This window comes from Tasmannia lanceolata, unplaced genomic scaffold (assembly GCF_043159265.1).
Source record: "Tasmannia lanceolata isolate RefF3 unplaced genomic scaffold, GAP_Taslan_0.1 ptg000006l, whole genome shotgun sequence".
Taxonomy (NCBI): domain Eukaryota; kingdom Viridiplantae; phylum Streptophyta; class Magnoliopsida; order Canellales; family Winteraceae; genus Tasmannia; species Tasmannia lanceolata.
In genome coordinates, this window is record NW_027518683.1 from 43,664,883 (window position 1) to 43,809,061 (window position 144,179).

Here is a 144,179-nt window from a genome sequence, read left to right on the forward strand (position 1 = left end):
CAATCATTTCAATATTGAAAAAGAAAGAAATGTGTGGGATGTTTGGAACCTTGCGAGGCTACAACCTTTTCTCTCCACTCTACAACCTTTTCTCTCCACTCTCTTCTCGACAACTTTCTCACCACAACCTTTTCTCTCCACTCTCTTGCCTACAACTTTTTCTCTCCACTCTCTTCTCTCATTGGATGAAGGTTAGTTGTTGTGGGATTTAGAAAGGGGTGGTGTTGATGAAGGTTAGTAGTTGTGGGCTTTAGAAAGGGGTGGTGTTGATGAAGATTAGTTGTTGTGGGCTTTAGAAAGGGGTGGTGTTGATGAAGGTTAGTTGTTGTGGGCTTTAGAAAGAAGAAATATAGGTGTTGGATGTAGTTGTTGTGGGCTTTAGAAAGAAGAAATATAGGTGTTGGATGTAGTTGTTGTGGGCTTTAGAAAGAGGGAATATAGGTGGTGTTTGAGGCCATTGAGATGCTTGTAACTCTCCTACATTGGGATGCTTGTAACTCTCCTACAAGACCAAGTTCTACACCACTTTAGAACCATTGCAAAACAGTCCTAGAAGCCATTGCAAAACAGTCCTAGAAGCCATTGCAAAACAGTCCTAGAAACCTCTGCAAATTGCTATTGCTGCCGGTAAATAAACTACTTTCCACCATCTTGTTGCCATAACCTTGTGTCCAAGAATCAAGGCCTACAAGACCTCATATTCCATCACATATGTCTTGAGATCAACTACGGTTGGGTGGATCTTCATCACGAATAATTGCCAAAATTCTGTAAGTTCATATTCTTGTCTTGAGATCAACTACGGTTGGGTGGATCTTCATCACGAATAATTGCCAAAATTCTGTAAGTTCATATTCTTGTCTTGAGATCAACTACGGTTGGGTGGATCTTCATCACGAATAATTGCCAAAATTCTGTAAGTTCATATTCTTACTCAGTCACCTTCTAGTTTCAGCTTTGCAAATTCCCTTCCTTGACAAGAACAAAAAGGAGGAAAAGAGTAGTCTTAATTAAATAAATTTGGTTGAGCAAATGGGATTGGAGTTTAGGTGCGAATAAATTTGGTTGAGCAAATGGGATTGGAGTTTAGGTGCGATGTGTTAGAAATGAGTTTTTAGAGCCGTCCTAATTTCTTTTCTTTTTAGAGGCACAATCAAATATGAAATCTTATTTAATAGGGACTGTTACACATTAGGATAGTTAAATGACCTTGGTTTACTTACTAATGTGAAGGGGAAAAAGAGGAGTTTTTGTCAACGTCAACGTCGTCCTAGAGAAAACAAAACAAAGTCAGAAATTCGTGCAAGAGGTAGGTGATCCTACCCTATGTCAGTGTATTATCAAATAATTACATTAGCTAAGTTGAAAGCTTTCTATTTCAATTTTTGCATATCTACTTTGACTTGGAACTTCTTTTGGAGAAGATTTTTACTGAACGTTTTTTTTAGTATGTCATTCTACATAGTTGAATATCATTATGCATGGTATCCTTTAGTCTTGACATGTTTTCATCCCTATACATAAAAAGCTTTATGAAGAACATGATTTAGAAAACTAGAATTCATGAAGCAACAATTTGAAAAGCACTTTGTTTACGATATGTTTTCGTAGATTTGAAATGAGGAAAGTTCCCTATGGCTTGAAGCGTTACAAATTTATGGCATGGTATTGCAAACATTAAAATTGCTTCTCTCTATAATTGCATACAGTCTTGGTATGGAATGGATTCCGCCAGTAAGGTTGATCTCTGGTGGGGATCTAGTGCCCAACCTACCAGTGGGTGAGTACACTGGACGTGATCACGTAGACCGGTCAAATTTTATCTACCCGTAAGGTTGATCTCGGGCGGCCAGTAGGGAGTCCTCTGGCTATTGATATTGTGACATTGCGCACTTTTGGACCTGTGAGTCCTGCGAACGAGTGTTCGCCTTGGGTTACGCTACTTGCCAATAAGGTTGGAAATTGGCCACAGAGAAGACTGTTATGTTTGAAAATATATATTCTTGTCATTAATTTCCAATTGAAAAACTGCATAACCGAGTGGTTGGAACTGTTTAGTAAAAACATGTATATTTTTTTATATATAGCTTATGTAGAAATGATCTTTTTAATTCTTATCAATTTCTGCATTGACTAAATTTTATGGCATGTTACGTCTTTTCCGCACAAATTTGTTTTTGTTTTCCTATTAGCTGGCTTGGATTTGGAAAACCGGCTGGGCTGTTAGCTCATTATGTGGTTTAACAAATTTCAGATACAGAGGAGCGGCAGTAGATTTGCTGAGATCGGGCACTTGAATTGGAGCCTAGGAAATTTGTTCTTTATTTCATTGTTCCAATTTAGAAACTTTTGATATTTTATTAAGGTGATTGTCTTGAAATAATTATTGTTGGATTTAGACTTATGGACCTAATCTATATTTGTAATTCATTTGAACTATTGAGACTAAAATTTCCGCATTTATTAGTTACTCTGATTGTTGAGAATAGTTGATCGAAAAAGGAGCCTTGCATGCTTGTGGGGGCGACCCTATGGGCGTGCGGCGGCTGTCACGTGTGCCGGACCCTAGATTCTGGGTTCGGGGCGTGACACTTTCTCCACTAGGAAACAAGAAAATCCCAAGAACGAACCAGATGTTTGTCTACAGTGAGAGAGAAGAAGAAGAACCAAGTTTAATCAAAGGGAAAATGACCAAATGAAAGGGCTTTCTACTGACTATGACATGTGAAGAGGGGAGACTTGGAAATAACCAATCTAGAGTGATGGTGACCTGTTTGCAAGGGTTTAGGACAAAAATACCCTCATTTTTAAAATACCGTCACCTCTCTCTCTCTCTCTCTCTCTCTCTCTCTCTCTCTCTCTCTCTCTCATGGGATGATCCCAACCATCAATTAGAGGGCCACAATTCCTCTCTCTTTCTCTCTCATGGGATGATCCCAACAGTGCAATAGAGGGCCACAATGCCCTCTCTCTCTCTCTCTCTCTCTCTCTCTCTCTCTCTCTCTCTCTCTCTCTCTCGTGGGATGATCCCAACCGTCCATTAGAGGGCCCCAATGCCCCCCTCTCTCTCTCTCATGGGATCATCCCAACCGTCCATTAAAGGGCCACAATGCCCTCCTCTCTCTCATGGGATGATCCCAACCGTCTATTAGAGGGTCACAATGCCCCTCTCTCTCATGGGATGATCCCAGCCGTCTATTAGAGGGCCACAATGCCCTCTTTCTCTCATGGGATGATCCCAACCGTCCATTAGATGGTCACAATGCCCCGTAGGTTCGTGCATCTCTCTCCGGTATCCTCTTATTCTAAGTGAACCTCCTCTCACAGGTTGGTAGTCTCTCCCTCTCAGTTGTTTAAACCCCTAATTTTTTTAGAAATCTATGGTTTAAAGCCCTAAAGTTTGGTTTAAACCCCTAATTTTCCCCTAATTTTCATAGATTATTGGTTTAAACCTCCAAGTTTGGTTTAGAAATTCAGTTTAGAAAACCCTACATTTTCCCAAATTAGTTGAGAAAACCGTATATTTTGGAAAATCAGTTTAGAAAACTCTATAATTTTCCCAAATCAGTTTAGACTCAAACCAATAAGTTAGCTCTCTCTTTCAGTTTGGAAAATCAGCAACTAAAACCCTAATTTTTTTTAGAAATCTATGGTTTAAAGCCCTAAAGTTTGGTTATGTTTTTTAGAAATATATGGTTTAAAGTCGTAATGTTTTGTTTGAACCCCTAATTTCTTAGAATTGTATGGTTTAGAGCCCTAAAGTTTGGTTTAAACCCCTAATTGCTTCCAATTCTTTCACAATTTTTTTCCGACCCATAGTTACGGGCAACTTCTTCCCGCCGACGTATTCAAATGATACTGCATCCTTTACAAAGCCGTCGACGTGTAAGATAAAAGAAGCTCTTCGTTCTACCATTCTTCTGTTTACACAAAATTAAACCATTGTCAAAATAACCAATTGAAAAAAACCATTCCAATTAACAAGTAAAGCAGCCATTTTAGAATTATGGACAACTTCAACCACTACTAAGTCTCCATAAAACAACATAAACCACTACTAAGACAATTCGGGCTACTTTTAAATACTCTAGACCACTACTAAGTCATGACAAGGAAATATGAACCACTGCTTACCCTATATAAACCACTTATAAATATTATAAACCACTGTTAAGCCAATATAAACCATTTATAAACAATCTAAACCATTGGTAATCCTAAATAAACAACTTATAAACACTCTAAAACCACTGCTAAGTCTATATAAACCACTTATAAACACTCTAAACCACTGATAGGGTTATATAAACCACTTATAAACACTTTAAGCCACTGATTACCCTATATTAAACATTTGTAAACACACTAAACCACTCCTAGGCTTATATAAAATACTTATAAACACTCTAAGCCACTGTTTACCCTATATAAACCACTTGTAAATACTCCAAACCACTGCTTACCCTATATAAACCACTTATAAACACTCTAAACTGCTGTTAGGCTTACATGAACCACTTATAAACACTCTAAACCACTGCTTACACTGTATAAACAACTTATAAACACTCTAAACCACTGTTAAGCCTATATAAACCACTTATAAACACTATAAACCATTGTTAGGCTTATATAAACAACTTATAAACACTCTAAACCGCTGCTAAGCTTACATGAACCACTTGTAAACACTCTAACCTAGTGCTTACACTGTATAAACAACTTATAAACACTCTAAACAACGGTTTACCCTATATAAATCACTTGTAAATACTCTAAACTACTGCTTACCCCTATATAAACCACTACTTATACTGTATAAACAACTTATAAACACTCTAAACCACTGTTAAGCCTATATAAACGAGTTATAAACAATCTAAACTACTGTTAGACTTATATAAACAACTTATAAACACTCTAAACCATTGTTTACCATATATTATACACTTATAAATCCTCTAAACCACTGCTAGGCTTATATTAAATACTTATGAACACTCTAAACCACTGTTTACCCTGTATAAACCATGTATAAACACTCTAAACCACTGATAAGCCTATATAAACCACTTATAAACACTCTAAACCACTGATAAACTTAGATAAACCATTATTTACCCTATATAAACCAGTTGTAAACCACTGTTAGACTTATATAAACAACTTATAAACACTCTAAACCATTGTTTACCATATATTATACACTTATAAATCCTCTAAACCACTGCTTGGCTTATATAAAATACTTATGAACACTCTAAACCACTGTTTACCCTGTATAAATCATGTATAAACATTCTAAACCACTGATAAGCCTATATAAACCACTGATAGACTTAGATAAACCACTGTTTACCCTATATAAACCAGTTGTAAACACTCTAAACCACTGATTTTTTTTGAACCATGTATAAACACTCTAAACCACTGATAAGCCTATATAAACCACTTATAAATACTCTAAATCACTGATAGGCTTAGATAAACCATTGTTTACCCTATATAAACCAGTTGTAAACACTCTAAACTACTGATAAGCCTATATAAACCACTTATAAACACTATAAACTACTGCTCACCCTGTATAAATCACTTATAAACACTTTAAACCATTGTCAATCCTTATAAACCAATTATAAACACTATAAACCACTGGTAAGCCTTAATAAACTACTACTTAGGATTATAAACCACTACTGAGGATTCTTAACCAAAGAAGCTATATAAACCACTTATAAACACCCACTTCAGTAGTGGTTTATCGTAGTGAAATAGTGGTTTAACTTAAGAAATTAGTGGTTTACAGTAAAATAACAATGATTATAAAGTGTTTAAAGTAATTTAAATATGATTAAATAGTGATTGAAGGCTTTGTGCAATGGAAGACAATAGTTTAACATGGAAAACTTTCATTCAAGTTTATAAACATGCCTTATAATGGAAAGAGAAGGGAGAGGGCTAGAAATATACACCTTTCCATTCAATGGAGGCTTTGTGCAATGGAATGGTGGTTTCTAGTGAAGATTTTTGCGATTTCAGAATTCAAATAACGTTTTTTTGCAATAGTTGTTGTAAATGGAGGCGTTGTGTAATGCAATGAAGGGTTAGGAAGGCTTTCACATCTAAAAATGAGGTTTTCAGCAATAGAATGGAGCTTTTGGCATCTAACAATGGAGGTTTTTGGGTTTCAAAAATGGAGGTTTTTGGGTTTTTCATACGTAAGTTTTCTTTGGTAGGTGGGAGGAAGAAGAAGAAGAGGGAAAAAGGTGGGTTTTGAGATTTGTATTCTAAATGTAATCATTTCAAAAAAGGTGATTTGATAGGGAGAGAGAGAGAGAGAGAGAGAATCAAGGGCATTTTAGTCATATGCACTCTTGATTGGTGATTTAGAAAACACCCCTCTTCACATGCCATAGTCAGTAGAAACCCCTTCTATTTGGTCATTTTCCCTTAATCAAAAGTAATGAGCCCACGCGGGTTAGTCAAATTTGTCGGTGGAAAGTTGAGTCTGGACGACGACAATCAGAATAATCTCAACCCTTCATCTATATGCCTCATTTATGTTCGGCCTAGAAAAGTCTTTACATTAAAAGCATGCCGTGTGGGGTAAATATCCGTTTGAAGGACCCAAAAATTAAGTGTTTGACCTTGACAGTGATTGGCCACCACTTTGTTTGACAGAAAAACTAATGATAAATTCACCACATTTTAGGATGGAATCACCCCGTATTTTTCAAAAATGGACTGTACAGTCCACACTATAGGCTGATCCAAACCTCCCATTTGATGGGCCACATTGTAAATAGGTTGTGCCCCAAAAATCATTCCCATAGGATGGTTCTAACCCTCCCATCTAATGAGGGACTCACATTTTGAAAAATACTAGGTGCATTCATCATAGAAGGGGTGAATTTATCACGACCCCAAAACTTACGTAATAGATGATTTTAACATGCATTTTCTTGGAAATACATGCGGAAAAAAGTAACATAAGGTCCACCACCTATTTGTATATCTAATACATTCAACTGTGTGGATTAGACACTATCCCAAAAATCTTCTTCACAAGATGATCTTAACCCTCCAATATATTTGGTGTAAAATGGATGGTTTAGGTAATTCAAAGAATCACACGGAAAAGAAGGATAGGTTTCTCCCATCTCTATTTGGGATAGGGATTTCATTCTCACAATATGGGGGCTAGTTAAATTTATCAGGCCGACTCACCCACTCAAAGTAAAGATAGGTTTTCCCTAATTCATGCCGATTAGTCAAATTTTAGAAATTCCATTCACTTTAGGTTTAGGCTCTATTTGGATACAGGTATTACCTTGTAGATTAGTGATATGAGTAGTCAATAAGGAGAAGACAAACACTTGCCTAGGATTTAACTTGTAGAATAGTGGGGGAATTAGATGGTTTTCCGAACAGTCCGTTTGTAGTAAGAGATTTTAAATTATGTACATTTTGTGGAAAAAAAAAACATGTGCTAAAAAAATGTATAGTATGGCCCACCTACTAGTTAATCTAAGAAATTCTTTTATTAATCTTGCAATAGATAGACCATGTCCCAACATAAATCGAACAACTAGAGTGAAAATGTAATATGCAAGGGCTAACAAATGAATGGTTTAGATAATCCACATAGGTCAGATCCATTATACTTGTGTATTTTCACAAAAACATACATACATTTGGATCTCTAAAATGTAATATGCCTAGTTTGTATAATATATTGAAAAATATTAATTATTAAGTGGGGAGCATGTGTATTCCCTCTACTAACATATACTGACTGCAATACAATGCATCAAGAAAAAGGGATACAAATATTTATATTTGTGCTATTTCTGCCATACCACAAGAAGAAAATCCCAAGAAGGAACCAATGGAGAAAATAATGACGCCAGAGCACTAAGAGACAAGAACCATGGACGCGTCAACTTTATCAGTAGACCCACGCATGGAAAGTAAGGTCTGGACAACGACCTAGGTGTGGCCAAATCAATTGAATAATCTCAGCCCTTGATCTATGATGTCTCATTTATTGTCCGCCTTGAAAAGTCTTTACTTTAAGCGCGGGTTGTTTCAAGACTTTCAACGATGGTGTGGATCGCGTCATCCTTTTGAAAGATCCAAAAATTAACAGAGAAAAACTTTTGTAATAGAAGAAGAAGATTGGTGAGGTACAGCCAATGGAAGCGCCCTTTCAGGCTTTCATCTTATTTTTGCAAGGGTACGAAGAAAATATAGTAGGGCCCACCTATTTGAATGACCTAAGATATTCATTTGTTTGATCCTTGAAGTAGATTAGACAATTTCCCAAAAATCTTTTCAATAGGATGATATCAACCTCCAAATATAATTGGTGTAAAATGGGGGATCAGATAGTTCAAAAAAACTACCATGTGGTAAATAAGGATAGGTTGTCCTGTCCCTATCTGAGGACCAAGATTCCATTCACACTGTACGTGGACCAGTCAAATTTGTCAACCGACTCACCGTGTGGAAAGAAAGGATATGTTTTTCCTAATTAAAATTAGTCCAATTTTATGAGCTGACTCCCCATATTGATTTAATTTCTTGTATTGCCGATTCCGTCAAATTGCCATTCACTGCATCAAGAAGACGGGATACAAATATTTGTGCTATTTCCCATATTTTCTCCTCTAGGAAACAAGAAAATCCCCAGAACGAAACATATGTTTGTCTACAGTGGAGAGCAGTGAGAGAGAGAAGAATAAGAATCAAGTTTAATCAAAAGTAATGAAGCCCACGGGGGTTAGTCAAATTTGTAGGTGGAAAGTTGAGTCTGGACAACAACAATCGGATAATCTCAGCCTTTCATCTATATGCCTCATTTATTGTTCCACCTACAAAAGTCTGGACAACAACAATCGGATATTTTAAGTAAATATCCGTTTGAAGGACCCAAAAAATTAAGTGTTTGACCTTGACAGTGATTGCCCATCACTTGTTTCATACAAAAACTAGTGATAAATTCACCCAATTTCAGGATGAATTCACCCTGTATTTTTAAAAAATGTACTGCACAACCCTTACCATAGGATGATCCAAACCAAGGAAGCAAGATTCTTCCCTGGGAGCCTTTGATTCCCTATCGATTCCCGCTCTGGCAACCTTGAGTAGGATTCTTTCCTGGGAGCCTTCGATTCCCGCTCTGACAACCTTGATCCAAACAGTGGCGGAGTCAGGATTTATTGATCAGGGGGCAGGTAACACATAGGGGGGCAGGTTATACATAAGGCTGGGCCCAATTGAGTTTTGCCTATAAAGGAGTTTGGGCCAACTCAAGAGGGCTCCCTTGAGAGAGATTAAGAAGTATCAACTTTAATCAAACGTTATGAAGCCCATGCGGGTTAGTCAGATTTGTCGTTGGAAAGTTGAGTCTCGACAACGACAATCGGATAATCTCAGCCTTTCATCTATATGCCTCACTTATTGTTCCACCTACAAAAGTCTTTACATTATTTAAAAGCATGCCATGTGGGGGCAACGATCATGTCGATCACATCATAATGGTATAAAAGATCAACGGTCTCGATTTTAAGTAAATATCCGTTTCAAGGACCCAAAAATTAGTCGACCTTGACAGTGATTGGTCATCACTTGTTTCACAGAAAAACTAATGCTAAATTCACCACATTTTAGGATGGATTCACCCCGTATTTTTCAAAAATGGTGTAAGCCCAATGGTTCCCACCTTGGCATTTCCATCTTATTTTGATGATTCCAATACACAAGTGATTTTATATCACTAATGTGTTTTATTGTCTAAGTTGTAGATCTTAATTGTACTAAGAGAAGATTGCTTGGATTGAGGCCAAGAAGCTCTCATTGGACTACATTCGGAAGGCCAAAGTCATCGGAGATCCAAGATAATGAAGACTTGAAGCGTCACATTGAAGATCAAAGTCATTTTTGTATAAGATCCAATCCTAGTTTAGGTGTTTAGAGGCATAAATTAGTTAATCTCACACACCCTAAATGTTTAAGAGATTGTCCTTGTGATGTTCCAACACTTTGGAACCCTCATAACAATCCCAACTTGGTGTAAAGTTAGAAGCCCAAGAAACAGAATTGAAAATCTGCTGCTGATAGGCTTCTCGGAACTCCGAGAGATTCCTCGGAGCTCCGAGAGATTCCTCGGAGCTCCGAGAGATTCCTCGGAGCTCCGAGAATTGGTCCAGTATAAATTTTCCAACTTCTGTTTGTATTCCCGGAACTCCGAGACCACTATAACGGGAAGAAAAATAGTCGTTTGGAAGTTCGCCAGATTTACCACTATGCCCCTCAAACGGTCATATTTGGTTTTTCTATATATATGGGCATTCCAAACTTCCCAATTATCAATCCTAACACTCTAAAAACCCATTAGTATATCTCAAGAGTGAATCAAGCTTATTTATGCCTCTCATCATCCAAGATTAGGATTTGGATCATAGGCTCAATTTGTACATCTTCTTCAAAGTGTGTAAACCCTTGTGAGGGATTTTTTGGTTCTTTCTTTCTTATTCAAGAACATTGTATTGGGAGAGTGTTCGGAGAAGCGGAGCCCACTTTCCGTGATGAAGATTGCCACCAAGGTTAAAGGCATTCGGAATTGTAATCGGCACCGATCTTCGCCGGAGTTAAGAAGATCAAATACTAGAGATAAATTCATCCCATTTCAGGATGGATTCACCCTGTATTTTTCAAGAATGGCTGCACAACCCATACCATAGGATGATCCAAACAGTGGTGGAGCCAGGATTTATTGATAAGGGGGACAGGTTACATAAGGCTGGGCCCAATTGAGTTGGGCCTATTAAAGAGTTTGGGCCAACTCAAGAGGCCCCCGTTGAGAGAGAATAAGAAGTATCAACTTTAATCAAACGTCATGAAGCCCACGCGGGTTAGTCAGATTTGTCGGTGGAAAGTTAAGTCTCGACAACAACAATCGGATAATCTCAGCCTTTCATCTATATGCCTCATTTATTGTTCCACCTACAAAAGTCTTTACATTATTTAAAAGCATGCCATGTGGGGACAACGATCATGTCGATCACATCATAATGGTATAAAAGATCAACGTTCTCGATTTTAAGTAAATATACGTTCCAAGGACCCAAAAATTAGTCGTCCTTGACAGTGAATGGTCACACTTGTTTCACAGAAAAACTAGTGATAAATTCACCACATTTTAGGATGGATTCACTCCGTATTTTTCAAAAATGGACTGTACAGTCCACACTATAGGTTGATCCAAACCGCCCATTTGGTGGGCCACAATGTATTTGTGCCCCAAAAATCATTCACATAGGATGGTTCTAACCCTCCTGTTAAGCCCAAAATCGGTTAACGGATATGGCAGTGACGTAAGAGCCGAGCTGGAGGGATGTAGAGTCCAGATGAGCTGTGTGCTGCACAGAAGCAAACGAGGTCAGAATGACCGACCCAGAGTGTACTCCGGACAGGCCCTTCGACACTCAAGTCAGTATGAGCCGGAGTGAAGAGGGTGTTTTTAAGAGTGGTGGGTGAGAATTTTAATACCCTGATTTATGAGCTTTGAAGGCCCTTTTATAGGGAGAAATTGGGGTAGTTGGGGAGTTAATGCTCCCAGACAGGTGTCGACCAGCTACAGGCTCAAGCTCGCCTACTCTGTGTAATTACCAAACTACCCCTGCTGGTGAGGGTCCTGCGGTGGGCCCTCCTCTAGCCACGTGTTGGAAGCTAACAGGCTGCTGCGCTGTCGCACCCCATCAGTTGCCCCCCAGTTCTCCAAGTTATTATGGTGACTTGGGGAAATATGGTGGGGTACGCTTCCGATCGAGAGTGGTCGAGGCTTGTCCTGAATCTGGAGGCAGTCCGGAATCTGAAGCAGTCCGGAAATCGGAGGCAGTCCGGATTTTGGAGACAGTCCGGAAAATGGAGGCAGTCCGGAATCTGGAGGCAGTCCGGAAAATGGAGCAGTCCGGAAATCGGAGGCAGTCCGGATTTTGGAGGCAGTCCGGAATCTGGAGGCAGTCCGGAATCTGAAGCAGTCCGGAAATCGGAGGCAGTCCGGATTTTGGAGACAGTCCGGAATCTGAAGCAGTCCGGAAATCGGAGGCAGTCCGGATTTTGGAGACAGTCCGGAAAATGGAGGCAGTCCGGAAAATGGAGGCAGTCCGGAGTTTGGGGCAGTCCGGAAATCGAAGGCAGTCCGGAATCTGGAGGCAGTCCGGAATCTGAAGCAGTCCGGAAATCGGAGGCAGTCCGGATTTTGGAGACAGTCCGGAATCTGGAGGCAGTCCGGAATCTGAAGCAGTCCGGGCTAATCTTTGTCGTTTAGCGACCCAGTCCGGCTTGGGCCGGACTGATTTTTGTCGTTTTGCGAAACGCGTCATATCCAGTCCGGCTTGGGCCGGACTGCCTTTTGTCGTTTAGCGACCCAGTCCGGCTTGGGCCGGACTGATTTTTGTCGTTTTGCGAAACGCGTCATATCCAGTCCGGCTTGGGCCGGACTGCCTTTTGTCGTTTAGCGAAACGCGTCATATCCAGTCCGGCTTGGGCCGGACTGCCTTTTGTCGTTTAGCGACCCAGTCCGGCTTGGGCCGGACTGATTTTTGTCGTTTTGCGAAACGCGTCATATCCAGTCCGGCTTGGGCCGGACTGCCTTTTGTCGTTTAGCGAAACGCGTCATATCCAGTCCGGCTTGGGCCGGACTGCCTTTTGTCGTTTAGCGACCCAGTCCGACTTGGGCCGGACTGATTTTTGTCGTTTTGCGAAACGCGTCATATCTAGTCCGGCTTGGGCCGGACTGCCTTTTGTCGTTTAGCGAAACGCGTCATATCCAGTCCGGCTTGGGCCGGACTGCCTTTTGTCGTTTAGCGAAACGCGTCATATCCAGTCCGGCTTGGGCCGGACTGCCTTTTGTCGTTTAGCGACCCAGTCCGGCTTGGGCCGGACTGATTTTTGTCGTTTTGCGAAACGCGTCATATCCAGTCCGGCTTGGGCCGGACTGCCTTTTGTCGTTTAGCGAAACGCGTCATATCCAGTCCGGCTTGGGCCGGACTGCCTGGAACTTATCTCGAAAGTTGTTGTGGGACCCGATCCCGCGAGAGGGGTGGTGGCGCGAGAGCCGCCACGCACTATCTCTTGGTCTCTCGTACCCACGCGATTGGCGTGTGCCTTTTATTATTAATTTTAATTCATCTTTTATGTGAACTTGGGATCACTAAGGCAATCCGAATTCCACACAAAAGAGACTGACAGAGTCGCCACCTAGATGTGGGATCTAGGACCCATAATTAACCAGAAATCTAGACTCGCTACCTGGTTACAAGAATGGAAGGTATGGGGATTTATCCACCACATGCACCATTCCTGCCCGATAATCGGTCTTCAATTCCAAAAGTTAACTCTTTTAAATTCATTTTTAATGGCTCATTCAACTCTCTGTTAATGTGCTATCTATGTGACATGCATCCTATGATCTAATTTCAATGTGAATCATAAATGTGTATCTTGATTTCTTAATTGGTTTGGATTCAATCTAAGTGAAAGTTCTCCTAAAATTCTAATTTCATGGAAAATCCTAAGTGATTTGATTGTTTCAACAGTTTTAAAAGTGATTAGCCCGAGTCCTCAGATGATCTGGTATTCATCCAAAGAAGCCTACGTATCCCCGCCTCCACGAGAATCAAGGCAACGTAGTTCTTCGCGCCTATTCTAAGCTAGGATGCCTAAGACACCTAGACTTCTATCCTAGACTCGATCTAAAAGACCGAACCGGTTATTAAAGTTTCTTGTACGATTATTTAAATTTCAGTGAATTGTGGATTTTATGACACCCTATATGCCCTAACTAAATGCAGATTAGCCCTAAGCTAATGCAGGTGGTTCTTACAACCTATGTGTGACTAGGCTGTATTTCTTAAGGAAAACCAAGGGTGGACTAGCGTATCATACTCTAGTCATCACTCGGCGATGTGGATCGCCGACTGACCGGACGGAGGCGCTCCTATAACTCTAGGACAGACCCCTAACTCTAAAACAAGCACACAACAAACAAACAATCAAATAACCTATCAAAAGAAAAACCCTAACTCTAAAACTCTCTATCTAGGAGAAACTCCTAACTCTAGAAGAAGATCTTTTGAAAACAAGATTTTAAAGGTTTTTTAAGAAGGTTTAAAATAGTTATTTACAAAAAAGTTTGGCTGGACTTGGGATGTAAATCCCAAGCTGCACTACGTACCTCGGAAGAGGATCAAGCCAACGTAGTTCGAAAACGAACTCTCAAACTACGCTTCTAAAAGAAACACTCACACTTCAGATTTTTTAAGGTTTTTTTTATATTTTCAAATGTTTTTGATATTTTTAAAGTTTTCAAATGTTTTTGAGTTTTAAATTTCTAATGTTTTTGGATTTTAAAGCTTTTCCAATGCTCAGGACCTTTAGATATTTTTAATCTTAAAGGGAACACGCAAGTAATACCACAAACTAGGGCAAAGCCCTAAAGCAAAAGGGGAAACCCCGAATAAGCAATTAGCGTCTCAAAGAGACAAACCACAACAAGAAAGATAGCGTCCCAAGAAGAGAGAAAACGATCCAAGATCCCAAGCAAGCAAAGCTCTAATAAGACTGAGTTAGCCTCTAATCAAAAGCGAAGTAATCAACAACTCTAAAGGAGAAACTCCGAACTAACAACACTAAAGAGGGGAACAAATGAGTCAGAGACTCTCTAATACTACAACTTAGAGGAGGAATGAGTCAAAGACTCCCAAAAAACGCCAACAGAAGAACCAATGAGTCAAAGACTCCCTAGTAATACCACAAAAGAACGAATGAGTCAAAGACTCTCTAATAATACCTACTAAGAAAACGAAGTGAATCAAAGACTCTCTAAAAGAAAAGGAAACACGAGTCAGAGACTCCACTAACACCCACTAAAGGATAGATGAGTCAAAGACTCTATAAAAGAAATGGAAACATGAGTCAAAGACTCCACTAACACCAACTAAAGATAAATGAGTCAAAGACTCTCTAAGAGAAAAGGAAACACGAATTTGAACATTTGGCAGAGGTAAAACACCCAGCCGGGCCGGACAGCTACCTAGCCCTAGGGTGCAACAAATGTGCAACCCAATACCCATAAGGGTAGGGGTATGAAGCCAAGCCGAGTATGGTGTTCTCCCAAAACCAAACGGCGCACAAAGAGGACTAACGAGAGAATGAGACCGGGCGGGTCTCCCAAACAAACACAAAGATGGGCTCCAAGTAACCTTATCATTGCCCTTGCAAGGGGGAAGCAAGGCTAAGACAACTAATTGACCAAATTGGTCTCTAATTAACAGAGGCACAAATTGAGGTGCAACCTCAGAGAGGATTCTACAAATGAGGCAAAGCAGACCTTCTTAAGGAATTAAGATGTGACAGAATTTAAGGTCCTTTAGAGATTTTAAGATGATTTTCAATTAATTTCGGATTTTCAATGAATTTTATCAATTTTAATCATATGAGTGATTTTACAAGTGAAGTTGTTGCAAACGAACTCAAAATGAGTTGAAACTTCTCCAGCAACAAGATATGATGAGATGTAACTTACTGGAATATTTTTATAGATTATTACATTAAACTCATATTTAATTTGGATTTAAAAATTAATTGACCAGATTGCAAAAATAACACAGAAACTACTAGAAATAGAAATCTAAATTCCATGAAATTTCTACAGTAGTAAGATATAAGTGAAAATAGCATGCTGTGAGATTTTCATGAATTTAGAAAACTATTTACTATCAGTTTCGGATTTTTCAAATGTCAAACCAGATTATGAATTAAGACTACAGCTCATATGAAACAAGATCAAAATCACTTGAAACTTTTACAGAAGCAAGAAGTATAGAATTTAAGACTACTGTAAAACTTTGGAGAATTGTATCTGTGATTTGACATCAGTAACAATTCTCCCAAAATCTGATAATTTTCAAAGAATGCGTAAAATAATATACCAAACAAAATCCAAAAATGCTCACAAATTCATGGTAGAATGTATCATTATCATATTATTTTCCCACGAAATTTCATTATTTTTGGAATCTGTTTAGTATATCTTTTAGTTTTCTTCGTTAAAAATCATATAAAAATCCGAAAATATACCAAATAATTCTAAACAATTCCGAAAACAGTGTACCTACCTGTGATGAGTTCCTCGCCGAATCCGAGAGCCGAAAAACTCGAAAATTCCGCCTCCGTGCGATCGCTTCCGCTTTCTTTCTCTTTTTGCTTCTTTTTTTTGTTTCTTTTTCTTCTTTTCTTGTTTCTTTTCTTTCTTTTTTTCTTTTCAACCCCTCATAGCAACTTTGTTAGAACACATGATAGAAGAGAAATGAGTTCTCCCTCCCTCTTACTCACCCTCATTGAACCATTTATAGCAAAGGAATGGGAGGGTGGTGGCCACCATTGTGGACTTATTCCATGGTAGGTGGCCACCATTGTGGACATATTCCATGGTAGGTGGCCACCATTGTGGACATTGAATTTTGACATGTGTGTGGCCCCATGCATGTTTTTTTAAAGTTCTTTTGAGTAGGTAAAAGATAACCCAAATGGGTCCCATATGTGACCAAATTCCCAATTGTGCATAAAATCATATGCCCCACTCCAAAGTATGATCGGAACCGTTCATTTGATGGGCGACAATGTGATTTAATTTGTGCTCCGCTAATCAATCCTATGGGCTGATCCAAGCCATCCAATAGATCAAAATGTGAATATGTTACCCCATTTTTAAATCACTCCTATTTGATGATCCGAACCGTCCATTTGATGGGCGACAATTGATGATCTTGACCGTTCAAATGGTGGGTCGCAATGTAAATTGGTTGTGCCCCCTTAAATCATTCCTCTATGACGATCCAGACCATCCAATTGATGGGTCCCCTACCTAAGTAGGTTGTGTCCTCCTAAATCATTTCAATGGGCTGATCCGAGTAACTCAACCTGATGATCGAAACAAAATTGGTTGTTAAAACGACTTCTCTGAGATCTTGACCGTTCTCTTGATGATCATCTTTAGGTGTTGGATCGAAGTAGGTTCAAAACTCATTTTTCACTAAAACAATGTGCGGGCCACCCTGTTTGATCCAAATCTAAACAAATGCTCAAGACGGGCCCATCAATCGGATCCAAATTCTCTCTTGTTCGGATTCTTGGGAATAATCTCTCTCAACACTTAACGGAAAAGTGCGAAACATGGCGGAAATGATTGAACGGGATTTCGCCCAAGCATAGCGAACTTGGGTCCGGTCAAAATGGGGTGTCTACAGATGCCCCTCTTTGGCAAAGCGTGTGTAACACACGAATGGCAAAGCTGAACAGACGACACATTTTGGCCGGCCCGAAAACAAAGTAAAACAAGTTTTTTTTTTTTTTTTTGTTTTTAAAATGATGTTCATCAGGGTAAAACAACAAAATAGCACTACGAGACTGAAAGACTAGAAGCAAAAGGGAGATGACCTCTCACCGACCCTTAACTCGGCAATCACGACATCTCAATGAGATGGCCTCTCTCTAATACTCACAACTCAACTATTTAAATCAATACGCAAAGACTCTATTAAAGCAAACACAAACATACTCTGTTAAAATAAAGCTTTTAAGAAAACGAACCCAATGAAATTACCTCAAAGAAAGCAGACCACTATCGATGCAGACGTAAATCAACCCTTCAAAGAATATCAAATCAAATTACTCAAAGAGTATGTAACACTCATAGAGTCTCAAATCAAACACTCAGAGAGCTTCATAGAAATCTTTATACTCAAAGAGCCTCAACTACCCGAAGAGTCTGTAACACTCAAAGGGGCTTAACTACTCAAAGAGTCTCAAATTAACGCAAAACATTTATACTCAAAAAGTCTCAACTACCCGAAGAGTCTGTAACACTCAAAGGGCCTTAACTACTCAAAGAGTCTCAAATTAACGCAAAACATTTATACTAAAAAAAGGTCTCAACTACCCGAAGAGTCTGTAATACTCAAAGGATCTCAACTACTCAAAGAGTCTTAAATCAACAAAGATCATTTATACTCAAAAAGTCTCAACTACCCGAAGAGTCTATAACACTCAAAGGATCTCAACTACTCAAAGAGTCTCAAATACATCACAAAAACATTTATACTCAAAGAGTCTCAACTAACACTCAAAGGATCTCAACTACTCAAAGAGTCTCAAATCAACAAAGATCATTTATACTCAAAAAGTCTCAACTACCCGAAGAGTCTGTAACACTCGAAGGGTCTCAACTACTCAAAGAGTCTCAAATCATGGCGAAACATTTATACTCAAAGAGTCTCAACTACCCGAAGAGTCTGTAACACTCAAAGGGTCTCAACTACTCAAAGAGTCTCAAATCAACACAAAAAATATTTATACTCAAAGAGCCTCAACTACCCGAAGAGTCTGTAACATTCAAAGGGTCTCAACTACTCAAAGAGTCTCAAACACATGCAAAAATCTTTATACTCGAAAGAGTCTCAACCACCCGAAGACTCTGTAACACTCAAAGGATCTCAACTACTCAAAGAGTCTCAAACGCACACAAAAACATTTATACTCAAAGAGTCTCAATTACCCGAAGAGTCTGTAACACTCGAAGGGTCTCAACTACTCAAAGAGTCTCAAATACACAAAAACCATTTATACTCGAAAGAGTCTCAACTACATAGAGAAACATTTATACTCAAAGAGCCTCAACTACCCGAAGAGTCTGTAACACCCAAAGGGTCTCAACTACTCAAAGAGTTTCAAATACACCAAAATCTATTTATACTCAAAGAGTCTCAACCACCCGAAGAGTCTGTAACACTCAAAGGGTCTCAACTACTCAAAGAGTCTCAAACACATCAAAGAAACTTTTATACTCAAAGAGCCTCAACTACCCGAAGAGTCTGTAACACTCAAAGGGTCTCAACTACTCAAAGAGTCTCAAATACATCAAAAACTATTTATACTCAAAGAGTCTCAACTACCCGAAGAGTCTGTAACACTCAAAGGGTCTCAACTACTCAAAGAGTCTCAAATCAACACAAAACTATTTATACTCAAAGAGTCTCAACTACCCGAAGAGTCTGTAACACTCAAAGGGTCCCAACTACTCAAAGAGTCTCAAACCAACACAAAACATTTATACTCAAGGAGTCTCAACTACCCGAAGAGTCTGTAACACTCAAAGGGTCTCAACTACTCAAAGAGTCTCAAATCAACACAAAAACATTTATACTCAAAGAGTCTCAACTACCCGAAGAGTCTGTAACACTCAAAGGGTCTCAACTACTCAAAGAGTCTCAAATACATCAAAAACTATTTATACTCAAAGAGTCTCAACTACCCGAAGAGTCTGTAACACTCAAAGGGTCTCAACTACTCAAAGAGTCTCAAATCAACACAAAACATTTATACTCAAAGAGTCTCAACTACCCGAAGAGTCTGTAACACTCGAAGGGTCTCAACTACTCAAAGAGTCTCAAATCAACACAAAACATTTATACTCAAAGAGTCTCAACTACCCGAAGAGTCTGTAACACTCAAAGGGTCTCAACTACTCAAAGAGTCTCAAATCAACACAAAACATTTATACTCAAAGAGTCTCAACTACCCGAAGAGTCTGTAACACTCAAAGGGTCTCAACTACTCAAAGAGTCTCAAAACAAATCAAAACATGTATACTCAGAGAGTCTCAACTACCCGAAGAGTCTGTAACACTCAAAGGGCCTTAACTACTCAAAGAGTCTCAAATTAACACAAAAACGTTTATACTCAAAGAGTCTCAACTACCCGAAGAGTCTGTAATACTCAAAGGGTCTCAACTACTCAAAGAGTCTCAAAACAAATCAAAACATTTATACTCAGAGAGTCTCAATTACCCGAAGAGTCTGTAACACTCAAAGGGCCTTAACTACTCAAAGAGTCTCAAATCAACACAAAATTTTTTTATCGATCTTATATCGAGTTCATTGATAGCATAGCTATCTCCTGCCGAGAATAAATGGGAGTGCATGATCTTTGCTGAAAGCAAAACTCAAGTAGATTGATGAGATTTTTAGGTGCTGACTCTCTTTAACAGATGAAAAGCATTCTAATGAGGTTTGAAGGATGCAGGAGTAGATTATATACCCCGCTGGGAATTGAAGTTTATAAAACTTTGACTCCAAAAGAAACAACTTGATCAAGGAATTCAACTCAAAGAGTATGTTCAAGCTTCTCTGGTTTCTATTTGCTAAGAATAGATATCCCAGTTATCATTGTGTAATATCTTTTATGACGCAAGTCATAAAAGATGCCCCTAGTATGATGTGCTTCCATGACAAGGTTTTAAGAAAGCAGAATTCTTTGGTATAATGGTAAGACCACCTTCACAAAGGCTGAACGTAAGAGTTCTTCATTTTGCTCAGTGCTTGAGGCTTTGATGTTTCAGGCAGGTCTGAATAACAAATCTCTTGCCCTTCTTTGATTCTTAAACCAGGATCTACTCTAGATTTTTCTATACATTTCGGAAGGTGTACACCCATTCTCTCCAGTGCCAAACACTTTTGATTCTAAAAGAAAACAATGAGAAACAAGGAACAGACTCCTGAGGACTCTTTCAAAGAAGACTTACAATATTCATGGGACTTGACTAAATTTTGATTCACTCTTAAATCAAATGTATAATTTTTTAAATGGTAAGGTCAGCCACTCTTAGAGTAGTCTCAAAAACCATGCCAAAAGGCTCTAGTTTCCTCCATCAGGACATCCGTCATGGTTATACCCCTTCGGATTGCTCGGTTTTAATGCCCCTAGTTTAAAAAGGTGTCAAAGTAAGCCTTGCTGACACTATTCGGATTCCAGGATCCTGCCCTATAGAGGTTGCTTCTCAGTCTCCTTGATTTGTCTTTTCGGAAGAAGTCAAAATTAATGTCTTCCAAGTTTTCAGTCTAAAAGACCACTTATCTCAACTTTTGCTTTCCAAGCTTTCAGTCTAAAAGACTACTTATCTCAATTTTTGCTTGTACTCAAACTTGGGAATTCTACGTAACTGAGGAACTCCTTCTGCTTCTATTCAACTCAACTTTTCATGGGAAGTATTTGCCTCTGACTAGATTGTCTCTTCAAGTTTTCAATCCAGCATACCACTACCCTTACCTTCTGATAAGTCAATCATTTTGCTTGTTGACTTAGCAAGAAAAACGACTTTCACCTTTCTCTAGGCCGCCCTTTCGGGTTTTCAACCTAGCGGATCTTCAGACTCTCATTCTTTTCTTTCTGTTTTTCTTTTCATTCGCCTCGAACCTTTACTTGTTTCACCAGAAGGACTTTCTAGGTGGGCTCGGGTTCAAAAGGGTTGAATACCTAAGGTTCTAAGGATTTGGACCGAATCTGGTCTAGCCAGACTACCTACGTACCCCAAAAATGGAGGATCAGGTCCGCGTAGTTCGCTTAAGGATTTTTCAAAGAATGGTTTAGCATTTAGCTTCAAAATTTTGAAAAGGGATTTTATCCCAAGGTTTGACCGAACCTGAATTAATCAAGTTGCCTACGTACCCCTGAAGAAATGGGGATCAGGTCCGACGTAGTTCGGGTGCATAAATGCCCCGGATTTATAATGTGTTTGAAAAGAAACATTGGCTTTAAATTGTTGGCCCAAAGGGTTCTCAAAAGGATTTTAGGATTTTGGCTATTAAGGCTCAAATGTCCAATGATGGCCTCCTGATGTATATGATGTACAAGCTCTTGAATGCTGAGGTTCAAAGACTTAGAATTTTTTTTTTTTATCGAGGAGTCTGGCGGTTTTCTGGCAAAACTTCAACCACTGTGCTCCACTCTCATCTCAAAGATCTTGGATTTATGCTCAAGATTCCACAACTCCTTGTCCGAAAATCTTCTCTCAGTATTTCATCAGCTCCACAGGATGTCTGATGCTTATCTCTTTAAAATTTTACTCTTCAACTGGATGTCTAAAGCAGATGAAGTCTTGCTTTGCTCAACGACAGGGCATTCCCCTGGTTTATCCTTATAGGATCAAGCAAGACTACCTCAAACCCCTCTAAACAGGTTTATCAATTCTTTGCGCTCCTTAGGAGATAAAGTTTTTCCAATCCATTTCTCCCGAGTTTCGAATTTCGATACCACTATCAATGGCTTCGATTTCTTCTTCAAGTGGCTATGCTCGACGCTCTTCCTCTCGTTTGACCATCTTTCAAATCTCGAGGGGAATTTCGTCTGCATTCTCATCCGAGAAGGGGGTCTTGTAGTTGTTTTAAACATTTAATCCAAGAGTGAATCATAAAAAATTGAAGATACAGACTCAAATGCTTTATTGAATTGAAATACTTTGAAGTACATAGATGACTTTGAACGCGCCTCAGTAGGCTCTACATTGAATTTAATCAAAAAGCTAAACACCGACTCTGAACGAGAAAGACTGATTGACATGACACATTTTCTTTTCTTTTTTTAACATCAACATAACTGAACTTTTTCAACTTAGAAAGAAGAAAGTTGATGTACGCTCAATGAAAGACAAATCTAAAAACACAGGACACTTATTCCAAGGTAGTGAACTGGTACTGAAAGCTTATAGGTGATACACCTTTCCTCATGATAATGATAACTATAAAGTTCAATCCGGGAGTAGAAATCCCAGAAAAGGCAACTCCACAAGGTCTAGGTTAAATGGGGCAACAAAAGGCTTATGTTGACAATGTGGGTAAAACAATAGACTGCCTGGATCAAGTATGATTAGAAATAGTCAGTCTTTAGAAAAAATGGTCTTTCGCTAAACATAGACTCTTGACTTGGAAGCACACACTAGATCAATAGTCATGGGATAAAGATTCTGAACAAATAGAGATATGAGTAATCTTGAAACACACCACAGGGTATTTTATTCTGAAAATCAAAGAGATACTGTCTATGAAGGTTAAAGCAAAATAGACAGTGATATTATGACCTACATCAACAGGGTTTCAATGAATTCTCAATCCACACCTTGAAGTCTCATTTGAGTATAACTGCTCTTCTTTTTGGGAATGAAAGAGTCAGGAACGATAAACATCCCTAATCAAAATAAATTTCGATCTCAGCAATGATCAAGCACTCAAAGAATACAGGTAAGATCAAACTTTCCCATTAATGATTTCGATATGATCCAAGGGTAAAAGATATATGATAGGTAAACATGGATCAATGAAAAATCAATGGCTCAGATAATAGACCATTGCCATAAGAATGACAAAAGTAGGGTCAAAGACCAGATCTAAAATCTGAATGATGGATATCAACAACTGTACGATCAATATGAGATGAGATAGCATAAGATTGCTTTCAACGGATGGATCATGAATGACTAATCCTATGAGATCTTTGGAAATGAATATGATTTACATCCTAACCCCAAAGGAAAAGTTTTTTAATCTTCGCACATTTTATCAGTGTTACCTGAAGGCATCAACCCTAACCCTAATCTAGCGGAGTGGAGAGAGGATCTCGACTCATGACTTTGTTTGTGTACCTAGGACCGATCGTAGCCATTGGAAGATGGACTACGGCCTAATCTAGACACAAATGGGCCTAATCTAGACACAAATGGGTAGGATATCCTAAACTAGGCTCACACACACAATTGGGTAAGATATCCTAAACTAGGCTCACACACGTGATGCACATGTGTTCGTATACTACATGCATGTGTGGGTTAATCTAGGGGTAAGGCCAAGAGTTCCCTTAGCGCGAATCCATGTTCGATATACTGTACCAGTGTCCGGCGTATCAGTACGTGAACAAGAGATCCGTTTACGTACCATAAAGGTACTAGGCTAAGGGTGGAATGCTTCTCTAGCACAGAGGCACCAGGTGATGAAATCCCAGTCAACCATGCTAGATAACACTCCGGGTTCCTAAAATGGGACGTGTGTGCATGTGAGATGCAAGGGTTTAGATGCAAGTGATGTAAGTGTGTGCAATAAGTTCGCGCAATCTATGATGCCTTCAGGTTTTGTTAGATTAAGTTTGAGTAAATGTGATGAGAAAATAAAGCATACAAACTAATCTAACAAGCATAAAAGAGATAGAGTTTTCATGAGCCAGTTAAAATAGATTCAAATGAGTTATCCTTTGGAATTGTAATGAAGTTAGGTGGTCCCCAGCAGAGTCGCCAGTCTGTGGGACCCGATCCCGCGAGAGGGGTGGTGGCGCGAGAGCCGCCACGCACTATCTCTTGGTCTCTCGTACCCACGCGATTGGCGTGTGCCTTTTATTATTAATTTTAATTCATCTTTTATGTGAACTTGGGATCACTAAGGCAATCCGAATTCCACACAAAAGAGACTGACAGAGTCGCCACCTAGATGTGGGATCTAGGACCCATAATTAACCAGAAATCTAGACTCGCTACCTGGTTACAAGAATGGAAGGTATGGGGATTTATCCACCACATGCACCATTCCTGCCCGATAATCGGTCTTCAATTCCAAAAGTTAACTCTTTTAAATTCATTTTTAATGGCTCATTCAACTCTCTGTTAATGTGCTATCTATGTGACATGCATCCTATGATCTAATTTCAATGTGAATCCTAAATGTGTATCTTGATTTCTTAATTGGTTTGGATTCAATCTAAGTGAAAGTTCTCCTAAAATTCTAATTTCATGGAAAATCCTAAGTGATTTGATTGTTTCAACAGTTTTAAAAGTGATTAGCCCGAGTCCTCAGATGATCTGGTATTCATCCAAAGAAGCCTACGTATCCCCGCCTCCACGAGAATCAAGGCAACGTAGTTCTTCGCGCCTATTCTAAGCTAGGATGCCTAAGACACCTAGACTTCTATCCTAGACTCGATCTAAAAGACCGAACCGGTTATTAAAGTTTCTTGTACGATTATTTAAATTTCAGTGAATTGTGGATTTTATGACACCCTATATGCCCTAACTAAATGCAGATTAGCCCTAAGCTAATGCAGGTGGTTCTTACAACCTATGTGTGACTAGGCTGTATTTCTTAAGGAAAACCAAGGGTGGACTAGCGTATCATACTCTAGTCATCACTCGGCGATGTGGATCGCCGACTGACCGGACGGAGGCGCTCCTATAACTCTAGGACAGACCCCTAACTCTAAAACAAGCACACAACAAACAAACAATCAAATAACCTATCAAAAGAAAAACCCTAACTCTAAAACTCTCTATCTAGGAGAAACTCCTAACTCTAGAAGAAGATCTTTTGAAAACAAGATTTTAAAGGTTTTTTAAGAAGGTTTAAAATAGTTATTTACAAAAAAGTTTGGCTGGACTTGGGATGTAAATCCCAAGCTGCACTACGTACCTCGGAAGAGGATCAAGCCAACGTAGTTCGAAAACGAACTCTCAAACTACGCTTCTAAAAGAAACACTCACACTTCAGATTTTTTAAGGTTTTTTTTATATTTTCAAATGTTTTTGATATTTTTAAAGTTTTCAAATGTTTTTGAGTTTTAAATTTCTAATGTTTTTGGATTTTAAAGCTTTTCCAATGCTCAGGACCTTTAGATATTTTTAATCTTAAAGGGAACACGCAAGTAATACCACAAACTAGGGCAAAGCCCTAAAGCAAAAGGGGAAACCCCGAATAAGCAATTAGCGTCTCAAAGAGACAAACCACAACAAGAAAGATAGCGTCCCAAGAAGAGAGAAAACGATCCAAGATCCCAAGCAAGCAAAGCTCTAATAAGACTGAGTTAGCCTCTAATCAAAAGCGAAGTAATCAACAACTCTAAAGGAGAAACTCCGAACTAACAACACTAAAGAGGGGAACAAATGAGTCAGAGACTCTCTAATACTACAACTTAGAGGAGGAATGAGTCAAAGACTCCCAAAAAACGCCAACAGAAGAACCAATGAGTCAAAGACTCCCTAGTAATACCACAAAAGAACGAATGAGTCAAAGACTCTCTAATAATACCTACTAAGAAAACGAAGTGAATCAAAGACTCTCTAAAAGAAAAGGAAACACGAGTCAGAGACTCCACTAACACCCACTAAAGGATAGATGAGTCAAAGACTCTATAAAAGAAATGGAAACATGAGTCAAAGACTCCACTAACACCAACTAAAGATAAATGAGTCAAAGACTCTCTAAGAGAAAAGGAAACACGAATTTGAACATTTGGCAGAGGTAAAACACCCAGCCGGGCCGGACAGCTACCTAGCCCTAGGGTGCAACAAATGTGCAACCCAATACCCATAAGGGTAGGGGTATGAAGCCAAGCCGAGTATGGTGTTCTCCCAAAACCAAACGGCGCACAAAGAGGACTAACGAGAGAATGAGACCGGGCGGGTCTCCCAAACAAACACAAAGATGGGCTCCAAGTAACCTTATCATTGCCCTTGCAAGGGGGAAGCAAGGCTAAGACAACTAATTGACCAAATTGGTCTCTAATTAACAGAGGCACAAATTGAGGTGCAACCTCAGAGAGGATTCTACAAATGAGGCAAAGCAGACCTTCTTAAGGAATTAAGATGTGACAGAATTTAAGGTCCTTTAGAGATTTTAAGATGATTTTCAATTAATTTCGGATTTTCAATGAATTTTATCAATTTTAATCATATGAGTGATTTTACAAGTGAAGTTGTTGCAAACGAACTCAAAATGAGTTGAAACTTCTCCAGCAACAAGATATGATGAGATGTAACTTACTGGAATATTTTTATAGATTATTACATTAAACTCATATTTAATTTGGATTTAAAAATTAATTGACCAGATTGCAAAAATAACACAGAAACTACTAGAAATAGAAATCTAAATTCCATGAAATTTCTACAGTAGTAAGATATAAGTGAAAATAGCATGCTGTGAGATTTTCATGAATTTAGAAAACTATTTACTATCAGTTTCGGATTTTTCAAATGTCAAACCAGATTATGAATTAAGACTACAGCTCATATGAAACAAGATCAAAATCACTTGAAACTTTTACAGAAGCAAGAAGTATAGAATTTAAGACTACTGTAAAACTTTGGAGAATTGTATCTGTGATTTGACATCAGTAACAATTCTCCCAAAATCTGATAATTTTCAAAGAATGCGTAAAATAATATACCAAACAAAATCCAAAAATGCTCACAAATTCATGGTAGAATGTATCATTATCATATTATTTTCCCACGAAATTTCATTATTTTTGGAATCTGTTTAGTATATCTTTTAGTTTTCTTCGTTAAAAATCATATAAAAATCCGAAAATATACCAAATAATTCTAAACAATTCCGAAAACAGTGTACCTACCTGTGATGAGTTCCTCGCCGAATCCGAGAGCCGAAAAACTCGAAAATTCCGCCTCCGTGCGATCGCTTCCGCTTTCTTTCTCTTTTTGCTTCTTTTTTTTGTTTCTTTTTCTTCTTTTCTTGTTTCTTTTCTTTCTTTTTTTCTTTTCAACCCCTCATAGCAACTTTGTTAGAACACATGATAGAAGAGAAATGAGTTCTCCCTCCCTCTTACTCACCCTCATTGAACCATTTATAGCAAAGGAATGGGAGGGTGGTGGCCACCATTGTGGACTTATTCCATGGTAGGTGGCCACCATTGTGGACATATTCCATGGTAGGTGGCCACCATTGTGGACATTGAATTTTGACATGTGTGTGGCCCCATGCATGTTTTTTTAAAGTTCTTTTGAGTAGGTAAAAGATAACCCAAATGGGTCCCATATGTGACCAAATTCCCAATTGTGCATAAAATCATATGCCCCACTCCAAAGTATGATCGGAACCGTTCATTTGATGGGCGACAATGTGATTTAATTTGTGCTCCGCTAATCAATCCTATGGGCTGATCCAAGCCATCCAATAGATCAAAATGTGAATATGTTACCCCATTTTTAAATCACTCCTATTTGATGATCCGAACCGTCCATTTGATGGGCGACAATTGATGATCTTGACCGTTCAAATGGTGGGTCGCAATGTAAATTGGTTGTGCCCCCTTAAATCATTCCTCTATGACGATCCAGACCATCCAATTGATGGGTCCCCTACCTAAGTAGGTTGTGTCCTCCTAAATCATTTCAATGGGCTGATCCGAGTAACTCAACCTGATGATCGAAACAAAATTGGTTGTTAAAACGACTTCTCTGAGATCTTGACCGTTCTCTTGATGATCATCTTTAGGTGTTGGATCGAAGTAGGTTCAAAACTCATTTTTCACTAAAACAATGTGCGGGCCACCCTGTTTGATCCAAATCTAAACAAATGCTCAAGACGGGCCCATCAATCGGATCCAAATTCTCTCTTGTTCGGATTCTTGGGAATAATCTCTCTCAACACTTAACGGAAAAGTGCGAAACATGGCGGAAATGATTGAACGGGATTTCGCCCAAGCATAGCGAACTTGGGTCCGGTCAAAATGGGGTGTCTACAGTTGTGCCCGCCGTTAATACGAGACACGTGGCACCCCTCGGGCGTCCTCGAGACGTGCGCCCTTCATTTAATGCACACCGCCTCAGAGAAATCTATATAAGAGTGGGTTTTGCCTTCTCACTTTCACTTTTTACTTTTCCTCCTTCTCCCTTCTTTTTCCTCTGTCGGTTCGGCGAAGTCCAGTTCGGCGAAGGTGAGTTCGGGCCGTGTAGTTTTTGTGAACGGCGGTGGATTCGGGAGCATTCAGTGTGATCCGGTAATTTTTCTTGAGCGCGTCTCATTCATTTCTTTTCCTGCTTTCATGTCTAGTAGCTCTAGTTCTGAGTCCGGTTCGGGGGAATCGTCTTCTAGTAGTTCAGGGTCTAGATCGTTGATTAGGATCGAGGATAGGCCTACTTGGTCACCGGCCCCGAAAATGGCGAGTGTGACTGTTATAGGTAGTGATGAGGAGGGGGAGGACGAGGCGATATTAGACCTGAACACCGCTCCGCTTCTAACGGATAGTTACGTTCCACAAGGGGGGAGTGTTGGTAGTGACGCCGGCGAGGCGTCCACAACGTTTCAACCAGGCCGGGCCGTTGAGGTCGTAGCACGGGCCCGTATGGATGCCAACCCTACCTACAACATACAGGCTCTCAATGAGGAGAACTACCTGGATGAGTCCGCCATGGCAGTGATTAGGGATAAGTACTGCATCCCATCCAGGTTTGGACTGAGGGAGGCGATGGAGGGAGATAGAGCCTGTAACGAGAGCTCCGACATTTGCATATATGACGAGTCACTGAGGGCCGGACTCCGATTTCCTCTACACCCCTTCTTCGCTTCGGTGCTTCAGCATTACGGGCTAGCTCCGGCCCAAGTGGCGCCGAACTCGTGGAGGCTGCTTACGGGGTTTGTATACCTCATTCGGGGCCGGCTTCGGAGGGACTTGTCAGTACCGTTGTTCCGTGCGTGTGCGCAATTGAAGAAGCACAAGGGTGGGGGTTGGATTTACATTAGCCAGCGTCCGGAGATAAAAATGATCACTGGCATTCCCACCTCCATACACCTGTGGAGGAACAGGTTCTTTTATGTCGAGGACACGGAGTCCAGCGAGCCTTGGCCGGTCCCTTTGAAATGGGGAACCCCGGATACAGTCGCGATGAGTCGCAAACCGTTTCTCGAGGGTGAAGATGCGAGAACCCTCGCTCTACTTCGGGAGGTGCTGGACCATGAGGGGCCTGTTGATTGTTCAGACTTCCAAGGGGAAGAGGTTTTGGTTGGGTTGGGCCTTAGTACTGCGACCCGGGCACGTACGTAGATAGCCTCCTTTAAAATTCGTCTCTCCACCCCTTTGTTTTTTTTTTTTTTTTGTCCCTGACTGGTTTCGTTTTCGCCTATCTTTCAGAGATGCAGCAGCAGTCGCTAGTGGATAAGATGAGGAAGGGGGCCTTCGGGACGGTCCGTCAGGGCCAGAAAAGGAAGGCTCCAGAGACGGCGAGTCCGGCTCCGACCCAGGATGCACCGCCCCAGCCCAAGCCCAAGAGTTCGGTGAAACTGGTGAGTTCATCCGGCCGGGGCGCAGGATCCTCGAAGACCGTGGCGACGTCTGCTGGCACCCTTCCGCCCCCGTCGAGGCACGGTGATAACGTTTTTCGGCCGAACTGGGCCGTCCAAAAGACTGATTCCGGCCTTGGAGAGAGCCGGGTGGCTGTAGAGATTCAAACTAAATGTATTCTTGACAAAGACAAGCAACAGGTTCTCCACGAGCCGCCGGCTACGGCCGAAGAGGCCGTATTCTCTTCTCTTTATCAGGTAAGATGGCTGACGAGTACGCTTACTCTTTGCTTCCCTTCTGCTTTGTTTGCTTGTGTTAACACTTGCTCCTCTGTATTTTTACAGATCGGAGTGTACTTCAATGATCTGCGGGGGAAGAGTAAGAAATTCTCCGATGCTATAACTAAGTCTGAGGAGGAGAATGGGAAGTTGAAGAAGGAGGCGAAGGAGCTGAAGAGGTCCGTGGAAAAATCTGCCGAAGAGATCAAGCGGCTGGGAGAAGAATTTGCCGCTCAGCTGTCCGCGCAGAAGGAGGAGGCGACGGAAGCCCTCAACGATCAGAGGGAGAGAGCCCTATCGAGGCAGGCGACTGCCATTCAGGAGAAGGAGGACGAACTCCTTCTTCTATCTAGTGAGGCCTACAAGATAGGGTTCTTTGACTGCCTTGGGCAGGTCAAGGATTCCAATCCGGGCGTTGACCTGTCGAGGATGGTTATACCTGATCCACCGACGCTCACTGGCGAGGAGCCGGCCACAGCTGACGCACTCTTGCCCCCGGGGGCAGATCCAGCGCGGGATGGGGGCGATGAGGCGCCCTGAGTCCTTTTCCTCCCCCTTTTTTTGGCGATTGCGTGATTCCTTTTTGTAATGGCCCCTTGGAGGCCCAACTCCCTTTTGTAATGGTCCTCTGAGGCCCCAACATATGAATGGAAAGAGCTTTTGTTTGTTTAACTCTTCAATGCTTGTCCGTCTCTAGTTTATACTGTTTTCTTTTTGTATGATGCGTAACTATCGCTCCAGGTAGGAGTCATGGACTTAGGAGTGGACTCCTGATTCTTTGCTGAGACGAACCATGGCGAAACCAACGTCGAGTACCCTAGTTTTAGTGAACTGGGTTTCGAAGGAGCTTTGGTTTTTGCATCCGGGCTGGTTCCGGACCAGGAGTGGGCTCCCGGTCTTTGCGGAGACGAGCCGTGGCGAGCCAAACGTTGAGTACCCTAGTTTTAGTGAACTGGGTTTCGAAGGAGCTTTGGTTTTTGCATCCGGGCTGGTTCCGGACCAGTAGTGGGCTCCCGGTCTTTGCGGAGACGAGCCGTGGCGAACCAAACGTTGAGTACCCTAGTTTTAGTGAACTGGGTTTCGAAGGAGCTTTGGTTTTTGCATCCGGGCTGGTTCCGGACCAGGAGTGGGCTCCCGGTCTTTGCGGAGACGAGCCGTGGCGAACCAAACGTTGAGTACCCTAGTTTTAGTGAACTGGGTTTCGAAGGAGCTTTGGTTTTTGCATCTGGGCTGGTTCCGGACCAGGAGTGGGCTCCCGGTCTTTGCGGAGACGAGCCGTGGCGAACCAAACGTTGAGTACCCTGGTTTTAGTGAACTGGGTTTAGGACACGAAGGCATTTGCAAAAAGAGAAGGTTCTTTCATTCACATTCAGGAGATATTTACAAAGTTTTTTTTTTTTTTTTTTGTGTGTCGGCTACTTTGCTACTGATGATATTTGCGAAGGTTCTTCGAGTTCCAGGCATGTGGTAATAGTTGTTCCTCGAGTGTTTCCAGTCTATAACTTCCCGGGCGAATCACCTCTTTTACTCGGTAAGGCCCTTCCCAGGTTGGGGAAAGCTTTCCGGCCTTCTTGGGTTGGGAGATAGCAGCTTTCCTTAAGACAAGATCTCTAACTCGAAACTCTCTAGGGCGTATCTTCGAGTCATGGTAGCGAGATACTTTCTGCTTGTAGGCGGCGACTCTTATTCGGGATTCTTCTCTGGCCTCCTCTAATAAGTCAAGATTCGTGCGGAGCCCGTCACCGTTGAGCTGTTCGTTGAAGTTGGAAATTCTAGCGGACGGGGTGCCTACATCGACAGGTATTACCGCCTCTGTTCCGAAGGACAGATTGAATGGGGACTCGCCCGTTGGTGTGCGCGGGGTGGTGCGATAGGCCCATAGGACGTGATACAGCTCATCTGCCCATCGACCAACTTTCTCGTCTAGTCTTTTCTTGATCCCTTGTAGCAGGATTCGGTTTGTGACTTCTGTCTGCCCGTTGGTCTGTGGGTGTGCTACAGAGGTGAACCGCTGCTCAATTTTCAGGTCGGAGCAAAACTTCCGAAAGTTTCGGCAGTCGAACTGTTTGCCGTTGTCTGTTATCAGGACGCGAGGAATCCCGAATCTACAGACTACTGATTTCCAGAAGAAGTTCTGCACATTCTGTTCGGTGATCTGGGCTAGAGGTTCAGCCTCCACCCATTTGGTAAAGTAGTCAATAGCCACCACTACGAAGGTGCGCCTTCCGGAGGCCGGTGGGAAGGGGCCCAAGATATCCATTCCCCAAATAGCGAAGGGTAGCGGGCTGACAATTGGGGCCATAGACACGGCGGGCTGATGAATGGTGGGGGAGAACTTTTGGCATCTCTCGCATCTCTTTACCAGGGTCAGCACGTCTTGTCTCAACGTTGGCCAGTACAGACCTCTAAGGAGGACTTTGATTGCCAGGGCTTTGCCCCCCAAGTGCTCTCCGCAAATACCTTCGTGTGTCTCCTGCAGGGCATACGTGGCGTCGCTGGGCCGGAGACACTTTAAGTATGGGAGAGTATAGGATCTTTTGAACAAGTTCTCGCCATCAAGTGAAAAACGGGCTGCTCTTTGGATCACCTTGCGCGCTTCTCTCTTGGCCTCAGGCAGTTTCCCACTACGCAGGTAGTCGACGATCTCATCCATCCAGCAGGGCTCGTGTTCCACCTGCATTATCTCAGCAGCCTTTCTTTCGATACTGGAGGCCTGTAGGAACTCCATGCATATATTCCCGAGAGTCGTGTATCCGGATGCGGCCAGCTTGGACAGTACATCTGCCTTTGTGTTGTCCGTTCTGGGGATTCTGACAACCTCGAAACTTCTGAACTTGGAGGATAGTTGCCGAACCTGGGAGAGATATTTAATCATCCGTTCGTCGCGGGCTTCGTATATACCTTGGATTTGGTTGGCGACCAACTGGGAGTCACAGTAAGCTTTCAATCTCTGGGCTCCGGTCTGGACTGCAAGATTCATTCCAGCGAGGAGTGCTTCATACTCAGCCTCATTGTTGGAAGCGCGAAAGCCGAACCTCAAGGCGTAGTCTAGTGTGAAACCGTCGGGCCCGGTTAAAACCAGACCGGCTCCGCAACCAGCCTTGTTTGAGGATCCGTCCACGTGCACTTCCCAAAGTGCTTCGGCGATTGAAAGATCATGCTCAACTGGTGGCATGGGGATGGTTCCTGCTCTGGCTTCATCTTCTGCTGGTTCTCCGGCTGTTGTAGTACCTTTCGCTGCTGGGGCCTGGGCGATTTCAGGTTCGGCGATCTGCTGGGGGATGGAGCACTCAGCTACGAAATCTGCCAATACTTGGGCCTTGATCGCGGGCCTGGGCATGTACCGGATGTCAAATTCACTCAATTCCACGGCCCATTTAACCAATCGTCCCGAAGTATCTGGCTTGTGGAGGACTTGTCTAAGCGGCTGGTCAGTTAGGACCTTTATCGTGTGAGCTTGGAAATACGGTCTCAACTTCCTGGCTGCCATTACCAGCGCGTAAGCCAATTTCTCGACCCGCTGGTACCTTATCTCGGCGTCGTGCAAGGCTTTGCTAACGTAGTAGACCGGTTTCTGTTGGCTGCGCTCTTCACGAACTAGGACCGCAGCCAGAGCCAGGGTACTTATAGATAGATACAAGATTAGCTCCTCACAGGGCTCCGGTTTTGTCAACAGCGGTGGAGAGGACAAATACTGCTTCAGCTCCTCGAAGGAGGTTTGGCATTCCTCTGTCCAGGGCGAGGTTTTGAGGCCTTTGACTGCGTTGAAAAAAGGGAGACACCTCTCTGCAGATTTTGAGACGAAGCGCCCCAGCGCGGCTATCATCCCTGTCAGTCGCTGCACTTCTCGGATGGTTTTCGGGGGAGCGAGCTCCACTACGGCCTTGATTTTTTCCGGATTGGCCTCTATCCCTCTCTGGCTGACCATAAACCCCAGAAACTTCCCCGAGCTGACCCCAAAAGTGCACTTGGTGGGATTGAGTTTCATCTTATTGTCTCTCAGGACTTGAAACGTTTCTTCTAGATCGGAGACATGGTCTTGCGAGCTTAGGCTTTTCACCAGCATGTCGTCGACGTATACTTCCATGTTGCGGCCAATCTGATTCCGGAAGAGTTTGTTTACAAGCCTCTGATACGTGGCCCCAGCATTCTTCAGGCCAAAGGGCATGACACGGTAGCAGTAAGTCCCCTGATCCGTTACGAAGGAGGTCTTCGGGATATCTGACTCATACATTCTGATCTGGTTATACCCGGAGAAGGCGTCCATGAAACTGAGCACTTCGTGACCCGCTGTGGCATCGATGAGCTGATCGATTTTTGGGAGCGGGTAGCTGTCCTTTGGACAGGCTTTATTCAAATCCGTGAAGTCGACGCAGGTCCTCCATTTCCCATTGGCCTTTTTCACCAGGACTACGTTTGCCAGCCAGTCCGGGTACTGGATTTCTCGGATGAAGTCAGCTCTTAGGAGTCTCTCCACCTCTTCTCTGATCGCCATCTGCCTTTCGAGAGCGAAGTGTCTCTTCTTCTGCTTCACCGGCCTGCAGGTCGGGTCGACACCTAGTCTGTGCGAACTGACCTCCGGGTCGATGCCGGGCATGTCCGTGGGGGCCCATGCGAAGACATCCGCATTGTCCTGGAGGAACTGGGTGAGGTTGTGCCGGACGTCGTCGTCAAGAGAGGAGCCGATCTGGACTACCTTTTCGTCGTCTTTCTCGCACAGGGGAACGGGGACAAGGTCTTCGGCGGGCTGAGTTCCCTGAGCTTCGTCCCTCAAGTCCAGTAGTTCGATTGGCAACGACTCCGTCGCATTTCTGCCTTTAAGCGCCATTGCATAACATTCCCGAGATTGCGGCTGGTCTCCTCGAACTTCTCCCACGCCACTGGGCGTTATGAACTTCATCTTCTGGTGATAGGCGGACGCGACGGCGCGGATCAGGTTCTGGCCAGGCCGTCCTAAAATAGCGTTATAGACCGAGGTGGCCCTCACTACTAGGAAGTTGACCATGGCGAAGGCCTGGCAGGGCGGTTCTCCGATGAGGACAGGGAGCTCGATTTGTCCCTCAACCTTGACTACTTCTCCTGAAAAGCCGAAAAGATCTGAGTTTGCAGGCTTTAAGCGGTCGTCACCTATCATCATTCTTTCGAAGGCGTGATAGTACAGAATGTCGGCTGAGCTCCCGTTGTCTACCAGGATTTTCCTCAGCTCCCAGTTTGCGACGAGCATAGTCAGGACTAGTGCGTCGTCATGTGGTAATATCAGGCCGTCAAGGTCCGCGTCCGAGAAGGAGATCTCATTCTCTGTCTTCGCTTTCTTGCTGCATGTATGCACGGCATTGACCCGGCGCGCGTATGCTTTCCGAGCAGCGGAGGAGGTGCCTCCAGCCGCCGGGCCGCCCATGATTGTGCCAATGACTCCTCTTGGTTGGGAGCCGTGTGCTTCTGGCGGTGGACTGGGCGGCGATGGAGACTGTCTTCGGACTGGGGGCGGTTGAGACCGCCGAGGGCTTCGGCCCTGGGGACCCTTCTCCTTGGGGTCACTCCCGCGGGTGTCACTCCGGACATATTTTTTCAAGTAGCCTCTGCTGATTAACTGCTCGATCTCCTCCTTCAGCTGTCGGCAATCGTCTGTATCGTGTCCGTGGTCCCTGTGGAACCGGCAGTACTTCGATTTGTCTCTCCTGTTTCCCTTGGAGATCATTGGAGTTGGCCATTTTACGAACTCTTCTCCGCTGATGGCCGCCAGTATATGCCTCCGAGAGGTGTTGAGAGGGGTGAAGTTTTCTTCCTCCTGTGCGGGGATTTGTCCCTTCTGACGACCTTGTCGTCCCTGCGCTGCTTAGCATGGGGCTTGTCTTGGTTCCTGTCATCAGAGGTTCTCCTCCGACTCGAATCCAGAGCTGCCAGTGTCTCTTCTACTGATATGTACTCCTCTGCCCCGGACATTAGGTCTGCCAGGGAGTGAGGATTCCGGCGGGCCACTGCTCGGCGGAAATCATTCGATCTAGCACCCGTGAGAAGCGCGTTCGTAGCGACCGAGGGGTCCAAATCTGGCACTTGGAGCGCCTCCCTGTTGAAGCGGCTGACGAAGGCTTTGAGAGGTTCATTATCCTCCTGCCGTAAGGTCATCAGGGATGCTGCTGTTTTCCTTGGCCTGCGGCTGCTCATGAAGTGACGAACTAGGTCTTCTCCGAAGTCTTCGAAGTTATTGATGGAGTTCGGTCGGATCCTTGAGTACCAATCCCTAGCTGCACCTGTGAGGGTTGTCGGGAATGCTCTACAGAGGAAACCGTCTGACGCACCGTGGAGGAGCATCAATGTCCGGAACGTCTCCAAATGGTCGACGGGGTCAGTGGTCCCATCATACTGCGGGATAGCTGGCATTTTAAACCCCATTGGTGCTGGGGCACTCATCACATCGTCGGTGAACGGCGTTCTGCTCGAGAACGCCCTAGACACAGGCCGGCCTTGATCCTTAGCCAGCTCTTCGATTCTGTGGCCCATCTCTTCTATCCTTTGCATCACCGGGTCGTCTTTATGTTCTGGTGACCTGCTTCTCCCCACGGATTGGCCTGCGGCAGAGCCGGAGTGGCTCTCCGGGCTCCGACGACGGGACCCTGATTTCGCCCGTGGCGCGCGCTCCTCATGAGCTCGGCGCCTTTGCGCAGAGCGGGACCTAGACCTCCTACGGCGGTGCGGCTCTGTCTGCGCATGCCTGGCTATGGGGTGACGGACTTGTCCGGGGGAATGGCGAGTCCGGTCTTCACTACGACGCGACGACCCTCCCCTGTGGATTTCTGGCCTTTCGAGGACAGGTTGTGGAGCTTCCGGAGGAGGTTGGGGAGGCGCCTGGAGCAGCTGCTGATACTGGCCAACGAGAGCGGTCATCTGGTGGAAGAGAGCTTGGACTTGCTCTGGGGTCGGCATGGAGTTAAGATTTACGGAGCGAGGCTGGTTTTGTTCAGCCGTGGCGGAGGCTGCCACTACCAGCGAGGCGAGTCGCTCACTCCGAGTCCTGCCGGGTAGCACGGCTCGGGTGGTCCGTGCGGTTGGCACCCGCGCACTCTTGCGTCCTGCCATTTTGTGAAGTGGTAGGAACAACCTTTAGTTCAGGGGTCCCACGGATGGCGCCAATCTGTTAAGCCCAAAATCGGTTAACGGATATGGCAGTGACGTAAGAGCCGAGCTGGAGGGATGTAGAGTCCAGATGAGCTGTGTGCTGCACAGAAGCAAACGAGGTCAGAATGACCGACCCGGAGTGTACTCCGGACAGGCCCTTCGACACTCAAGTCAGTATGAGCCGGAGTGAAGAGGGTGTTTTTAAGAGTGGTGGGTGAGAATTTTAATACCCTGATTTATGAGCTTTGAAGGCCCTTTTATAGGGAGAAATTGGGGTAGTTGGGGAGTTAATGCTCCCAGACAGGTGTCGACCAGCTACAGGCTCAAGCTCGCCTACTCTGTGTAATTACCAAACTACCCCTGCTGGTGAGGGTCCTGCGGTGGGCCCTCCTCTAGCCACGTGTTGGAAGCTAACAGGCTGCTGCGCTGTCGCACCCCATCACCTCCTATCATCGAACACAATGCATTCGGTCTCTATAGGTGTTTGGGTATGATAGGTGTCTGGATAGAATAAAACTAAGAAAGAAATGGTGAATAGCCAAGGGATCACTAGTGCAAATCTAGTGTTCGCAATAGAACTTTTAGGAATTTAGGAGCAATAAGAATTTCCTAATTCAACAAAACAGAAACATGTATTCCGAAAATCAAATTAAACATCTCTTAAGATTCAATTATAGCTAGAATTTCGTAGGAAATCATAATCATGGAAATTCATTCATCAAATAGTAACTCACCCCATGCAGATTTCATACATGATACATCAAATCTATAATCAAAACAGCTAGCTAATGGAAGTAAAACAAGTCTCAAGTAATGTATTGCCAAAAATAGCTCTATGAAACAAAACAACATATAGCTCAAACAATATCTAAGGGTGTGGAGTGTACGGGAAGGTGAAAATAGTAAGATCTGGGAAAAGTTTGGGTAAGTAAATGTAACAAATAGTAAGATCTGACCTCAGCCAAGAAGATATGAGAAGAGAACAAGAGGAAATATGAGAAAGAGTAGGGTTGTATAAGGCTTATAGCCGTAAGCTGAGATGGGAAAGGTGGGGAAAGAGAAGTGAAACAGAGAAACGAAAGGGGATGAGAGGGTGTCTGTAATAGCAGAAAAATGACAGAAAAGAAGAAAAGAGGACACGGAGAGAGGGGGATACCTTGATGCAAAGGGGAGGGAGGCTCTTCTTGTCAATTTCACAGACTAGAGCTTAAACGGGTTTGACGAGATTTAATAAGAGCGAGGGGTGAAGGTTTAAGTAGCAGGCCATAACTCAAAAACGCTGTGGTCGTACGTTTTTTATTCAGCTGCTCAAACACTCCACAACCTAGAATGCTTTTTAAAAACAGTTTTTTATTCAGCAGCTCTCCCTGGCTACGTTCTTTTCTTCTCTCTTCAAGTCCTATTTGCTTGATCTCAGGCTCCCTGATTAGAGAACAAATGGGGACAAATAAGAAGATCGGGCCTATATAATTAGTTTCTTTTTTATGGCTCTGTTCCAGCATTTCCACCCTGTTTTGTTTGTCCTTCCCTGAAAATGATTTAATTTTAAACAAAAGACATGCACAAGGGTACACATGTGAAAACAGAGAGTTGGCGGATGGTATTGCTGTTGCGGCTTTTTCTTTGTTTTCATCATCGATTGAAAGCAAAGACTTTTCCTTCTTTGGAGCTGACACTGGAAAAAGTAATAGAACAAAAACTTTTTATTCTCTCCCCTTCGCAGCGATAACAGAAAACACTCAACAATTAACTCTAGGGCTAAGCATGGTTAAAAGGTTAACCACCGTGACAAAAATTTGGTGGATTGGTAAGGTTTCATTAAAATTTGAGATGTTGTATGGGAGGCCTCACTCCTTTGCTTGCTCCTTCCTCCAAACCCAATATAACTTTAGCATGAAAATACATTGTTGGTTTAAAGTTTTTGGTAGGTAAAATATGTTGCTAGTAGAGATCACCTTACTAATTTTTTTTTTTTTTTTTAAGTTTTGTGATTCTTAGATCTGTACTAGTTCTTCAATCTTTCGTACGGGTTGCTAATCTCGTGCTGTAGCAAGTGGAGCCTCAAATAGCCCTAAAAACGCCCAAGTTTTTCTTTTGTGTTTTGTTCAAGTAATAAAATGTCGAACTTTGTCAGCTGCAAACTATCTTAAAATGTATGTTCTTTAAAGCAGTGTTTTAAACACGTGGATGCGGCGCGGAATGCCGTTGAAGAAAATCCTAGTCAACTCAGCACAATGCGGTTAAGTAATCGGTTGACGCGGCTGGGTACTCAGTTGACTCGGTCATAATTCGTGACTCAAAGGAGTTTTTATTGACTTTGTAGGGCAAAACACGGATGCAGCATAAGAAATCGACGTGCACACAAGGGAGTTTTGAAACTATACTTTAAAGTTCGAATCCTTGAGCTCCCTAGATGGTGAGATTAGTTTTATGTTCCTAATGTCAATTCAGGGTACCTGCTCCCACTGATGTTCACTCTGGGTTTGTGCGGATGAACTAACAGTCTTATCTTACTTCGCGGCCATAGAAAGGATAAATTCATATGGTGCATTTAAGAAATCTTTTGCCATTGCTCGTATAGGCGTTTTGCTACTATTGCAAGAGAAATTATGCTTAATTTCAGCATGAAGTACGCTAGGCAACTATATAATGTTCACCCTATACCATTCAAAAAAGAATGTTCACCCTATACTGTAGGCTACTCTATTGATGGACGACTAGTCTGTTTCTCAGCAACCAACATTTACGCATTGAGTTGCTTGTCCCCACCATGACATATCTTTGAGATTCTCAAAATGATGTTTTCATAAAATGATACTTCCTCAGCATTTAAATAAAATGGGTTTATTGGCACTTTCTTTATATTTCCACTTTCTTAAGAATTTCCAGTCAAGAAATTCTTAAAATGGTTTTTGTCACTGTGCTTGTAATGAAGGATTACATCTTAGTGGATTTGAGTGTAAGTAGATTACTCAAGTTAACCATCTTGTAATTTACATCTGTTTCTTTCTTTTTGATGCAATGATGGCTGAAAATGACCATGGGTGACTGTTCCCTGTCCTATAAGCTTCAACTCTTTTTTTTTTTGAACCTTTATAAGCTTCAACTCTTGATCATAAATGGATCAACATTTCTTCATTTACCAGGTTTCCCTGAATTCTTATCTCTTGCTCTATTGACCTTTCACATATTGCAATTAATTTAAAAGTACCTTATGTCACAGTAAGATATAAAGGTTAGTTTTTATTAAGGTTGCAACATGGGTCGGGGTTTACCTGACCCGCATTGACCCGACCCATAAATATCCTAGGTCGGGTTTAGAAATCATGGGTCTTGGGTTGGGTTAAGCTTTTGGAGTAACAGGTAGTTTCACATGGTATCAGAGCAAATGCCTGGGTTCAAATCTCCTTGATAGCAAAATCCACATGCAATGGCCAAACCCAAAAGTGAGGCCACATGTGCCACATGTAGGCCAACCCAAAGATAGAGTTCACATACCAGTTACTCCAAAAGCTTAAGCTGTTGGAGAAGGCATTATTTATTCTTTTATACTTTAACACTCCCCCTCACGTCTGATTCAATATCATCTTAGACATTAAGCTAACTATCATAAAATGGTGTACGACCAAAGGCAGTATTCCGTATTTACCTGGGGACCTCCTCCGGAATTGGCTTGCAGTATTTGCAGAAAAAAGGTTCGTTACTGGGTTATCTCCCACTTGGAATCCCCCACCGGAGGGCTCGTTTAAATTCAACTTCGATGGGAGCTCAAGGGGCAATCCGGGCAGGGCGGGTATTGGTGGTGTGATTCGAGACCATAATGATGTTACTCGCAAGACCTTCTCTGGGCCTATTGGTGCCTATGATGTGAATGAGGCGGAGGTGTCAGCCCTCCCTTTTGGGCCACAGCAATATGTTGATCATGGGTTTGGGCCACTCATTGTTGAAGGGGACTCCTCCGATACTGTGGATTGGGCTATGACGAAGAGCTGTGGTCCATGGCGGCTTGCATCTAAGATTGACGAGGTCAGGGATTTAGTCTACACAATCCATCCGGTGCTGACTCATAGGCGGAGAACTACTAATGACCTTCGCTTCTCCTGGGGACGCCCTGTCCCTCTGTATTGCTCTTGATTTTGCAATATAATTCGTTACCTCTTCAAAAAAAAAAAAAAAAACCGACCCAATCTCGAGTCAGGTTGGGTTTAAAGAATACAAACGCAAAAAACGACCGGAGCCTTGGAACATAAATTTTTTTTCCCAGTTCTTCGTTGAAACATAAAAGATAAAGCCCTAATACTCCTCTCTTATTACACAACTCACCTGGCGTTCGACGCCCCTCAATTTCATCCTTTAATCTCCTTCATTCATCTAAATCCCACAAAGTGAAAACCGTTAGGGGCCTGTTTGGATGCCTCATATTCTGTATTTGGATTTGGAATTGAGTTTTGAATACAGAATGAATAGATCTGCCAGCTCATGTTGGGAAGACAGAGAGGAAAGGGGGTACTTCCTATTGCAGGGAAGAGGTTGAGGAGCAAAGAGGGTGAAGGAAACTGCCAGATCTGTGAATTTCCAATTACTTATTTCCACAGTATATTTGGAAATTTGATTTTTTTTCACTCTTAGTAACTAATTTGGAAATTCAAGGATTTGATCGGGACCCAAATCACAACACAAAAAGCAATGCAAATGTGAGAAATCCAAATCAAAATCTTCTCAGCATCCAAACGGGCCCTAGTTGTATCAAATATTAGGGGCGTCACTGGATCCAGACTGTCCGATGGATCGTCCGAATCTGAACATTAATGAACGGGATCTAAACATATGAATAGGATCCATGGGCATATTTCGGATCATCAAATCTGGGATCCAAAATTTTTTGGATTGTGTATGGGCACACCACAGATGCCCATTGGACAGTCACGATCCGAAATGGTTTACAAAAATACCCTCCAAATTTTGTTAATGCTAACCGTTCTATGAAGGGTATTTTGGTCAAAACCTCTCTTATCACTTAATGAATCAGATGGGAATGCGATTTCACTCATTTCAGTCATTTATTTCATACTTTCACGAAGGAAAAGAGAGAGGGGTTTTGTTCTTTATGCATCATATTCTTTGATAATAGTTATACATTATATTTGTGTATGTAATTTTGATTAGTTTTATTGTTTGCAAGCATTATTACACACATAGATTAAACATAGATAAATTTTTAATTTAGTTGAAGAAAATGGATAGAGACACTAATAGTGGACTGCCATTCTATCTCCTTTTAAAAAAATTAATTGTTTACTTAGCTTAGAGGGACATAACAGGACACTCCGATAGACGGTACGAATTAAAATGGATCGTGATCATGACGTGGAAGGTAGGATCTGAAGAACAATCCGACTCCGACCCGACCGATAAGGAATTTGAATGGATCGTGACTGTGACATGGGTGGATCCGACCCGAAGTGGATCCGTTGAGACCCCTATCAAATATCTCTTCACAAGAGAAGCATTTCCAAATCCGAAGCTGTTATTTGAATCTTTGCTTACGCTATTGCTTAATGGCACATCATTCATGTTAGGTATTTTCAAGGTAAAATGAGTGTTGGTGAAAAAACCGACTCAACCTAACCAGACAGGAGAAACTATTCCAGGTAGGGTCAGTTTTATGAATCTTTGGTTTTCCCATAAAAAAACTCGACCCGGTGTAGTTTCTCTGGTAGGGTAGGGTCTTTGGAAACCCGACCCCCTCTACCCGATTTCCCATAATTTTTTTTACGACAGAGACTTCTCTATAGTTGTTTTACTCTTTTAAATGTTTTGTGCTTGTATTTCTTCTTCATTATGGAAGGTATTAAGTTGCTATTTGTGAAAGCTTTTTTTTAATCGTATCAAGAAAGCTATTATTGCCTACGGATTGGCACTTGAGCACAAAGTAATAGTAGTAGAGTTAGTCTACAATCTTAGCCAACGAGCTCAGCATTATGTGTGTCACTTTGTTTAGAACTAGTTCTATGCATTTTTGTCTTTGCTTGAGACTAGATAAACTGTAGACATGGGAAGAAATCTGTGTAGTTCGAGGATTACATTTTTGGTTAATTTGCTAGTGAAAGATTTTGATTGATTTGTTTAAAAAATTGAAGGTCAGGGCTTCACTTGTTTATTTATTGAAGACCGGTGTTAAATTTTCTGATTGAAGTTTGTTTACATGAGAGATGAATGTTGGGACTTCTTATATATTACTTCAAAAATTGAAGTCCAGGGCTTTGCCTGTCCATATTTAGTTAAGTTCCAAATGAAAGTTACTTTCGACCGATGCCCCATTCTTGCTGTAGACCTAAGTTCAATGTTACTGGTAGCCCTTTTGGTGGTGTTCTTGAATGCTTCTCACATTGAAGTCATTTATTGCCTTAAACTATGTTTAAAAAAGTGAAGAACCCATTGTTTTCGTCACAGAACGGTCCAAAGAATGAGTGCTGAAAAATCAACGATGATTGCATAAAATGATGAGTGCATAGAAAAATAGATCTCTGTCGTAAAACTTTAAAAAAGACGTATCCTAGCAATATGTGCTTTGGATTGTTAAGTGCCAAGTTACTTTAATAAATTACATTTCTCATTCCTTTCTTAGCATCTCTTAGATATATCCATTTGATTTGTCGTAGAAACATAACTCAAATATTTATGTTGGAAACACCACTTCATTTCATAACTTACTCTTTTGTACTTGTTTGTGTCTTGGCTGGTGTTTTATCTTGATTTGATTCCAGAGTCTGTGGCTCTGAGCATCTGTTAGATATCTATTCTAATTTCAAAAAAAGAATACATCATACTCTCTTCCTGTGTTATTTTTTTTTAAGTTTTATAATTAGTTACATTTACTCACAAACCCTATATGTATGTGCCAGAATAAAGATGTAACAGAAGCTATTCAAAAAGTTGCTGCTGCCTACGATTAAAAATTTGTTGAAGGTGTCCACAGCCATCAGCTTAAACAGTTTGTTATGGATGGGAACAGGTCATATTGAGCGTAACCAACCCCGAGACCAAAGTTGATGATGCAGAATTCGAGGAGAATGAAGTCTATGCCATTGATATAGTTACCAGCACAGGCGAAGGCAAGGTGAGGACAAATTCCTTAACCGATATTTCCTCAATTGAAAGTGTCAAATTCCATGTTGGAGTCTATTGCTGTGGAATTTCAACTGCTACATGCTTTAAAATGCAGCCTAAACTGTCGGATGAGAGGCAGACAACCATCTATAAAAGAGCCGTCGACAAAAATTATCACTTGAAAATGAAGTCATCAAGGTTCATCTTCAGTGAAATAAGTCAGAAATTTCCGATTATGCCATTTACCGCAAGGTTTGTCAGCTCGTTACCATTTTTATTTGAGTAAATATTTAAGTGTTTTAATAATTCTTGAAAATTTCTCGACAATAATAATCTTGTGTGTTTTTTAACAGGGCGCTGGAAGAGAAGCGTGCCCAGCTGAGACTAGTTGAATGTATGAATCACGTTCTCTTGCAACCATATCCAGTTCTGCATGAAAAGCCCGGTAAGTGTTCAGTTCACTTCGAGTCCGATGCTTTATTTGTTTATTGGTCTGTTAAACAATGTTTTTTATGCTCCGTTAAATGAAAATTGTATTTTAGGCCCTGTTTGGATTGCAAGAAAAACATTTCTGATGGAATTTTTTTCTTCTTTTCATGATTTATAGGGAAATGATGTGATTATAGTTAATTTAGAGGGATGTTATCATAAATTGAAGGTTCCTCAAAAAAAAATTGAATAGGTTTGGTTCAAGTTATCGTTTTTTATTAGGAGTTCAACGCGAGTCTCTTGACCTCTTCGATTTTCTGCCTCCGTGAGGATCTCATTCTGTATTTTCTCCCTTCTCCAAACTAATAAACTTCTTTATCATTCAAAGAAAAAGTTATCGTTTTTTTTACATGTAAAAAAGGTGACAAAATTTACCATTAAAAAAAAGTGACAAAATTTTGAAATATTTTTCATTTTCAAAAATTTCCTAAAAATTCCTGCAATCCAAAGAGGATTGTAGCTTTTCCGTGTTATATGCGTGAATGTCTGGAAATTTATGTGTATCATCAGTTGAATATGTCTACAAAGTGGCATCTAGTATGTGCTGGCGTTGTAAACCACGTGGAGTGACATTTAGCCATTTGAATTTTGTTTTGGAAGTGGGCGGGTTTTAATTAAGTTGATAGTCTGGTGATTACAGGAGACCTTGTTGCTCATATAAAGTTCACAGTTTTGTTAATGCGGAACGGATCAGACAGGATCACATCCCATGCTTTGCAGGAGTTGCAGCCTACAAAGGCGATCGATGATGACCCTGAAATCAAGGCTTGGTTAGCTCTGGGCACAAAGACGAAGAAGAAAGGCGGGGGAAAGAAGAAAAAAGGTGTGCACCCTCTACTTTCTGTTTGCCTGCCATAAAAACTTTCATTGTATTTACTGGTAAGATTCTCCTGTAGATCTCCTCGGTGCATTTGACCCCCATTGCAGGTAAGAAAGGCGATGTGAGAGATGAGTCCGCTGAAGCTGAACCCATGAACAGTGCAGCATCAAATGGCACTGTTCAAGAATGAGATTATCCCAATTATGGTTTGGGTTTAGGGATGGGGGGGCTTTACATTAAAACTGAGATTTTGCCCAGAGTCTGATGCAGGTTTTCCCTGTTTTTATATGTTAATTTTCATTCTGTGATGATGGGTTCCCCAGAGGAGAATGCAGCTTTTATATTTTGAACGGGAATACAATTGCAGCTATAGATTTGAGGCGAAGTTGGAATTGATAAACAACTAAATAATAATAATAAAACATGGGCATATTTAAAGGTGATTACTTCACTCCTTTCAGATTGTTTGCTTGGTTCTTTTTTTTTTAATCAGGAGACTGAATAGTGGTTTAGGATATTCCATCAAGATCAAGCAGAAGGCAGTATGTAAACTACTGGTTCATCTAGATTAATTATGTCAATTGCTATATAGTGCGAGGTCAGTGTTTGAAGGAACCATGACCCTAGTTTTTCATCCATAGATATTCATGTGGTGCATTCTGCTGCATTAATTAACATGCTTCCTAGTTCCTACTGGGTGGGTTTTAGTGGGTGACACAAACAATCTCCTCAATGGCATCTCAACCTCAGTTCGAGCCGCATGATCTGCATCATTATTAGCTGAACAGAGGATATGTGCAAAGGACATCGCATTCCCCTCCACCATATCCACAATCTCCTCCATTGCATCAAAAAATATCCAATGAAACCCTGACTCTAAATTCACTCAATATATGAAGTGAGCAAGTGCCCATACACTACTAGGGAATTAAGGAGGGAGGAATCCATAACCCAACTCCTTCTCAAGAGAGCTAGGACATCTACATCTTTAGAATCCGTCATACCTATCAGAACCGAACAGGCCCATCTGATAATGCTCTCATCATTATGAATAAGTCCACCACTACCAGCAAAGCTCGGTCACCACAGAAGATAAAATCATTTGCTAGATACTACGCTCCCTTTGTTGTTTCCCTTGTAGACACTTCTATTTCTCTCCTTCCAAACCAGCCATGAGGACCCAAGCCTCCACCATATCATCTATATCAATTGAAATGTCCGTGGAAGTTTTGGTAACCAATGAGCAATGGGAAATATAGACCATGAGTTCACAGCTCATGGAAGGTTCAGGTTCATATAATAATATTTACATGATTTAATGCCACAATTCCATTTGATTGTTATCAAGTTTTCACAATACAAATGAAACTCTATTTCATTGATACATGCTTTGGCCACCTAAACATCTCTTAGGAATGAATGCACCCACTATCACCCTGATAATATCTAGAAAAGGAAGTAATAGCTTAGCCCCAAAACAGAGTTTCTTCACCACATTCTCGAGCTAAATCGATAATCTTTGGAATAACACCATAAAACATGAATCATACAAGACAAACATACATGCTCAAATTGGAAGATAATAGAAATGAAAAATAGACTGTTAATTTTATTATTTTATGGATATTTTGTTGTGAAAAACCTCAAATAGCAATTTGTGATTTCAATGGCAAAGCAAAATGAAAGAACAAACACAAGCAATCACACAAAGACACAAAGATTTATATAGTTCGGCAAAGCCTACTCCACGGCAGAGTCGAAAGAAAGACCCACTAGAAGATTAAGAGATTACAAGGGAAGATCAGTGTCTCGCACCAAAATAGCCCAAGAAACCCTAGCATACCCTTTTCCACTTCTTTTTAGCTCTAAAACCCTCTTTGAAAGACAAGACTCGAAAATAGCCCTAAAAACCCCCTTTTATAATGCAGGCCCAAACTTGCTTTTAACGGCCTTTATAAACGGGCCTTATCCGGGTCGCACACAATATTTTGGACCCAACCGGGTTTAATTCAAGACACCCAACTCAACAGATTTTAATAATACCAATGTAATGGTGTAGAATATTTAAATAGAGAGTGAGATCGTACCTATGCCTGGATGACGATTAACGGATGACAATGTGGGGGACGTGTTGTATCTTGGGCCAATCTTGGCCGCCTTCTCTACATTGTTCCTCCAGTTTATGACAATATAAAATCTCCAACTTTTCAAGTGTGGTGGGGAGGCCATAATCATTATTCTCATCATCAGGAAACAGGGAATAGAGTTGATCGCAGTTTGAGATTCTCAATTCTTTGAGACAGGTGAGATTTTCCAGTTGAGTGGGCATGAACTTGAGATTAGAACAGAAAGAGATTTCTAGTGTTTTGAGTGTGATGGGAAGCCCCCCTCTCCATTTGGCCCCTTCTCCAATTGCCAAGGACTCTAGGTTGCGACAGCTATAGATCTCCAAATGTTGGAGAGAGGGTAGATCTTGCAACCAGTCTTCCGTGGACCAACACTTCAAATCATCACACTGGCTTATTTGTAACCTCTGAAGAGTGGTTAGGGGTTTCAGCAACCCATGTGGTAGTGATCTTAGGCTTTCAAATCCTCTAATAGTCAATACGGAAAGAGAGGTGAGGTTAGGCACTGACGAGCATAATAGCTTCTCACCACAGCACTCTAGTTCTAATTGAAAAAGAGATGGGAGCATCGGGAGGACCCTCAATTTTTCACATTCACTTATACGCAGCATTGTGAGGGCAGGAAGAAGGTTGGCTTTGGGAAATGCCTCGAGCTTGGGGCAATTCTTTAAGGTAAGCTCACGAAGATAGGGAAGATGGCTATCAGGAGGCAAGAGGCGTTCGCATTTTCTACAATACTCAAAGGCAATGCTTGTTAAATTAAAGAGATGCCCTATCCAACTTGGGAAGCTGACACCACCATACAAATTTATGAGTAATTTTTTGAGGTTTGCAGGGGGTTGGAGGCCTTCCAAGACCGTCTCGTCATTAACCATTCCATCTTCTGAATTATCATATCGATTCCATTCCATCACTAACTCATCAAGGTATTTTTTATCTTTCAAATTGGCTTCTTTTGCCTCCTCTATGTTTTGCACATTCTTGAGACCCGAAATGCGAATTCCTCCTTTGATGTTCCTCATGTTCTTCAACTCTCCAATCTGACATCCACTGTCTTTGCACACTTTGAATGCCGGCAATGTTTGGAGAGAAGTTAATTTTCCAATTCCTGGAAAACAAATCGAATGCATCAACTGCCAACCACTCGGGCTCGAATCTACATCAATATGTCGTAGATTAACTAGATTCGTGATACCTTTGGGTAACCCATTAAGATTAAAGCAAAATTTCAAATATAGCATTTGGAGATTACAAAGACTGGTTATTGATTCAGGTAGCCTATCTATCTTCGTGCCAGAGAGGTCAAGGTAGCGTAGATATTTTAAATGGCCAATCGAATCGGGTAAGCCTTAAGATCCTGGCATTGTTTCAGACTTAGGGCTTGCAAATTACACAGACTACTTACTGATTCAGGAGCCCATCTATCTTCGTGAAAGAGAGGTCAAGGTAGCGTAGATGTTTCAAATGGCCAATCGAATCTGGCAACTTGTAGATTTTTGACCAACTCAAATCCAATATACACAAGCATCTCAACCCCATGACTGCATCATTAAGAATCAGCTTGTCAATGGAAGCTAGATCTATCAATAGTAAAGTGCGCAATCTCTTAAATTTGTTCAAGGCCTCCAAAGACATTGAACCTTCTTTGTCGCCAATCCTTGAAAAATGACGCGCCATTTCAGGGATGGTTCGTGACGTACCATCTTCCATTCTAAAATATTCATCACCTGAGATAGATTCTGCTAGATCATGCATGAGATCATTCATCACGTAAAATGAAGTCCCAGACGATTGAGTATAATATTGAAAGAAAGACTAGCAATAAATCATCAAATATCTCCCCACCTATATCTTTGGGTTGAATGAAGCCCGCAGCCATCCATTGCCGGACCAGCACATCCTTCTGAAGCCAACAATCTTTAGGAAATATGGCACAATAGGCAAAACACTGCTTTTGATTAGTTGGTAGGTGGTGATAGCTCAATCTCAAAGCTGGCAAAATTTTATTTTCATCATCCTTCCATATTTCGCTTGTCAAAATTCTTTCCCACTCGCTCACATTCCTTTTAGAAGACAAAATCCCCCCCAATATCTTTACTGCCAAAGGCAGGCGTTTGCATTTCTTCATGATTCGCCTACCAATTTCCTCCAATTTGGCATGGGCATTTGAAATTCCTGCACGCCGAGTAAACAATTCCCAACAATCATTATTTGATAAACCCTTTAACTGTTGCAAAGGAATTGCGCCCATCATTCTTGCAACCCCTTCATCTCGTGTAGTTACAATAATTTTACTTCCTTTTGCTCCAACTCCAAAAGGAGCTCGTAGACTGTCCCAGCTATGAATTTGATTTTCACCCCACACGTCATCGAGAACAATTAAAAATTTCTGACCGTTGAGTTTCTCTTCGAGGTGATGTTGCGCGGCATCCAGGTATGAGAGATCACACTTGCTTCCACTTGCAGATTCAACAAGTGCCTTTGTTATTCTCAATACATTAAAATCTTCAGACACACAAGCCCAGGCTCTAGCCCAAAATGCGTCTTTACCCTCTCATTGTTGTAGACGAATTGAGCAAGAGTAGTCTTCCCAAGCCCACCCATGCCAACTATTGGAAGAACAGACAATTCATCATCATCTGATCCCAACAATTGTATTATTTTCTCTTTCTCGACTTGTCTACCAATAACATCAGATTCATTTACCAAAGAGCTAGTTTCTCTTTGGAGAGGCCTCCCTCCATCTCTCTTTTCCAGATTGAGGTATCGTCCTTCATTTGCTATCACATCAAACCTCTCTCTAATCTCCCTTATCTTACGTGCTATGCCACGTTTGTATAGAACTGGATTATTAGAACTGAAAAAGGAGGACATGGAGTGGACTACCTTCTGTCTCTTGCTTGTTTGAACTTGGCACATCAACGCAAGTCGCAACATCATCCAATAAGTCATCAGCATCGTAAGCGATATTCTTGAGCTTTCCAAGCCATTTTCGAACAGCCTTAGAACTAACTTGGTTTTCCTCAGGATCTTCAACCACGCCTTCAATAATTGTCACTGCGCTCTCTAACTTGTCCAGCTCCTCCCCAAAACCCCATATTGATTTAATGTCTTGTAATGCCGATTCCTTCAAATTGCCAAAGATGGCATCTATAAGATGGGTTACAAACATTTGTCCTATTTCTACCATACCTTCTCCTCTTGAAAAGAAGACAACCCCAAGATGTTTCTGTCTATAGTGCAGGTAGAGAAAATAGCAGGAGCTTCAGGACCTGCTGTTGCAACAACAAATAATGAAGCAAGCACTATAGAGGCAAGAGGTATCAGCTTCAACTTCTTGCAATGAAGTAATGGAGAGAGAGGGATGATTTAGCTTTTGTTTGATTATTGAATTTCAAAGAGTTGTTGAAACTTCTTAAATTATGTCTATCTATTAGGGGCTTTCACATAAGGGCATTTTGTGACTGGCTCTTACATGAAAACAGAACCTTACATGAATTAAATGAAGTTGTTTAGTAGATTAGTAGTTTAAATTAGATGGATTAGTTGGCCTGCTGACGACAAACCAAATAAGACAAAATCTCGTGAAAATTGAGCCTGTGTGGCTGCTCTCTCATGCAGCAGCCAGCAGCGAAATGCCCTTCTGCTAAAGTCCCTAGAAAATCTCTTGTAACAAATATTCTTGTAAAAAACAAGGTCTCCCAATTCATTCGAGAGATTTATAACAAACACAATTTCTACTATTTTATTATCGTCATTTTGGCTGCTTCTTAATTCAATCGCCAGTCTTTCTATCTTTTCGTTTTTTTTTTCTGTTTCGAGTGTAATGATTTTACCTATCTAGCAGCCAGGATATTTTTTTTTCATGATAAAATAGTGCCTCAAAGTGTTGTGAGAGTGGTTAGTCCATTACATTTGGAGTGGAGATTTTTGTTTCCTGATTTTTCAGGCTTTTCTTGCCCTCTCCTGGCCGAGTCCCATTCCCAGCCTCCCTCACCACATGAAGAAGCTAATTTATCATGAAAATAAATTCGTGGTAGCCAAACGTGTCCTTCTTCTCTTTTGTTTTCCTTGTTCTCAATTTCGTGCTTGTTATGTGTGGATCCATCTATTAGTCTAGCCAAATGCCAGTTGAGAACACCTTTATTGGATAATCCAAGTCTCTTTATCCATCAAGCTTCATTTGGGGGCTGTTTGGATATGCGGATTTTAGAATCCAGGTTTTAGTTTGAAAACAGGGTCAAAGAGGGTTCACGATCAAGCCTGTATGCTGTACTGACATCGTTTCTTGGATTTTACGTAAGAAATCTAAGTTTTAGAAATCTCTCCCCCATCCTGAGATTTCTAAATCCTGGAAACATGGGACGATCTCCTGTTCTCTTGCTATCGGAAATAAGGGCGAGGAATTAGAAAATGACGGTCGGTCACTTTCTTCTCTCAATCGAATCGGCAATGTTGAGGAAATCCAAGATTCTAAAATCCGCAAACGGCCCCTTGGGGTTCAGCTAAGTACAGCTAAACTATTAATTTTTGTAATCCTTTATCTTAACCATGAGATGTCCATTTAGGATGGGCTAATGTTGTACAAGATTCATGATCTTGATTTTACATGCATCACCACTTTGCCTTCTTGTAGGACCCAAAAATTGCTGCCCAGCATATGAAAATTTAGGTTTTCTAGGTTAGGACTTAGGACAGATTTTTTTCTAATTTTAAATATAATGGGAATCCCTTCACACTATATGAGGATTTGTGGAAGATAGGTTTTCTTAATGCTTAAAATAATGGGATTGCTATCACACCATATGGGAATTAGGCGTGGAAGATAAGGATAGTTTTTTGTAGCTAGGGTAGGTTTCTCCAATTCTTAATATTGTGGGTTTCCCAATCACATAGTTTATAAATCTTATTTGAAAAATGTTATAAGAGATGAGCTTGTTTGGCTTATACCAACATACACATATGGGGCCATTTGTGGCATAAGGTTAACCACTATAAATCCAACTAAATTCGACTAATCCTTTCCTTCTACAAGGTGAGTGAGGCCGGCAAATTTGAGTATTTGACTAATCGGTGTATCGTGTGAAGCGATACCCATTATATTAAAAATTAGATAAAATCTATCCGAACTTAGAAAACCTAAATTTTCACATGGGGCACCATATATGTGAAAGTAAAAGGTTTTCAAAGTTAGATTTTTAATATTATTTGATTCGAATCACACTATATGTGGATCATGTTTCCTGTAATTCGTAATATAATGAGAAATAGTCAAATTTTGGCGACCGACTCAATGTGGACGATAAGGATTAGGATATGTTTTTTCTTCTTCTCCAATTCTCACTGTTCAGTTGCTGTACTTCATAGTGGAATCCATTGGAAAGTAATGCTTTTAGGCTAAAAGACAGAACTCCAGACGTTAGATTGCTGCAGTTTAGTGGCATGAGGAAAATGACGTGGGGGGAAGATGGCTGATATGGAGTGAAAGCATAGTTAGCAAAACTCCGTTTTAAACTACATTTTAAAAAAAAAACAAAACTCGTTTTGTTGGTGTGCCGTTTAATATTCGTTTAAAACTTTCACAATGCAAAAAAACTCCGTTTTTATTAGGCAAACATTTTAAACACGTTTTTTGGCCAACTTTCCAACTTTACCCCTTCCATATTTTGTAAATGATAAAATTTTAAACTCATTTTTTCGTGTTTCTTTTTTTTTTACTACATTTTTTTTGAACCGAAACCGTTTTAAACTCGAATTTTTGCTATCCCGTTTTTTTGTCGAATCACGTTTTGCTAACTATGAGTGAAAGTTGGGCACATTTTCTAGCTATCAAAATCCTCTTGTGATGAGAGAATTTTGTGCATCGGAAAAGGAAAAAAAATATTTTTGCCTTGGTTTCTTTTCCTTTTCTTGTCAACTAAACACCCGTTTTTAATTCATTTTTCATTTCAACAACTTTTAGGTTTGGATTCGCTTTTCCTTTTCTTGAAAACTAAATACCCGTTTTTTTATTCATTTTCCATTTCTATTTTTTTTTCTTTTCTTTTCCTTTCTTTTTTGCCACATCACTTTCCTTTCCCACGCCCAGCTACCAATTGAATAGAGGCATGATAAGCCGATTAGTCAAATCCACTGGCCGGAGAGTAAGGTCATGTTTTCTCTTAACTCTTAGGGGGGTGTTCGGGATTTTAAAATCCTGGGATTGAAGAAAATTGGATTTTAAAACATCCTGTTTGGATACCATTTAGTAAACTTCAAGGATTCACCATTATGGCATTTGGATGCTATCCTAGATTTCAAAAATACAGATTTTGGTATTTAATGTTGAATTTCTTTAATTATCATTTACTAAATTTAGTTGAGAATTATAATGACTAATGCATCTTAAATACGGGTGCAACTTGGGTCGGCTTCAACCTGAAAAAAGTTGGGCCGGGTTGGGTATCCTTCAGGTCGGGTTCGGGTTGAGTTTTCTCAGCCCAGGATGAGTTTGAGTTGGGTTTGGGTTGAGGGCTTGGGCAACCTGACCCGACTGAAACCGGACATTTTTTATCATTTGTTTTTTTAGTAAGCTTAAAAACTTGGTTTGAGTCTGGTTGAACTCAGGTCAGGTTGAACCTCATGGACTTGGAACTCGGGTCAGGTCTGGGTCAGGTTGCGTAAATGGTTCCTAGGGTCGGGTACGGGTTGGCCTCCACCTGACCCAACCCGACTGGAGTTGCACCCCTAATTTTGAAACTTCGGAATCCTTCCAACCCGACCCAACCCGACCCGGGTTGCACCCCTAATTTTAAAACTTCGGAATCTTTTTTCATCGTGAACTTTGGAAGCAACCTTGGATTCCAAAACCACTAATTTTAGTTTTTAATGTTTAATGAGGAATTGTATCATAGCATATTTTATATACTTTTTGCTAGGATATTATGAATATAAAATATGTTATTTTGCAATAAATCTCACTTTCTCCAATCAAAATAAACACGCAAAACTAAGTTCTTATTTGAACATTGAACACGTTACAAAGACAAGGAAATTAATACATAGAAGATCATCAAGACATGCCTTACTAAAATCTATCACTAGTGTAATATATGAAAAATACAGCGGCATCATTCTTACAAGAAGCCAAAGCTAGGCATACAAATTAGGTTTTGAAACAAGTTAGTCTTCAATTGCCTTCGACATCCCAACCAATACTCCCCATTATCTCTGTAGTTTCAGTTGGTAGGATTCTCTCAAAAGTTTCATAGTCCCCACTGAACTTGCATAAACTCCCCCCACCAGGGCAAGCTTCAATTTGAGCTCAAATGAAGTAGTCTTCACTTTCTTTCAAGAGCACCTTCAACCACAGTATTTGAACACATGCTTCTCACCATCAATGGCATCCACATGGTCCTTCCAGTAGCTCAAGTCCTTGATGACTGCAAGCTAGAAGGTAACAGATACACTGGTCATTTACCGCCGACGGGTCAAATTAAAACATCAATGCAGAAGTAGTAGAATGTTATATAAGTGAAGCTAGATTGTCTAATGGTGCCAACCCCGCCATATCATTTGAGAAGGACAATGTTTAATGCTCAATATGGTCTGGCATGATCTTAGAGCTTTTCTCATTAAAAAGTTGTCAAAGATCCCTTTGGTAAGCATCTACCCAGGCGGATACCCTAGGAAAAAAAAAGCATCACTGGGAATATTATAAAATGTTGTAGAATAAGCCAATAACACTATGTTGTATCCGAAATATTTAAGAGTTAAAATGAAATTTCTCACTTTTGAAGTTCTGATATACTGGTAATATGATAATTATCTTAGGAAGTGCATGAATGTGTGTACATGCACAACCTGAAGGAAAGAAAAGCACTTCATATCCAAAAGAAAACATCAACTACTAGTATATTTACAAGATAATAAGTGATGAATTGAACTGCCCATCGACAGCTAATCAGAAGTTGCTAAAAAAGGGCCCCAAATATAATTTTTTTTCCAAAAGTGGATCTAATATAAGAACCATACCGTAGCAGGACGATGGAAACAACATCCTAAAATTTAGCTTTGTATTACAAAAGCATTTATGAAATATCCACCCACGTTGTATACAGCCTGCTGAAGAGCATTTTGAAATGAAATATTAGAGGAACTGCACTTAATCAATAATAAAACTTGGAAAATATACGTGAACGTAAAATTAACAAATTGATTACCTTTTGACCAAAGGTCCTAAAGGATGCAATTTTCATGTGATTCTGAGAAACTCCATTAGCTAAATATGCCTGAAAAAATATATAAACCATAACAGAATGATGTTTTGATGGAACAGAGCCATATAATATGCAAATAACACTTCACTATAACTATTTCCTGAACTTGATATAGAACTGAAATCACACAGGGATTCAGCTTCTCTTTATACTTCATAGTCTTAGGGTCAACATTCTCGAGACGCTGGATTAATGGCATGCAACAGAATCAGGTTGTATTCAACAAAGAAAATATGAAATGGTGCAAACCATGATCAAGTACTATAAGTGTCTGAATCAATCGGAGAAAATGTTTTATGCTATAACACATGAACTCACACTAATCAAAAGATGTTCTCTTCTCTGATAATATTTCTGTATCTCAACTCAACTCAACAGAGCCTTTGTCCCAAACTAGTCAGGGTCGGCTAATTTTCTATAGGATTCATTTCATATAATATTTTTCTATCATTCCAAAAAATAAAAATTACAAGAAATTACCTATCCATTGAAAGAAGTGTATAAATATAAAGAGTGGACATGAGTCGGGATGTGCATACCTGATTTTATACAAGCAAATTGCTCCAGAGTTCACATGTAAAGCATCAAAACTGCATAAATACAAATAGTGGACAAGAGTCAGGATGTGCATCCTTGTGCTTGCCATGGCCAGTATGAATGCCAAGCAATGGAGCATTCAATTCCTTGTATGCTACACCGATTGGGTGGGTTTTAGAGGGAGGGTAATTCGGGTATTTACATTTTCTATCTATAGGGAATTTTTTATGATGGGTGGGTTTTAGTAGGTGATATCAACAATCTCCTCCGGCATAAAAAAATATCCAATGATACCCCGACCCTACATTCACCCATTATATGAAGTGAGCGAGTGCCCTTACATCACTAGGGAATTAAGGAGCGAGGAATCCACAAGCCAACTCCCTCTCAAGAAAGCTAGGACATCTACATCTTTAGAATCCGTCATACCTATCAGAACCAAACAGGCCCATCTGATAATGCTCTCATCATTTTGAATAAGTCCACCACTACCAGCAAAGCTTGGATTAAGCTAGAACCATAAAAGTTCATCTTAACTAATATAGGGCCAGGAGGCAGCCTCCTAGCTGCTGGTGATTGGAGCATATTGCACTTAAGTGAATCACATTCAATAGATGGAAGACATCGATGTTGAGAACGGCTATTGTTGAGGAGTACCTGGAACTCAACATACTCCTATCATGATCCATGAGTGTACGGTTCATGCGCTCTGCCACCCCATTTTGCTGTGGAGTACCTGGAACTGTAAACTGTCTGTCTATGTCGTGCTCACCACAAAAGTCCTTCAATTCATTATACTCAGTCCCATTATCAGTTCTCAGACACTTAATTTTCTTCCCCTATTGGTTCTCAACCAAAGCCTTGAACTTTTTGAAACAAGAGGAAGTATCACTCTTCCTTTTGAGCATATACACCGACACCTTTCTAGAGAAATCATCAATAAATGAAACAAAATAATTTGCACCTCCAATGGATGCCACATGAGACTCCCACGTATCAGAATGAATCAAATCCAACACATCTTTAGATTTATATGTAGAAGTGGAAAAACTAGCTCTATGGTGCTTACCAAACAAACAATCCTCACATAAATCTAAACTTATAGATTTTAAACCAAAAAGTAAATTACGATCAGGGAGTACCTTTAGTCCACGCTCGCTCATGTGACCCAATCGCCGGTGCCATGTCATAACAGACTCAGTCACGACATTTGCAACAATAGCATCACCAACCACGGTATCCCCAATCAAACGGTACAAGCTTCCCTGTAGCTCTCCCTTTGCAACAATGAGTGCCCCCTTCACAATCTTCAATCGACCATTTTCTCCAGAAAATTTGTAACCATCTTTGTCAAATTTTCCCAATGAAAGCAATTTTTTTCGCAGCCCAGGTACATGTCTCACATCAGAAAAAGTATGTATCGTGCCATCAAACATAGTAATCCTGACATCTCCAACTCCCACTATTTTACATGTGTTATTATAACCCATGTAATCAGTTCCTCCATCACACGACCGGAAAGTATAAAACCACTCCCTGCATGGTGTCATATGGAATGAAGCGCCAGAATCCAAAACCCACTTAGCATAACTAATATCTGGTGGAAGAATAGACAACACTTCACCATCTTCTGAAGCACTTTCCTTGGCTAAATTTTCATGGGAATTCTTTGAACTAGACTCATAATCATGCGAATCAGATTTGGGCTTATCTTGATTCCCTTTGCGAGATTTACAATTCTTTTGCAGATGACGCTTCTTCTGGCAATTCCAATACCGTAAATTTTTCCGCCGTTTCGATTTGGATCTTGAATTATGTTTTGTATCACCACCTCGCTCCATGGATCTTCCACTTACCATCATTGCATCACCCGAAGAGTCCGCTCCAGATTTTTTGCGACTCTCTTCGGATAGCAATGTAGAAACTACAATCTCCATCGTGAGGTCTTTCATATTACCGAAATTCATAATCAAGCTATCCCACGAACTTGGCAAAGTACATAACAAGAGACTAGCTCTCTCTTCCTCATCAATTTTAACATCAACAACAGTCAATCTACTAAAGAGGGTGTTAAATTCATTAAGGTGTTCTTGCAATGAAGACCCATCTTTCATCCTTAGGTTGTATAATTGTCTATGAAGGAAAATCCTATTTGACATAGATTTCCCTTCGTACAGATTCTTCAATTTGTCCCATAAACCTTTTGCAGTGGTTTCATCGGACACATTGAACAATACCGAATCATCAAGTGCAAGAAGTAAATCGGCCATTGCTAATTTATTTTTCTTTTGAAAAACTGCATCAGTCATATCAGTAGGCTTTTTTTCAATACTTTCAATCGCGACCGCACAATCCTCTTTGACCAAAACCGCGTTCATCTTCAATTTTCACAAGGCGTAATTTGATCCGTTGAATTTCGGCACTTCAAATCTCGTCAAACTTGAAATAGCCATCTCAACCTGAGCAACCACGATCAACAATCAATCTTGTGTGAAGATCTGACAACCGGTATAGCTTTGATACCAATTGTTAGAGTACGCAGCGGCCACAAGATCGATAACAAAAGCAGAAAGTAAAAGAATAATTAAAGCCACAGACAATAACACAGAGATTTTACGTGGTTCGGCAATATGCCTACTCCACGGGGCAGCAACGGAGACTTCTTCTTCACTAATCAAAGAGAAAATTACAGAGTACACACTCACCCTCTCAAATAGAAAACAACTCAAGAACAACCCTTTACAAGAGACGAACCCACCCCTTTGAAGAGAAAACTGTTCTACCTCTCTCACACAAGGATTTCTCACTATTTGCTCTCTCACAAAGTATTTAGCCAATAGCTTATTTTTAGAGTTATTGTATACGTGGGTTTTCAAACCTAGAAAAACTAAGCTTCACATCCTACATGTGGCCCACTCTCACTATTTTACAAACCGTAATAGATAGGCACAAAGGAAGAGAGTCGATGGAGAGTTGTTTCCGTTTAGGAAACTAACTCCTCAACAATAGCCGGTCTCAACATTCTCCCACTTGAAGCCTAGTTTCTTCTACAGTGTAAAAAACGCTCCCACTGAATCGCTGCCCAACGTCACCATTCATCAAGTGACAACAAGCGCGAGAGAAGTTCTGCACCACACAAACTTCTCTCTAATGACGGACTTCGTCAATATATCAGCAACATTGTCATTGGTGTGAATCTTTTGCATTGAGACCTTTCCATCTTCCACAACGTCACGAACAAAGTGATATTGAACATCAATGTGTTTGGTACAAGCGTGATAAACAAGATTTCTTGCCAAATGCAATGCGCTCTGACTGTCACAATGAATTGTCACCTTCTTTAACTTGACCTTAAGATCTTCAAGTAACCTCCTCAGCCATATAGCTTCTTTACATGCATGCGTAGCTGCCATATATTCAGCTTCTGTCATAGACAAAGCAACTATAGACTGCAACCTTGACATCCAACCAACCGCGCCATTGGCTAAAGAAAACACATAACCCGTGGTCGACCTTCTTCTATCAATGTCCCCTGCATAATCAGCATCCACATAACCAACCAAATCCAAACTTTGGCCACTATAGCAAATAGAAGTCTTAGAAGTACCCTTCAAGTAGCGAAGGATCCTCTTCACAGCAGTCCAATGATCTCTCCCCGGATTTGCCATATACTTACTAACTGCTCCCACTACTTGCGCAATGTCTGGTCTGGTGCAAACCATGGCAAACATAAGACTCCCTACTGCAGACCCATTTGGTACTCGAGACATTTCTTCCTTCTCCGCTTCGGTGCCAGGGCACTGCTTGGAAGATAATCTGCAACCAATAGGAATTGGAGTACTCACTGGTTTGACGTTTTGCATATTAATGCGGCACAGAACCCTTTCAACATAACTCTTCTGAGTTATCCAGAGTTGCCTATTCTTTCTGTCTCTAAGTACTGTCATACCAAGTATCTGATTTACTGCCCCCAAGTCCTTCATATCAAACTCCCTGGCCAACTGAGCCTTCAAAGTCACACCATTAGCTTTACCGGTTCCTGCAACTAACATGTCATCGACATAAAGTAACAAGATAATGAAACCACCATTATCCAACATACGAATATCAGCACAATGGTCAGCTTCACATATATCAAATCTGAAGCTCAAAATAAAGGAGTCAAATCGCTTATACCGACACCTCGGCACCTGTTTTAAACCGTGTAGCGATTTGGTTAGCCGGATTCTTTTTACTTTCTTCAACAAAGCCTTCGGGTTGAGTCATATAAATTTCTTCATTAAGATTTTTATGCAAAAAGGTTGTTTTAACATCTAACTACTCTAATTCCAAATCAAGCACTGCCACCATACTCAAAACAATACGAATAGTAGTGAAACGAACAACTGGAGAAAAGATTTCGTTGAAGTCAATACTTGATTTCTGAGCATACCCTTTCGCTACTAATCTGGCTTTGTATCTCTCGATGTTCCCATCAGCATCTTTCTTTAACTTGTACACCCATCTGCAACCTATAGCCTTCCTCCCCTTTGGAAGTTTAACTAACTCCCAAGTCTGGTTTTTATGTAGAGCCTCAATTTCCTCTTCCATAGATACTCTCCACTAATCTGCATTTACAGACTCACAAGCTTCTTTAAAAGAAGAAGGTTCATGCTCCTTTGTGTTGCAAGCATAAGCGGTAAAGTAATCATGTAGCCATGTAGGAGCTTTGCGGTCTCTTGTAGAACGACCTTGGTCACCTTGAGTTTCAAGTTCTGGTACATCAACATCAACATGCTCATTATCACTATCCTCCTCCTCATCTTCCTCAATGTCTGGTACATTTGGAAGATTGAGAAGATTTTCTAAAGACTCCATATCAAACATCTCTGTTGTACCCGAGTTTGGCTGCACTTTCTGCAATGAATCTTCTCTGAAGACAACATCTCGGCTAACAATAATCTTGTAGGCAGTAGGATCCCACAACCTGTACCCCTTTGTTCCTGATGCATAGCCAAGAAAAATACACTTTCTGGACCTTACGTCCAGTTTAGTTCTCTGCTCTTTAGGAATCTACACATAAGTATCACAACCAAATGTACGTAGGAAAGAGTAATTAACAGGTGTTTCAGACCATACCTCTTCAGGAATTTTGCAATCACGTGCAGTGCTTGGAGAACGGTTCATACTCTAACAATCAAATAGCCTCCGAACTTCAGAAGAATGATTTCTCATAGTCATCACACAAGATACAATCTTTTTCTAAATACTACGGTCTCCTCTGTTGGGTCTCTTGAAGAGACTTCTATATCTCTCCTTCCAAACCAGCAATGGGGACTCGAGTCTCCACCATATGATCTATATGAATGGAAAGGCCCAAACTATTCCAAATAAATCAAGAATGAAGAACCATATCTTCCTCATGAAGCTCTCGTGAATGAAAAGATGGTCCACCATCTCTCCCTCTGCACAACACATGGTTTCTAAGTGTGCATTTGGGCTTATTCTAGCATTTCTCGACATTCCATCTCAAGTTTCCATTGTTTGCATGGACTTCCTTAAGCATCCTTGTGTTTTTACTAGATCTCCATGGACTCTCGTAAACTTCCACGAAGTACTTCCACTTTCATGGGGAGCCAATGTCCAGGCAGAAACCGATGATGGAATCATTGTTTAGAATATGAGTAGAATTAGAAACAAAAATAAGATTGGAATTAGAAAGGAGTGGAATTAAGATTATAAGATCTCCAACGAAACCCAAAATTTCGGATTTCAGTCAAAATTTAAAACCATGGGCAGAACATGCTTATGATTTTTTTTTCCAATCTATATTATACTTGTATTGATTCCCATTTTTTTGTAATCTGTGCAATCGACCCATTGAGAATGAGAAGACATGGTGCATTGAGAAGATTTTGTTTTTATGGTGCTAGAGAAGAAAGGCAATCATTACTAAAGTATATCCTAGGCTCAAGTTAGGGCATACTTGCCCCACCCCCCCCCCCCCCCTCCGTCTTAAAAAAAATCACAAAATTCATAGAATTTAGAAATTGCAATCTGTGTTTTAACCGTTTAATGCACACCTAGGATTCACAATCAGATCCATTGAACTTTTAGGAGTGTTAAAGGGGTTTAGTTCAATTGGAGCAGTATGCGTACGATTCCAAACAATTTAAGCAAACGCGTCAGACATTCACAATTAGAACATTTATTGAAATATATAACTTCTGAATTTAAACATCAATAGACGTTAATCTAATCCAATAAAGTGCAAGATGATGGTTCTATAACTACTGAAGCACCCCATAAAGACAAATCAATTCAAGCATGGTGCAAATATTTGAAACAGAAAGAAAAAAAAATTAGCAAATCTGCGCATAAACATGGTTTTATATTTCCACCGAAACCGACAAGAAACGACCGAAATCTTTTTGTTTCCATCCCCACTGGAACTATACCGAAATTGAAACGTATATCGAAACCAAAATCCTAAGTGCATTAGTAATATAATATATCAGTACGTGTTACCTAATTATATTTATGAGAAAACGGTTCCTACACATATGTGTAGATAAGTTATCTACACACTAGCTTAAAATACAGTGGGGGCCACATTATTTGGGTGATCCAAACCATTCATTTTTAAGGCCATCACATAGATAGGGGGTCCACAAAAAATCAGATCCATAGGATCATCCTAAGCATTCGAACCGTGGAGGCAAAAAATGGACTAATTTGTGAAGGTTTAAAGACATCCATTTTACCTCCACAAATCGTAGGGTTGGGATGATCCTATGCATCTGATTTTTTGTAGACACCCTATCTATGTGAGGGCCTTTAAAATGGATGGCTTGGATCACCCAAACAATGTGGGCCCCCACTGTATTTTAAGCTAGTGTGTAGAGAACTCTCTACACATATGTGTAGGAACCGTTTTCTCTATATTTATATGAACTAGTAAAAATGCATGTATGATTAAAGTTTTTGGTGCATGTCTTAATCTATTAGTAATTGAACATGAGCTCTTCAGGGGCACTTCAGCTAAATTAAAACCATACAGTTCCATGAAAGGCCAAACAAATGAATGGTTCTGATCATCTGAATAATTTTTTTAATAAATTTTAAGTGTTTCACACTTGCATCTTCCATTTTAAACGCCCATCAATCGGAAGGTTAGGATCATATATCTTACGAATAAGACATTCTGGCCACATCCTATCTAAGTCGAGTCCCAACAAATGAACCCCTATCTAAGTCTAGTCCCAACAAATGAATTGTTCTGATCACCCAAATACTTTTTTATATATATTTTAAGTGTTCCACACTTGTGTTTTAAACATCCTTCAGTAATGTCAGTGGAGGTTTTTAAAATCCAACAATCGGAGGGTTAGGACCATCCTATGAAGTAGACATTCTGGCCGCACCCTATCTAAGAGCAGGTCCAAGAAATGAATGGTTTGGATCACATAAACAAGGTCTAATAGATGAATCGATCACCCGAATAATGTGGACTGCGTGCTTATTAAAACCTATTGAATTTGCTTTAAAAAATTAAAACTTTACTTGAGCAGAAATGTAAATAGGTTTTCATAGCCATTTAAAAATGTGTTTCTTTTATATTTTTACATTTTAAAAAATTTAATCTCTACACTTTTCTCGTCAAACTTTACTCAAAAGGGTGTAGCACACTTGCAAATTTTACATGATTAAGCAATAAAATTTATTATATATTAGAATTATTTAAGTTGATCAGAGCCATTTCAATTGAAGGTTGCTAAGATCATCACAACCATGAAAACTTAGGATGATCCTATGAAGTTGAATTTTTGGGCACATCCTATCTATAAGAATTTATCACCCCACTTTGCAAAAAAAACAAGCACAAGGGCGCTCCCATTGGATCCATGTTGCCAAACATCATTTATAAGCATTTATGATTCCTTTAATTTTGCCTTTTTCAATGCCATAATAAATACAGTTTGCAAAATCGATCCAATGGGAGCGCCCTTGCCATTTAATTTTGTAAGGGCGGGCAAGGGCGCTCTTCAGTTTAGCATTCCACTTTTTCGGAAAACATTAGTTCTAGAAGATTTGACGTAGGGGGGTCAAATAAATCGTATAATGACACAGGGGTCTAGCTATAGCCAAAATGACATAAGGGGGTCAAAATTTGGTTTTCAAAATTTTCAATGACGAGAATGCCCTTGTGGCAGAAATAGGTGATATGACTTTTAAGAAATAAATCAAAAGCATTTCAGTTTCCCTCTCTTTCTCTTCCCTCTTCTCTCCTCCCGTCTGTGTTTTTTTTTTTTCCGTCCTCTTCTCTGGCGATCTCTACGGGTCTGTTTGGTTCGTGAATCTCGGCGGGAAGGGGAAGTGAAAGGGGATTTGTGCAGAATGGCAATGAAAAGACCTTATGGGGGTGGGGTTTTGAAGTAACGTTTGGTTGTAGGGATGCTTACTAGGATTTTGTTGGAACTAAATTCCCAAATGCCATTTGGTTACAAGAATTTAGCGGAAGATATGCGACGAAGCAGTGCGTGGAGCCTCATCCGTCGTTTGAGAAGGCCATTCCTGTTGAAATTATAATACAGAAACTCGGTTTTGGGGGTTTGCCATTCGGTTCTCATTGGAGAGCCACGTGGGCCGACCGTATCCCGACATTGTTGTGGGTGTTTTGACCATCGTGTTTGAAAAACACAACCAAACGACGTGCCGGCATCTAAAATTCCGACGAAATTCTAATGAGATGCCTGATTTTTGACAACCAAACAGAGCCGTAGGCAATCTCTCCGGCGATCTCGACGAAGGTGAAGCACGTATGAAACCTGGAAAACAGTAAACCCTACCTGGTCTCAGTTTATTTTTCATGATTTGTCTTCGGTGTGAGTACGAAGTAGAGATGTAGTTTGTAGTCAGTTGACAAATTTGTATTCTCACCTGTCATAGTAGAGATGTAGATGTAGTTTGTAGTCTCACCTCTCATACTAAAAGCTTTTGAACTACATTTATGCTTTTGAACTTTCCATGAATAATAGCTTTCTTAACATCCTTTTATTTTGAGCAACAAATTCTTGAAAAGATAAACATTAAAGAAATTGATGCTTTAACAATAGGAGTTGAGTGTATATTTAGAGAAAAAATAAACCATTTGTGTCAAACACACCGTTCTTACAGTTGGGGTACATGTTTCCAGATGGCATTCTTATACAATCACATATCTTTCTCCGTTGCCTTCACCCCCTTGTTATCTTTCATATTATTTTCTTTACTATCTGAAAGAAATAATTTGCAAAGATTTTATTTAAGAGAAATATGGCAGTGTGATATGATAATGCGCAAAGGGTGGTTGTGCTCCATAAGATATTGCTATTATTAGTATTTCAAAACTCATGCTATCCCATTTAGCTTTGGTGTTAAATGTGAAAGTGCTTGCGAAAAGAAGACAGACATGAGTTTGAAGAGTGTAGGGATTGAATTTTTGAGGGCCCATAATCCCTTCTCTAATACCATGCATAGGTCCCCTCTATTGCCCTTGAGAAGCCCCCCTTAGGTACTAATAACCCCTTTTTTGTAGCTGAAAACCCATGACTTTCAACTTCACGACCATCTTCTGAATTTCATGGACCCTCCAAGGGCACTTCTTCTACCCCATTTGAGGGCCCATAATCCCTTCTCTAATACCATTCATAGCTCCCCTCGGTTGCCCTTGAGAAGCCCCCCTTTGGTACTAATAACCCCTTTTTGTAGCTGAAAACCCATGACTTTGAACTTCAGGACCATCTTCTGGATTTGATGGACCCTCCAAGGGTACTTCTGCTACCCCATTTGAGGGCCCATAATCCCTTCTCTAATACCATGCATAGCTCCCCTCGGTTGCCCTTGAGAAGCCCCCCTTAGGTACTAATAACCCCTTTTTTGTAGCTGAAAACCCATGACTTTCAACTTCACAACCATCTTTTGGATTTCATGGACTCTCCAAGGGTACTTCTATCCCATTTGAGTGCCCATAATCCCTTCTCTAATACCATGCATAGCTCCCCTCGGTTGCCCTTGAGAAGCCCCCCTTAGGTACTAATAACCCCTTCTTTGTAGCTGAAAACCCATGCCTTTCACCGTGAGGACCTTCTTCTGGATTTGATGGACCCTCCGAGGGTACTTCTCCTACCCCATTTGAGTGCCCATAATCCCTTCTCTAATACCATCCATAGGTCCCCTCTATTGCCCTTGAGAAGCCCCCCTTACGTACTAATAACCCCTTTTTGTAGCTGAAAACCCATGACTTTGAACTTCAGGACCATCTTCTGGATTTGATGGACCCTCCAAGGCTACTTCTTCTACCCCATTTGAGGGCCCATAATCCCTTCTCTAATACCATGCATAGCTCCCCTCGGTTGCCCTTGAGAAGCCCCCCTTAGGTACTAATAACCCCTTCTTTGTAGCTGAAAACCCATGCCTTTCAACTTGAGCACCATCTTTGAATTTGCTGCACCCTCCAAGGGTACTTCTCCTACCCATTTGAGGGCCCATAATCCCTTCTCTAATACCATCCATAGGTCCCCTCTATTGCCCTTGAGAAGCCCCCCTTAGGTACTAATAACCCCTATTTTGTAGCTGAAAACCCATGACTTTCAACTTCAGGACTTTCTTCTGGATTTGATGGACCCTCCAAGGGTACTTCTTCTACCCCATTTGAGTGCCCATAATCCCTTCTCTAATACCATGCATAGCTCCCCTCGGTTGCACTTGAGAAGCCCCCCTTAGGTACTAATAACCCCTTCTTTGTAGCTGAAAACCCATGACTTTCAACTTGAGCACCATCTTTCAATTTGCTGCACCCTCCAAGGGTACTTCTCCTACCCCATTTGAGAGCCCATAATCCCTTCTCTAATACCATCCATAGGTCCCTTCTATTGCCCTTGAGAAGCCCCCCTTAGGTACTAATAACCCCTATTTTGTAGCTGAAAACCCATGACTTTCAACTTCAGGACTTTCTTCTAGATTTGATGGACCCTCCAAGGGTACTTCTTCTACCCCATTTGAGTGCCCATAATCCCTTCTCTAATACCATGCATAGCTCCCCTCGGTTGCCCTTGAGAAGCCCCCCTTAGGTACTAATAACCCCTTCTTTGTAGCTGAAAACCCATGCCTTTCACCTTGAGGACCTTCTTCTGGATTTGATGGACCCTCCGAGGGTACTTCTCCTACCCCATTTGAGTGCCCATAATCCCTTCTCTAATACCATCCATAGGTCCCCTCTATTGCCCTTGAGAAGCCCCCCTTACGTACTAATAACCCCTTTTTGTAGCTGAAAACCATTGACTTTGAACTTCAGGACCATCTTCTGGATTTGATGGACCCTCCAAGGGTACTTCTTCTACCCCATTTAAGGGCCCATAATCCCTTCTCTAATACCATGCATAGCTCCCCTCGGTTGCCCTTGAGAAGCCCCCCTTAGGTACTAATAACCCCTTCTTTGTAGCTGAAAACCCATGCCTTTCAACTTGAGCACCATCTTTGAATTTGCTGCACCCTCCAAAGGTACTTCTCCTACCCCATTTGAGGGCCCATAATCCTTTCTCTAATACCATCCATAGGTCCCCTCTATTGCCCTTGAGAAGCCCCCCTTAGGTACTAATAACCCCTATTTTGTAGCTGAAAACCCATGACTTTCAACTTCAGGACTTTCTTCTGGATTTGATGGACCCTTCAAGGGTACTTCTTCTACCCCATTTGAGTGCCCATAATCCCTTCTCTAATACCATGCATAGCTCCCCTCGGTTGCCCTTGAGAAGCCCCCCTTAGGTACTAATAACCCCTTCTTTGTAGCTGAAAACCCATGCCTTTCAACTTGAGCACCATCTTTGAATTTGCTGCACCCTCCAAGGGTACTTCTCCTACCCCATTTGAGGGCCCATAATCCCTTCTCTAATACCATCCATAGGTCCCCTCTATTGCCCTTGAGAAGCCCCCCTTAGGTACTAATAACCCCTATTTTGTAGCTGAAAACCCATGACTTTCAACTTCAGGACTTTCTTCTGGATTTGATGGACCCTCCAAGGGTACTTCTTCTACCCCATTTGACTGCCCATAATCCCTTCTCTAATATCATGCATAGCTCCCCTCGGTTGCCCTTGAGAAGGCCCCCTTAGGTACTAATAACCCCTTCTTTGTAGCTGAAAACCCATGCCTTTCACCTTGAGGACCTTCTTCTGGATTTGATGGACCCTCCGAGGGTACTTCTCCTACCCCATTTGAGTGCCCATAATCCCTTCTCTAATACCATCCATAGGTCCCCTCTATTGCCCTTGAGAAGCCCCCCTTACGTACTAATAACCCCTTTTTTGTAGCTGAAAACCCATGACTTTGAACTTCAGGACCATCTTCTGGATTTGATTGACCCTCCAAGGGTACTTCTTCTACCCCATTTGAGGGCCCATAATCCCTTCTCTAATACCATGCATAGCTCCCCTCGGTTGCCCTTGAGAAGCCCCCCTTAGGTACTAATAACCCCTTTTTTGTAGCTGAAAACCCATGCCTTTCAACTTCACGACCATCTTCTGGATTTCATGGACCCTCCAAGGGTACTTCTTCTACCCCATTTGAGGGCCCATAATCCCTTCTCTAATACCATGCATAGCTCCCCTTTATTTCCCTTGAGAAGCCCCCCTTAGGTACTAGTAACCCCTTTTTTGTAGCTGAAAACCCATGACTTTCAACTTCAGGACTTTCTTCTGGATTTGATGGACCCTCCAAGGGTACTTCTTCTACCCCATTTGAGTGCCCATAATCCCTTCTCTAATACCATGCATAGCTCCCCTCGGTTGCCCTTGAGAAGCCCCCCTTATGTACTAATAACCCCTTTTTTGTAGCTGAAAACCCATGACTTTCAACTTCACGACCATCTTTTGGATTTGATGGACCCTCCGAGGGTACTTCTCCTACCCCATTTGAGGGCCCATAATCCCTTCTCTAATACCATCCATAGCTCCCCTCGGTTGCCCTTGAGAAGCCCCCCTTAGGTACTAATAACCCCTTCTTTGTAGCTGAAAACCCATGCCTTTCAACTTGAGCACCATCTTTGGATTTGCTGCACCCTCCAAGGGTACTTCTCCTACCCCATTTGAGGGCCCATAATCCCTTCTCTAATACCATCCATAGGTCCCCTCTATTGGCCTTGAGAAGCCCCCCTTAGGTACTAATAACCCCTTCTTTGTAGCTGAAAACCCATGCCTTTGAACTTCATGACCTTCTTCTGGATTTGATGGACCCTCCGAGGGTACTTCTTCTACCCCATTTGAGGGCCCATAATCCCTTCTCTAATACCATGCATAGCTCCCCACTGTTGCCCTTAAGAAGCCTCCCTTAGGTACTAATAACCCCTTTTTTGTAGCTGAAAACCCATGCCTTTGAACTTCAGGACCTTCTTCTGGATTTGATGGACCCTCCGAGGGTACTTCTTCTACCGCATTTGAGGGCCCATAATCCCTTCTCTAATACCATGCATAGCTCCCCACTGTTGCCCTTAAGAAGCCTCCCTTAGGTACTAATAACCACTTTTTTGTAGCTGAAAACCCATGCCTTTGAACTTCAGGACCTTCTTCTGGATTTGATGGACCCTCCGAGGGTACTTCTTCTACCCCATTTGAGGGCCCATAATCCCTTTTGCTGTAATTTAATTAAGAAAATATTATATCCTTGCCAGATGTAACATGTTAAACTAATTTCTCGTAGATTTCGTCTTTAAACTAGATTACGTACTGTGACCTGTGTACTTGAAATGCAATGTTCACTTATGTTAAATTATTTCGATGCTTCAGTCTGGTATTAAATGTACTGAGAAAAAATTTGTTATCATCTTCTTCTCATGTTTAAGTCTTAACCCCATATCATATACTCGTTTTGCAGACAAGTTTTCAATCAGGAAGGTCATATTTTCTTCTTTCAATGTGTGCCTCCGAAGGTTTTGCTTATGTCGGCCTCTACTTATTCGCCTTGAGAAGCCCCCTTTACGTACTGGTTCTTATCATATCTTGTCTGCCCTTTGCAGGTCTTCGTAAACTGGCACGCACAATGCTTTCTCTGCTGTTACACTATGATGGCATACTGAAGGATGAAGTTAATTGGGAATATGTTGGTGGGAGTAAGAAATTGTTATTGGTAAGTCCCCGAATGAATCTTAAAGAATTGGAGGCTCTAATCCACAGTCGAATTGGGAGTATTGGAGGAGGGGTGTCACTATCCATCAAATGTCGATATGTTGTTGATCCATATATAAGCACTCTAATCGACGTCGATAGCGATGAAATCTTCCAATCGTTGGTTAAGGTGCTTGAGAAAGATAATTTCAACTCTGTGATGCTATACATAACAAAAATTGACAATGGCCTAAATTCATCTTATTCTTCAATTCTGCCCACAAACAATGTCATACCTTCTACTTCCTTTTCACCTCGAAATCCCTCTCATAACCTGCCCATACGTTTGACTTCTGTACCACCGATTCCCTCTCAAAATCCCTCTCATAATGCATGCATACCTCCTACTTCCGTTCCACCGATTCCACACCTAAGATATCCATCGGAACGAGTAACTGTCACTCCCGACTCTCGTTTTGAAGTAGACTTAGATAGAGAATATGAAACAGAATTGGGTAATACAAGCATAGGAGATGACCTGGCACAGTTTAGTTCAAGGTATGTCTTGTACAATTTTATTTATATTGAAGTACTCAATCTACTATCCTAATTTTATATTGTTGAACTGTGTAGGGTACGAGTTGGCCTAAATGAAAACTTCTCGGACGATATGTATGAGAACCCTACCTCCGAAGATATCATTGTCCCCGGGAATGATGCAGATGTGCCGTTGGAGCATATTAACATTTTGGAGGATGATTTTCATGTCTTCGGTTGTGATTTCGAAGAATTTAGAACTGAAGATGACAATGATGATGATCCTGCAGAGGATGATGATGAGGATGATGACGAGGCTGAGGCCGAGGCTGAGGTTCAGGATGAGGAGGGTGATGAGGCCGCCCATGATCCTGAAAATTATAATGGAAATGAAAATCAGAACGAAGATTCTGGTGAAAATCTTAGGCCAACAGAAGTGGCTCCCCCTACCGCCAATGGTTGGCCATTTCTACCTGCTGGCACAAGTCGGCCACTGGAAGTAGACGACATGTATGTTGGGGCTGATGAGGTAGATGCAGATAATCTTCAGTTCGATGAGTTAACTGTTGGGGCTATGTATCCAAATATGAAGCAGTTCAAGAAGGCCGTTAAGGAGTATGCAATTCGGCAGCGATTCATGTTCAAGAAGTCACGGTCAACTCCCAAGAAGTATGCCGTTGTATGCAAAGAACCAGGTTGCAAGTGGCGTATATCAGGCATTAGCCGTATGACTTATGTGTTAGTGAAGAAGTTTGTGAGCGACCATACGTGTACATCTCACTTAAAGGGCAATGATAATCATCTAGCTACATCCCCATGGGTTGCCGAGACATGATTACCCCTATTTGACCGTCCAGAAGATGTGGGGACAAGGATCATAAGACAGTACATGAAGTCGCACTGGGGTATAACCATGACCTACCGTAGAGCACACCTTGCGATGAACATCATCCTTGAAATAAAGTGTGGAAATGTGGAGGACTCGTACCGCTTGCTCCCTGCACTGATAGTTGAGATGATGAGAACAAACCCGGGCACCTACATGCGTGTTTTTCGAGCGAGAGATCTACGTCCAGGGGGAGATGATAAATTTGCTCGCTTATTCTGGGCATTTGGTCCCAGCATACGTTCTTTCCAACGAACACTCAGATCGATAGTTTTGGTCGATGGGACGCATCTACGTGGAAAGTATCTTGGAATCTTACTGATCGCAGTTGGGGTAGACGGGAACAACGGCTTAGTTCCATTAGCTTTTGGTGTTGTCGAGACTGAGAACGAAGATAGCTGGTGCTGGTTCCTCTATTTGGTGAAGCGGCACGTATTGCCTGAGGGGATACGCGCATTGACCCTGTGCTCCGATCGACAAAAGGGGTTGATGCAAGCAGTGCCTAAAGTAATGCCTATTGCAAACCATAGCTACTGCATGCGTCACCTCGCCGCCAATCTGTACACCGACTTCAAAGACCCTTTACTTAAGAAATTGTTCTGGAGAGCTGCTAGGGCTTTGAGAGAGAGTGTTTTCATAGACACAATGGAAAAAATTAAGGCGAGGAATGAAAATGCACACAACTGGATAGCCGCTATTCCGAAGGAAAACTGGGCTAGTTTCTACTTCAAGGGGGAAAGATATGATGTGTTGACCACCAATAGATCGGAGTGTTACAATGCAGTGCTAAAGGATGCCAGAAAATTGCCGATTGCAGCTGCGGTGGAGCTGACTCGTTTTAAGAGCTCCAAATACATACAGAAACGTCAAGCGATGGGCCTTCAATGGGAAACAAAGTGCACGCATTATGCAGAAAAACATTTGGGACTGGCCAGGGAACAGGGTCGCGGATATACTGCTTATCGAGTAGGTGTGCACGAATTTGAAGTAAGGTCCCGTGATCATCATGATGTCGTAAACTTGCTGCAACAAACCTGTACATGTCGTGAGTTCCAAACGCTTGGGCTTCCGTGCGGACATGCCATGGCAGCCATTGCCATCACAGATTTTGATGAGTACGATTATTGCCATAAATGGTTTCGTATACAGATGTATCGGGAAACGTACTGTGAGGTGCTTCACCCTACAGTAGATCGCACTCAATGGGAACTGCCTCCAGAACCTCTGCAGACTGTATTACCTCCAATAGCGAAAAGACCACCTGGACGGCCGCGAACGAGAAGATCTGACCGCGAATTGCAGAGTGGAGTGCATCGCAAATGTACGATCTGTGGAAAACTAGGCCACAACAAAAGGACTTGCAGAGAACCTCCCATGGAGAGACAACTCCCTGATGAATCTTCCATTGGACCCTCTGCCCCCGTTTTCAATAGGTACATGATACGTAATATATTGAGGTCAATAAGTAGTATAGAACATCCCTGATTCCATACTTATTCGGTGTGGTGGTGGTGTTGTAGGTCGGGTGTACCTTGTGCAGCTCCTTTTTTCACGTAATTATTCCGCGGAGAATGCATTGGAGGCTCCAGTTGGATGAAGGAGGAGAAGTGGATTAATTGAAAGTGTGCACAGTAATTAGTTGCTGTATATAATAATTTTTTGAGGTATAGTGGTGTGCATAGTTGAAGGCTGGCAAGTTTTCTGAGGAGAACCCAATTTTTTGAAGGTGGAATATTCTATTTTTTGGACCCTACTGTAATTAATGGTATACTGTAATTAGTGGTGTGCATAGTTGAAGGCTGCCCAGTTTTATGAGGGAAACCCAATTTTCTGAAGGTGGAATACTCAATTTTTTGTTATACTGTAATTAATGGTATACTGTAATTAGTGGTGTGCATAGTTGAAGGCTGCCCAGTTTTATGAGGGAAACCCAATTTTTTGAAGGTGGAATACTGTATTCTTTGTTATACTGTAATTAATGGTATACTGTAATTACTGGTATACTGTAATTTTTGGAGGGAAACCCTGTTTTCTTAAGGTGGAATGGGTTGTCATAGTTGAAGGCTGCCCAGTTTTCTGAAGCTCGAATGAGTTCTACCTTGCAAGCATTGTTAAAATAAGCTTTTCCCTGCTGGTAAGAAAATTCAAGAACTGGAAAATTAAATTGGTTGTATATATATGACATTTTTGTTCATTTTGCAAAAAGTTTGTCATTTTGCAAAAAAGTTTGCAAAAAGCGTTTCCCTGCTGGTAAGAAAGGGCGCAATAAAGTTTGTCATTTTGCAACCTTTATTTATTGACCTTTTTGTTCGTTTCATGGGCATTGATGTCCCAAAAAAATGGAGCATAGAGCTTTACTCCCCCTTAATATATGCATATTATTATGACTTGGGAGCTCAAATGTTCTCCCCCTTTTGTCATCACCAAAAAAGGTGGAACAAAAGGAAAGAGAGTAGGTGTGAGCCAATGAAAGTGCGTACAACCACTCAAAGGACATAGCATCCACGACACATCATAACAGTGACAGAATTATATAAAACGGAATACATCCCAAAAAGATCCAACTTACTATCCAAGCAACTACCTAAATATGATCCATACAACCAACTGATAATCCAAACACTATAGAAACATATAGATAAGGCTAATATAAAAAGAAATCTGAACAACACAGGATCCATCATCAGAGAACTAGAGCCATCTACTGTTCCGAAGGAGGCGGTGGGTGATGAGAAGAACTGCCCGGCGCCTGGCCCCACTGACCACTAGAGATGTAGCGATAATAGGCGGCCCACTGGTCATCAAAGTGGGAAGTCATGGTGTGGAAGCGAGTCGAAATCGCAGAGTCGACATGGGTAGACAACTGCTGAAACTGAGAGGCCATGGATCACTCAATGGCCTCCTGCATGTGAGCCAAATCCTGGCGAGTGCAGAACTGAGATGTATCTTCTGAAGGCTGAGGTGCCGGTGCAGGCTGGTCCTCGGCTTCATAGCCTCCTCAATCGTGAACATCGATGTCAATCGCTGCTTCATTAAGAGCCATGCGGTTAAATGTCGGAACATCAAACGGGGCAGTAGGAGTCATGGTCATCTCTCCATCCAAGGTGATGCCGAAGTGCCGGAAGACACAGGTGAGAATCATGCCATATGGCAAGGAAGATCGGTAGCATTCAGGGGTCTGAAACATGAAGCGAAACATGATATATGGCAGACAAAGCTGGCGGCCCTCTAGGATGCTGTAGATAATATAAGCCTCTAAGGGTCTTACGGCTTCACGCATCCCACCACGAGGTATGAAGATGTGGTACATGAAGTTATGGAGCACGCGCGCAACCGGAATGAGGTCGGCAGATTGTACGGGCATATTAGGGTGGTAGCGCCGTGTTATCCGCCCATAGACAGTGTCATGATCAATATCATCAAGTTCATGCGTCCCATCGTCCGACCAAAAATAGTGTAAGAGGCCGTCATGGCTAATCCCAAATACTGTGGCAAAAGTCTGATAGGTGAGTTTGATGACAGTTTTCTTCACCTTAGATTCGATTTTGAAGAAGGAAGGGGAAATTGTGAGATTGGCATAGAAGAGACGCACCAATCGAGGGTAAACGGGTTCGTTAATGTGAAGGATGGGTGTCCAATGAAGAGCATCAAATTTGGCCTTTAAATCAAAATTTTCAAGGACAGGGGGATCAATGTACCTACCGGTGAGGACGCGCCTAGTGCCGACGTCGTCCCAGAGTTTCTTCGCCTTATCCCCAGTGAAATAGGACTTGGCCACAACCTCGGCAGCCACAGCCTTGGCCTTGGACTTCTTCCGTGAAGGCCCTTCTTCGTCGGGAACTTCTTCACGAACGTATTCGGGGTCTTCAACTTGGGAGGAGCCTCCGATGTTGAGATTTTTGGTTTTAGGAGGCATGGTGACAGGAAATATGGATGGAGACAAAAGTGATATGTAAAGTAGAAGAGAAATAGCCCTAAAATGGAGGCCAAAAAGAGAAATAGAGAAGGGAAGAAAGAAAAAACGAAAAAGGGGTGAAATGCTAGGGTTTTAGGAAGAAGAGAGGGATTTGGAAGGGAGAAGAGGGTTTTGGAGGAAGATGTAGGGAGAAAATGACGGAACGAAAGAAAAAGTGGACTTAGGGTTTCAAGAGAAGTGGTTTAGGTATAGGGAAAGAAGAGAAGGAAAGTAAAGTAAAAAAAAGGAACCGGGTCCAGGGTTATGAAGCTCCTGGGCCGATTCTCGGAGTTCCGAGACACTGTGTCGGAGTTCCGAGAACAAAAGGAAATTTTTTTTTTCCATTGCCCGAATCTCGGAGTTCCGAGAAATGTTCTCGGAGCTCCGAGAATATACAGGTTTTTTGGATATGCTACTGGAAGGAATCTCGGAGTTCCGAGAAATGTTCTCGGAGCTCCGAGAATATACAGGTTTTTTTTTTAGGCTACTGGAACGAATCTCGGAGTTCCGAGAAATTTTCTCGGAGCTCCGAGAATATACAGGTTTTTTTTTTAGGCTACTGGAACGAATCTCGGAGTTCCGAGAAAATTTCTCGGAGCTCCGAGAATATACAGGTTTTTTTTTATGCTACTGGTACGAATCTCGGAGTTCCGAGAAAATTTCTCGGAGCTCCGAGAATAGACGGTTGTTTTCACATTATACTGGACCGAATCTCGGAGTTCCGAGACATTGTCTCGGAATTCCGAGAATCCTTGGAGGTTCCACTTTAGGATCTGCTAACCCATTTATTTTATATTTTTATTTTGTATGAATTGTCTTTTGCGACACAAACTATTGAAATTGTGGCCCATCAAATGGACGTTATGGATCATCCTATGGTGTGGGGTGGAAAGTCCATTTGGAAAGAAGAGGGTGGGTGTTGTAAGAAATTAAGTGTGCAATTTATGAACAACTTTGAGGAAGAATTTTTTTCTTCCCAACAGTTCAACCAACCAAACAAAACCGGAAAAGCACAAAAAACAGGGGTCCCATTGCCAACTATGACGATGAAAATATAAAGTAGAGAGAATAACCACAATTACAAATAAATCATATTTCCATCCAATAGAAATATAAATTCCCCCAAAACTTTATGAACAAATATTTGATGATTTTCAAAGACCTTTACCATATTTCGCAATGAACCCAATGCCACAACCACCATCACTTCACAGAACTTGATTTATCATTACAAATACATAGTTGTCAGTATGCTGAGATACAAACAAACCCTCCCTCTGTGTCTCTACACCCTGCTTTCTGTCCTACACATATGCGCCCAACAAATAAATGTAGCCCATTTTACCCCATTTTGCTTACAAATACACAGAAAACTTCACTGGAAAGACCATCAATGTCCACCATGTTTACAACATCCATCAGAACTTGAAGAGAGGTTCTTCATTTTTCAGTCATATATCCCCCTTAAGGAAATCACCACAGTCCCCAAACTCTCCGCGCAAGAATCTTTCGCAGAGCTGCAGCCGATAAGCGGGAATGTCAGACTTGCTGAAAGTAAATGGATCATTTGCATACAGATGGTCGATCGCTTTAAGCACGAACAAACCACAGTCGAACCTGCATAACAACAGTTGTATTGAACGAATCAAAATCATAGCCTAGAAAAATAAACATTTAAATATACTAATATACTGACCCATTGGCCTGTTGTGGGAAATTTTCCATCTGCGCATATTGAAAGTGGTCTATATCACAGCCCCTTTCCTTTAAGTACTCCTTCAACAACACAACCTGCAAGTGGTTAACATTGACAGGTTTAGGAAACATAAGTGTTATACGTATAGATTTATAAGTAGGAAAACATTAAAGATGCTAACCCACTTACGGTCAATCCTGCTCTTTCCTGGAACTCTATTCCTTTACAGGAATTGCATTCGTGGAAAATTTTGTTGATCATATCGACAATGAGGAGAACCCAATGGTTGTCTTCACATAATGGTAATAGTACCATTTTTACTGCTTCGAGGTGGTGGTTTATAAGTCTACTGTGCAGAGCGTCCTTCGCTGTCCTCCACTTTTCTACCCTCTGGACCTCAGTGACTTCGGTCCCTACTGCAGTAAGAGTTCCCTATAAAAAAAAGGAATTCAATGGGATACTACAGATAAAATCTTATGTAAACCTCAATGTGGGATGATAGAAATAACACTTACATGTACCACCGATGGAACGAAGACAATTCCCCCCATTGTAGGATCTGCTAACCCATCGTCATTGGAGGACTGCACGTGCTTCCCATATATATCGACAATCTTCAAGGAAGAGAAGTAAATGTCAGATGTACATTATTCCCTACAGTAATGTAGAAATTAATGATAAAAAAATGACACTTACAGTGCCAGTCAGGTATTGTCTGACATTCCATAGATGTTGTAGGTCTTCAGCTATTAGGTGTACATCATCCGTTTCCATGAGGATATCACTGCAAAATTGTATTAAATTGTTAGTTAATAATTTTCAATTCTGATCAACTTAAATCATGGTATAATATAATTCGCATCTACTTGCCTTTTATCATGCTTTAGAAGTCTCTCTATCAGAGCTGTTCTCCTTCCCTTACGCATCTTCCCGTCATCCCCTTTCTTCTTGGGCGGTGGTTTAGGTATGTTGGGGTCCTCCCCCTGTTTCTTCCCTTCCTTCTGCCTCCTCTTTCGGGTCTTCCCTGAATAGTAGGGGCTTTTTCTGGCTCTCCCAGGTTTCCTACTCCTTCCATCCATCTTCACACCCCTCACAATGCTCCCTAATTCGGAATCCACCATCTCATCCCTTAGACCACTCACTTTCATCTCAACTTCAGTAGATGGTGCCTCTTCCTTGGTCACCTCCATTTCGAACAATCGTTGTAAAGGGTTAAGGATCACCCCGTCTGTGGTGCCGAATATTTCTTCATGTGACCTGGGGTTCTGAGCCGATACATCTATTAGGGTGGCGGCTGCATCCATGTCACATCCAACGTCAGCTAAATCCGTCCAATCCTCGCACAGCTGCGAAGATAATCGTGCACCTTGAGATGCATTTTCGCCCTTCCTCTCCTCCTCAACCCCCTCCACCTCAACCCCCTCCATTCTTCCCCCAGTCCCTTCATTTGTTCTCCGCATACGCTCCCATCCTTTTTTCAAATCCTCCTCTTTCTTTCTGACATCTTCCTCTCTTTTTCCAACATCTTCCTCTCTTTTTCTTATTTCTTCCCATGCTGCTGTAATCATCTGCCACTGTCTATCAATTACATCTCCCTCTCTCGCCAAAAATTTTATATGCTTCGACTCATCTTCACTACTTCCTTTCTCCATTTCACTTTCTACTCCCAAAACTATCCCCTCGGATTCCAACTGTTCCTTATCGACTTCCATTGTCTCATCAACATCCTAATGTTTAAACATGACAGTCAATGATCAAATTTAAAAAATTAATAAGTAAAATAAAATAACGTACGCAACATAGTCCTGCTCGACTGCATTACCTCATCCTGTAGGTACTGTGACTTCTCTAACAGAGATACTTTCAATGTCACCACCACCTGAATTTTTGGAAAACATAGTCAGTTATCAAGATACTAGTATTGATATATACGTTAACAAATTTTTCATATCTCACCTCCGATTTCTTTATCTGCTTCTGCTCCACTAATCGATATGTCTTTGATTCGTTTGCTTTCCAGTCCCATTTAAGGACACGTGGACGAGCAGTTGGATTGGTGGGAATCCAAAATGTGGTATGCTCGTATAACCATACCTGCATACATACGAAACACCATGTTAATCAAACTATAAACAGCACGGTTAGAATATTAAATGTCATGAGTCCAAATTACCTGAATTACCAACGAGCAGCCACCAAGGTACCTGCCACCCTTGCTGACTCTGTCTAGGTAATCTACGAGCCAGTCATACACTGCCATCGCCCAGTTATAGTTGCCAATGTTTCCTATATCGTCGATGTAGGGCCAGAAGAGCTCGTCAGCTCGATGTGCGCTTTTTGGGAAAAGGACAGAGGCAAAAAGATGTAGGAGAACATATTTCACTGTCTTCTCTATCGAAACTTTATTGCGTTCTCTAACTAATGCTGTAATTTCATTCTCAATAACCGATGCCTTGACGTTGGCCTCTGGAAATAGCCAGCCAGGCACTTTAGGTTGCGGTTTTGTCCTGTCGAATGACAGAACCCTCACCACGTCCATTCGCTCTCCAGTAAGTGGCAGTCCTAATGCCAATGCCACATCTCTTGGAAGGAAGGGGACATTTATACTCCCTAACGTGAACGTGTTAGTGCCGGGAGTCCACTTATCGTGGATAGCTCTTATGAGAGGCTTGTGCATGATAATGTCCTCCATGCCAAACAGATGTCGGAAAGGAGTCTTTTCTATGGCATGAAAATGGACTGGCTTGAACTTTATCCTGTCCATTGCCGATTTGAAAGAAGCTGGAGAACATCGTGCTGGGACGTATGGAGCCTGCAAAACAAATTACATTGCCAAAATATATGTCGTAAATGAATTAACTTACTATCATTGATACAATTAACAACATACACACTTACATCTGTTCCTCTCTTCTTCACAGCTGCAGTTTTCGTCTCCTCCCCTTCTAAACTCCTTTCTGTCCTTCTTGGAGGCTTTGTTACTTTCACTCTATCACTTTTTCGCATCACCATCTTTCAAGGCTTTGAATGGCTCCTGACCGGATAAAAACTGTATAACAATGAACAACCAAATCAAAATCACCGAGATCAATTCATAACCCAAAAACTCAGTTATATTGACAATCATTAAAAATCTCGTCATCATCATCTCTAAAATAAATTACCAAGAAAATCAATAAAATCCAACCCATAGCATAAACTCATATTCCCAATCAGTACTATTATGAAGAAAAGCTACCAAGCAAACCAACAATTATTACAATTCTCATACTTACCTGAAAATATGTATCATGTCTGTAACCTCTAAGGTCTGGCTTCTTAGATATGAAGCAAAGCAAAGAAGAAATAAAAGAGCTAACCAATAAGTGCAACCATCAGTGTTCTATATGAATTTTCTGAAAGCACAACAACAAGGACAAACCCCCAAAACAGATTAGGAGGTCAGTTAAAATTCTCATCCACATGGGCATCAGGCGAGTATTAGCTCACATGCATTTAAAAAAAAACTTATAGCATCAGACCTTTTGAGAAACAAAGCAGATAAGCACTAGGTATTGGAATTCAATGACCACCATTGGACCAATAATTTAATAAATGAAATCGAAGATAAAACAAGTGAACCATGACTACTTCAACAATGAACATGGGTCTCCACATGGTATTAAAGAAGGCCCATCAACTATAAATTGTGCCCTCTACATGGTATTGAAGAAGGTGTTTTTGAAAACCCATTTCTCCACTCCACATATTGTAAAAATAAAAGCCTAGCATAAACAAATAGCACACGACCATTTGCATTTATTTTACTCCGTAGGTGGAAATGTGGTACCTGATATGTACATGAAATGAAATCGCATTTCTCCATTCCAAAAATTAACGTAAAAAATAAAACCTAGCATAAATGCAGAAGAAGGTCCTGAAGTTGAAAATCAACTCTATTTCAGCTACAAAAAATGGGTTATTAGTACGTAAGGGGGGCTTCTCAAGGGCAACCGAGGGGAGCTATGCATGATATTAGAGAAGGGATTATGGGCACTCAAATGGGGTAGAAGAAGTACCCTTGGAGGGTCCATCAAATCCAGAAGAAAGTCCTGAAGTTGAAAGTCATGGGTTTTCAGCTACAAAAAAGGGGTTATTAGTACCTAAGGGGGGCTTCTCAAGCGCAACCGAGGGGAGCTATGGATGGTATTAGAGAAGGGATTATGGGCCCTCAAATGGGGTAGAAGAAGTACCCTCGGAGGGTCCATCAAATCCAAAAGAAGGACCTGAAGTTCAAAGGCATGGGTTTTCAGCTACAAAAAAGGGGTTATTAGTACCTAAGAGAGGCTTCTCAAGGGCAACAGTGGGGAGCTATGCATGGTATTAGAGAAGGGATTATGGGCCCTCAAATGGGGTAGAAGAAGTACCCTCGGAGGGTCCATCAAATCCAGAAGAAGGTCCTGAAGTTCAAAGGCATGGGTTTTCAGCTACAAAGAAGGGGTTATTAGTACCTAAGGGGGGCTTCTCAAGGGCAATAGAGGGGACCTATGGATGGTATTAGAGAAGGGATTATGGGCCCTCAAATGGGGTAGGAGAAGTACCCTCGGATGGTCCACCAAATCCAGAAGAAGGTCCTCAAGGTGAAAGGCATGGGTTTTCAGCTACAAAGAAGGGGTTATTAGTACCTAAGGGGGGCTTCTCAAGGCCAACAAAGGGGACCTATGGATGGTATTAGAGAAGGGATTATGGGCACTCAAATGGGGTAGGAGAAGTACCCTTGGAGGGTGCAGCAAATCCAAAGATGGTGCTCAAGTTGAAAGGCATGGGTTTTCAGCTACAAAGAAGGGGTTATTAGTACCTAAGGGGGGCTTCTCAACGGCAACAGAGGGGACCTATGGATGGTATTAGAGAAGGGATTATGGGCCCTCAAATGGGGTACGAGAAGTACCCTTGGAGGGTGCAGCAAATCCAAAGATGGTGCTCAAGTTGAAAGGCATGGGTTTTCAGTTACAAAGAAGGGGTTATTAGTACCTAAGGGGGGCTTCTCAAGGGCAACCGAGGCGAGCTATGCATGGTATTAGAGAAGGGATTATGGGCACTCAAATGGGGTAGAAGAAGTACCCTTGGAGGGTCCATCAAATCCAGAAGATAGTCCTGAAGTTGAAAGTCATGGGTTTTCAGCTACAAAAAAGGGGTTATTAGTACGTAAGGGGGGCTTCTCAAGGGCAATAGAGGGGAGCTATGCATGGTATTAGAGAAGGGATTATGGGCCCTCAAATGGGGTAGAAGAAGTACCCTCGGAGGGTCAATCAAATCCAGAAGAAGGTCCTGAAGTTCAAAGGCATGGGTTTTCAGCTACAAAGAAGGGGTTATTAGTACCTAAGGGGGGCTTCTCAAGGGCAATAGAGGGGACCTATGGATGGTATTAGAGAAGGGATTATGCGCCCTCAAATGGGGTAGAAGAAGTACCCTTGGAGGGTCCATCAAATCCAGAAGATGGTCCTGAAGTTCAAAATCATGGGTTTTCAGCTACAAAGAAGGGGTTATTAGTACCTAAGGGGAGCTATGCATGGTATTAGAGAAGGGATTATGGGCCCTCAAATGGGGTAGAAGAAGTACCCTTGGAGGGTCCATGAAAGTCATGGGTTTTCAGCTACAAAAAAGGGGTTATTAGTACGTAAGGGGGGCTTCTCAAGGGCAATAGAGGGGACCTATGGATGGTATTAGAGAAGGGATTATGGGCACTCAAATGGGGTAGGAGAAGTACCCTCAGAGGGTCCATCAAATCCAGAAGAAGGTCCTCAAGGTGAAAGGCATGGGTTTTCAGCTACAAAGAAGGGGTTATTAGTACCTAAGGGGGGCTTCTCAAGGGCAACCGAGGGGAGCTATGCATGGTATTAGAGAAGAGATTATGGGCACTCAAATGGGGTAGAAGAAGTACCCTTGGAGGGTCCATCAAATCCAGAAGAAAGTCCTGAAGTTGAAAGTCATGGGTTTTCAGCTACAAAAAAGGGGTTATTAGTACCTAAGGGGGGCTTCTCAAGGGCAACCGAGGGGAGCTATGCATGGTATTAGAGAAGGGATTATGGGCACTCAAATGGGGTAGAAGAATTACCCTTGGAGGGTCCATCAAATCCAGAAGATAGTCCTGAAGTTGAAAGTCATGGGTTTTCAGCTACAAAAAAGGGGTTATTAGTACGTAAGGGGGCTTCTCAAGGGCAATAGAGGGGAACTATGCATGGTATTAGAGAAGGGATTATGGGCCCTCAAATGGGGTAGAAGAACTACCCTTGGGGGGTCCATGAAAGTCATGGGTTTTCAGCTACAAAAAAGGGGTTATTAGTACGTAAGGGGGGCTTCTTAAGGGCAATAGAGGGGACCTATGGATGGTATTAGAGAAGGGATTATGGGCACTCAAATGGGGTAGGAGAAGTACCCTCAGAGGGTCCATCAAATCCAGAAGAAGGTCCTCAAGGTGAAAGGCATGGGTTTTCAGCTACAAAGAAGGGGTTATTAGTACCTAAGGGGGGCTTCTCAAGGGCAACCGAGGGGAGCTATGCATGGTATTAGAGAAGGGATTATGGGCACTCAAATGGGGTAGAAGAAGTACCCTTGGAGGGTCCATCAAATCCAGAAGAAAGTCCTGAAGTTGAAAGTCATGGGTTTTCAGCTACAAAAAAGGGGGTTATTAGTACCTAAGGGGGGCTTCTCAAGGGCAATAGAGGGGAGCTATGCATGGTATTAGAGAAGGGATTATGGGCCCTCAAATGGGGTAGAAGAAGTACCCTTGGAGGGTCCATCAAATCCAGAAGATGGTCGTCAAGTTGAAAGTCATGGGTTTTCAGCTACAAAAAAGGGGTTATTAGTACCTAGAAGAAGTCGCCATAGAGGGGCCATCAACTGCCTAACATGGTCCCCAAGTTCACAGAAAAGGGTTTCCAGCTACTAGTACCAAAAGAGGGTTTTCAAGGCCAATATAGGGGAGCTCTACATGGTTTTCAAGAAGGTGATTTTGAAATCCCATTTCTCCACTCCACAAATTGTAAAATTAAAAGCCTAGCATTAACATATGTAAATGAAACAAAATCGCATTTCTCCATTCCACAAATTAACGTAAAAAATTAAACCCTAGCATCAACAAATACCGTAGCATGCAACTCTATTTTACTCTGTACGTGGATACGCATGTATGAAATGAAATCCCATCTCTCCATTTCACAAATTAATGTACAAAATAAAACCCTACAATAAATAAACAGCAGAACGTTTCTCCATTTCACAAATTAATGTAAAACATAAAACCCTAGCAGCAACAAACAACATTTAAAAGCATTTACAACTATTTTACTCTGTAGGAGGAAATGCAGTAACTGACATGTATATGAACTGAAAAAAATAAAAAACATATAGCATGAAAAAGGATTTCCCCCCCCTTTTGCATCTCTCTCAACCTGATTTTCCTCTTCAAAAATAAATAAAAATGAGATTGAATAAAGGAAGGGAAGGAAACGACGTACCAGGTAGGGTTTCCTTCAAATGCGAGATTTGATACGTACTTCACCTTGGTCGAGATCGCCGTCGAGATCGCCGGTGTGCTTGCCGTAGAGATCGCCGGAGGGAGGAGAGGACGAAATAAATTTAACAGAGACGAGAGGAGAGAAGAGGGAAGAGAGAGGAGGGAAAACGTAAATGTTTTTTTTTTAATTTTTTCTAAGTCATTTCACTGTTTCTGCCAGAGGGGCATTCTCGTCATTCGAAATTTCGAAATCCAAATTTTGACCCCCTTCTGTCATTTCCAACAAACCCTTGACCCCTCTGATATTATGCCTTTTATTTGGCTCCCTTATGTCTAATTTCCTTAGTTCTAAAACAGAGAGCATATACAATCCAACACGGTACTGTTTAGAATCCCAATTCTTATTTTTCTAAAACTTACTTAAAAAAGAGAGCATTTTTAATGATTCCAGAGTTAAATAGTAAATCTTTGGAATATTACCGAAAAAAAAAAAAAACCATGAAGAATCATACAAAAAAAGCAGACAGAGACGTGCTCCAATTTTGTGTTAATGAAAATGAAAAAAATACTCATCTTTGTTTACCTGTCATGGTTGTGGATGGCAACTGCAAGGTAGAGTTCCAACAATCTATCCTTTAATCCCATCTACATTCTAGAATCTCATTCCACCACCGAATTCCATCGATTCAGCTCTCGCTCTGATTCTTAAAATCCTCCGTTCATGTTTCTACATCTGCCATGTTTTGTACAGAAGGACCGTACTTGGTTTAGTTTCTTTAATTTTTCTTAAAATCATGAAGATTAAAATAATAATAATAATAATAATGCAATGGTACAAAATGTTTAAACGGGGAAAGAGGACGCACCTTTGTCTAGATGACGATTATCTGCAGTCAATACTCAATATAGGGGATGTGTTGTATCTTGGGCCAATCTTGGCCGTCGTTCTCTTGACATGATTCCTTTAATTTAGGACATCGGATAATAGCCAAATGTATAAGTGAAGTGGGGAGGCCATCTTCTGGCAAGGATGATATTTCAGGACAGTAACTAATATGTAAATACTTAAGGGATGTGAGGTTTTGCATCCCATTGGGTAAGGACTTGAGATTTGGACAAGAAGAGATTTCTAGGATATTGAGCGTGGTGGGTAGCCCCTTGGGCAAGGACTTGAGATTTTCGCAACGGTCGACGAAAAGATGGACGAGAGTGGCGGGCAGTCCATACTCATTGTTGTTATCATCAGGGAACAACGAAAAGAGTTGAGGACAATTAACGATTCTCAAATTTGTGAGAGAGGTGAGGCTTTGCATCCCTTTGGGCAAGGACTTGCAAGTATAGATTTGTAGAATATTGAGCGTGGTGGGTAGCCCATGGTCATTATTTTCATCATCAGCAAATAATTGAGGACAGTTTCCGATTCCCAATTCTTTGAGGCAGGGTAGGCTTTGCATCCACTTGGGCAAGGACTTGAGATTAAAAAAAGCGGAGATTACTAGAGCAGTGAGCGTGGTGGGCAGCCTAGGGTCATTCTTTTCATCATCTAGAAACAAGGAATGGAGTTGAGGACATTCATGAACTACCAATTTTGTGAAAGAGGTGAGGCTTTGCATCCCCTTGGTCAAGGATTTGATATTAGGACAAGTGAAGATTTCTAGAGTATTGAGCGTGGTGGGCAGCCCATAGTCATTATTTTCATCATCTGGAAACAAGGAATGGAGTTGAGGACATTCACGGATTACCAATTTTTTGAGAGAGGTGAGGCTTTGCATCCCCTTGGGCAAGGACATGAGATTGTCACATGAAAATATTTGAAGGTCTTGAATTGTCATGGGCAGTGCTGACTCTTTTGAGAAAAGCGGGAGTTGAGTAGCAATGGATAACTCTACAAGGGAGGTGAGGTTTTCCAGCCGAGTAGGCATGGACTTGAGATTAGGACATCCGACAATTCTTAGAGATTTGAGCGTGGTGGGAAGCCCCCCCTCTCCATATCCGAAGGACTTTAGTCGTGGGCAGTCAGAGATATGCAAATGTTGGAGAGAGGTTAGATCTTGCAAAGAGACCTTCTCGAGAAAGCACTCCAACTGATGACACGTTCCTATGATTAACCTTTGAAGAGAGATAGGGCAAGGCGTTGTCAAGCTTAATAGCATCTTCACGCCACAACTAATGAGTAATAAGTCACAAATAGATGGGAGCCTCGGAAGGGCACTCAATTCTCTGCAACCATCTATATTTAACTTTGTGACGGCAGGAAGGTCAGTGGGCAACACCTGCAGCTTGGGGCAGTTCTGTAAGGTGAGCTCACAAAGAGAAGGTAGCTGGCAATCAAGAGGAAAGGGATGTTCGCAATTTCTACAATCCATAACGGTAATGGAAGTCAGATTGGAGAGATGTGACATCCAACTTGGAAAACTGACACCGCCATAGGATTCTATTTTTAATTCTTTGAGGTTGGCATGGGGTTGGAGGCCTTCCAATACCCCATCGTTATTGACTATTCCATCTTGTGAACTGCCATATAGGGCCCATTGCAATCTCAACTGATTAAGGTATTTCTTATCTTTCAAATTGGCTTCTTTAGCCTCCTCTATGTTTTGCACATGCTCGAGACCCGAAATTTCAAGTCTTCCTTTAATGTTACTCAGGTTATTCAACTCTCCTATCTGACAACCACTCTCTTTGCACACCTTGAAATACGGCAATGTTTGGAGCGAAGTTAATTTTCCAATTCCTGGCAAAGGAATCGAATCTACAACAATATGCCGTAGATTAACTAGATTCGTGATACCATTGGCAGGGGCGATGCCACATGAGAGGAAAGGGGGGCAATTGCCCCCCTTAACTTTTTGGAAAAAAAAAAATATACTTTCATGTTTTAATATTTTTTTATCTTTACCCTTTTTTAAAAAAAATATGCCCCCCTTTCCAATCATCCCTAAGATAGAAAATAAGTTTAAAATTTTAATTTTACCATTTTTATCTCCCTTTTTTGTGCAAAATTTACTATAATTTTTGCCCCCCGTGCAAAATTTCAGATAGAAATTTTTTCTATCTTAATTTTAAGATAGATAAAAAAATTACTATAATTTTTGCCCCCCTTAGTGCAAAATTTCTGGCATCGCCCCTGACCATTGGGTAGCCCTTTAACATCCCGGCAAGATTCCAGAACTAGCGTTTGCAAATTACAAAGACTAGTTACTGATTCAGGCAGCCCATCTATCTTCGTGCTAGAGAGGTAAAGGTGTCGTAGATGTTTCAAATGGCCAATCGAATCGGGTAACCCTTTAAGATTATTGCAAATATTCAGATCTAACGTTTGCAAATTGCAGAGACTAGTTACTGATTCAGGCAGCCCATCTATCTCCGTGTAATAGAGGTTAAGGTGGCGTAGATGTTTCAAATGGCCAATCGAATCGGGTAACCCTTTAAGATTCCTGCAAAATCTCAGATCTAACATTTGCAAATTGCAGAGACTAGTTACTGATTCAGGCAGCCTCTCTATCTTCGTGCTAGAGAGGTCAAGGTAGCGTAGATGTTTCAAATGGCCAATCGAATCGGGTAACCCTTTAAGATTCTCGCAAAATTGCAGATGTAACATTTGCAAATTACAGAGACTTGTTACTGATTCAGGCAGCCTCTCTATCTTCGTGCTAGAGAGGTCAAGGTAGCGTAGATGTTTCAAAAGGCCAATCGAATCCGGCAACTTGTCGAAATTAGACCAACTCAAATCCAATACACGCAGGCATCTCAACTCCATGAATGCATCATTGAGAATCTGGTTGTCAATGGAAGATGGAGCCCTCAGTTGTAAAGTGCGCAATCTCTTAAATTTGCTCAAGGCCTCCAAAGACATTGAACCCTCTTCGACGTCAATCCATGATAAATGACGTGCCATTTCAGGGATGCTTCGTGGTATACCGTCTTCCATTCTACAACATTCATCCCCTGAGACAGATTCTGCTAGATCATGCATTAAATCATGCATCACATTTATTGAAATATTCGGAGAGGCGCCTTCGCGAATACGTTGAAAGAAAGACTTTAGTAATAAATCATCAAATATCTCCCCACCAATATCTTCTAGGAGTGTGGTTCCTTTGGTTTGAATGAAGCCTGTAGCCATCCATTGTCGGACCAACACATCTTTGTCAAACCGATGATCTTTAGGAAATTTGGCACAATAGGCAAAACAATGCTTTTGATTGGGTGGCAGGTGACAATAGCTCAATCTCAAAGCTGGCAAAATTTTGTTATCATCATCCTTCCATATTTCGCTTGTCAAAATCCTTTCCCACTCGCTCACAGTCCTTTTATAAGACAAGATTCCCCCCAATGTCTTTACTGCCAAAGGCAGGCCTTTGCATTTCTTCACAATTTGCCTACCGATTTCCTCCAGTTCCGGAAAGGCATTTGAAATCCCTCCCGCAAAAGCACGCCGAGTAAACAATTCCCAACAATCAGCATCTGGTAAAACCTTCAAATGGTGGGAAGGAATTGTGCCCAACATCCTTGCAACCCTTTCATCTCGTGTAGTAATGATAATTTTACTTCCTTTCGCTCCAACTCCAAAGGGAACTCGTAGAGTGTCCCAATGAGTATGAATTTGATTTTCACCCCACACGTCATCGAGAACAATTAAAATTTTCTTACCGTTGAGTTTCTTTTCGAGACAACGCTGTGCGGCATCCAGGTTTGAGAGATCACAGTTGCTTCCACTTGCAGATTCAACAAGTGCATTTGTTATTCTCAAAACATTAAAATCATCAGACACACAAGCCCACACTCTGAGCCCAAACTGTGTCTTGACCCTGTGATCGTTGTAGACGAATTGAGCAAGAGTAGTCTTCCCAACCCCACCCATGCCAACTATGGGAATAACAGAGTACAATTTATCATCATCATCATCTGATACCAACAATTGTATGATTTTGTCTTTGTCGACTTGTCTACCAATCACATCAGATTCGTCTACCAAAGAGCTAGTTTTTCGTCGCTCCTGCTCGATTTGGGAACCCCTCCCTCCATCTCCTCTAATTTCGAGATGGAGGTCACGTCCTCCCTTTAGAATCACATCTAACCTTCCACTAATCTCCCTTATCTCACGTGCTATGTCACGTTCGTTCTGGAAAATAGAGGAGATGTACCGGAAAGCCCCTACCTTCTGTCTCTTGCTTGATTGAGCTTCCGAAGCAACCTCGTCCAATATGTCATTAGCGTCGTAGGCGATATTCTTGAGTTCTCGAAGCCAACTTCCAACAGCCTTAGAGTGAAATTGCTTTTCCTCAGCATCTTCAATCACGCCTTGAATTAATTTCACTTGACTCTCTAACTTTTCCACCTCCTCCTCAACACCAACACCCCATATTGATTTCATTTCTTCTATTGCCGATTCCGTCAGATTGCCAAACAGTGCACCAAGAACAGAGGATACAAACATTTGCACCATTTCTGCCATACTTTCTGCTCTAAGGAAACAAGAAAATCCCAAGAACGAACCAATGTTTGTCTACAGTTAGAGAGAGAGAGAGAGAGAGAGCACTGAGAGAGAGAAGAAGAAGAATCAAGTTTAATCAAAAGTAATGAAGCCCACGCGCGTTAGTCAATTTTGTCGGTAGAAAGTTCTGGATGGATAATCTCAGCCCTACATCTGTATGCCTCATTTAGTGTTCCACCTACAAAAGTCTTTACATTAATTAAAAGCATGCCATGTGGGGGCAACTATCAAGTCGATCACATCGTAATGGTGTAAAATATCAATGGTCTCGATTTTAAGTAAATATCCGTTTGAATGACCCAAAAATTAGTTGGCCTTGACAGTGATTCGCCATCACTTGTTTCACAGAAAAACTAATGACAAATTCACCACATCTTAGGATGGATTCACCCCGTGTTTTAAAAAAATGGACTGTACAGTCCACACTATGGGTTGATCCAAACAGCTAACAAATGAAAGGTTTAGATATAATTCACATTGGTGAGATCCATTATACTTTTATTACTTGTGTATTTTCACGAAAACTCAAACATATATATATATATATATATATATATATATATATATATATATATATATATATATATATATATATATATATATATTGGATCTCTAATATGTAATATGCCTATTTTGTATAATATATTGAAAAGGGAAATGTTATTAGCACTACTGTATTTTGATGATGGCACTCTCACTTTATTAAAAGTACCGTATGGCCCGCACCATAGGATGATCCAACCGTCCATTAGATGAGCCACAGCCTAAATAGGTTGTGCCCCAAAAATCATTTCCATAGGTTGATCCTTACCCTCCGATCTGAATGATAGAGGGTTGACCGTAACCCTGTATACATCGGAGGGTTGAGATGAACCTATGGAAATGATTTTTGGGGCACAACCTATTTAGGCTGTGGCCCATCTAATGGACGGTTTGGATCATCCTATGGTACGGGCCATACCGTACTCTTAATAAAGAGATGAGTGCCATCATCAAAATACAGTCGTGCGGATAACATTTCCCATTGAAAAATATTAATTATTAAGTGGGGCGCATGTGTATTCCTTCTGCTAACATATACCGACTGCCAATACAATGCATCAAGAAGAGGGATTACAAATATTTGTGCTATTTCCAAATGAAGAAAATCCAAAAGAAGCAAAAACTTTTATCAAAAGTGAGCAGTAAGAACGAACCAATGGAGAAAATAATGAATGGAGAGAGAGAGAGAAGAAGCATCTACTTTAATCAAAGCTCCTGTAAGTCTGCAACAAAAGTAGTGAAGCCCACGCGGGTTAGTCAGATTTGTCGGTGGAAAGTTAAGTCTGGACAACGACAATCGGATAATTCAGCCCTTCATCTATGATGCCTCATTTATTGTTCCACCCAGAAAATTCTTTACATGAATTAAAAAGGGCACTGATATTCCCCCTGTAGGTAGGCCTGGCAAAATTAGCCGAACCGGGCCGAAACCGAACCGATAATTCGGTTTCGGTTTGGGTAAATCAAACTGATTCAAATTTCGGTTCGGTTTGGGTTCGGTTCGATTCGGTTTAGGTTTGAACCCTTGCCGAACCGAAACACTAAAAGTAGGGCCCACATTTTACATCTCATGTTTTCTATATGGTAGGGCCCAATATAAACCCATGCGTATGATGGGGCCCATCATTTTATACCATCAGTGGGCTCACCATTTCCACCAAAACCCATGTTTTCATAAGGTGATTACCATCCATGCCAACCAAATCCATTAATAGGGTGGGCCCTCCATTTTCACCTCATGTTTTTAATGGAAAGGGGCCAATTATTTTACACCCCGAAAGAAACCGAAACCGAAATTCTCAAATCAGTTCGGTTTGGTTCGGTTGGCCATTCAAAATTTCGGTTCGGTTCGGTTCGGTTTCGGTTTGGAGTGTAGGATGGTTCGGTTCGGTTCGGTTCGGTTTGGGGGTCAAACCGAGCCGAAACCGAACCATTGCCACCCCTACCTGTAGGCTATTTCCCCCCTTGACGGCTGGCTAACGTTAAACGTTAGGATTTAACGTATATGTCACTTTCCCACCATTTGACCTGTCTCTCTCTCCACACACCCAACAGGAACAGTTGGTGGGCCCAATTATCAGTCACTCCACCGACTGATAATTGCCCCCTGATTTGCCCTCAGAGATGCCCTCAAGCTAGTCAGTTCAAAAAGAGTCAATGGGTTGTAAAAAAGCCTAGCACAGAGCCTGATAAGGTGGGTTTTACTGCCCCATATCAAAGCAAGGCTCAACCTCAAATCAATGAGGATGCAGACTATGCTCAGTCTCGGATGAACATCAAAGAATCTTCTAAAGGAATAGATATTGGATCCGGATCTCTTCTATAAAGATCCTATAAAAATAAATTTTTGGCCCTTCAAGATTCAGACCTCACCCCTTCCAATAATGATCCCCCATCAGCTCCCCATTCCCCTGAAAGTCCTTGGAACATAGTTCAGAACAAGAAGGATAAAAAAGGAAAATCAGCTGCTTCCCTCATTCGGCCACCTTATCTTGCGTGCTGCCATCCATCTCTCCAAAATCAATTTCGATATCTTTCCCTGGAATCCGGGTCCCATTTCGTGGGCTCATTCCGGGAGGTTTGAAATCTTGAGATTTGGCTTGCTGTGTTGTTTCTGGTGCTGCTGGTATTTGGCTGCCTAGTCTATAGGCTGTGTTGTGTTCTTTTGGTCTCCTTATATCGTTGATGTTCGGTTTTTTCTATTTTGTTGTGTTGTATCTGCTTGTTTTGGTGTCCCATGGCCACCTTGTTTGGTCTTTTGTTTGCCTCCTCTACAGATGTGAGGGGGCTTGCTCTCCTGCTTCCATGTTGTATCTTTGTTGATTTTTTAATATATCTGGTAGAGGTCCGCCTAACCCCAGCTTGCCCATCAAAAGAAAAAAAAAAGAAAAATGACTGTTGGTGGAATGGTGGGCCCATCTTTGAACAATGTAGGCCCCGCCCATACCACACCATAGGATAATCCAAACCGTCCATGTGATGGGCCATAAACCTAAATAGGTTGCGTCCCAAAATATCATTTCCATAGGCTGATCCTAGCCCTCCGATATGCAACCTCTATAGATTGTAGGGTTGTGATCATCCTATGGAAATGATTTTTGGGGCACAACCTATTTACATTGTGGCCCATCAAATGAATGGTTTGGGTCATTCTATAGAGTTGGTCGTAAAGTAACATTAAGGCCTGTCCACAACATAGGACGATCCAAGCCGTCCATGGTTTGGATAATCCTATGGAGTTGGTCGTACAGTAACATTAAGGCCCAATAGTAGGCCCCACTGATATTTTCTCAAATTGAAGCGTACCGTCCACAACATAGGATGATCCAAGCCGTCCATGGTTTGGATCATCCTATGGTGTGGTTCGTACAGTAACATTAAGGCCCAATTTAGGCCCCACCCATATTTTTGAAAATGAAGTGTACCGTCCAGACCATAGGATGATCCGAGCCTTCCATTTGATGGGTCATAACGTAAATGGGTTGTGCCCCCAAAAGGGTTGGCCCATCAAATGAATGGTTTGGATCATCCTGTGGTCGTACAGTAACATTAAGGCCATTCCACAACATAGGATGATCCAAGCCGTCTATGGTTTGGATAATCCTATAGATTTGGTCTTACACTAACATGAAGGCCCAATCGTAGGCCCCACCGATATTTTTCAAATTGAAGCGTACCGTCCACAACATAGGATGATCCAAGCCATCCATGGTTTGGATCATCCTATGGTGTGGTTCGTAACAATTTAGGCCCCATCCATATTTTTGAAAATGAAGTGTACCGTCCAGACCATAGGATGATCCGAGCCGTCCATTTGATGGACCACAATGTAAATAGGTTGTGCCCCAAAAATCATTTCTGTAGGAAGAGCACAACCCTACAATCTATAGAGGTTGCATAAGATGTAGTTTCTATTTAGATCGGAGGGCTAGGATTAGCCTATGGAAATAATATTTTGGAACGCAACCTATTTACATTTATGGCCCATCAAATGGACGGTTTGGATTATCCTATGGTGTGGTATGGGCGGGGCCTACGTTGTTCAAAGATGGGCCCACCATTCCACCAACAGTTTCTGTTGGGCCAACCAACTGTTCCTCCTGTGTGTGTGTGAGAGGAGAGAGAGAGAGAGAGGTCTCAAATGGTGGGAAAACTTTAGCCAGCCGTCGGGGGTCCCTTTTGATCACCAGGCACACCCCTGCCAGTGTATCGATGACTAAAGAGGGGATGTTGTACTTTTGTCAGAAGAATTCAATGCCTTTGCCCTTGATTGCCGAAAACACTGACAGGGGTGTTCCTGGTGATCAAAGGGGCGGATATATCACTTCCCTAATTAAAAGCATGCCATGTGAGGGCCGTGGGGCAATGATCATAGTGGATCACATCATAATGGTATTAAAGATCAACGGTCAATGATCATAGTGGATCACATCATAATGGTATTAAAGATCAACGGTCTGATTTTCGGTAAATATCCCGTTTGAAGGACCCAAAAATTAAATGTCATTGTTGGCCTTGACTGTGATTGGCCATCACTTTGTTTCAAAGAAAAACGAGTGATAAATTCACCACATTTTAGCATGTATTCACCCCGTATTTTTCAAAAATGGTCTGTACAGTCCACACTATAGGTAACCACCCATTTGATGGGCCACGATGTAAATAGGTTATGCTTGAAAAATCATTACCAAAGCATGATTCTAACCCTCAGATCTAGAGAGGGACTTACATTATGGAAACTTCTATAGATCGGACGGTTGGGATTATCCTCTGGAAACTTCAATAGAACACTACAACCGAGATTTCAAACCCCCATATCCGAACCTCCATCTGCACCCTCTTTCTTTCACCTCCAGCCCCAACTCCTCCAAAACCAGTCCCCAAACACTTCTTTTCAGCACAACCAGCGGCGTTAATTTTACGCCCCATTGCCCATTGTGTAGCCTCCAACCTACCTTACTACACCAGCTCATAACTACTCAGTACCCACCAAACCAACACCACCTTTTGTTTCAGCTTGCTTTCAAATGTCAACAGCCAGCCCCATCCTTAGTGGCATAGACCATCTTTAACTTCATCCAATGACAACTTTAAACCCGCACATTTCACGTATTTTCTCTCAACAAGATGGTTAGAAATGTTTGAACAGTGATTTTCACACTAGCTGTCTGCAAATTGCAGGGCCTTGGATGAAGGATTGTATCATGTTTACATCATGTTGTTGGGGGACAGGTCAAGCTTTTCATTTGCTTCTGATATTAAGACATTCTCACTATATACTCCCGTTGTAATAGTACAGAAATAATACCAAGTAAATGAAAAAATTGATAAATTAAAAAAAACCCCACCCCTCGATAGACTTTTTGAATGTGCTCGACATGCATATTTTGGGAGTGAAGAAGTTCTGAAATGGAATATCTTTGTTGGATAGGATAATTGAGGAACGACAAAGAACAATAACAAGATAATTCTCAAAAAAGAAAAGAATAATAACAAGATAAAATGCTGAACTATATGGGGAATCCCTACCCTTTCCTATACTGAAATTGGTATGAACTTTACTCTTTCTGGAACTATAATTTTTCTGGAGATTGATATGTAATGACTTCACTGTAGTCGTAAATGTGTTGGGAAATAACTTTGAAACAATAATTTTACTAAATCCTTTTGGGGTGGAGATGGGAGAGATCTGTTGGGGTGGAGATGGGAGAGATTTGTTGGGGTGAGGGTTTGAAGGGGGTCGGTGGCTCTGTTAATGGAGAAGGGGTTGGTGGTGGTGGTGTTGATGAGAAATGAGTTAGATTGTACTTTTGGGCTAGGGTTAGGATTTTGGGAAGAGGATGGGGTCCTTTTGGGCTAGGGTTAGGGTATGGTGCTGTTAGGTGGTGATGGGAAGTTAAAGTTTAAAGGGTCTTCAAATAATTTTCAAGTTAACATATAATAGGGTTTTGGGTTAGATGGAGGAGAAAAAGGGTTTTGGGTTAATGATTTGGGAGGATGGTTGGGGGCTGTGATAAGGAGAAAGAAAGAGAGACATGGAGAGAGATAGAAAAACAAGAAGAAAGAGGAAAATGAGGAGGGAGAAAGAAAGGCAAGGGGAAAGAGAGAGATTCAGGGAGAGGAAAGAAGGATAAGGTTATAGAGAGAAAGCTTTGATCTTTTGCTTCGATATCAAACTTGTTGTGATCCAGGGAGGGAGAAATAGAAGACAGAGGGGAAAAGGGGAGAAAGGATAGGGGAGAATCTTGTTCACAATTCATCAATTCATCATCAAATTCTAAAAACCGTAATACATGAGGACCTTATATAGGCCATTGAAATAACTTGGAAATAACATGACATGGAAAATAAAAGCCCTCAAAACTAAAACATGGAAATAAAAATTCTAGAAATAAAATGATATGAAAATAAAAATCCTAAAAGTTCTAATTGGCAAATATGCCACTTATTGGGCCTACAATATGCTCAACTACAGTAGCTTTTGAAGGAAAACCATTTTTTCCTTTCAATTTAAGAAATTACAACTTGAGTGTCATGTGGATGTGATTAAATGTTATTAAATTGATCATAATTTATGAATCACATTCCAAATGAGAAGCTGTTTTCATAGTTACTCTGATAGAGCATCATGCATCTCTATCCATAGTTTTAAAACTCCCCCTCATCCGCGTCGACTCCCTTTTACCTTGGCCACTTACTGCGTTGCGCCGCATCCGCGTTCCGTGTTTTGCCCTATAGAGTTAATAAAAACTTCTTTGACTCTCCCGAATTATGACTGCGTTAACCGAGTACTTAGCTGCGTCAACCGCATTCTTGGCTGCGTTCGCGCCGAGTCGACTAGGATTTTCTTTGTTCGCGTTCCGCGCCGCATCCGCATTTTTAAACACTGTTTCTATTGCTTTTTCAATAACTAGTGTTAGAAATGAGATTAGGGTTAGATGAGAGGAAGAAGAAGAGGAGTGAAGGATGGAGAGTCTCCACTAGGGAGCTCCTCATGTAAATGATGTATATATAGGCCCAAATAGGGCATCATGTGTACAATGACTACAATACCCCTAAGCCTACAAGTAATGAGTAAACTACCCTAATACATGTTATTCAACACTCCCCCTCAAGCTGGAGTGTATATACTATGGAACTACAGCTTGCTACAAAAGAGACTACAACAACCAACTAAAAATAACAAAAAGTATAATAAGCTCATACGCACATCCAGCTTGCTATAACACTCCTCAAGCTGGTGTGGTGAATACATAACGAAAAGCATAATACTAAAAAGGACAACAACGACCATAGTAAACAACATCGAGATCAATGACCATAAAAAAAGAGCAGCTCCCCTGAAGTAGCATAACAGCGTGAGCGATCAAACAGGGCCTCCTCCTGAATGAGAGCATGGCGAACAGATCCTCATATCACGAGCAATGGAGGCGCCGTGGTAGGAACAACTACGATCAAGCAAGCAAGGGGGGCACACCAAAGGTGTGTACAATGAACATTGGCGAAGCAGCATAATGCTAAGCGAAGAGGATAACAACCAATGGGGTAACCATCGGAGACAAGTTCGACCGCATGAACATCATCACCTGAAAAGAGCCGACCGACGATGGGGAAACCATCGCCCGGAAAAGAGAGGTTGACGGGAAAAGACCGTCGCCTGTCAGAGAGCCGACCAACCAACGATAGATATGGAAGCCATCGCTTGGAAAATGAGGGAGAAGATAACCAACCAACGATGGGGAAACCATCGTCTGAAGATAAGGTCAACGGCATGAACATCGTCGCTTGAAGAGAGGTTGACAGGGAAATCGTCGCCTGAAGAGAGCCAACCAACGATGGGGACATTATCGTTTGGAAAGAAAGTCGACGGCATGAATATCGTCGCCTGAAGAGAGGTCAATGGGGAAACCGTTGCCTGAAGAGAGCCAACCAACGATGGGGGCACCATCGTCTGGAAAGAAGGTCGACGGAAAAACGAAGCCGTTGCCTGTAAGAGAGCCAGTCAACGATGGGGAAACCATCGTCCGGAAAAGATAAGGCATAAAACCGGAAACTAATGCGCTACGCCAAGATAAGACATGAAAAAGAAGACACATGACGAAGGAGACGAAGAACATAATCACCACAATACTCCCCCTTGAGTGAGACTACATGAGCCCGGAGATGACAAGACAAGAAAGGTCGGCAAGAAGACAACATTCCCTCAAGAAGACAATACTAAGACAACACCAAGAAAAAGGAACAACTCCAAGAAAAACATGACAACACTCTCCCTCAAGTTGAAGGTTGCAACAAAAAAGAACAAACAAGGCACCACACCTCTCTTGGACATTTCATTGAACACTTGGTGTGTGCCTTGAAGAAGACAAAGAAACGAAGACAAACAAGGCAGTACACCTCTCTTAGACATTTTGTTAAACACTTGGTGTGCACCTTTGAATAACAACATAAAAGACATAAGAAGAAATAGAAGACAACACTAGACAATGTAAAGAAAGAGATAACATCAACGCAAAAGATATAGAAAACAATGTAAAGAAAGAGATGAAAACAGTAGACAACACTCCTCCTCAAGTTGAAGCCGAGGCTTCAACTTTAAACGAAAAGAAGACGTCCAAGGAACCAAATCTCTTTTGAACATTTCACCGAACACTTGGTGGGCAACTTGAAGAACAACACAAAAGACATAGAAGACAACGAATCTAGAGGAGAAATGACAAAGATTAGGATGGGGGAAGAGGCTCAAAACATGAAAGAAGGGAAGGATTTAAAACATTAAGGGATGTGAAAGAAACTAGAAAGAACCCAACAAGGGTATGGATTTAGAGAAGAATGAGATTTTGGGATGGAGAACCAAAAAAAGGGAAAGAGATATTTTCTAGAGATTTGGGGGAGAGATTTTAGGATATATTTTTTTCTTTGTGATTTGCAGCAACTCCAAAAACAAGAAAATGGAAAAAAAGAGATGCGTGAGAGAGAGAGTTGCAAGAAAGAGAGAGAATACCGAGAGAGAAAGATTAGGGAGATTTGAGGAGAGATTTTCGGAAAAATAAAAGAGGAAACAACACCTTGCGCGTAAAGGCAAAGAGAGATACGAGAGATGAGAGAGAGAATGGCATGAAGATGATAGATTCTTCTTCTTTCCTTCTACCCCTTCTATAAGATCTTTGCTCTGATACTATGTTAGAAATGTGATTAGGGATAGATGAGAGGAAGAAGAAGAGGAGTGAAGGATGGAGAGTCTCCACTAGGGAGCTCCTCATGTAAATGATGTATATATAGGCCCAAATAGGGCATCATGTGTACAATGACTACAATACCCCTAAGTCTACAAGTAATGACTAAACTACCCTAATACATGTTATTCAACAACTAGTTTTAATGACCTATTGTGAAGAAGCTTAAAATTCTGGGTTTGGATTCTATTGAGAGGTAATCAAAGGATGAGAAATACTTGATCAACAACAATGGAAGTGACAACCAAGTGCTTATTTTATCTTTCAAAAAAAAAATAAAAAAATACGAAGTGCCTATTTTGTTCTTTCTAGGTGATAAAAATGTCTGATGCTATTTGTTTACAGAAATCTACTTGCCTTTGTCTTATTTCTTCAAATCGTTGTTGCTATTGTATCATTCGGAAAATAAAACTTGTATTATAGGCCTCGTGAATGGATGTGGGCAATTCAAATTGGATTTTGTTCTTTGAAAGAACCCATTGTATGATGCATGCGTGTAAACATAGATGTTGCCTTGCGAAGTTACTTTGTTTGACCCTTTTGTGTGATGGTTGGTGAGCTTTTGGGAAAGGTTTTAAATTTCAGTTTCGGTTAAAATTACCTTCTCCACGGAGACGGAAATGGTTCGGTTTCGGTTGAAAATTTCGGTAGAAATCCTATAAAATCACGTAAACGTGTGGAGATATATGCAAATGATAGAATTTTAAGACGCCATTACAAATGATAGACTTTTAAGATTGAACGTCATGATATGCTAGAATAAGCACAAATACACACTTAGAAACCCTCACATAAGCACAAATAGACACCCAGGGTTGTACAAGATTGGGAGCCCCCCGCTCAGGCTTCTTGAAGTTGAACTTTGATGGATCCAGCTTGGGAAACCCATGACCATCCGGAATTGGAGGAGTACTTAGGGATGCGCATGGATCAATGAGATGGGCTTTCGCAAGACCTATGGGGTTGGCAGATTCAAATGAAGCCGAAGTGCATGCAATCCATTAATGAATAAAGCTTTTAGAGAACGAAGATATGAAGAAAGTGGTGGTTGGAGACTCTCTCAATGTGATACGGTGGCTTAGATGCTCCCACTCTTATCCTTGGAGATTTGCTACATTTTTCGATGAGATTCAAGATAGTGTGGGCGAATCAAATATATCCTACCATCATGTTAGGTGATCGGCTAATGGAGAGGTCGAAAGGCTAGCCAAAGAGGGCGTCACTAGAGAGGGTTTGGAACTGTTTGACTTCCTCTCTCCTTGAGACCTCGACTCATCTATTTTTCTTTGCCCCCTTGAGGGGGTCTGCCATTCTATTTCTTCTGCGTCATCTCTTTGTTTCTTTTTTTGCTTGTACAGAACTCCTCGGTCTTTTCTTGCTTTCAATGAAAGCTCTCACCATTCAAAAAAAAAAGAAAAGAAAGAAGAAGAAGGAGAAGAAACCATTACATAAGCAAAACAACCATCCATAATGGGTTTACAACATTGAACAACTAGTGACATAACTGTCGCGCAAGTCTGATAATTCAATATATACCACATTTCACTTGTAATTCATATAAATATTTATATATAATACGTACACCACATTCCATGTTCAATTCATATAAATATAATTATGTAACATATACTATTCTGTTAAAAGAACTGATATAGTATATACCACTAATACATTATTGACTTTGGTTTCGTTATGCATTTCTGTTTCGTCGTGCATTTCGGTGGGTGTGGTTTTAGTGGGGATGGAAACAAAAACATTTCAGTGGTTTTGTTTCAGTTTCGGTATAAATTTAAAACCATGCTTTTGAGTGGGCATAATTTCTCTAAATGATGAAAATTGATCTTAAGCTATGGTCAATGTCCAAATGATTCTTTTGTCATAGTTACTCTGATAGGGAGTTGTGCCTTGTAGTTGTCGTTATTATTTGTATAGTCAGTTTTCTTTTTTTCATTTTTTTTTTGTCTCGTCATTTCTTGCCTTGTGTTTTTTATCTGAGACATGTTTGAAATGGTAAAATGAAGTATAGCTTCCACAGAAAGGTAGGCTTCTTTAATTTATTGGTTTTGGACGACATCTTGTTTGTGCACTACTAATGTTGGTTTGAAATGCGTCTTTTGTTCCATCTGCTCAGTAAGCAACCACAGTTTTGCTTTTTCTTCACTGTAAATGTCTTAATATTATATCACATTGAGTTTTTTTCATGAATCTTCATTCTATTTTTGATCTTATATTGGTAAGAATATTGATTATAATGTTCTTGAGTAGACATTATGCCTCTAAATGATGAACCTTTGTTAGAAGCTATGGACCTAACGTCCAAGTGAAGCTTTTGTCATAGTTACTCTGATAGGGCATTGCTTTGTTCTTTGTTGGATTTAAACTGCTTTTAAACTTTTCATGTTCATTTTTTCTCTCTTTTTTTTGGACGTCAACTGAGTTATTTGCTTTGTCTTGAGCCACATGGGAATTCTTTTTTTTACATTGCTCATGTTATTTTTTTAGCAATGTTATTGCCACCATTTTCCTGATACCATGACTTTGGGTTTTGGTTTATCTGTCTATTTCAGCAAATTGTGACTTGTATTTTGGGAAATACGTCTGAAAGGCATTGGATGGTTTGTTTGTAACCTATTCTACTGAAGAAGATACATGCCTTACTGTGCTAGAAAGAAACAAACACGGTTAGATGTGGTAGTTTCGGCATTAGATTGTTTGTCTATAATCTATGGCATTAGATGGTTTGTCTATAATCTATGGAACACCTAAGTGAAAGTTTTGCTAGAACTAATAGAAGTCAACGATAAATCGTCATCGGTCTTTAAATAAGTGTACACAATACCTTTGAATGATGAATTATGATGCGAACTATGGGGGGTATCCATATGAAACTCATGTCATAGTTACTCTGACAGTGGTATAGATAATAAAGCTCGCCATAGTCACTCTGACAGAGTGGTACATATCATTATGCATTTGACCATTTTTTGTGATTGTTTGTTGCTCATAAAATATTTAATTTCAGTCTCGAGCTGGTATTATATTGAGTTGACTGTTTGAATCTTGATCCAAGATGGTTTGCCAAGTGGAGGTTTCAAGTTCATCTTACTCGCATTTTAAATTTTTTTGACTTTTTAACTGGATTTGAATAACTTTGGCCGTTTTTCCTGGATTTTGACCACATTAAAGTTTTTGGTCTAAGAAAGACAGTCATGTTTTAAGGAGAATGACTCAATTTTCTTCTCTGAGTTGACTTGGTTGAGTTTGAGTTAACTTTTCAAGCTATGATTTGATTTAGTACATGTGTCTGTTTAATATGCATGTTCTTTAAAGTTCAAATCGTTGAGATCCCTCAGTGGAGCGATTGGTTTTATGTGCCTAATATCAATTCATGGCACCTGTTCCCCTGTTCCCGGACACCAATGCTCACCATACAGTGTTTGTGCTGATGAATTAACAGTCTTATCTTTGCGGCCATAGAAAGGGGAAATTCATATATGGTGTGTTAGGTCTAAAATTGGTAACAGGTTATGGTAGGACTGGGCGGTCCGGGCTAACGAGCCACGGCTGAATAGTTGGTTGAGTCCTGCGCTGCACAGAGTACAGACAAGAAAGAAAAGGGTCAGAGGACCAACCCGGAGTGATACTCCGGACGGGTGCTTCGACACTCAAGTCAGTATGAGCAGGAGTGTAGAGCAATGTCAGAGCAAAAAGCTTAGAGTTTTGGTTCTCAGATTTTCAGGACCCTCACCTTAGAACAAGTGAAGGCTATTTATAGTGATTCTGAGCCACCTGTCTAAGACAGGTGGTAGTGGTGAGACAGGTGGTGGCCTCTGTATGGACCAGGTCTCATGCCTAAGGAGGGCAGGTGGAGGTCCCTGATTGGTCCAGGTGCCACACCTAGGGGAGACAGGTGTTGGCCTTCCAACGGTCCTTGTGAGGGCCACGTGCCAGAAGCTAATTGGATGCTGAGTTCGGATCCCTCAGTGCTGAGTCCGGATTCCCTCAGTGCTGAGTCCGGACCCTATCAGTTGCCCCCTGGTTCTTCAAGCCATGAAAGTGGCTAGAAGAAGCAAAGAGAAGGTAAAGACAGCGTCGGGCCGGCCTTAAGACCTCCAGGCAGCTGAGGCCGGGCTCAGACTCAGCTAAGAGAAATAGTGGCTGGACAGGAGATTCCTGGCGCCCTGGCCTGGCCTTGGCGTTTAGCCTGAAGGAGTACGGCCGGGCAGAAGGCATTTGACTATCCAGCATGGCTGAATTTTTGACCAGGGACCTGGGCGGCCAGGGGTCCTGAACGTCCTTGGTTCAGGAAGTCATGGGGTCCTGCTCGGCTAAAGCTGTGAACGGCCAGCCGGGCAGGTCTTTACTGGTGAAACTTTTTGTCGTCTAGCGCTTTTGTCGTCTAGCGAACGCGCCATATTCTGTCCGGACAGCCGGACAGGTCTCTTGTCTTTTGAATTATCCTGTCCGGACAGCCGGACAGGTCTTTTATCCTCTTGAATCATCCTGTCCGGACAGCCGGACAGGTCTTTTGTCGCCTAGCGCTTTTGTCGCCTAGCGAACGCATCATATCCTGTCCGGACAGCCGGACAGGTCTTTTGTCGTCTAGCGCTTTTGTCGTCTAGCGAACGCGCCATATCGAGTCCGGACAGCCGGACAGGTCTCTGTAGACACCCCATTTTGCTCTACCTTAATCGATAAAGAAATTAGGGTTTGTTTTCCGTCGGTTTTCCAATGTCTTTCTTTCCCGCATCCGTTTGTTACATTTTTAAATATTTTTGGTCATTTCCGTCGTGTTTCGCATTTTCCCGCTAAATGTTGAGAAGGATTATTCAGAAAAATCTAAACTAGGGAGAATTTGTACCTGCTAGTGTGGGACCTGCTAGTGTGGGACCCGTTTGTGTGGGACCCGCTGGTGTGGGACCTGCTAGTGTGGGACCTGCTAGTGTGGGACCCGTTTGTGTGGGACCCGCTTGTGTAGGGCCCGCTGATGTGGGACCCGCTTGTGCGGAACCCCCAAAGTGGGACTCACCATTAGCATGACTTAACTTTCTCTACCATTTCCACTAACTTTATTTTTCCCTTTTAAAATAACACCATTATCTCCATTACCATTATATATTCCATGATTCCCACCACCATTCCCACCATTCCATTATATATTCCATTATTCCCACCACCATTCCCACCATCCCATTATATATTCCATTATTTCCATCACCATTCCCACCATTCTCATTATCTATTCCATTATTCCCACCACCATTCCCACTATTCCATTATCTATTCCATTATTCCCACCACCATTCCTACTATTCCATTATATATTCCATTATTCCCACCACCATTCCCACCATTACCATTATATATTCTCCACCATACCCACCATTCTCATTTTTTATTTCCACCTCTCCATCTTCTCCCACTAAGTTTTTCACTATATAAAGAGAGGAGAGGAAGAGGGGATGAGAGGAAGAAAAGAGGACCAAGGTGGCTCATCTCATAAAAATCCTTCTTCCAATCACTTCCTCTATCAACAGTGAGGGAAACAAAAAAATAAAAAAAATAAAAAAGAAGAAAGAGAAAGCGAAAGACGGCGGAGCGGATCGGCGGCGGCGATTGTTCTTAACTCTTGGATTGGGCGGAGATCTTCACCACAGGTAGGTACATTGTTTTTCGAATTTTTCCGAATTTTTCCGCAAATCGTGTTTTAAAAATAGAAAACTCTTCAAAAAAAACATCTTTTGACAAAGAAACATAAATTATATACTAAACAGACTCCAAAATTAATGCAATTTCGTGAAAAAATACTATGATACTGACACATTCTACCATGAATTTGTAACGATTTTTGGAGTTTATTTGGTATATTATTTAATACTTTCTTTGAAAATTATCAGATTTTGTGAGAATTGTTACTGACACTAGATCACCATTAAAATTCTTCCAATTTTTACAGTAGTCATATATTCCATATTCCTTGTTTCTGTAAAAGTTTCAAGTTCTTTGGATCTGTTTTCATATGGGATGTAGTGTTAATTCATAATCTGGTCTGAAACTTGTAAAATCCGAAATTGGTAGTAAATAGCCTTTAAAATTTATGAAATTCTCACAGCATGCTATGTCTATTCATATCTTATGTCTGTAGAAATTTCATAGAATTTAAATTTCTATTTCTTGTAGTTTCTGTGTTAATTTGCAATCTGGTCATTGAATTGATAAATCAAGATTAAATATGAATTTAACATAAAAATCTATAAAACTCATCCAGTAAGCTACATACATTCCCATCTTTCTGCTGTTGAAATTTCAAATCATTTCGAATTTATTTGCAACAATTTCACTTGTAAAACCACTCATAGGCTTAAAATTGTTAAAATCCATTGAAAATTCGAAATTAATTAAAAATTATTGTAAAAATTCCTAAAGAACTTTTAAATTCTGTCACATGTTCACTCCTTAATCCATTGAAACAGAAATTTTAGGATCTTTAGATTTTCCTGGAAAAATGGCCAGTGCATCCATAATCGTATCCCAATTGCAACCGATCTTTGACAATTTGAATATTTAAGCTATAGCATGTTGTTGGCTCCGAGGTTACTGTCCACGGAAATCCTGAGATTTGCCAGGCAATAAGATGCCATAACCTAAGTACTAAATTGCACAAAGAAAGAACGCACGATTCCCTTCCTTGGATGCTATTCTGGGCCGAAATTGGTGAACCCTAGAACCATTGGTAATCCTCAAGTGTCCATAAATCGAAAATCCATGAAATCTGAAATTAATTAACTTCAAGAATTTGAATTGATTTGTCTCGAGTCTTCCGGAACCATTGGATTATGGTTTCCAATCTAAGAACCATTAGAGCCCAATTTAGGAACACTAGTGTTGTGTCGTGTCCTAAGTTTTAGGGAGTCCTAGAGTTAGGAGTCCAGCCTCATCACGGACGCTTGCTATGTATAGCAACCGTACCATAGGTCTAGTTACACTAGTCACCTCATCTTTCCCTAAGACATGCCTAGTAGACTAGGATGTAGGCTAACCTGCATTAGTCTAAGGGACAACTTGCATTTAGATAAGAATCATATAGCATCTTCGATGAAATCCTAAGATAATAAAATCCTCAACTTGAATTAAACAACTTCTCTTAAAACTGTTGAAACAGTCAATCCCGTCTAGGTCGGTGTCTTAGTTGAGTTAGGCATATGTAGCTTAGCTTAGGTGCACCGAACTACGTCGACTCTGATCCCAGTGAGGCTTGGGTACGTAGGCAGCTTGGATGTCTGACGGCATACCACCCGCGAGTCGGCACCACAACAAATTGTGGTGTTTTGTATATTAATTTCCTTGTAAATACTTAATCAAATCAGTTAGGGTTTTCCATGAAATTAGAATTCTAGGAGAACTTTCACTTAGAATGAATCCAGACAAATTAATAAATCAAGATACACATCTAGGATTCACATTGAAATTAAATTCTAGGATGCATGTCACTTAGTTCGCACATTAACATAGAGTTGAATGAGCCATTTAAAATAAATTTAAAAGAGTTAACTTTTGGAATCGAAGACCGATTATCGGGCAGGAATGGTGCATGTGGCGGATAACTCCCCATACCTTCCATTCTCGTAACCAGGTAGCGAGTCTAGATTTCTGGTTAATTACGGGTCCTAGATCCCACATCTAGGTGGCGACTCTGTCAGTCTCTTTCGTGTGGAATTCGGATTGCCTTAGTGATCCCAAGTCCACAGGAAAGACGAATTCAAATCAACAAATAAAATGCACACGCCAATCGCGTGGGAACGAGAGACCAAGAGAGAGCGCGCGGCGGCTCGCGCCCCGCCCCTCTCGCGGGATCATGTCCCACAGTCTGGCGACTCTGCTGGGGACCACCTAACTTCATTAAAATTTCAAAAGATAATTCATTTGAATTTAATTTAACTGGCTCATAAAAACTCTACACTTGTTAGATTAGTTTGTCTCGTTTTATTTTCTCATCATATTTTACTCGAACTTAATTTAACAAAACCTGAAGGCATCATAGATTGCGCGAACTTATTGCACACACTTACATCACTTGCATCTAAACCCTTGCATTTCACATGCACACACGTCCTATTTTAGGAACCCGGAGTGTTATCTAGCATGGTTGACTGGGATTTCATCACCTGGTGCCTCTGTGCTAGAGAAGCATTCCACCCTTAGCCTAGTACCTTTATGGTGCGTAAACGGATCTCTTGTTCACGTACTGATACGCCGGACACTGGTACAGTATATCGAACATGGATTCGCGCTAAGGGGACTCTTGGCCTTACCCCTAGATTAACCCACACATGCATGCAGTATACGAACACATGTGCACCACATGTGTGAGCCTAGTTTAGGATATCTTACCCATTTGTGTCTAGATTAGGCCGTAGTCCATCTTCCAATGGCTACGATCGGTCCTAGGTACACAAACAAAGTCATGAGTCGAGATCCTCTCTCCACTCCGCTAGATTAGGATTAGGGTTGATGCCTTCAGGTAACACTGTTAAAATGTGCGAAGACTAAAAACTTTTCCTTTGGGGTTAGGATATAAATCCCATCATTTCCAAAGATCTCATAGGATTAGTTATTCTTGATCTACCCGTTGAAAGTAATCCTATGCAATCTCACATTTTGATCATGTGTCTATCATTCGTCTCTTGTGGGATTCGATTGTGTCTTCATTGGCGGAAATTGTGTCTCAATCATTTGATCGTGCAATCTTGATGATCCAATCTTGCCTGTACCCTTGATCTCTTCCTCCTCTAGGGGCTACCTTTTTCAAGAATATTTCTGCTAAATCCTTCAGAGTTTACTCTCATAATCCTTGAACTAAGGGCATTCCCCTCATCATTTGGATTCATTCTATTGTCCCAATTACTTGCTTAAATGTGTAATATTTTTCAGTCATTGAGAAGAAACACTCCATGAATGCCAAGCTCATATACCTCGTGTTCATTATTTCCATGACAGGGCACTAAACACCATAGCTAACCCTACTATTCCTTGGGTTCGGATCTCTTCTCGATTGCAGAGGAAATCTGTCTCCCCACCACCTTCTCTGAGGACCCCAGCATCTCCTTCTTTCCCATCCTCATCCTCTCCAATGGCAGAAAACCAGAACAGTAGTCTTCCACCCGCTGCTATTACCGATACTCTCACCTTGATTCTCCGGCAGCTTCAAGAACTCAAAGAAGAGAACCAAGTTATCAGGGCCCAGCTTTCTGAAAAGTTGGGGCCATCGTTGTCCAAAGATAAAGGGTCCATGCACCATACAGTTACTTCAGCCGCGCCTGCCCAGCCAGTGTTCATTCCTATCCCTGACAAAACTGAAGAAGATTTTGAAAAAGAGCAGTACAGCGAAGATCGCAGCAGGCCTTCTCAGTCCATGGTTGATAAAGTAGTTATGGAGAAATTAGAAAGTCTTACCAGGAAGGTTCAGGACATTCAGTTTCAGGACCAGGGTGGTTTCAATCCAAGTGACCTCACACTGTTCCCAGAAATCCGTCTCCCAGCCAATTTTCAAATGCCGGACTTTGATAAATATGATGGTGTGGGTTGTCCAATCACACATTTGCAAATGTTCACCATCATGTGTCAGCCTCAAGGCTTATCTTCTGAGCAAATGGCTCAATTGTTCCCGGTTTCCCTAACCAAGGTTGCCAGGAGGTGGTTCATGGTCTTGGACAAGACTCGTTACAGGACATGGAAGGATATCGGCGAGCAGTTCATCAGGCAATTCAAATATGATGACGGGACAGAAATCACCAGGAAGGATTTGGAAAGGACAAAGCAAGACTTGAGGGAATCCTTTCTGACCTTTGTGAAAAGATGGAGGAGAATAGCAGCTCAGATGATGGAGCGCCCTTCTGAGGAAGAGCAGGTCCAAATAATCATGAAAAATATTTCCCCCCAGCTCCAGTATCACATGTCGTTGCAGTATTATCCGGACTTCAAACACTTTATCGTGGCAGGCACCCAAATAGAGGAGGCTATGGCTCAAGGTGTGTTCAACCGAAGTAACCCGAATACCAAAGAATTCAGGAAGCCTCCATCAGCTGAAATTAATAACCTTTCCCGCTCCAAGCCTCAGCCTTCAAAACCTCAGAACCCCATGGTGATGGATTATACCCAACCTGCTGTCGCACCTCGGCCACAGGCCCAGACAGAATTTACCCCTCTCCCTCTTCCACCATCTGTGATACTCAAGGAGTGTCTAGCCTCAGGTCGCATAATCCTGCCCGACATTAGGGCTCTTCCTAATCCTTTACCAGCAAATTGGCGAACAGATCAACACTGCGAATACCATAGAAATTCTGGCCATCTCACTGATAATTGCATTGCCCTAAAATTCAGAATCCAGAGGTTGCTCGACAATAAAAGCCTTGTGTTTGAGCCAAGTCCCGTTGCTACCAATAACCCATTATCAAATCATGCAGTACTGCCGCCAGCCGTTCGCAATGCTTAAATAACTGAAGGTTCAAAGGGGCACAGGTCCGGTTGCAATGAAAAGAATCAGAAGTTGAAAGTACCATTTATGAGCCAGCTTTCGCCGAGCCTCCGAAGCTAGACAGTTGCGGCAGTTAAAGTTTTAGTCGTTTATTATTTTATTTTGAGTCAGCCATCATGGTCAGTACAATTGTTGAGTCCGGTTCTACAGTTCAAGGTTAATGCCTAGTCCAGGCAAGTTATCTTTTGCTTTTCTTTTAGAGTTGTGAATCCTGAACATGTTCAGGATAGGTTGTGAGATGTAGTATCTTTTTCTTTAAATAAAATTTCAGTTCCAATAGTTCACTTGTGTCTATTTCTTAAGTGTGCTTCTGATCTTAAAATAAGACTCCCTCCTCGAATGAGGACAAAATTGACGAAACTCCACTTGAGTCACAACGATTACTTGAACAAGAGGAGGAGCGCCAATCTCAGCCTTTCAAAGATGAAATTGAAGTGGTAAACACTGGCACTGAAACCTTGATCCAGTAAATGCCGATTGAAAATACATTACCCTCTGAAGAGTGTAAAGAATTGGTAAACCCATTTTGAGGATAAAAAGATGGTCCGGTAAGCGTTACCATTAATGCCAAGAGAAAGACCCAGATAGAAGGTTCAAGAAAGAATGAAGTGAATATCATATGCTATGCAAGGGGCATGGAGTGGAAACAACTTTCATATTTCCAATCAATGACCTTGGTTCTTAAATCCATAACATAAAGCCATCAAATTCGAGATAAGAAGTTCAAGAGCAAGCATTGAAAAGTGATCATCAGATATCAAGAGTTACAAATCCATAGATGGAGGATGTCGAAGAACAAGTTTCGCTCTATGAAAGTCGAAGGCGCGTATTAGAATCTTGAAAGAAGAAGATCTATTATCTCTTACCTGGAAATGCCGTCAAACTCCGTGAAAAAAAATAAATAAATAAATAATCAGTACCAGAAGGACTCTAGTAAACTAGATCGACTCCCAATCTGAACATCGGAAGGCCTTCTTTGGCCGAATAAATCCCAAAATCGGAACCCAATGTCAAAACAAATACCTGTTTGCAAACCCTTTGAGCCTGAATGAAATTTTCTTGAAAACCCATCAAACTAGGGGCATTCGCCCCGAACTACGCGAGACCTGATCCCTATACTGGGGTACGTAGGCAACTCGGTTGAACCGAGTTCGGTCGATTCAAAAAAAATAAAAAAATCAATCCTTTAAAAAAAAAAAGAAAAAGATGGACAAGTTCCAAAAGAAGAGAAGTTAATTATTCCAGAAAGAAAAGAAAAAAGGAAAAAATCAATTAACCTTCAAACAATTTATCTTCAAACTAGGGGCATTCGCCCTGAACTACACACGACCTGATTCCTACCTTGGGATATGTAGGCAACCTGTTCACAGGTTCGGTCGAAATCTTTGTTGAACCTTAAGCCATTCTTTGAAAAGCCCTATCCTACCTATAAAGTCATTCCGATGTTCAGAACTAATGATCTAGGTCCCGAAAAAAAAAAAAAAAAAAAAAAAAATGATGATGAATAAAAAAATGGAGTTTGAAGATCTGCTAGACTGAAAACCTGAAAGGGCGGTTTAGGCAAAATTTAAGATCATTCCCTGCTAAGTTGAAAACGCGAAAGGGCGGCTTAGGCAAAAGCTAAGGGGATAGCCTGCTGAATCGAAAACCTAGAAGGGCGGTTCAGGCAAAAGCTAAGGGGATAGCCTGCTGAATCGAAAACCTAGAAGGGCGGTTCAGGCAAAAGTTAAGGCCACCATGGTCCGCCAAGTTAAAAACCCTGAAGAGGTGACTTGGTCATGGTAAGAGAATCATTGTAAGAAGGCTACAGCCGGTATCAGGACTGAAGATCAACTGAAGTTCAAGCAAATTCAAGTGACATCCTCAAAACTGGGGGCATTGGAGCTAAGCAATCCTAGGAGTTGTAATTAAATCATTGAGGCATTACTGTTTTAAGGAAAAAGTCCAGTGTTTACCAATTGAAAAAAATATTCCTTGAAAGGATAGACTTACCAAATAAAACGTTAACTAAGTCAGAAGCATTACTGTGTCTGTCAGTGTAGTTAATCAATCGTTGTTATTCTATGTTCACTCCTTTAGAGCTCCTCAATCCTTTGAGTAGTGCCTTTTATCTAAGTTTTCTATTTAAAAAGAGTCAATCGTCATCCATATGTCCAAATGATGCAACTGTCTCGGTGAAGGAGGCCCGGCCTCGTCAGCTCCCTGCGATTGTACCTGAAAAAGTTCGAGAATCTAGTCAAACAGCTATATTTCAAAGATGATCAACCCAGAAGAATTCAGAAGTAGAAACATCAGAAAGCCCAGCTTCCGTAAAAAGATCATACCCCAGGAAGGCATCTTAAGCTTGGAAGAGCCTCAGATGCAATGATGGTCGAGCCAATTTCTCAGAAAGATGAACCGTTAAAATTCAGAATTTCCTTCCAGTTAGTTAAATACTTTCCTGGTCAAGAAATGTTTATCTAAACACCTATCAAGAGGCAAGTCCCACTTTTCCATGATTATATCCAAGAGAGCCGTTGTTCTAGATTACCAATTTCAAGTGTCTTGTTCAAGGTTTCAGTCATCCAAATCCCCAAAGACAAGACCAGCAGTCTCTTTGAGAAAAATCTTGTTGAAGTTTCATAAAAGTGTTTCTAATCCATTCTTGTTAATAATGGTTCTTTGGTTTGCCGTTTCATCATTCGTCACGGTTTGCCGTTTCATCATTCGTCAAAGTCCTAGTTTCCGATATCTTTGTCAAGCACGATCTGTAACATCCCCGATTTCATTAAGTTCAAAAAATCAAAAATTCATCAAATCCAATCCTATGTCAAATTCAAGTTCATGAAAAATCTCTAAATTCTTCGTTGTTGAATTCATCAATCAAAGCTATCTTGTTTCTTTGAGCCTGTTTGTGAACGGTGCCTCTTTTCTCGAGTCCATTTCTAAATGGTCCCGTCTTCTCCTTGAACCCGTTTGTGAACGGTGTCTCATTTTTCTGAGTCCATTTGTGAATGATCTCATGTTCTCCTTGAGCCCGTTTGTGAACGGTGCCTCATTTTCTGAGTCCATTTGTGAATGGTCTCTTATTCTCCTTGAGCCCGTTTGTGAACGGTGCCTCATTTCTCGAGTCCATTTGTGAATGGTCTCGTCTTCTCCTTAAGCCCGTTTGTGAAGGGTACCTCATTTTCTGAGTCTATTTGTGAATGGTCTTATGTCCTCCTTGAGCCCGTTTGTGGACGGTGCCTTATTTCTGAAAAATCAAAAATTCATCAAATCCAATCCTACGTCAAATTCAAGTTCATGAAAAATCTCTAAATTCTTCGTTGTTGAAGCTATCTTGTTTCTTTGAGCCCGTTTGTGAACGTTGCCTCATTTCTCGAGTCCATTTATGAATGGTCTCATGTTCTCCTTGAGCCCGTTGTAGACACCCCATTTTGACCGGACCCAAGTTCGCTATGCTTGGGAGAAACCCCATCCGATCATTTCCGCCATGTTTCACATTTTTCCGTTTAGTGTTGAGAGGTTGAGAGAGATTATTCATAAGAATCCAAGCGAGGGAGAATTTGGACCCGTTTGGTGGGCCCGCATTGAACATTTGTTTAAAATTCGAATCAACCGAGGGCCCACATTGTGGGGCCCACGTTGTGGGGCCCGCGTTGTGGGGCCCACATTGTGGGGCCTCAGTAGGGCCTCTTGTGAGGCCTCTTATGAAGAACAATAATGATGGATTCTCCACTAAAGAAACATGATGGGCCCTCCACTAAGAACAATAATGATGGATTCTCCACTAAGAAACATGATGGGCCCTCCACTAAGAAGAATGATGATGGATTCTCCACTAAGAAACATGATGGGCCCTCCACTAAGAAGAATGATGATGGATTCTCCACTAAGAGGGACAACATGATGAGCTCTCCACCAACACATCTCTCTCTCTCTCTTTCTCTCCCTATATATATCTTCCTTCCCATCCATAAAAAAGAGGAGAAAAAAGGAGATTTACCTTCCATTATCTCTTTCTCTTCCATTATCTCTTCCAATCACTCCCTCAAATCCCTTTCCCTATATTCTTCTTCCATTATCTCTCCCAATCACCTCCCAATCCTTCCCTCTAAGAGAAAGCGAAAGACGGCGGATCGGATCGGCGGCGGCAAGATCTTCACCACAGGTAGGTGCATTTTTCTCAAAATATTTCTGTATTTTTCCGAATTTTTCTGATTTTTTCCGCAAATTGTGTTTTAAAAATAGAAAACTCTTCAAAAAAAACATCTTTTGACGAAGAAAAATTAAATTATATACCAAACAGATTCCAAATTTAATGCAATTTCGTGGGAAATTAATATGGTACTGATTCATTTTACCATGAATTTTTAAGGATTTTTGGAGTTTATTTGGTATATTATTTAATGCTTTCTTTGAAAATTATCAGATTTTGTGAGACTTGTTACTGACATCAAATCACCCTTAAAATTCTTAAAAGTTTTACAGTAGTCTTATCTTCCATATTTCTTGTTACTGTAAATGTTTCGACTGATTTGGATATGTTTTCATATGGGATGTAGTGTTAATTCTTAATCTGGTCTGAAAATTGTAAAATCCGAAATCGGTAGTAAATAGTCTTTATAATTTATGAAATTCTCACCGCATGCTCATTTTATTGATATCTTATTTCTGTAGAAATTTCATAGAATTTATATGTCTATTTCTTGTAGTTTCTGTGTTAATTTGGCAATCTGGTCATTTAATTGTTAAATCAAGATTAAATATGAATTTAATGTAAAAATCTGCAAAACTCATCTATTAAGCTACATACATTCCCATCTTGCTGCTGTAGAAATTTCAACTCATTTCGAATTCGTTTGCAATAATTTCACTTGTAAAATCATTCATATGCTTAAAATTGATACAATCCATTGAAAATTTGAAATTAATTACTACCAAGTGATTTTCAACATTCGAAATTCGAAATTAAAATTGATAAAATCCATTGATAAAATCACATTTACTCAAACTTAATCTAACAAAACCTGAAGGCATCATAGATTGCGCGAACTTATTGCACACACTTACATCACTTGCATCTAAACCCCTGCATCTCACATGCACACACGTCCTATTTTAGGAACCCGGAGTGTTATCTAGCATGGTTGACTGGGATTTCATCACCTGGTGCCTCTGTGCTAGAGAAGCATTCCACCCTTAGCCTAGTACCTTTATGGTACGTAAACGGATCTCTTGTTCACGTACTGATACGCCGGACACTGGTACAGTATATCGAACATGGATTCGCGCTAAGGGAACTCTTGGCCTTACCCCTAGATTAACCCACACATGCATGTAGTATACGAACACATGTGCATCACGTGTGTGAGCCTAGTTTAGGATATCCTACCCATTTGTGTCTAGATTAGGCCGTAGTCCATCTTCCAATGGCTACGATCGGTCCTAGGTACACAAACAAAGTCATGAGTCGAGATCCTTTCTCCACTCCGCTAGATTAGGGTTAGGGTTGATGCCTTCAGGTAACACTGATAAAATGTGCGAAGATTAAAAAACTTTTCCTTTGGGGTTAGGATGTAAATCCCATTCATTTCCAAAGATCTCATAGGATTAGTCATTCATGATCCATCCGTTGAAAGCAATCTTATGCTATCTCATCTCATCTTGATCACATATTTTCAATCTTCTATTATCTGATTCGATCGTGTTTCCATCTCTTTTAGAGAGTCTTTTGACTCATCTGTCTTTAGTTGTTGTCAGTAGAATCTTTGACTCGTATTCCTTTTCTTTTAGGGAGTCTTTGACTCATATATCCTTTAGTTGGTGTTAGTGGAGTCTTTGACTCGTGTTTTCATCTCTTTTAGAGAGTCTTTGACTCATTTATCCTTTAGTTGGTGTTAGTGGAGTCTTTGACTCGTGTTTCTTTTCCTTTGGAGAGTCTTTGACTCATATATCCTTTAGTTGGTGTTAGTAGAGTCTTTGACTCGTGTATTCATCTCTTTTAGAGAGTCTTTCACTCATTTATCCTTTAGTTGGTGTTAGTAGAGTCTTTGACTCATGTTTCTTTTCCTTTAGAGAGTCTTTGACTCATTTAGCCTTTAGTTGGTGTTAGTAGAGTCTTTGACTCGTGTTTCTTTTCCTTTAGAGAGTCTTTGACTCATATATCCTTTAGTTGGTGTTAGTGGAGTCTTTGACTCGTATTTTCATCTCTTTTAGAGAGTCTTTGACTCATTTATCCTTTAGTTGGTGTTAGTGGAGTCTTTGACTCGTATTTCTTTTCCTTTAGAGAGTCTTTGACTCATATATCCTTTAGTTGGTGTTAGTGGAGTCTTTGACTCGTATTTTCATCTCTTTTAGAGAGTCTTTGACTCATTTATCCTTTAGTTGGTGTTAGTGGAGTCTTTGACTCGTATTTCTTTTCCCTTAGAGAGTCTTTGACTCATATATCCTTTAGTTGGTGTTAGTGGAGTCTTTGACTCGTGTTTTTCATCTCTTTTAGAGAGTCTTTACTCATTAATCCTTTAGTTAATGTTAGTGGAGTCTTTGACTCGTGTTTCTTTTCCTTTAGAGAGTCTTTGACTCATTTATCTTTTAGTTGGTGTTATTGGAGTCTTTGACTCGTGTTTCCGTTTTTAGAGTCTTTGACTCATCTGTTTCATTTGCAGTATTATTAGAGAGTCTTTGACTTCGTTAGAGAGTCAGTTGCTCTTATTAGAGAGTCTTTGACTCGTTTATCCTTTAGTCGCTTTTATTAGAGAGTCTTTGACTCATTTATTCTCCAGTTACTGTCATTAGAGAGTCTTTGACTCATTTGCTCTTATAATAGTATTATTAGAGCATAGTTGATTTGCCGTAAGTGTTTGATAGGTAGAGAGTTCATTTCGAACTACGTTGGCTTGATCCTCTTCCACGAGGTACGTAGTGCAGCTTGGGATCCACATCCCAAGTCCAGCCAAACCTTTAAAAATAAAAATTTTAAATCTTTCAAAGTTACAAAAATATTCAAACCATTTTCAAAAAGATCTTCCTCTAGAGTTAGGAGTATGTCCTAGCTGTTTAGGTTGTGTTCTAGAGTTAGGAGTTTGTCTTGATTTGTATTGATATGGTATGTCCTGTCGTGTGAGTGTCCCTAGAGTTAGGAGGCCTCGAGTCGATCGGTTAGACATTTAGTCGAACCGATGGCTAGACTAGGCATATAGTCAGCCCGTGGTTTTCATTAGGTTGCACAGCCTAGTTACACATAGGATTGTAGGAACCACCTGCATTAGCCTAAGGCTAATCAACTTGCATTAGTTAGGGCATATAGGGTGTCCTAAAATCCACAATTCACTGGAATTTTAATAATCATACAAGAAGCTTTAATAACTGGTTCGGTCTTTTAGATCGAGTCTAGGATAGAGGGCTAGATGTCTTAGGCATCATAATTTAGAATAGGGCATCGAACTACGTGGGCTCCGATTCTTCCCGAGGCCGGGATACGTAGCGCAGCTAGGATGGATGGCCATTCTGGTCCGAGTCCAGTCCTGCATTAGAGTTAGGACTTGTCTTGTCCCGTCATACATAGCATAGATTTGTGTCTCATGTTTTGATATGTTTTCTTACTTTCTTGTACTGATACTATACCTTTGGTTGTAGCTTGCATGTGCGTGTCCACCAGAAACTTAGACACCCATTAGGCATGTCACTCATAACCTAGCTTTGCTTAGGTGACACATTTTTCATTTCATTTTACGTGTTTATTTCTCCATTCTCAGGAAATGCATGCTTAGGTAGACGATTCCTGAGGATTGTTCCCATTTCACATGATTTTTACTCAAACTTCTTTGGAATTAATGAAAATGGCATAAGAGACCAAGTGCTTGCACTCGGGCGAATTGGGGGTGCTCTCAGACCTTCCCCATTCGTAACCAGGCACGAACCCATATATATTTCTGGTTATCCATTGCACAGAGGATTTGATTTTAGGGTTCCATGGCCTATCCATGGATGGCGACTCTGAGTTCTTTTTAGGTACATCTCGGTTTCGAGCCCTGGCTCCTGATCAGGATGTATCTCATTCGTTTTGTATCGCCACTCGTGCTATGCTGTGAGGGTGGCATCCGTTTCGAGAGTTCCTTGGCAGAGCTCTCCTTCACATTGTGGAGATCTTAGAGGATTGCTGTGGGGACCTCGCGTCCCTCGCCGCACTCATCGTCCTCTCCGGATCGGGGTCCACAGGCTGGCGACTCTGCTGGGGAGTTCTTGAAACATTGCCTAACTCTTTAAAAATGCCATTTTTATTAACTTTGGAGAAATTTGAGCTAAAATCATTTTAAATGGGAACTCTATCGTTAGAATCCAGGGGCACCAGGTAGGTGCGTAATTAAAACAAAGGATTCACACACTGCACATCATGCATTGTCATATTTTTTATTTTTTTTATTATTTTTCATTGTTTTTCATTATTGGCTCCATGGGATAGATTCAATGCGTGCCTGACTGGGATGTTATTACATCCTGATGGTACTGTTGAATCTATTTCCAAGCTATGCGCCAGCGCTGCAGCATATTAAGTATGTTTCATACGCATAGTACCCATTAGATTGAGTCCGGAGCCCTACTTTGTTTTATATATATTATATATATACTTACTGACCTAGTGAAGCCCAACTAGGGAGTACCCGTGTGTATATTGCATTCATATAGGGTCGAACATCTGTTGCTTACACATGTGGAGCCTAGAGGAGCTTTGCCCCATTTGTAGACTAGGGTAGCTCATTTTTACATTGCTACAACACTGTCCTAGTACACTCACCAGTCTGTCTTGAGTCGAGACTTCCTTGACTCCGTTAGATTAGAATTAGGGCTGGTGCCCCTGGTTAGGATTTGTGTGTATGTGTATTTACTTATATATACTGATTATGTATATTATGGTTCTCCTCTTAGTCAGAGATTCCTTATTCCTTTCAGTCGGTTATATCCATTCCGAATTTAGATCTAGATCTAGTCAGTGGATTTTGACCGTCATTACCTTGGCCGGGTTTAGCCCTTGATCTGTTGATTATAGGGTTTGACCCATTGTTGTATATTCTCACCTTTGGTTAGTCCATCTGTTGATCACCCTTCTCTAGTAACCGTTATTCATACCTTTCGATTGAGCTAGGGTGATCCCTTGTATAGTCGTTATGCTGCCGGATTTTATCCAGAACATTTTGAGCATGACGGCTACTCTTTAGAGTCAGTTTACTTAGTCTGGACCTTGACCTCCTCGTATAGCCGTTATGCTGCTGGATTTTATCCAAAAGTATGTTAAGCATGATTGCTATCCTTTGGAGTCAGTCTGCCTTGTCTTGATTCTCATGTATACATCATTTAGTAGGATTAGATCCTTATTTGTCAACCTGTTTGTTTTGAGATCTGGCCGATAGCTCGTTTGCTGTCCTTATGACCATGGTCTATCATTTCATCCCATATTGATCGTACAGTTGTTGATATCCATCATTCAGATTTTAGATCTGGTCTTTGACCCTACTTTTGTCATTCTTATGGCCATGGTCTATTATCTGAGCCATTGATTTTTTGATCCATGTTTACCTATCATATATCTTTTACCCTTGGATCATATCGAAATCATTAATGGAAAAGTTTGATCTTACCTGTATTCTTTGAGTGCATGATCATTGCTGAGATCGAAATTTATTTTGATTATGGATGTTTATCGTTCCTGACTCTTTCATTCCCAAAAAGAAGAGCAGTTATACTCAAATGAGACTTCAAGGTGTGGATTGAGAATTCATTGAAACCCTGTTGATGTAGGTCATAATATCACTGTCTATTTCGCTTTGACCTTCATAGACAATATTTCTTTGATTTTTAGAATAAAATACCCTTTGGTGTATTTCAAGATTACTCTTTTCTCTGTTTGTTCAGAATCTTTATCCCATGACTATTGATCTAGTGTGTGTGCTTCCAAGTCAAGAGTCTGTGTTTAGCGAAAGACCATTCTTTCTAAAGACTGACCATTTCCAATCATACTTGATCCAGGCAGTCTATTGTTTTACCCACATTGTCAACATAAGCCTTTTGTTGCCCCATTTAACCTAGACCTTGTGGAGTTGCTTTTTCTGGGATTTCTACTCCGGGATTGAACTTTATAGTTATCATTATCATGAGGAAAGGTGTATCACCTATAAGCTTTCAGTGTTAGTTCACTACCTTTGAAGAAGTGTCCTGTATCTTTAGATTTGTCTTTCATTGAGTGTACATCAGCTTTCTTCTCTCTAAGTTGAAAAGGTTCAGTTATGTAGATGTTAAAAGAAAAAAGAAGAAGAGAGAGTGTCATGTCTGTCAGTCTTTCTTATATAGAGTCAATGTTCTGTTTTCTATCAGGACTGATGAAGAGCCCTTCGAGGTGTGTCAAAAATCATCAATGTACTTACAGTCTTCAATTCAATAAAATTGTTGATTTCGTATCTCTGATACTCTATGATTCACTCTTAGATCTAATGTTTAAACAACTAAAGACCCCCTTCTCAGATGAGAATGCAGACGAAATTCACCTCGAGATCTGAAAGATGGTCGAACGAGAGGAAGAGCGTCGAGCATAGCCACTTAAAGAAGAAATCAAATCCATTGATAGTGGTATCGAAATCCGAAACTCGGGATGGATGGATTGGAAAAACTTTATCTCCTAAGGAGCGCAAAGAATTGATAAACCTGTTTAGAGGGGTTTGAGGTAGTTTTGCTTGATCCTATAAAGGATAAACCAGGGGAATGCCCTGTCGTTGATCAAAGCAAGACTTCATCTGCTTTAGACATCCAGTTGAGGAATAAAATTTTAAAGAGATAAGCGTCAGGCATCCTGTGGAGCTGATGAGATATTGAGAGAAGATTTTCAGACAGAGTTGTGGAATCTTGAGCATAAATTCAAGATCTTTGAGACGGGAGTGGAGCACAGTGGTTGAAGTTTTGCCAGAAAACCACCAGACTCCTCAAAAAAAAAAAAAAATTCAAAGGCTTTGAACCTTAAACAAAAGGGCTTGTACATCAAATACATCAGGAGGCCATCCTTGATCGTTTGAGCTTTTATAGCCAAAATCCTAATGTTTTAAAATCCATTTGTAAACCCTTTTGGGCCAAAAGCAAAATTAAAACAACTTCTTTTCAAACACATTATAAACCCGGGGCATTTATGCACCCGAACTACGTCGGACCTGATCCCCACCTCTTCAGGGGTACGTAGGCAACTTGATTAATTCAAGTTCGGTCAAACCTTGGGATAAAATCCCCTTTGAAAATTTTGAAGCTAAATGCTAAACCATTCTTTGAAAAATCCCAAAGCGAACTACGCGGATCTGATCCTCCATCTTTGGGGTACGTAGGTAGTCTGGCTAGACCAGATTCGGTTCAAATCTTTAGAACCTTAGGTATTCAACCCTTTCGAACCCAAGCCCACCTAGAAAGTCCTTCTGGTGAAACAAGCAAAGGTTCGAGGCGAATGAAAAGAAAAACAGAAAGAAAAGAATGAGAGTCTGAAGACCCACTAGGTTGAAAACCCGAAAGGGCGGCCTAGAGATATACATTTGCTAAGTTAACAGCCAAAAGAGTTAGCTTATGCAAAAAGTCAGGGTAGTGGTCTGCTGGATTGAAAACTTGAAGAGGTAATCCAGTCAAGGGCAAAGACTTCCCATGAACAGTTGAGTTGAATAGAAGCAGAAGAAGTTCCTCAGTTACGTAGAATTCCCAAGTTTGAGTACAAGCAAAAGTTGAGATAAGTGGTCTTTCAGACTGAAAGCTTGGAAAGCAAAAGTTATGACTTCTTTTGAAGAGAGAAATCAGGGAGACGGAGAAGCCACCTCTGCACAGGGCAGAATCCTGGAATCCGAGTAGTGTCAGCGAGACTTATTTTGACACCTTTTTAAACTAGGGGCATTAAGACCGAGCAATCCGAAAGGGGTAACAACCATGACGGAGATCCCGATGGAGGAAATTAGGTCATCTTGACATAGTTTTTGAGAGTGCTCTAAGAGTGGCTAACCTTACCATAACAAAATAACACATTTTATCTAAGGGTGAATCAAAATTTAGTCAAGTCCCTTGAATATTGTAAGTCTTCTTTGAAAGAGTCATCAGAAGTCTGTTTCTGGTTTATCATTGTTTTTCTTTTAGAATCAAAAGTGTTTGGCACTGGAGAGAATGGGTGTATACCTTCCAAAGTGAAAAGAAAATTCAAAGTAGATCCTGGTTTAAGAATCAAAGAAGGGCAAGAGATTTGTTATTCAGACCTGCCTGAAACATCAAAGCCTCAAGCACTGAGCAAAATGAAGAATTCTTACGTTCAGCCTTTGTAGAGTTGGTTTTACCACTATACCAAAGAAAGAACCCATGCAAACTCAAATTTTTTCTACTTACCTTGGTTCTGCCTTCTTAAGACTTTGTCATGGAAGCACATCATACTAGGGGCATCTTTTATGACTTGCGTCATAAAAGATATTACACAATGATAACTGGGATATCTATTCTTAGCAAATAGAAACCAGAGAAGCTTGAACATACTCTTTGAGTTGAATTCCTTGATCCAATTGTTTCTTTTGGAGTCAGTTTCAGAAACTTTAATTCCCAGCGGAGTATAAAATCTACTCCTGCATCCTTCAAACCTCATCAGAATGCTTCTCACCTGTTAAAGAGAGTCAGCACCTGAAAATCTCATCAATCTATTTGAGTTTTGCTTTCAGCAAAGATCATGCGCTCCTAGTTATTCTTGGTAAGAGATGACTGGCCCATTAGTGAAATTGATCAAAGATGGTAAATTCTTCATTCATTTGGAAAGATTTTAACAGAGTTTGAAATTACCGAACTTGCGTTATGCGGTTTGGTCTTTTTGAAAGATTTTAACAGAGTTTGAAATTACCGAACCTGTGTTACACAGTTTGGTCGTTTTGAAAGTTTTTAACAGAGATAGAAATTACCGAACCTGTGTTACACGGTTTGGTCTTTTTGAAAGATTTTAACAGAGATAAAAATTACCGAACCTGTGTTACACGGTTTGGTCTTTTTGAAAGATTTTAATAGAGATGGAAATTACCGAACCTGTGTTACACGGTTTGGTCTTTTTGAAATGTTTTAATAGGGAAAAAATTTTCGATCCTATGTTACACGGATTGGTCTTTTCTTCCTTCTCCCGGGTATTTAGTACCCCGATGATTAGTAGTGTAATGTCAAGTGGTGACTTACCTAATCATCGTCCCGCAATGTGCAGCTTCCTAACGTGTTAGGAGTCATGTGTATCTGCGAAGAGGTTTGTAGGGGACTGTTTAGCAGGACCTACGAATTTGGATTTACGTGGAACTGTTTAGCAGAACCGCGTGATCCGGAGTGATTCGCTACCTTGAAAGAGAGGAGTCAGAGTTACTCGGATAGTTAAACAGATTTATTTTCAGTAATGATCTGTATAACTATCGCTAGGCTTGAGACTTAGTCTCGCCTCTGGTACTTAGTACCCAGATGATTAGTAGTGTAATGTCAAGTGGTGACTTACCTAATCATCGTCCCGCAATGTGCAGCTTCCTAACGTGTTAGGAGTCATGTGTATCTGCGAAGAGGTTTGTAGGGGACTGTTTAGCAGGACCTACGAATTTGGATTTACGTGAAACTGTTTAGCAGAACCGCGTGATCCGGAGTGATTCGCTACCTTGAAAGAGAGGAGTCAGAGTTACTCGGATAGTTACACAGATTTATTTTCAGCAATGATATGTATAACTATCGCTGGGCTTGAGACTTAGTCTCGCCTCGGGTATTAGAAGTTTGAGTTTAGCTTGAATATTCGATTACCCTAATAATTGGTCGAGTCTTTGACTGATCGGCATGATTTAAAAAAAAAAAAAAAAAAAAACTCTTTGAGTGTTTGGTTTTGAACTTGTTTTGGACGAGTTTCAATACATTGGTCTTTGGCCTATTTTTGCAGGTTTCTAAAAAGAAAAAAACTCTTTGAGTGTTTGGTTTTGAACTTGTTTTGGACGAGTTTCAATACATTGGTCTTTGGCCTATTTTTGCAGGTTTCTAAAAAGGAAAAACTCTTTGAGTGTTTGGTTTTGAACTTGTTTTGGACGAGTTTCAATACATTGGTCTTTGGCCTATTTTTGCAGGTTTCTAAAAAGGAAAAACTCTTTGAGTGTTTGGTTTTGAACTTGTTTTGGACGAGTTTCAATACATTGGTCTTTGGCCTATTTTTGCAGGTTTCTAAAAAGGAAAAACTCTTTAAGTGTTTGAGTTTGTGCTTGTCTTAGACAAATTGCAACGTGGTTTCTAAGAAAAAAAAAATGAAAGCTCTTTGAGTAATTGAAGTGATTGGTTTGTTTGTTTGGTTTGTGCTCTTTGAGCAATTGTTATGTTTACTTTGGCTTAGCCTGATATAAAAAAAAATGGAAACTCTTTGAGTAATTAAAATGATTATTTTGTTTGTTTGGTTGATGCTCTTTGAGCAATTGTTATGTTTACTTTGGCTTAGCCTGATAAAAAAAAAATGTGTGTTTGTGTTTTTTGCAATCGTTCGTTCGTCTTTTGTTAACTAGTTTAGATAGTTGAGTCATGAGTATTAGGGAGAGACTATCTCTTTGAGATGTCTTAGTTACAGAGTTAAGAGTCAGTGAGAGGCTATCTCCCTATTGTTGGTAGAGTTTTATCTTTGTGAATATCGTTTTAAAACTGAAAACCTAAAAATTGGCTTTGTTTTCGGGTCAGTCAAAATGTGTCGTCTATTCAGCTTTGCCATTCGCGTGTTGCACACGCTCTGCCAAAGAGGGGCATCTGTAGACACCCCATTTTGACCGGACCCAAGTTCGCTATGCTTGGGAGAAACCCCATCCGATCATTTCCGCCATGTTTCACATTTTTCCGTTTAGTGTTGAGAGGTTGAGAGAGATTATTCATAAGAATCCAAGCGAGGGAGAATTTGGACCCGTTTGGTGGGCCCGCATTGAACATTTGTTTAAAATTCGAATCAACCGAGGGCCCACATTGTGGGGCCCACGTTGTGGGGCCCGCGTTGTGGGGCCCACATTGTGGGGCCTCAGTAGGGCCTCTTGTGAGGCCTCTTATGAAGAACAATAATGATGGATTCTCCACTAAAGAAACATGATGGGCCCTCCACTAAGAACAATAATGATGGATTCTCCACTAAGAAACATGATGGGCCCTCCACTAAGAAGAATGATGATGGATTCTCCACTAAGAAACATGATGGGCCCTCCACTAAGAAGAATGATGATGGATTCTCCACTAAGAAACATGATGGGCCCTCCACTAAGAAGAATGATGATGGATTCTCCACTAAGAGGGACAACATGATGAGCTCTCCACCAACACATCTCTCTCTCTCTCTTTCTCTCCCTATATATATCTTCCTTCCCATCCATAAAAAAGAGGAGAAAAAAGGAGATTTACCTTCCATTATCTCTTTCTCTTCCATTATCTCTTCCAATCACTCCCTCAAATCCCTTTCCCTATATTCTTCTTCCATTATCTCTCCCAATCACCTCCCAATCCTTCCCTCTAAGAGAAAGCGAAAGACGGCGGATCGGATCGGCGGCGGCAAGATCTTCACCACAGGTAGGTGCATTTTTCTCAAAATATTTCTGTATTTTTCCGAATTTTTCTGATTTTTTCCGCAAATTGTGTTTTAAAAATAGAAAACTCTTCAAAAAAAACATCTTTTGACGAAGAAAAATTAAATTATATACCAAACAGATTCCAAATTTAATGCAATTTCGTGGGAAATTAATATGGTACTGATTCATTTTACCATGAATTTTTAAGGATTTTTGGAGTTTATTTGGTATATTATTTAATGCTTTCTTTGAAAATTATCAGATTTTGTGAGACTTGTTACTGACATCAAATCACCCTTAAAATTCTTAAAAGTTTTACAGTAGTCTTATCTTCCATATTTCTTGTTACTGTAAATGTTTCGAGTGATTTGGATATGTTTTCATATGGGATGTAGTGTTAATTCTTAATCTGGTCTGAAAATTGTAAAATCCGAAATCGGTAGTAAATAGTCTTTATAATTTATGAAATTCTCACCGCATGCTCATTTTATTGATATCTTATTTCTGTAGAAATTTCATAGAATTTATATGTCTATTTCTTGTAGTTTCTGTGTTAATTTGGCAATCTGGTCATTTAATTGTTAAATCAAGATTAAATATGAATTTAATGTAAAAATCTGCAAAACTCATCTATTAAGCTACATACATTCCCATCTTGCTGCTGTAGAAATTTCAACTCATTTCGAATTCGTTTGCAATAATTTCACTTGTAAAATCATTCATATGCTTAAAATTGATACAATCCATTGAAAATTTGAAATTAATTACTACCAAGTGATTTTCAACATTCGAAATTCGAAATTAAAATTGATAAAATCCATTGATAAAATCACATTTACTCAAACTTAATCTAACAAAACCTGAAGGCATCATAGATTGCGCGAACTTATTGCACACACTTACATCACTTGCATCTAAACCCCTGCATCTCACATGCACACACGTCCTATTTTAGGAACCCGGAGTGTTATCTAGCATGGTTGACTGGGATTTCATCACCTGGTGCCTCTGTGCTAGAGAAGCATTCCACCCTTAGCCTAGTACCTTTATGGTACGTAAACGGATCTCTTGTTCACGTACTGATACGCCGGACACTGGTACAGTATATCGAACATGGATTCGCGCTAAGGGAACTCTTGGCCTTACCCCTAGATTAACCCACACATGCATGTAGTATACGAACACATGTGCATCACGTGTGTGAGCCTAGTTTAGGATATCCTACCCATTTGTGTCTAGATTAGGCCGTAGTCCATCTTCCAATGGCTACGATCGGTCCTAGGTACACAAACAAAGTCATGAGTCGAGATCCTTTCTCCACTCCGCTAGATTAGGGTTAGGGTTGATGCCTTCAGGTAACACTGATAAAATGTGCGAAGATTAAAAAACTTTTCCTTTGGGGTTAGGATGTAAATCCCATTCATTTCCAAAGATCTCATAGGATTAGTCATTCATGATCCATCCGTTGAAAGCAATCTTATGCTATCTCATCTCATCTTGATCACATATTTTCAATCTTCTATTATCTGATTCGATCGTGTTTCCATCTCTTTTAGAGAGTCTTTTGACTCATCTGTCTTTAGTTGTTGTCAGTAGAATCTTTGACTCGTATTCCTTTTCTTTTAGGGAGTCTTTGACTCATATATCCTTTAGTTGGTGTTAGTGGAGTCTTTGACTCGTGTTTTCATCTCTTTTAGAGAGTCTTTGACTCATTTATCCTTTAGTTGGTGTTAGTGGAGTCTTTGACTCGTGTTTCTTTTCCTTTGGAGAGTCTTTGACTCATATATCCTTTAGTTGGTGTTAGTAGAGTCTTTGACTCGTGTATTCATCTCTTTTAGAGAGTCTTTCACTCATTTATCCTTTAGTTGGTGTTAGTAGAGTCTTTGACTCATGTTTCTTTTCCTTTAGAGAGTCTTTGACTCATTTAGCCTTTAGTTGGTGTTAGTAGAGTCTTTGACTCGTGTTTCTTTTCCTTTAGAGAGTCTTTGACTCATATATCCTTTAGTTGGTGTTAGTGGAGTCTTTGACTCGTATTTTCATCTCTTTTAGAGAGTCTTTGACTCATTTATCCTTTAGTTGGTGTTAGTGGAGTCTTTGACTCGTATTTCTTTTCCTTTAGAGAGTCTTTGACTCATATATCCTTTAGTTGGTGTTAGTGGAGTCTTTGACTCGTATTTTCATCTCTTTTAGAGAGTCTTTGACTCATTTATCCTTTAGTTGGTGTTAGTGGAGTCTTTGACTCGTATTTCTTTTCCCTTAGAGAGTCTTTGACTCATATATCCTTTAGTTGGTGTTAGTGGAGTCTTTGACTCGTGTTTTTCATCTCTTTTAGAGAGTCTTTACTCATTAATCCTTTAGTTAATGTTAGTGGAGTCTTTGACTCGTGTTTCTTTTCCTTTAGAGAGTCTTTGACTCATTTATCTTTTAGTTGGTGTTATTGGAGTCTTTGACTCGTGTTTCCGTTTTTAGAGTCTTTGACTCATCTGTTTCATTTGCAGTATTATTAGAGAGTCTTTGACTTCGTTAGAGAGTCAGTTGCTCTTATTAGAGAGTCTTTGACTCGTTTATCCTTTAGTCGCTTTTATTAGAGAGTCTTTGACTCATTTATTCTCCAGTTACTGTCATTAGAGAGTCTTTGACTCATTTGCTCTTATAATAGTATTATTAGAGCATAGTTGATTTGCCGTAAGTGTTTGATAGGTAGAGAGTTCGTTTCGAACTACGTTGGCTTGATCCTCTTCCACGAGGTACGTAGTGCAGCTTGGGATCCACATCCCAAGTCCAGCCAAACCTTTAAAAATAAAAATTTTAAATCTTTCAAAGTTACAAAAATATTCAAACCATTTTCAAAAAGATCTTCCTCTAGAGTTAGGAGTATGTCCTAGCTGTTTAGGTTGTGTTCTAGAGTTAGGAGTTTGTCTTGATTTGTATTGATATGGTATGTCCTGTCGTGTGAGTGTCCCTAGAGTTAGGAGGCCTCGAGTCGATCGGTTAGACATTTAGTCGAACCGATGGCTAGACTAGGCATATAGTCAGCCCGTGGTTTTCATTAGGTTGCACAGCCTAGTTACACATAGGATTGTAGGAACCACCTGCATTAGCCTAAGGCTAATCAACTTGCATTAGTTAGGGCATATAGGGTGTCCTAAAATCCACAATTCACTGGAATTTTAATAATCATACAAGAAGCTTTAATAACTGGTTCGGTCTTTTAGATCGAGTCTAGGATAGAGGGCTAGATGTCTTAGGCATCATAATTTAGAATAGGGCATCGAACTACGTGGGCTCCGATTCTTCCCGAGGCCGGGATACGTAGCGCAGCTAGGATGGATGGCCATTCTGGTCCGAGTCCAGTCCTGCATTAGAGTTAGGACTTGTCTTGTCCCGTCATACATAGCATAGATTTGTGTCTCATGTTTTGATATGTTTTCTTACTTTCTTGTACTGATACTATACCTTTGGTTGTAGCTTGCATGTGCGTGTCCACCAGAAACTTAGACACCCATTAGGCATGTCACTCATAACCTAGCTTTGCTTAGGTGACACATTTTTCATTTCATTTTACGTGTTTATTTCTCCATTCTCAGGAAATGCATGCTTAGGTAGACGATTCCTGAGGATTGTTCCCATTTCACATGATTTTTACTCAAACTTCTTTGGAATTAATGAAAATGGCATAAGAGACCAAGTGCTTGCACTCGGGCGAATTGGGGGTGCTCTCAGACCTTCCCCATTCGTAACCAGGCACGAACCCATATATATTTCTGGTTATCCATTGCACAGAGGATTTGATTTTAGGGTTCCATGGCCTATCCATGGATGGCGACTCTGAGTTCTTTTTAGGTACATCTCGGTTTCGAGCCCTGGCTCCTGATCAGGATGTATCTCATTCGTTTTGTATCGCCACTCGTGCTATGCTGTGAGGGTGGCATCCGTTTCGAGAGTTCCTTGGCAGAGCTCTCCTTCACATTGTGGAGATCTTAGAGGATTGCTGTGGGGACCTCGCGTCCCTCGCCGCACTCATCGTCCTCTCCGGATCGGGGTCCACACCCGTTTGTGAACGGTGCCTCGTTTCTCGAGTCCATTTGTGAATGGTCTCGTCTTCTCATTGAGCCCGTTTGTGAACGGTGCCTCATTTCTCGAGTCCATTTATGAATGGTTTCATGTTCTCCTTGAGCCCGTTTGTGAACGGTGCCTCATTTTCTGAGTCCATTTGTGAATGGTCTCTTATTCTCCTTGAGCCCGTTTGTGAACGGTGCCTCATTTCTCGAGTCCATTTGTGAATGGTCTCGTCTTCTCCTTAAGCCCGTTTGTGAACAGTACCTCATTTTCTGAGTCTATTTGTGAATGGTCTCATGTTCTCCTTGAGCACGTTTGTGAACGGTGCCTCGTTTCTCGAGTCCATTTGAGAATGGTCTCATCTTCTCCTTGAGCCCGTTTGTGAACGGTACCTCATTTTCTGAGTCCATTTGTGAATGGTCTCGTCCTCTCCTTAAGCCCGTTTGTGAACGGTACCTCATTTTCTGAGTCCATTTGTGAATGGTCTCATCTTCTTCTTAAGCCCGTTTATGAACGGTACCTCATTTTCTGAGTCCATTTGTGAATGGTCTCTTATCCTCCTTGAGCCCGCTTGTGAAAGATGTCTCATTTTCTTTAAAAAAAAAAAAAAAAAAAAAAAAAAAAAAAAACCGCTTGAGAACGATCTTTGTTCTTTCTCTTCGGAATCCATTCGAAAGTGGTATCTCATTCTCTCGTTGCTCGTTTGTAAACGGCACCGCATCAGGATTTCTTATTATGTTCTAAATCTAGGATTTCATTTAGGGCCTTGCATTAGGTAGTAAATGTTTGCGTCTAAGTTCCGTTTTGTGTAGAGTCTTTTGTCGATTAAAGCTACGCAAAATGGCTCTGTCATTTTGACTTTGGTATTCGATGACTACGTCATCTCTACCAAAGAGGGGCATCTGTAGACACCCCATTTTGCTCTACCTTAATCGATAAAGAAATTAGGGTTTGTTTTCCGTCGGTTTTCCAATGTCTTTCTTTCCCGCATCCGTTTGTTACATTTTTAAATATTTTTGGTCATTTCCGTCGTGTTTCGCATTTTCCCGCTAAATGTTGAGAAGGATTATTCAGAAAAATCTAAACTAGGGAGAATTTGTACCTGCTAGTGTGGGACCTGCTAGTGTGGGACCCGTTTGTGTGGGACCCGCTGGTGTGGGACCTGCTAGTGTGGGACCTGCTAGTGTGGGACCCGTTTGTGTGGGACCCGCTTGTGTAGGGCCCGCTGATGTGGGACCCGCTTGTGCGGAACCCCCAAAGTGGGACTCACCATTAGCATGACTTAACTTTCTCTACCATTTCCACTAACTTTATTTTTCCCTTTTAAAATAACACCATTATCTCCATTACCATTATATATTCCATGATTCCCACCACCATTCCCACCATTCCATTATATATTCCATTATTCCCACCACCATTCCCACCATCCCATTATATATTCCATTATTTCCATCACCATTCCCACCATTCTCATTATCTATTCCATTATTCCCACCACCATTCCCACTATTCCATTATCTATTCCATTATTCCCACCACCATTCCTACTATTCCATTATATATTCCATTATTCCCACCACCATTCCCACCATTACCATTATATATTCTCCACCATACCCACCATTCTCATTTTTTATTTCCACCTCTCCATCTTCTCCCACTAAGTTTTTCACTATATAAAGAGAGGAGAGGAAGAGGGGATGAGAGGAAGAAAAGAGGACCAAGGTGGCTCATCTCATAAAAATCCTTCTTCCAATCACTTCCTCTATCAACAGTGAGGGAAACAAAAAAATAAAAAAAATAAAAAAGAAGAAAGAGAAAGCGAAAGACGGCGGAGCGGATCGGCGGCGGCGATTGTTCTTAACTCTTGGATTGGGCGGAGATCTTCACCACAGGTAGGTACATTGTTTTTCGAATTTTTCCGAATTTTTCCGCAAATCGTGTTTTAAAAATAGAAAACTCTTCAAAAAAAACATCTTTTGACAAAGAAACATAAATTATATACTAAACAGACTCCAAAATTAATGCAATTTCGTGAAAAAATACTATGATACTGACACATTCTACCATGAATTTGTAACGATTTTTGGAGTTTATTTGGTATATTATTTAATACTTTCTTTGAAAATTATCAGATTTTGTGAGAATTGTTACTGACACTAGATCACCATTAAAATTCTTCCAATTTTTACAGTAGTCATATATTCCATATTCCTTGTTTCTGTAAAAGTTTCAAGTTCTTTGGATCTGTTTTCATATGGGATGTAGTGTTAATTCATAATCTGGTCTGAAACTTGTAAAATCCGAAATTGGTAGTAAATAGCCTTTAAAATTTATGAAATTCTCACAGCATGCTATGTCTATTCATATCTTATGTCTGTAGAAATTTCATAGAATTTAAATTTCTATTTCTTGTAGTTTCTGTGTTAATTTGCAATCTGGTCATTGAATTGATAAATCAAGATTAAATATGAATTTAACATAAAAATCTATAAAACTCATCCAGTAAGCTACATACATTCCCATCTTTCTGCTGTTGAAATTTCAAATCATTTCGAATTTATTTGCAACAATTTCACTTGTAAAACCACTCATAGGCTTAAAATTGTTAAAATCCATTGAAAATTCGAAATTAATTAAAAATTATTGTAAAAATTCCTAAAGAACTTTTAAATTCTGTCACATGTTCACTCCTTAATCCATTGAAACAGAAATTTTAGGATCTTTAGATTTTCCTGGAAAAATGGCCAGTGCATCCATAATCGTATCCCAATTGCAACCGATCTTTGACAATTTGAATATTTAAGCTATAGCATGTTGTTGGCTCCGAGGTTACTGTCCACGGAAATCCTGAGATTTGCCAGGCAATAAGATGCCATAACCTAAGTACTAAATTGCACAAAGAAAGAACGCACGATTCCCTTCCTTGGATGCTATTCTGGGCCGAAATTGGTGAACCCTAGAACCATTGGTAATCCTCAAGTGTCCATAAATCGAAAATCCATGAAATCTGAAATTAATTAACTTCAAGAATTTGAATTGATTTGTCTCGAGTCTTCCGGAACCATTGGATTATGGTTTCCAATCTAAGAACCATTAGAGCCCAATTTAGGAACACTAGTGTTGTGTCGTGTCCTAAGTTTTAGGGAGTCCTAGAGTTAGGAGTCCAGCCTCATCACGGACGCTTGCTATGTATAGCAACCGTACCATAGGTCTAGTTACACTAGTCACCTCATCTTTCCCTAAGACATGCCTAGTAGACTAGGATGTAGGCTAACCTGCATTAGTCTAAGGGACAACTTGCATTTAGATAAGAATCATATAGCATCTTCGATGAAATCCTAAGATAATAAAATCCTCAACTTGAATTAAACAACTTCTCTTAAAACTGTTGAAACAGTCAATCCCGTCTAGGTCGGTGTCTTAGTTGAGTTAGGCATATGTAGCTTAGCTTAGGTGCACCGAACTACGTCGACTCTGATCCCAGTGAGGCTTGGGTACGTAGGCAGCTTGGATGTCTGACGGCATACCACCCGCGAGTCGGCACCACAACAAATTGTGGTGTTTTGTATATTAATTTCCTTGTAAATACTTAATCAAATCAGTTAGGGTTTTCCATGAAATTAGAATTCTAGGAGAACTTTCACTTAGAATGAATCCAGACAAATTAATAAATCAAGATACACATCTAGGATTCACATTGAAATTAAATTCTAGGATGCATGTCACTTAGTTCGCACATTAACATAGAGTTGAATGAGCCATTTAAAATAAATTTAAAAGAGTTAACTTTTGGAATCGAAGACCGATTATCGGGCAGGAATGGTGCATGTGGCGGATAACTCCCCATACCTTCCATTCTCGTAACCAGGTAGCGAGTCTAGATTTCTGGTTAATTACGGGTCCTAGATCCCACATCTAGGTGGCGACTCTGTCAGTCTCTTTCGTGTGGAATTCGGATTGCCTTAGTGATCCCAAGTCCACAGGAAAGACGAATTCAAATCAACAAATAAAATGCACACGCCAATCGCGTGGGAACGAGAGACCAAGAGAGAGCGCGCGGCGGCTCGCGCCCCGCCCCTCTCGCGGGATCATGTCCCACAGTCTCTTGTCTTTTGAATTATCCTGTCCGGACAGCCGGACAGGTCTTTTATCCTCTTGAATCATCCTGTCCGGACAGCCGGACAGGTCTTTTGTCGCCTAGCGCTTTTGTCGCCTAGCGAACGCATCATATCCTGTCCGGACAGCCGGACAGGTCTTTTGTTGTCTAGCGCTTTTGTCGTCTAGCGAACGCGCCATATCGAGTCCGGACAGCCGGACAGGTCTTTTGTCGTCTAGCGCTTTTGTCGTCTAGCGAACGCGCCATATCGAGTCCGGACAGCCGGACAGGCTTTTTGTCGCCTAGCGCTTTTGTCGTCTAGCGAACGCGCCATATCCAGTCCGGACAGCCGGACAGGCTTTTGTCTTTCGAATGCCCCATTTCCTGTCCGGACAGCCGGACAGGTCTTTTGTCTTTCGAATGCCCCATTTCCTGTCCGGACAGCCGGACAGGTCTTTTGTCTTCTGGCGCTTTGGGACCTGTGCCTTGTATTTAATGCAGGCGGCGCATTTAATGCGAGCGGCGCATTTAATGCGAGCGGCGCATTTAATGCGGAAGGCGACGTGGCGCACTCCGGCTGGCGGAAATGGGCGGGATTTTTCCCGCTCTTCCCAGCTTCTCTATAAATACAGGAGTTTACTCTTCATTTCTTACTTTTCATCTTTTACTCTCCTCCTCTTCTGTTCGGCTGCTCAAGTTTTCTGCCCGCTTCGGATCAGTGAGCCCGGAGGTCCTCGTCCAACACTCCAGTTCGGTAATCTTTTTTAGCTTTTAGCCTTTCTTTCTTTTTTTGCTTTTTATGTCTAGCACTAGTTCGGAGACGGACTCCAGTTCAAGGGAGTCCGGTTCGACCAGTACCGCATCGGGGTCCGAGGCATCAGAGAGAGCGGTTCCGGCCTCACCTATAGTGGAGGCCGGTGTTGAGGGCGAAGAGCTAGTGATCATAATAGACGAGGAGAGCGGTGAGGAAATGAGTGTGGACTTAGACACAATCCCGGCCTGTGGGGACGGACCGGACCGGGTAGAAACCAGCGACGATGATGAGGACGTCGAAGCGGCAGTCCCTCAATCGTCGCGCATGCCAGTCGAGGTGATAGCGGAGGCACAGATGGAAGCCAACCCGCAGTATAACATCGGGGCCCTATACGAGGTGAACCATCTGTGGCCGAACAGGCTTCAGATCGTCAGGGACAAATACTGTATTCCTAGCCGGTACATTCTGAGGGCGGCTGTCGAAGGGGATCGGGCCAGCAACGATAGCGCAGACCTCTGCGTGTATGAGGAGGCCTTCCGGGCCGGGCTTAGGCTCCCCTTCCACCCCTTCTTTGCGGATGCACTGAATTACTACGGGCTGGCAGTTACACAGGTCGTCCCGAACTCTTGGAGGACGCTGATCGGCTTCTTGTACCTTCTTGAAGTCCGGCTCCGTAGGAACCCCACCGTGCCCGTCTTCAGGATGTGTGCGCACCTGAAGAGGCATAAGGACGGCGGCTGGATCTACATTAGCCAGAGGCCTGAAATGAAAATGATCACTGGGATACCTTCTTCCATTCACACATGGAAGAACAGGTTCTTCTATGTAAAGGACACCGCGCCGGGCTCGCAGTGGCCGTTCTCATTACAATGGAGAACGCCAGACACTCGCCGCCTTAGTAAAAAACCAGCTCTCGAAGACTATGACCATATGACCTTCGCTCTGATCAAAGAAGAGCTCAAGCGAGGTCCAGTTCACTGCTCAGAGTTCGAAGAGGAGGCCGAGCTGGTCGCACTCGGGGTCAGCCGTGCGACGCCGGCACGTACGTAGACACTATAGGATAGCATTTATTTTTCTGAAGTATTTTTCAACTTTCATATTGCTGACTGCGCTCCGTTCTCTTTTGCAGAAATGGTGAAGCAGATGTCCCTTTTGGACAGAATCAAGCAGTCTTCGGGCGCGTCTCCAGCGCAGGAGCAGCCCCAATCAAAGGGCAAGAAGAGGAAGGTGCCGGAGTCGACCCCGCCGATGGTCGCGCTGGCTAAGCCTCTTAAAAGCAGCCGGGCGACGCATAAGCTTGCCCTATCTAGCCGGGCAGACACCACGGGTCAGAGCTCCAAGTCCGGAGCGGCGACGGGGTCAAAGCACGGCGGGGCAGTACTGGGTATGCCGGCTACGGCAACGGTTGGAGGCGACAACGTCTTCCGCCCGAACTGGGCCGTGCAGAAAACGGACACCGGCCTGGGGGATACCCGGGTGGCCGCAGAGTTGATGTACAAGGGTGTCCTCGCCCGCGACCGGCTAGCGGTCGAAAAAGAGGTGCCGGAGACCTGCGAAGCGGCAATCAGCTCCGCCCTCTATCAACTCCAGGTGTACTCAAGGGATATGGCCAAGAAGCGATATCTCTTCTCTGAGACGATCACAAGGATCGAGTCCGAAAAGGCCCAGCTCCAGAAGGAGAACGGCGAGCTTAATGAAGCCGTCCAGATCAAAGAGGCCGAGCTCAACAGCTTACAGGACGAGCTGCAGAGGGTCAAAAACCAGGCCGTGCAGGATCTCCTGAGTGCGGCTGAGAGGGCCGGAAGGAAGGAAAAGGCGGCCGTGGAGGCGGCCGTGAAGGAAACTGAGGAGAGGAAGGATGCCCAGCACTTCGACTTAGGCCTCCAGGCCTACAGGGCGGGTTTCCTTCTCTGCTCCGAGCAGGTGAAGAGGATTCACCCCGGCATCTCCTTGGACGCGCTAACCGTCCCGTATGCACCTCCAGAGGACGAGGAAGATGAGGAGGAAGACGAACCGGACTCCTCCCGGCCTATTGAGGTGGATGCGGGGGTGACTGTGGCCGCCGTCTCCTCGGCGGAGGGTGGCGAGCTCGCAGCCCTCACTCCCGAAGGGGTCGTCACCGAGGTGGTGGCCGACGAGGAGGCCTGAGCAGCAGCCTTCTTTCTTTTTTGTTTGCACAGTCGGTAACGCCTATTCTTTGTAAGCCAGCTCGGCGAAGAGAGCAATTTTGTAATGCGAATATGAATACTGAATACAAATACATTTTTTGTTAAACTGTCTGTACAGCATTCTTATTTTTTTGTACGCGTATTATTTCTGTGCTTCATCGAGAACCGTGCTGGGAATATTTGAAGTTGGTTTCCACTGCGGGCGTCCTGGCTGGAACTGATCTCCAAGCCACTAGGATGAGCCGGAGTGCACCACTGCTGCTCGATCCGAAGTTGCTAAGAATCCAGAAGATCGATAACAGAATCGAGGAGCTGGCTAGAGATCATGGCCGCCCTGCTTCAAGGATCTTTAGTAGCAATCCCCCTTTCACACGCACGCTCCTGTCCCGCGAGTGGTTGTTTCTTCGAGTGGAGTGACGAGTTTGGTCGCGGGGTGGAGACGCGCGTTCTCTGCGGGAGCTTTCTCCCCTCTGAACAGGTCGAGAAACCTCGACGGGGTGTTGCTGGAGTGCGGGAGCCGCATTCCTGAACTGCGCAACTACAGCGGTCATTTCCTGAAAAAGGGCCCTCATCTCCCTCGGGGTCGGGGTGGGGTCTGAACGGTCCGAGTGGGGCGAAGTCCGCTCCACGGCCGCCCCGACCTCCACCTGTGAGGCCAGACGCTCACTTCGTCCTTCACGGGGGGCCGTAGCCCGGGTAGCTCGAGAAGTCGGAGGTGCTCGCTTGCCGGTCTGTCCTACCATTTTTATCTGGGTGAGATTTCGAACAGCTTTTTGTTGCGAGGTCCCACGGATGGCGCCAAATCTGTTAGGTCTAAAATTGGTAACAGGTTATGGTAGGACTGGGCGGTCCGGGCTAACGAGCCACGGCTGAATAGTTGGTTGAGTCCTGCGCTGCACAGAGTACAGACAAGAAAGAAAAGGGTCAGAGGACCAACCCGGAGTGATACTCCGGACGGGTGCTTCGACACTCAAGTCAGTATGAGCAGGAGTGTAGAGCAATGTCAGAGCAAAAAGCTTAGAGTTTTGGTTCTCAGATTTTCAGGACCCTCACCTTAGAACAAGTGAAGGCTATTTATAGTGATTCTGAGCCACCTGTCTAAGACAGGTGGTAGTGGTGAGACAGGTGGTGGCCTCTGTATGGACCAGGTCTCATGCCTAAGGAGGGCAGGTGGAGGTCCCTGATTGGTCCAGGTGCCACACCTAGGGGAGACAGGTGTTGGCCTTCCAACGGTCCTTGTGAGGGCCACGTGCCAGAAGCTAATTGGATGCTGAGTTCGGATCCCTCAGTGCTGAGTCCGGATTCCCTCAGTGCTGAGTCCGGACCCTATCATGGTGCATTTACGAAATCTTTTGCCATTGCCTGTATAGGCATTTTACTATTGTAATTTGTAAGGGAGACTCGGCTTAATTTCATCATGGAGTTCTTTAGGCAACTATGGAATGTTCACCCTACACTGTAGGCTACTCTATTGATGGGTTACCAGTCTGTTTCTAAGCAACCAACATTTATGCATTGAGTTGCTTGTCACCACCATGGTTTTAAATTTCGACCGAAATCCGAAATTGAAATCCGAAATTTCGGATTTCGGTGGAGACTGACACCGAAATCGCGTAAACCCAAAACAGTCATTTATTTCGGCTGAAATTTCGGAATTTCGGTCGAAATTTCGGTTTTTCCGAAATTTGACCCAAAAAATGTTTTTTTAATATTAATTTAATATTTCACTGAAATTTATAGTTTAAAAAAATATTAGTTTCGGGTCAAGTACCAGATTTTGGTCGGAATTTCGAAATTTCACGGTCCGAAACCAGTACCGAAACCGAAATTTTAAACCTTGGTCACCACCATGACATATCTTTGAGATTCTCGAAATGATTTTTCATAAAATGACACTCCCTCATTATTTGAAAAAAATGGGGTTATTGAAATTTTCTGTCACTTTGTATTTCCATTTTCTTAAGAATCTCCAGTCAAGAAATTCTTAAAACGGTATTTGTCTCTATGCTTGTATGAAGGCGGCATCTTAGTGGATTTGAGTGTAAACAGATTACTCAAGTTAACCAACTTGTAATTTATATCTATTTCTTTCTTTTTGATGCATTGATGGCTTAAATGACCAGGATGACAGTTCCCTGTCCTATAAGCTTTAACTTTTGATCATAAATGCATCAACATTTCTTCATTTTCCAAGTTCCCCTGAATTCTTATCTCTTGTTCTATTGCCATTACACATATTGCAATTAATTGTATAGGTTCTTTATGTCACACCAATATAATTTTTTTTTTGAAAATGGTAGCCAATTTTGTCAGTAAAAGACCGAGATGGTCAAGATACATCCATAGTAAGATAATACAATGAAAAAAAGAGTACACATTAAAAACATTCACGGCGGAAGAGAGTCAAACAACAATAGTAATTCTTTAAACAGCCCTTCTCTTGCCATATTTTCCGCCTCTTGATTTGCAGATCTTCTCACATGGTTGAAAACCACCTCCATTGACTTCACCCAATCAAACGTCTCATAAAAAAATCTATCAAATCTCCAGGAGGGTTGATGTAATCTTTTAAGCCAGCCGATAACATTAGAAGAATCACCTTTCACCACTATATGATCAAGGTGATTGTTCTTAACTATTTCTAGTCCCTGATGTACTACTCATACCTCTACCTCTGTGGAATCCGCTGTCCCAGTTGGACCAGCAAATGTCCCAATTCATTTCAGAGTAACCAAACCACCCCCCCCCCCCCCCCCCCGCACACCACCACCACCACCACACACACACACTCCTGCGGGGCTTGGATTTCCCAAACTTGAACCGTCAAAGTTAAGTTTAAAGAAACCTGACGTGGGAGGTGTCCATACTTGAGTTGATCTCTGTTTGCCTTCCTCACTTACACAAATGTCGCTCCATCTTTCCCCAAGATTAAAGGCAAGGATAGACCTGAATAGTGGGAGAGATTTTACTCAAGAAATGGTCAAAGCAATTACCTTGATGAACAGATATGCCGGACTTTTGGATTTGCCTTAGATCCTAGCGTTTCTTTCCTTCCAAATTACCAGAGGCATACCAAAGAATTTTGCCTCTTTCTTTCCATGGATTGACTGCCACAACTCGAGAACAACTCAATGAGGGTGGCAGGAAAGACCCAAGTTATTCCGAACCTGCAAATTAGCATGCTCCATAATTCTCTTGCAACTTTGCAATGGATGAATAAATGATTGACGGACTCCCCCACCTCTATGCAAAGTGCGCAATGATCAGTGATAAGAATTTCCCATTTTCTAAGGAAGTCCACTGTTAGGATTCTATCTTTTAACGCTGCCCACCCAAAAGTGCCAACTCTGGGAGGTGCACCAATATATAAAGGTTAGTTTTATTAAGGTTGCAACTTGGGTCAGGTAAAACCCCACCTGAAACTAACCCGAGCTTTATAACATAATTTTTTTCCCAACTTACTTCAGTTAGAACTTAACAGAAAAAACCATATTTATACCCCCCCTAAGATATTCCGAACCTGCAAATTAGCATGCTCCATAATTCTCTTGCAACTTTGCAATGGATGAATAAATGATTGACGGACTCCCCCGCCTCTATGCCAAGTGCGCAATGATCAGTGATAAGAATTTCCCTTTTTCTAAGGAAGTCCACTGTTAGGATTCTATCTTTTTAACGCTGCCCACCCAAAAGTGCCAACTCTAGGAGGTGCACCAATATATAAAGGTTAGTTTTATTAAGGTTGCAACTTGGGTCAGGTAAAACCCCACCTGAAACTGACCCGAGCTTTATAACATAATTTTTTTCCCAACTTACTTCAATTAGAACTTAACAGAAAAAACCATATTTACACCCCCCTCCCCTCTCTTCCACCACTATATGATCAAGGTGATTGTTCTTAACTATTTCTTGTCTCTGATGTACTGCTCGCACCTCTACCTCTGTCGAATCCGCTGTCCCAATTTGACGCAGGGAGCGTGAGAGGCAGCAACACAAGATGAAGATCAACACAAGAAGCAACTAAAATAAACTCGTGGGGGTTTGAAAACCCATGCCATGGTTTGGAGAAAAGCTCCAATATAACAGATGACAGGAGCAAAGCTCCTTCACCCACGTGAACGAGCCAATGCTTTTCACAAAAGATATCCCAAAAATAAACTTTATTCAAATCTTTCTTTCTTTCCTCATGACATTACATAATATAGAGAGTCAAAATCTAAGAATAGCAACAATAAATACTAACTTAAAACCTAAGCAATTAATTCCGCCTAAGGCAACAAAAACAAAACTTAGAAATATTACTAATAACCCTAAAATAGCAATTTCGTAATTGACCCTTACCATAACCTAAAAATGACCATAACTTGGTCAAATCAAATCCAAATAGCGTAATCTTGGGCTCTTTAGATAGGTAATCGAAAAACCTTTCTAAAAACACCAAAATCATGCTAAAAGAACAAGATTTGACGTCCCAAAAAAATACAACAAATAAAATGACGAAAATAAGAAATAAAAAATAAAAGATTTGATCAACGTTGCACGTTCTGCATCACAATTGGACCAGCAAATGTCCCAATTCATTTCAGAGTAACCCTCCCCCCGCTCACACACACTCCTACGGGGCTTGGATTTCCCAAACTTGAACCATCAAAGTTAAGTTTAAAGAAACCTGACGGGGGAGGTGTCCATACTTGAGTTGATCTCTATTTGCCTTCCGCACTTACACAAATGTCGCTCCATCTTTCCCCAAGATTGAAGGCAGGGATAGACCTGAATAGTGGGAGAGATTTCACCCAAGAAATGGTCAAAGCAATTACCTTGATGAATAGATATGCCGGACTTTTGGATTTGCCTTAGATCCTAGCATTTCTTTCCTTCCAAATTACCCATAGAGTGGCTAGGAAAGAGGCATGCTTCACTTATTTATTTATTGAAGACTGGTGTTAAATTTCCATATTGATGTTTGTTTACATCAGAAATCATTGTTGGGGCTCTTCTTATTTATGGTGCCTACAAAATTAAAGTCCAGTGCTTCACATGTCCATGTTTAGTTAATTTCCCGATGAAAGTTACTGTCAACCGACACACCATTCTTCCTTTAGACTTAAATTCAGTAACAACTGGTAGACCTTTTTTACGATATTCTTGAATGCTTCTCACATCAAAGTTGTTTATTGCCTTAAAACATTGTGGAAAAAGTGACGAACCCATTTTTTGGGTCACACGATGAGGTGTCGTGGTGTATGTTATTTGCAGATGACATAATATTAATTGACGAAACCAAAGGAGTTTATGCTAAGTTAGAGTTATGAAGAACTACTTTGGAATCCAAAGGTTTTAGATTGAGTAGGACTAAGACAGAGTATATGGAGTGCAACTTTAGTAATGTAAGGAGGCGGGGCGAGGATGTAGTAAATATGACTGGACATGAGGTACCTAAGAGGGATATCTTTCGCTATCTTGGTTCAATCCTACATAAGGAAGGAGAGCTTGAAGATGATGTTAACCACAGAATAAGAGTAGCTTGGTTGAAGTGGAAGCATGCTTTAGGAGTTCTGTGCGACCGTAGAATACCTACCAAGTTGAAGGGAAAGTTTTATAAGACAGGCTGTGAGGCCAGCCATGCTGTACGGCTCAGATTGTTGAGCCACCAAGAAGCAGCATGCGCATAAGATGAGTGTAGTGGAGATGCGAATGCATAGATGGATGTGCGGCCACACAAGGTTATATAGAATTAAAAATGAAGACATCCGTAAAAAGGTGGGGGTGGCACCAATTCAGGAGAAGATGAGAGTGCACCACTTAAGATGGTTTGGGCATATCCAATGTAGGCCTTTGGATGCTCCAGTGAGAAGAAGTGACTCGTGCTAAGTTGATGGAGTAAAAAGAGGTATGGGCAGACCGCAAACAACTTGGGTAGTAACAGTGAGGAAAGATTTGATGTCTAGGAAGATAACAGAGAACATGACCTTGGATATGAGAGAATGGAAGAAAATGATCCATGTAGACGAACCCAACTAGTGTCGGGATTTGACTTAGTCAATTTGAGCCGGGTAGATTCTTTCACCTTCTTCATGAAAATTTTCTAAAGGATTCTTTAGCCGACCCCAACTAGTTTGGGACAAAGGCTTAGTTGAGTTGAGTTGAGTTGAGGTGAGTTCAGTCCAAAGAACGAGAGTCAGCTTTGTTCCTCTGTAGCGACATGAGTAGTATTTTCTGCTTAAAAATCAACGATGATTGCATAAAATGATGAGTGCATAGAAAAATAGATCTCTATGTGGTAAAAACAATAAAAGTGAAGTATCCCGCCAATATGTGCTTTGGATTATTAAGCTCCAACATACTTTAATAAATTGCATTTCTCTTTCCTTAGCATCTGTTAGATATATCTGTTTGATTTGTTGTAGAAACAAAACTCCAATATTTATGTTGGAAACACCACTTCATTTCATAACTTAATTCTTTTTGTACTTGTTTGAGTCTTGGCTGGTGTTTTTATCTTAATTGGGTGCCAGAGTCTGAGCATATGTTAGATGTCTATTCTAATTCCAGGAAAACAATACATCATACTTTCTTCCTGTGTTCCTTGTTTTTTTTTGTTAAGTTGTAAATAGTTACATTTACTTACCGACCCTATATGGATGTGCCGCCAGAATAAAGATGTAACAGAAGCTATTCAAAAAGTCGCTGCTGCCTACGATTGCAAAATTGTTGAAGGTGTCCTCAGCCATCAGCTTAAACAGTTTGTTATTGATGGCAACAAGGTCATACTGAGTGTAACCAACCCTGAGACCAAAGTTGATGATGCAGAATTCGAGGAGAATGAAGTCTATGCCATTGATA

At 41.3% G+C, this 144,179-nt stretch overlaps 6 protein-coding genes and 1 pseudogene across 7 annotated transcripts in view; 3 read left to right on the top strand and 4 right to left on the bottom strand.

Annotated features, from left to right (window-relative positions):
- Positions 1-31,659: 31,659 nt before the first annotated feature.
- Positions 31,660-35,064, bottom strand: LOC143879033 (uncharacterized). Its single transcript, XM_077381237.1, has 3 exons — positions 34,516-35,064; positions 32,599-34,152; positions 31,660-32,247 (listed from the first exon to the last, which is right to left on the bottom strand). Exons 1-3 carry the CDS (start codon positions 35,062-35,064, stop codon positions 31,660-31,662), a joined length of 2,691 nt encoding a protein of 896 aa, XP_077237352.1.
- A 5,193-nt stretch (positions 35,065-40,257) lies between these two features.
- Positions 40,258-45,961, top strand: LOC143879034 (ERBB-3 BINDING PROTEIN 1-like; annotated as a pseudogene).
- Positions 45,962-47,875: 1,914 nt separating this feature from the next.
- LOC143879035 (putative disease resistance protein RGA4) lies at positions 47,876-49,138 on the bottom strand. Its single transcript, XM_077381238.1, has one exon. The coding sequence runs from the start codon at positions 49,136-49,138 to the stop codon at positions 47,876-47,878; it is 1,263 nt and encodes a 420-aa protein (XP_077237353.1).
- Positions 49,139-72,259: 23,121 nt separating this feature from the next.
- LOC143879036 (uncharacterized) lies at positions 72,260-73,717 on the top strand. Its single transcript, XM_077381240.1, has 2 exons — positions 72,260-72,739; positions 72,893-73,717. The coding sequence occupies exons 1-2, from the start codon at positions 72,260-72,262 to the stop codon at positions 73,715-73,717; spliced, it is 1,305 nt and encodes a 434-aa protein (XP_077237355.1).
- A 3,513-nt stretch (positions 73,718-77,230) lies between these two features.
- LOC143880338 (uncharacterized) lies at positions 77,231-86,107 on the bottom strand. 2 transcript variants are annotated; one of them, XM_077383229.1, is made up of 11 exons: positions 81,159-81,298; positions 80,782-80,932; positions 80,057-80,695; positions 79,840-79,977; positions 79,706-79,762; positions 78,754-79,610; positions 78,580-78,667; positions 78,399-78,497; positions 78,073-78,315; positions 77,884-77,978; positions 77,231-77,804 (listed from the first exon to the last, which is right to left on the bottom strand). In XM_077383229.1, the coding sequence occupies exons 2-11, from the start codon at positions 80,893-80,895 to the stop codon at positions 77,639-77,641; spliced, it is 2,496 nt and encodes an 831-aa protein (XP_077239344.1). In that variant the 5' UTR covers positions 80,896-80,932; positions 81,159-81,298; the 3' UTR covers positions 77,231-77,638. The 2 variants fall into 2 exon arrangements, with proteins under 2 accessions (XP_077239344.1, XP_077239343.1); XM_077383228.1 differs by lacking the exon at positions 81,159-81,298 and adding an exon at positions 85,962-86,107 and having other exon boundaries at positions 77,232-77,804.
- Positions 86,108-88,412: 2,305 nt separating this feature from the next.
- Positions 88,413-90,940, bottom strand: LOC143879037 (putative disease resistance protein RGA3). Its single transcript, XM_077381241.1, has one exon. It carries the CDS (start codon positions 90,834-90,836, stop codon positions 88,413-88,415), a length of 2,424 nt encoding a protein of 807 aa, XP_077237356.1. The 5' UTR covers positions 90,837-90,940.
- Positions 90,941-143,977: 53,037 nt separating this feature from the next.
- Positions 143,978-144,179, top strand: part of LOC143879038 (ERBB-3 BINDING PROTEIN 1-like) — a 1,914-nt gene continuing 1,712 nt past the window's right edge. Inside the window, exon 1 of the mRNA XM_077381242.1 lies at positions 143,978-144,179. This exon is cut by the window's right edge and continues 26 nt beyond it. Coding sequence (XP_077237357.1) covers positions 143,978-144,179 — 202 coding nt within the window.

Bases quoted from the DNA above. Each gene is read 5' to 3' on its own strand.
- LOC143880338 (XM_077383229.1), bottom strand. From the start codon at position 80,895: ATGGTGATGCGAAAAAGTGATAGAGTGAAAGTAACAAAGCCTCCAAGA. The intron at 79,978-80,056 runs GTAATTTGGACT...GTATGTATGCAG, and splicing joins GCTGCTCGTTGGTAATTCAG to GTATGGTTATACGAGCATAC. The intron at 77,979-78,072 runs GTAAGTGGGTTA...AACCACTTGCAG, and splicing joins AGGAAAGAGCAGGATTGACC to GTTGTGTTGTTGAAGGAGTA.
- LOC143879035 (XM_077381238.1), bottom strand. From the start codon at position 49,138: ATGCTATATTTGAAATTTTGCTTTAATCTTAATGGGTTACCCAAAGGT.
- LOC143879036 (XM_077381240.1), top strand. From the start codon at position 72,260: ATGACCTACCGTAGAGCACACCTTGCGATGAACATCATCCTTGAAATA. The intron at 72,740-72,892 runs GTAATGCCTATT...GAAAAAATTAAG, and splicing joins TGATGCAAGCAGTGCCTAAA to GCGAGGAATGAAAATGCACA.
- LOC143879033 (XM_077381237.1), bottom strand. From the start codon at position 35,064: ATGGCGCTTAAAGGCAGAAATGCGACGGAGTCGTTGCCAATCGAACTA. The intron at 34,153-34,515 runs GTGCTCAGTTTC...ATGGTCAGCCAG, and splicing joins ATGCCACAGCGGGTCACGAA to AGAGGGATAGAGGCCAATCC. The intron at 32,248-32,598 runs GTAAAGAGATGC...AAAATTGAGCAG, and splicing joins GACAAGACGTGCTGACCCTG to CGGTTCACCTCTGTAGCACA.
- LOC143879037 (XM_077381241.1), bottom strand. From the start codon at position 90,836: ATGGCAGAAATGGTGCAAATGTTTGTATCCTCTGTTCTTGGTGCACTG.